The sequence below is a fragment of the Mycetomoellerius zeteki genome, unplaced genomic scaffold (genome assembly GCF_001594055.1).
Source record: "Mycetomoellerius zeteki isolate Tzet28-1 unplaced genomic scaffold, Tzet1.0 scaffold735, whole genome shotgun sequence".
NCBI lineage: Eukaryota > Metazoa > Arthropoda > Insecta > Hymenoptera > Formicidae > Mycetomoellerius > Mycetomoellerius zeteki.
In genome coordinates, this window is record NW_017257759.1 from 9,999 (window position 1) to 154,177 (window position 144,179).

Genomic DNA, 144,179 nt, shown 5'->3' on the forward strand with positions numbered 1-144,179 from the left:
ATAAGCAAATTTATTTTTATGTCATTTGTTTTTTTATTATTGTTATTTAATAATTATAAAATATTTGATTTTCTTCAATAAATTATTAAAATTAGGTTTTAATTAATTATTAGGTATTAGTTAATGATTTCTTTTATTAATTTTATATTTTTAATTGTTTTCATTCATAAATTCAATACTTTCAAAAGAAATACGATAAAAAATACCTATAGGTACGATTTAGGCGATCGGTTATCTAAATCGTACCTTTTGCAGCATGTTTCAAAAAGATTTATAACAAATTAATTTGTTATTGGTGGAAAGTTAAACATGTAATAATAAGCGTCCAAAATCTCAAGCTCTACAATTTCTAATGTTCATTTGCATAAAACAGTGCCAAATGGAAAATATAATAAAAAATAGGTTAAGTGGTACGCATTCGGCAACTTTCTCCTATTTTTACTGCAGGATGAAAATATTTATTATATTAAGTAATTATATTATTTAATTATTAACTATTGTTTTTCTTTGTATTAAGTAATTATTATTATTTTCATTTTAAAATTTAACTAAATTATGTTCTATTTAATAATTACATGAAAATTTAATATTAATACGCAAAGAAGTAATAGATCAATATGTAAAATGTGCGAAAACGTAATGGTCGTATTTTCACGAAAGTAATCGCGCGTGCCAGAGAAAAATAACCTTTTCCGTTTACCCTCCACGATCTGAGTTTGCAGTTTTTCAACATCCCCATTTCCGTTTTCCAGGCTTAGTTACGTTCCCACCGACCATGCAAACTATTACAGTTAGTTGGTCTGACAAAGAACCTGATGGATTGTGCGTAATTAGAATTACTGCAATTGTTCAGAAAAGAGAAAATTAGATGGAAGGGCGTGATTAGCCCTTCTATCTAACTCGCAGTACTTTGAAAAATCATCTGCTTAAAGTTGACTACGTAGTTCAGAATTTCGAATATTCTCACTTTAGTTCTGTTGGTTTTATCTCTTCTTTACACATTTTTTCCACTCTTTTTCATTTTTTGTCACGTTTCATTTTGAATTTCAACGTTTAGTGTACTAAACAGAACATGAAAAGCATAGAAGAAATGGAAGCGATTGAAAAGTAAAAGAAATCTAATATTTAATTTAAATAATACTTCAGTGTTCATGAGACAATTATTTGTACGATAAACACAACGTATAAAAATGAACTTGAAAAACGTGCAACTCAGAACACATTGATTATTACAACACACATTGGTCTTTTCGTAATGTAAATTTTTCACCCTATCTGCTATGTAAATTTCCTTGAGTTTGTTATCGCGAGACGTCCGACTTTGCGTCCATTTCCTCGTCGGTTTTCCCCACTTTCCGTCACTTCGACTTCTCTTTTCTTTTCATTCTACAGAGTTTGAGCTTTTAATGTACCAGGCGATCCGAATAGATGGCATACGAAGCCACTTCGTCGTAAATACAGCTAGCGACACAGTTTCCATGAGAACGACCGGTAGTGCTTCTCACTTTAACAATCGGGGCAGCACTTTGTCTCAAGTGCCGCAGAAAAACTACATACGGGCACACGATTCGAAACAATTCGACTTTGACCTCCGTCGAATTGCAAGTTGCAAGCTCGTCGAAAAGAATAAAATGGTGCCATTGAAGATGCGTTAAAGAATAGTCGCGATTAATGAATAGAATTAAAGCTGGAATAGCATCAAAGGACTAATTAAAGAGATCCACCTTACCAAGTATTTTGTTTTTCACACTGTCTTGGAAAGAGTAAACCATTGAAGAATTTTGGTACACAAACTCGATGTAGTGAGAATTAACGGGTGTTATTGGAACAGGATATTACGTCGTAGTGTAATAACTCTCATTTAAGTAATGTTTGTTAATCTTCTACTTAACGGTTTACCCATGAAACTTTGCAAATGCCTAGATTTAGCGAAAATTTCTTCGATTAATTTACCTACAAATAATGTAATACGTTACCTAAAATTATTACGAATATTATTATTAATTTAATAATAATATATTAATGGATTAATATTTGTGTCAAACTATGTGCGTACATATTTACATTCAAATAACAATAGTTTTAGTTTATTGTATACATAATAAATATAGATATTACGAGTATACGCAATATGCGTTCCACAGTTTGATTACTGTTGAATAAATGTTAATTAATATAGAAATTTTTAATGAGTGATTTATGTTTTGGCTTTTTTTATCTCAATTAGTTAAGAATTTGTTACACATTCATTCCAAAAATTGTATCTTATTGCTACGAATATAATTTATGTCGGATCGAGAATCCATACACTTGTGATAATATTATCTCAGGCTTCGTACTTCGAAATCGTTATTAATGACTCCGTAGGCTTTGTTAGACGTTTTTTACGTACCACGAAGAGCGAAAATAGCGCAAGAGAGCAATATCCGCGGCATTTGTGTGCGCCATGCTACACATTTTATTGAGCTTATATGATAAAAAAAGGCCCAAATATATATATACATCATTGACAAACTGAAGGTTCATTTTATTTTCGATTCTCTCGAGAAGCTCTAAAAGCCTTTTTATTCCCGACGATTGTATATTGATCGTCGTTAAGAGGGGTATTAGAAAAACGCATGCAAAGTGAATGAAAGACACGGAACAGCTTACACGAGTTCATTCAGAATTCGTCAAAAAGAACAAACCTTCTTGTATCGACCAGAAAGTAAAGCGACGCTTTTATGTCGAAGCGTATTTCTCTTTGTAAGTGGACGGGAAGTGCCTTCTGCAGCGGACTCTCTTCGTGCGAATCGTTTCTTCTTGTCGCTGAGAAATACTGTGCATCGTAATACTCAGAAAGCCGCGTTCCATCGTGAGAATGTTATTTCAAATCGAAAATGTCAACGCCATATCGGTCGCGCCGATTCTTACGCTCCTTGTACTAGATAGAGTAGGAAGATTTCTGCAGAGTTCTTCTTAGTGTCACGGCTGTGCATTTTTTCGCGCAAAGAGATACACTTTTATCTACCGGAAGCATACCTATATGTAAATAAGTCCACGTGTCTCCTATTTTTTATTCTTTATTCCCATTTTTCCCCTATATTTTTGAGACATAAAATTGGACATTTTTAGTAATGATGTCCATGTTTGTATATGCTTTGGATTTAATATAATATATATACATATATTTCTTTAACAAAATATATATAATATAAAAATTTTATACAAGAGAGAGAATTCTTATATATTTTTAATAAAAATAAGAATATTAATTTTTCACAATATAAAAAAATATTAATTTTTCAAAATATAAAAAGATTAATTTCTTAAATTTTTATTATATCTTACATTTCTATATCTTTCCTCTTTAGATATATGAGAAATTGTTGAATACGTTTTCGTAATATAATTTTCTTATATTATATTCAAATAGTACAATTTTTTTATATCAATAGTTAACAATTATACTACTTGAACTTGAACACGTTCAAGTAGTATAATTTTGTCTGAAATTAATTCATTTAAATGAATTTACAATAGTTCAACATCTTATAACGTTCTGACCGTTATGGCGCTTCTTAATTTAAAGCATTGTAGTTAACATTAGCGGTCTTTCAATCTTATTATAATTTTTTTTTAAATATTTACCAAACTTATTGGTGGTGTGTGTATGAAAAGATCCAACCTCTATTATAAAGCACGCTCGATTTAAAAAATTGGATGCGATTACTCGAGATATTTCCTGTTTACCATCTTATACAGATGTTCGTATATTATATATGAAGCATCATAGTATAAAGAAATTACCATTTTTATCTTCCTAACGTTCTGAAGTGTTACACAAGCTATAACAAATTCTCTTTGATATTTTCTTCTTTTAAAGAGGCGAAAAGATTTTGACAGAGCTGTAAGCATCTTTTTCCGTCTCCATAAAACATATTTACCTTTTCCGATATGATGCTTTCAGCGAAATGTGTCTAATGTCACTCGCAGACGCATTACTTGGGTAATATGTTATTGAGATGAATCAGCGCGTGATTTTCAAATAAACCAAATAAAAAAATATTACATACTCCAGCTTTAGTTTAGAACTGTGTTTTAACCTACAAATAATCGACGTGCAGTTTGCTTGAACTGGAAATTGTAAAAGTCACACAAAAAATATTATTACACACCAAGATCGCTTTGACCAAATATTCTTCGCTCATTTATTTTCAAATAAAACGAAATTAAATGGAAATTCTTACATCGTTGGATTCTGCGAAATAGGTATAATTTCTTTTTTTACTGAAGTATAAATAGGTCGATCATAATTTATCATAATTATGTACCTATCATAATTTATGTACGAATAACTGTAATATATATTAATTACTCTACTTGGCAACTTGGTAGGTTATAAAATATTTGTCGTATATATATTTTTATATACCTTTTCTATAAATTCGCACAATTTATTATAAATAACAATTACATGTTAATAAAATAATAGTTATTTAATGCGTAATTATAATGTAATTATACATTTAATGGTTTCTACTTCAGTTTATAATGTGTAATTATTTCTGTATATTTCATAATATTATGATACTTATTAAGAGAGTAGATTAGCACTGAAAACTCAGTGCTAATAGAATAAAAATGATTTAATAGAGTTTTTCAAACATTTTTATTTTTACTACTATATTTTTGGAAAGCCCCTATATATAATGGATATTTAACTTTCCTAAGTATTACAGTAACTTTTACAACAATTCCGTTATGTACAGGTATTTCCTATCTTCTCTGTGGAAGTCTTTTCTTTAATCAATCTTCATTCACTTTGAACTTTGCATATTTTTGCAATTTTTTCTTTCTCTTCAAAATTTCATTATATTTGTTATATTCGTAATAAAAAAATGCATAAAGGAAAAAGAAATACATAAAAGGAATTGATCTCATAAATACGAGCGTGAGTTCGTCTTTTAAGTTACCAAAAAATAGAAAGCATAATTTAGAAGATTTAACGATGCATTTTCATGTGACAGTGTTCCGCATTGTTGCGCATTGCGTTTTTTTGACATGTTTCGCGTTTCTGGAAGCGATGAAACATGGTGCAATGCTCGTACCTCTGTTTAATCCATCCGGACGGCATGCTTTCTCTCGCGCGCAGGAAAATTGAGCCACGCGCGAGGGGAAATCATCGACGCGAACGTCGAGAGAAATTACTTCCGTGCCGCCAACGCGTGAAATGACGAAGGAAACGAGTTCGTTGATCGACGCTTCGCGTCGCGGTTGCCAATAAAAATAGAATACTGCTTTTTGCTGCGTTCAAGCGCGATTAATAATGATCACACACGCACTCAACGTGTAGATCTGATTAAATCCGTTGGGAAAAATATCGTTAACCGGTGGATAATATCGGTGGATAATAAGCGATAACAATTTGCGCGACGGATCGAGTTTATCAACTTTAAATGCGGTCTGCTGCTGACGAGAGAATGGTCGTGCCGACAATTGCGCAGCAATTAATTAATCTTCAGACAGATATGTGAATAATGGGTCATATCGAATGTATAATTCGCGATTAGAATCTGGTAAAATATATCGATAACTGGTTTTGCTTTGTAGATTAATTCAGTAAAGAGATGAATAATAGTTGATTTTACATATGTTGGTATACATGATAGACCGCGTTTTGACAACATTCTGTTCTCGTAACATTACACATATTCGAACGGTAGATACATATCAATAATTATAAAAAGTCAACTTATTTAAAGCAATAATTATATTGCAAATAAGAGAAAACAAAATTATTTACAATCTAATAGCCGAATTTTTATTTTGTAACTTATCAATGGTACTATCAGAATTTCATTGAACCCTTAGTTTTAATATGTTAAAATTATTTTAATTATTTATTATACTAAGAAATAACATGAAATTCTTAAAACTGTAATAATTTACGGATTTACTTTTCCCTATGAGCAAAAAAATGCGTAATTGAATAAACGTATGATTTTTAAGAGAGTTTTCTAGTAGATATTATAAAATTCTATATTTATCTACAATTACGTTTTTGAACTTAATATTTTGTAAACATGATGATTCTTTGTGAGAAAAATGTGTGATTAATTTTTTACTATACACATTCAATTAATATTTAAAACTTGCATGTCAGTTTCCTGCAATAATATTATAATAAGGGAAATTAAATTAACGGCCTGATATCCGAGCGCACTCATATATCCCTCGATGCGTTATTATGCCCGGCTGGAAAATATCTATTAACCTCGGCTAGATAATGATCAATAACAATTTATATGCGCGTTGTCCCGACGTATCAGCTTAAAACTCACGCTGTCGATAAAGTGCATTTATATATAAACGTCTATTTTCAATTAGTTCGTAAATTTGCGCGCGCTCACGTCTCTCTTGCGCGCGATCGGCTTACTATTTTTTCGTTAGTGTCGCAGTCATTTAACGGTATATCGCGTTACGGATATGCGTTGCCACATAAATGCACTTGTCCATTGAAAATACGGAAGTACAGATTGATGGGAATACATAAGTATCGTCGGGAATGTTGTCAATGCTAGCTCGGTCGCACATTACGTTTTCATCAAGAATATATTCATTAATTCTTGACAACGTATGGGCGATAATCAGTAATCATATGCACGTATATCCTCTCCGGCGGCAATTTGAATTCGATAATGCGCCATCTTGCATTTTAAACACCTCACATACAGACGCGCGTAAAATGCTTCGGCAAAATCCATTAATATAATCTTTTTGCTTGATTATTGCACAGGCAAAACGGAACGTCGGTTGATTGCCATGAATATTAATTATTCTCTAGTGATATTAGATATTCAAGCAGAACATTGCAGTACAATACATACTTATTATTAATTAGGCAAGAATTATGATCCCAGACAATAAAAAATGTCAAATCGGGTCATAAAACGTTTCTTGCGTCTAAAAGATGACTTAAAGGCGTCTTGTGTCATAATTTTAGACTTTGTGTTGTCTGGAATGTATGAAGTATCTGAAAATACGCTTAATTATAATTGAACAAAATTGTAGTATACACTCATATTTTTATCCTGAACGCATAAAAAAGAACTATACTTTTAGCGAAGTCAAAAAATTATATTACAATAGTTTTATAACGTAAATTTTCTTTTGGCTACACAGAAAGAAAAGTTTGGGCTTGTTTAACGTTACATTGCATGAATTTTATATTAGTGGAACGGGTACTCACAAAGTCGAGATGGTTCCTTACCTTTTAAATTTATTAGGTAGAACAATAAAGAAACGTCGGTAACAAGTCATATTTTAGATGTACAATTACTTGAGCTATATATATATATATAATAGACAATTATATATTTTTTTCTTCGTGATTACGCAAAAAAATTGCCATGAATCTCAGCTCAATTTTACGTTAAATAAAACTATTAAAACTGTTTTCTTTGTATCTCGGATTTCTCGAATGGTTGAAATTGCTTAATTATTTACATATGAAAAGAGTGTTAACTGCATAATTGTGCAGTTTGATCTCTTCAGGTTTGGTCATTTTTTAATCGCAATTCAAAATTTGATTTGTTACTTTGTTCACGTCTTAGTTTTTGTTAAAGTCACTCGTGGCTGTCGTTTAATGTAAAAAGCACAAAAAGTTAAAAGTCTGAGTGGTCGCACTCATATAATAACAAAAAGAAGTAGAGAGGAGAAGACAGGAAATGACTACAATGCTCTAGATGGTTGAGTTCTGAAAAGTTGGCATCATTTCCAGATTTTAGTTGTTCCACAGAAACGAACGGTTCCACAATACGAGTTTTGTACAAGTTACCTCGTAAGCAGTTCAGACTGCACGTCTTCCGGTTTTCGTAACGATGAAACCATCGGAACGGACGTCGAATCTAGCTACAAATCTCAACTAGCAATTGGCTCTTTTATAATTTTTATTTATCGGTACAGTTATTGTTGGCAGTTCAGTTTAAGTTTATTTATACGGAAGTATTATAATTTTGTTAAATGGAATTATTTATGATTGTATACATATATATCAGGATGAATTTTACATTAATATCGAGATTTTTTTTTGACATGTATGTATTTCATATATATTTTTTCGATGATTTACATAAAGAATTTACATAAAGAAAAAGTACGATGGAAATTATATTTTTTGAGGTTTTATAAAATATTATAATTAAAAGTTTATTATTTGGTAATCTGACAGTAATTGGGGGGCAATTTATATAACTGGAAGAGATTTAAAATTTACATATAAATACTGTTAGACACTAATTAAGAGAATTCATCTAATCTTTTGTGTTGATCCCTCTTTATTTACTTAATTTATTTATCATTTTGTATCACGCAATAATGATAATAATACTAAAAGCAAAATATATAATGCTAATAAATAGAAACTATTCTATTTATTAATTTATTATATTTATTAACGAGTTTAAATATGCAGTTATATATTTGATATTTAGATTGTATAATTAACCTTTGCAAACGAGTATCTGCGATACATGTTCGTCAGATGTTGCAGTCCCCTTTGTGAATTTGATGTGAAATTAATCTTAAACGTTATGATGTTATATTTCATGTGGTATCGTAAACGCACATTAACGTACAATTAGATTCAAGAGAAGTTGTAGCGAGCGAGTGGTAGCTGCAAAACGTAACCGTTCGCGTGTGTCGTGCAAGTTAGAATTTAATTAGTACAACAATCAAAATCGAAATGGACGTTATTGTAATAATGATTACAACGGAACAGTAAAACGATATATTCCTGCGCAATAGAAATACCGTTTACAATTAATAATGATAAAGACGTTTCATGTTACGCGTTTTTCTCTTAAAACATTTCATAATTTTTATCGGGTAACGCTACAGCTTGGTAATGTAAGCATATGCTCTTTTACATTAATATTAATGTTTATCTGTTTATTTACATTATTTGCATTATTAATGTTTTTAAAAGATGTATAAGAAGAAAAATATAAAAAAGTTTTTAATTTTTTTTAGTGAAAATAAATTAGTTTTTAGTATATTTCATTATCTTATATTTTAGCGAGACTTTTACCCTACAGTTCTTATAATTGTACACGATTGTTGCGAAACTAGTACAGTCATTATTCTCAAACTTCCTTGCTGGACTCCTATGTTTACATTGTATCCATAGTATCCGTTCGGATCAACGATACTTTAATCCTCTGGTAAGCTTCGTTTCAAGGAACCTTAAACCTTGGATTAGCCCGACGAATTAAGTCGAAATATCTTTACGTGCACGTTCGATTTGGGTTAATCTTTCATCGCGAAATATTTCACAGTTGCAGTTAAAATAAGAATTTATCGGATCAAAACTTCTGTACTCTTTTTACAATAAGGGATGTTGCATCGCGTATTTAACCCTAGATTACACTGAACCAAAACTGTACGTAATACAATAAAATATTCATTGAATTATGAAAAAAATAATGAAAATTGATCCAATGAATTCTCATAATGATTTAGATTATAAAACTATTATTAGAATTTATTGCAAGAATGAATATATATTTATATAAATGAATCCAGTTATTGTTATCAATGAATTAACTACATTAAGTCGAACATTAATTAACGATCATTCATTGGACCAAAAATGAACAAAATTTTTTTCAGTGTACGAAAGTGTCGTAAAAATTACGATCTTAAAATACAAAATTCTTAAAACTCGACAATATTGCTGCACGCGAGTGCTCTTCCCTGCATAATATTAATATTAACATTTTGATGTTGCACATAATGTTAACGTTTGGTTGTGCTCCTTAATTGTTACAATTATTTTTTAAACTGTAGTTCTTTTAAAGTGTAATTGTTCCAAAGATTTGTCAAAATAAAAATATTATTTATTTAAGTTACACAGGATTTTTTTGAGTAGTAAATTTTACAAAAGTTTCGTAATAACGTAATTCACAATGAAGTATCGTAATCTAGAATTGATGTATTGAATAAAACAAAATGAGTCCATTATCTCCATTATATTATATTTAACTTTTATTTTAATTAAAAAATGTTTAAACAATTTTGTAATTATACGTTACTATTTATAATTTACATTTATAGTAACGTATTATAATTAAAAAATATACTAATTAATTAGATATACACTGTGAAATAATAATTACAAGATTGGAAAGGCAATAGGAAATATAAAAAAGTAAAATCATATGGTAAAACGACACGCCTAAAGTGAGAATGGACGTGCCATTCATGTCAAGCTGTATATTTACAAGCTGTTTTCCAGCTTTTGTCCTCTTGCCTTTTCGATTCGATACACAATATACGATCCACCCGATAAATGGACCTTTTAAATAATGTGTTCCCCGCGGAAGTCGCGCTCGTAAGGTAGCGACTGAATAAACATTCGAATTCACAGTCCTACTTCCGCTTTCATGTTCATCCGTTACCAGAACAACAATTTACTTCCGCAGCCGTGAGTTATTTTACAGCTTGTCGCCATAAAAGTGTGAGCACGATGTCCGTGTAAGTGGCAGACAGGATAAGAGTGAAATTGAACGCTTGGGGAAAGAACATTCGATAAAAAGAATCGTTTTAAGTACAGCTGCTGTTTTTTTTATATCAAAATGCATAAAAAAAGAAATATCTTTATCGAAATTTGCGATAAATTGCACAAAATAATAATTTTTTTTTCATTATCATGCATATATAAATCATATCTCTTTTCATGAAATCTTTTTTTAGATGATATTTAAATAATTTTAATAATTCAAGGTAGAAGAAATTAATAACAACTAATTATAACTATAAGTTTTTTAATTGATGAGTAATTTATTATTATTAAGATTTTATATATTATTTATTGAAATTGAAACAAATTTTATGGTATACAGATATTGTTAGCAGACGTTTTCATGTTTTATAATCGAGATACAGATTATTAATTGCAAAATATTACACACAAAGAACAATTTTGCTGAAGAAATCTAAAATTTTAACTAAATACAAATCTAAAAACAATTTCATTTGGACAATTAAAATAATTATGTAGGATACTCTATAGGATAAACTAAAGTTGTTAGAGTTTTTAACAATATTGTCATCAAAATTGTAGCTACATAATTACAAAATTTGATGATCTAAAATTATTTTCAGATTTATATCTAGCTAAATTTTTAGATCTTTTAGTAAAACTGTATTTTTCAAAGATTTTACTCAGAATACGCGCATAGCAGGATACTAATATGATACAACACAATATATTTCTTTTTTTAAATATTAAGTCTATAATTTTATAATACATAAGTTTCTTTTCTTACCAATGATCTCGCTCTTTGTAAAATATGTATTAATTTGCAATATTTTTAATAATGTTAATTTGTTTGCATGCGTATTTATCGTATCGTTCGTACCTAAAATACAATAATAATACGCAAATGTCATTAAGCTTGATTAATCCGCAATATCACATGTTTAATTCCCGTACGAACTCTCATAATAATTATAAAAGATAAATCAGGATACGGTGTTGTTCGAGACTGTCGTTAACCTAGTTTCGGTAATAAGAGTATGTTTCGCGTAGAATTTTTATAAACCTCTTTTTTAGTCGTCTACCAGCATGTACATGCGCAGCAATGAATAGACGTTGATTGAGTGTAGAATAACGAGTGGCTGAGAAAATAGAGTATCCGAAAATAGTATGATATTCCCGGTTCTTGAAATAAAGAAGAATGACATGATAAAAGTGGAACAAAATCTTTCTTTTTATTACATATAAATATCGCTATTTATATTGATAGTAATAATTCTAGATTTGCACTTTTATAAACGAATAGAATAATATAAATAATTCATATACGCGAAATGTGTAAAATATATGACTGTGTATTTTCAAAATCAGGTACATAAATACAAAACATTTTTTTAGATCTTTGTATTTGACATGAAAAAATATATTTTTTATAACGATTTAACAGTTTAACGTGAAAAAAATGTGTTTTTTATGACGATTTAAAGGTTAAGTAATCAAAAAGAGTGATGTAAATACTATAACAAATAAATACTATAAGAGAACTGTTGCAGAATTATTTCAAAATTTTCGCGTATTATTAACCGATATTTCTCAAAGTCTATGTTCTTTTTGCAATGGCGACATGCACAGATGGCGACAAAGTGATCATTTCAATAGATACAGGAACGGAAGAGAACATCGGTATTCAGCATACATAAGAATGAGAGGAATAGAAGGGATAAAGAGAGATAGGGAAATAGAAAAAGAGATCACGTGGAGAAGTTACTCGATTAAATCTAATCGAATTGCGATACGCGAAATTTCACACATTCTTTACCTGTGGAATTGTGTATGCGCATTCTTCACCTATAGAGATCAAGGGGCATATCGAATCGTTTGGTCATTCCAATCACGTAGTCGAGTTACAGCGGTCCCCCGAAGATCCCAAGTAGCTGCTAGTGCAGTTCAGCGCTTTACAGTTTGCATGCTCGCAGTCGTTGATTTACGAACGTGCGCGGAGAGAGGGCCACGGAATGTAATAGCGGACCTAGGTTTGTTATTGCCGCTGCAACAATCGTTTGTATGCATTACTCTTTGTGCTCGGCTTTATGCATATAATCTAGAACCTGGGACGAAGACGGTCGTTATCAAGACAATGTAGTAACCATGTCGAGAAGCACTCTGCTTCTCAGCGTTGCTATGTCACGACATTATTGCGAATCTTGCGAAAAAGCAACGAATTAGTTCAGAATTACACAATGTCACAGAGTATACAGTATTACTGGTTGACATAATTTAAATATATTTTATGGTAGGTACGATTACAACAATGATTTAATAACCATGTTTTATTTTTTCACAGCTTATGCGTTATATTATAATAATAAATAGTTTAAGAAATATGTAGTATAATATTCATTTTTGCGTGTAAGATAATTGTCTTAATATTTTAGATAGTAATAATAATTTTATTTTCTGGTACTTTAAATTTAATTTCTATATAAAGTTTATATTAAATGTTTTCGAATAATTATAATTAATACATTATCATTTATTGCTTGAACAATTTAATCTTAAGAATAAGGAATTAATCTTATTTTGATAAAATAAGGAATACAGTTCATGATAAGAAAGAATACAAGATAAAATATACATATACGTAGTGTGGTAATAAAATTCTGCGAGTAACTCAAAACGGTAATGCAATGCTGATTCAAAAATTACCGTACATGTTTTGAATCAGAATCGGTGAATGTGTGAATATAACAATAAGACTTAAGACTTTATTCAAAAATGATTTTTCACAAAATTTCCGCAAGCTGTACGAACGTGGTCAGATACGGTGGTATTGCTTCTAGGGGAGATTACTTTAAAGGACAATGGTGATTATTTGTATATTAATTAAATGGTGTTTACTTTCTTACAACATTCATCGAACTTTATTACCACATTACGTACGCTCAAAAGATACCGTTGAAATATCATGTCTTATGCAAAATCTTCAAGAGTATTTAATATTTGCGAAAGACAGTATTCGTAATATAATTGCGAGCATATTCGAATAATCAACATGATTTCGATCTTCTTTGGTTCTACAAATTTACTCAATAAAATTGGGAAGCGTATCTCCTACGCTTTACCGCCGCGTTATCACGAGCGCCTCGTCGCAGGAGAAACGACCAATATCGAGTCAGACAGATGTTCCTTCGTCGCCGCGTGAATTATCGACTTCGTTCCTCCGTGCGCAATTCCTTCTGCCGGAGTTAGGAAATATTGAAAAATTTGCATATTCTGCATCCCGTACGTGACTGCTCACGACATAACTAACAAGCTTCTTATCTGTTTTATTTTTCATATTTCTCATCGGGACGATGCAACGACGGCCTGCACTCATCCATGGCTGTTTGGTGATGGTGACAACACTCTAACTATGGTGATGGTGATATATTAACACATTGGTGATGGTGACACATACATTGACATATTTACTTAATTTATTTCGCGCTTGAAAATTTTGTATTTGTGCATTGAAAATATTACATCTATATATTGAAAATGCTATATTAACGTCGTTTGGCACTATATTATCTGTTATTATCTTATTATTTATTCACACATGTTCTAACGCTTGAATTAATAAATTTATAATGAAATGGATATTGCCACATTTCATCACGCATTATCTCACATACTGACTATTAACATATGTGTGTGCATGCTTTCGTGCGTGCGTGTGTGTGTGTGTTATATATATACGTATATATTACTACAATTGCTTCCCCGAAAACTTCTACGACCGTATCACCCTTTATTGGATGCCACTCGCGAAATTATCGCGCGAATCTGCATTTACACGCTGGTACCGTCTGCGGTTCTGTCCGCAAACTCCATCGTCACGAACGATCTCCGCGTTAAATTCCGCAAATGTCGACTGCTTCCCGCCATGTTGAACCGCGTATCGTGTGTAAACGAAACGACGTCGCTTTCGCGGGCGAATTTGTGCCATTGATACATCCGTTCCCACTCCATCGAACCAATCCCGACTGATCGACTCGTTAATTACTCTCAATCCCTTTAAATTGATCACTGTTGTGGTGGCGATGCCATTACGGCTCATCGATCGATCTTCAATACGCGACCGCTTACGCTTTCCGCGCACTTCTTTTGTTCTTCTATAATTTACGTGTGGCTTGAACCTTTTTATCTATTTCTCATATTGCACCTTTCTACGGCATCTTTCTTTAATATTTCGCTTTTTATCCGTTTATATTGATTATTGTCGATTATAACATTAATATAATTTCACTTTATTTATTCGATTTTTATATTATTATCGATTGATTCGTTAATCTTATTTTATGTCACTTGCGTCGTGCGGTTTTTCTATTTTAATTGATAGCCCTATTGTCAGGCACCCTGAAGACTTATCAACGTGCGGCTTGCGATGAGGAAACGATGACGTTAAAATGTCCGCCTGGTACAACCATCCTTGTCGAACACGCTCAATATGGAAGAACGGGAATGCACGGCATCAGCAAATGCAACTCGTCCGTTCCTCTGATGATCGCAGGGGACAAACCAACGAATCACACATGCATCTGGCCGCAATCAGTGCAGGTATGTGCCAATGAAATTTTCCTATTTTGAACAGATAAATGCCGATCGAGTGGTGCGGCAGCATATGTGGTTTTCAAGTTTATTACAAATTGTTGCTGCATGGATATATTCATCGATTTAATTAACTTAGAAACTGATTGACGTAAAAATCAAATACAACATTTTATAAATTAAAGTTTATTAAAAAGGTAAAATTTTTTGGAAATGTTATTTTTCATTATTACTACAAAACAATTTACTTTTCTTTCTCATTAAAAATCTTTTTTTTGTTTCTTAAAAATAACTGAAATCTTTTGATGCTGATTGATTATAGCACAGTATGGCATGCTAATAAGATATTATAGCTTTTCCTTTAAAATAATAATTAGAAATTTTATATATTAGTAGTATATTGAATTTTATCATATAAAAGTTGATATTGAATTATGCCAAGGTTGAAGTGCGACGAGCGCTTTTAATGCGATATTCTTTTTATCATAAGTTAAAAGGCTGATCACATAGGTATTTCTAGTGTAATAGCGTAGCGCACGAACTTCACAAATTTGCTAAACTTAGTGAGACATGATTCCATTTTCCTGTGAAAGTTTAATATTTGGACGTACTTTAAATTCCGATTATCTTCCGATTCTGCCTCTTCAGCTTCCGAAAGGAAGTTGGCGAGTCCAAACTCCATTCAATCTGAACCGCCTAAATTCGCGAGTTCTGAAGAATTCGAACGTCGATCAAATGTAAGATGTGTCATCTCCGTTTCATAACATCTATGACATCACATTTCGTAATATCACGATTGCTCGATCTAACCTGATACATACGAAAGAACGATTTTCTGAAGTATTTAAATATTTAGTTAAATACAGATCTGAAAATAATTTTGTTGGAATTAACAAAATAATTATGTAGGACTTTCAAACTGGTTGTTAGTGTCAAAACTTTTTGCAGCATTGCTCATCATGCTTGAGTTTCCTACAATCTACATTATTTTGGTGGACAACAAAATTATTTTCAAATCTTATTTTATATTTTTTAATCTGTACCTATTTAAATTTTTAGATACTTCCAAATTGTTCTTTTGTATAGCTGATTGTGAGAGAGGTTTTACCGTCTTTCACGCCTGCTCCACTTCTGACAACACTTTTCATTTCTCTATCTCTTTACTTCGAAACTTTATTCAATGTTTTACATTTATTAGCTGTTTGTGAATTCCTCAATTCTAATCTGGAACAGGATGATATATTCATTCCACTTTCATCTTCTTTTAGTTCTATCCCGTGTGAGTACCAAACTGGAAAGAATCGTAAAGTAAACCCCACCTCTTTTAGAGTTAACCTTCGTTCGCTTCAAGCATCGTAAACCTCAAATGCATGAACTCGTGCCTGAATCAGAGTGCTGTCGTTCTTGTCTATTAGATGATTTTATATGCACGAGGTCGAGATTGTCACAATACTCACAATTCTTCTTATCACGATAATTTTTGTCAGTTTTTTCATTTACACGAAATAAAAAGATAGTAAAGAATTTATCTATATTAACATATAAAATTGTATGGATTGAACGATTTTGCTAAAGTATCTAAAAATTTAGCTAGATACAAATCTGGAAATAATTTTGTTAGACTATTAAAATAATTTTAAGCATAATATGTGTCATGCTATTATAGAAAAAAAATTTTGATATTTTAGCAATCAATTTGAGTGCCCATCATAATTATTTTGATGGTATCTAATAAAATTATTAATGGTACTAACAAATTTATTTTTAGATCTGTCCTATAGCTAAAATTTTATTTATTCCAGCAATAATGTTCCTCTTCCAAATGAATATTTAAATATAAAAAACTATAACATTCCGTATTTTCGTCTTTGACTTTATTTTTCATTTCTTGTGATTTTTCGAAATTGTCGAGTGAGTTCGATTTAAGCAAGCTAAAGGAAGAAGCTTCGTCAAAGGCAACGCAAACAGATGTACTCAGATGTAACTGTAAATATCATCAAAGGCGCTTTCGCAAAGTTTTCGCGAGAATGGTAATCGAGCAAGTCAAGAAGTTGAGAGAAAAGCATCAGTGTGTACGATTTATTCTCTCAACAGGAATGCAACAGCGGGAAGAAACTCCGCGAGAAAATTCCGCGGAGAATGCACCCGCACGAAAACTTGTTTTCTTTGAACTTAATTCACTGGCAATTATGGATCTCGCGCGGGAGCGGGTAAAGGGATACATCCCACGTTGGTCTAAAATCTTAGTTTGCGAAATAATGGTAACTGACCTGAAAACGGCATCTCTATGTTTCACGAAGCATGCAACTGACAAATTCGTTTGAGGTCGCGCGGGCTAAAGAGAAGAGGGAGAAAATGGCACGGTGATATAACGAGATTGTGACGAAATGATGACGAGTATAAAGGTTTTCTTAGAATATACGTTTTTAGTCTCCTTTTTCCGATATTAAATTATTTATTTATGAAAGTTACGATTTAAATGTAAAAAAGCGGAAATCGAATACAAGATCAGTAACAATTTTTTACGTTATAAATCTTTTACGGTACAATCTTGTTTGTCTTAATTGAAACTTGTTCTTTATAATGAAACTTGGTATTACAGACATATACGCGAAAAAAAAAAACTGACTTTGCTGAAGTATCTAAAAATTTAACTAGATACATATCTGAAAATAATTTTGTTATGCCCTTAAAAAGAACTAAGTAGAACTCTCAAGCATGATTAATGTTGCAAAAAGTTTTAACATTCTAGCAGCCAACTTGAATCTTATATAATTACTTTGATAGTCAAACGAAATTATTTTTAGATCTGTATCTAGCTAAATTTTAGGTATTTCGGCAAAATTGTTCTTTTTGTGTATAATAAAACAAGTTTTAGATTTACGTTAACGTCACTGAGCAATGCGATCTTCGGAAAAATCAAGCGTCTCTTGGTAATTCAGAATGGTCTCCGGTTCTATTCTCTCGAAAAAAAGCGGTGTTATTCGCACGATATTGCAATATAATAACTTACCTTTGGTATACAATAAAAATCTTCGCCAGTATCCATCCAGTTTGTGGTTTTCGCGAGAGTCCGCGTATCGATTTCATATTTCATATTCCACCGACCGAGGAAGGAACCATTGTACGTATGATCCCACCAGAATGCGAAAATGGAGTAACTCTTTTATTTTGTCGATGATCTTATCCTCTTCTGCAGATCTTGCTTTTCACAAGATTTACGCTTTCTCTTGCACATTGCGCGATATTTTTTAGCCACTGAATATACGATTCGCTCGACGACGCTTACTTTCCTTAAGATATAAATTTTATAAAATCCTAAAATTTGCCGTCTTTCTTATGCGTACAAATGTACGTGTGATATATTATTACCGGAATTGTGCTAAGAAATAGAGCCTTTGTTAATCCTTTTACAAAAGATCGAACCGTAAAGCAGTGATAGGTATAGTTTTACGACGTACACGATAATCCGCCTTACGCCAATGACTATCCGTAATGTTTTCTACGGGATTTATAACGCTTTTGGATCTTTTCTACAGGCAGAGTGTAACGTATACTACAGAGGAAACCAATGATGGTCGATAGTTCAACGGGCCAAACACCGTGGAAGAATTTTCTTCCTGAACGATTTGTTTGGTCTCTTAACAAAAGGTCGTCGACTCATAAAACAAATCCATAGTAAAGTGTGCTTATAATCTATTTACTATGTTCTTATATTGGATCAACTTACAATTATAGTTAACTCTGAATAATTTATGAAGTTTTAAAGTACTTTCAATCATCATTTACTGCTTTTGATTCTAGAAAGTTTATGTAAAATTTAAATATATTCATAGATTGAACATAAAATTCAATAAATAGAAATTCAAACGATTGCAAATCGTGAAAACTATATGTACGCATATATTTAAAATAAATAATACATTTATACAAAATCTATTGATGTATTATTTTGTTAATAGAACGCTCACCTTTAAATGTCCCCTGTAAATAAAAGAAAATAAATAGCATAGCGACAAGTTCTTCTATAATAGAAGAAGTATAATTGAAGCATATTCTTAAAATGTGACTTTTTCTTTGTATCGACTTTTCTATTTCATCTAAAATGTTGGATGTCAAAAAATGAGAATATTCCATAATACTCTTCTAGTTCTTATTATAGTATAATCTATATTCCGGTATATTTGTACTTACCATAAAGGAATTGACAGTATGATTCGTTTGAGATCGCGAGAAGGAGATCACTCGAGCTATTGGCTTCCAATACACGAGAAATTTCTGGTCACCCTGATGACGCTTCTGTTTTCACGACAGAAGCATTTCCGGTATGACTTCACGTGAACGAATCAGCGCGGAGCGGCGGTACTTTTCTCGGGTGCAGGTTGCATGGGAATTTTCGACTGGAAAGCCGTATTCCTGAATGAAGGCGTATTCCCTGTAGAACCATAAGGAGAGTTCGACTTGAAAGTGGCTCCGTGCCTCGCCAAGCGATTCGAATCTCGCGAAAGGGCTTTTCCGCGCGAGTGCTTACCCTCTGCAACTTCTCAGCGACATACGTCGCTGCTTCCATAAAGAGGTAGGAATTTAAAGTCGCGGTTTGCCGGAATAAAAGCGACGGGTGCGCTCGTGTGCATCCGTAGACGCGTTCCTCGTGAAGAACGTATGTAAATCATGAAAGGAAGATTGAGACTGAAGTGGATGTACAAATATCGATAACGAGGATTCACGGAAATATTTACGCATAAACGAGCGGATATTATTAAAACGAGTAAACTCCAACGAATTTATAATTGAATAAAGGGAGATAGATCGAGATTGGTTGAGGGACTGAGGGAACTAGAACCAATCGTTTTACAGCTAGCTTTGTTGCGAGGTCGGGCGTCTGTGTATCTAAAGATTGAGATCCGATATGCTGATCCTTCAGTTTATAGCTCGATTTTATCGTACGAGGATTTACGTTGGTTTCGTGGCACTTTGTATATTAGTTCACTATACTATGAGCCGAAGCTCTTATTCTTGTCGCGCATCACATATAAGTAATATCCAAGATGCGCGAATAACGAGCGAGAGTATCTTCTGAAACATATTGAGGGCTTTGTATATTGCTAATCGTGTTGCTTTACGGTAAATTGAAGTGGCTCAACTAATATCAAAGCGATGGTCCTACTTGCGCTGAGATTGGTTTGTTAGTTTACGATATCGGGTCCTGATACAACAGTTAGAGAAACGTAGTGGTTTAAGGGAATTACGCGTCCTGACTTTGGCCCCTGGGGCGAAGTCGCTCGATGGAACGGTAAACGTTTACTTATAGTGACGGACGACATGGAAACGGTCAGAATGTATCGACGCACGCGGAAAATCGATTTCTCCCACGGGAACCTTCGCCGCATATACGTGAAATGCAAGAGAATGGCCCAAGACGGAAACTCCGAGAGCCGATAATTAGATGGATATCGTATATACGCGAGAACACATACGCGATCGAGTCGCATACGAGAATCCCAACGTGAATATGTCGGTAGCAGCTTGAAACCTGGGAACGTAATTTCCACATTTCCCACGCTAGGTCTTCTGTCTTCCTTCACCTTCCCACGAGATATTACAACTATTACAATGAACGTTTTTTTTCCACATTTCCATGAGTGAGTTCATCAATTTTTAATTATCACATGTGACACGAGATGCAGGGTGAATTTAAAGGGAATAAAAAATATATTGAAATGCAGCAGAAGCATCTTTTATTAATATAAATTTGAAATTAAAAACGTTAAAAGAAATAATTAATCGATTTGGCTAAGATTCCTTAAAATTAAAATCTCCCAAAGTTAATTTGCGGTTTATATTCTTATTTTCACCTTTTATATGACATAGACTGTTATTGACATTATGCGTCGCCCCGACTAAAATTACTACTCAGTTCATTAAGATGCTTCTCATATAACGCGATTAAATTGCATTTAACGTAATCAAGGCAATGTAACTCGAGCCTTTGCATGTAATTAGCCGATTGAAAATGGAATCCTTGGAATTCTCAGCGATGTGCGGATATCACCAGGCGTTATCGGATAACCAATGACTCCTCAGGAACGCGAAACTCGAAAGGATGATTTCCCGTGATGATGTTACTCGCTTTCGACAGCTAATGCTTTTATACCTTATTACTCAAGTGGAAATTTTCTTAATTAAAAAACCCTATACCTTTTTTCATTTTACGCGCTCGCTCACCATTTTATCTCTTCCGTTCTATCTTCCGCAGAATCCAATCGTTGCAGTTCCGGATAACGTTGAAAACGCATTTCCGTGAAAGTTGGAATATGATTTTTACTTTACCTTTTGTCAAAAGATTGTAACCGCTTGTTACAACTCTTATGTAACCTTTATTTTGATATTTTTTTATTCATTTATGAATGTTTGCGATTTATCCTTTTTAATATGATGTTATATGTGAATGAGTTAAAAATTTAATCTTAAAAATTTAAACCATTATATTAATGACATTAGAGCGATATATGAATAACACACCTAAGTAGAAAAATACCTTATTCGGTCTGAGCTAGAGAGATTAGTGTTTAATAATATTTCAATATGAAAAAAATTTATATCACCAATTCGGTAAATTGCATGCCGATTCAATTTTTGATTTTGAAATGCAATCTTAAACTGAAACTGGGACAGTAATACCTAATTAAATCGATAGGCAATTTAAGGATATTGATACTAATCAGCATCATTATCCTTAAACTATTGTAAAGGATTTATTGCCAAAAATGTCATCTCAGCTAAAGTTTAAACCTGGATTTCTTATTCTGTGATGGACATCTTTATTATACTAATTCGATCACACACTATGGCATATGGCAATATTTAAAAATTAAAACGTTTTTATTTATATCTTCATGAACAGCTCATCGCTCATCTTGTCGATTTATTCTTGCAAATGTTGGCACATGGCATACGATTTTGTTATGCAGGTCGACCTCAACGATATTAGTTTTACTTTGTCCGACAGCTTTTCATGAAAAAAGCAAAAATAATCTCATTTTAAACTCAAACTCATCGGTGAAAAGGTTTGGCTGCAAAATTATGTCTTTATTTCATGTAAAAGCTAACTGGTTTAGTTTGAAGTTGTCACAGTTTGTCTACCGTCTTTGATGCTTTTTTTATCCAGATGAATACCTTTTATATCAATTGGAATAATCGCGGCAAAGGATTTCATTGTAATTTTAGTCTTCAAAGCAGCATCAAACTAGATTGTTCTATTGCATTTGCAGTTTGTTCACGTTATATTAATCTCTGCAGGATTTCCTCTTTTTTTTTTCAATGATCTGTGCATAGTTGCTTAATGATTTTGAGATATATTTGCATTACTTACTCTCTTTAAAAAATTCTAAATGATTTTAACAACTTTTGCTTTTTCTAAATATTTTAATTTTGATTTTAACAAATAACTCAACACAAAGTTTGATATGAAATGATACATATATTTGTTATGATATATTAGTGTCGTCTTCATAATTTATCTTTAAAAGATAATTTTCTTTATTTTATAACAAATTTTTTACCTGACAGTTAAATTAAATATACGTAGGATATTACTTTTGTAATGTATTATGTTAGAAAGTAAAATGTAACATTTCTTAACAGCGCGAATTGATGCTCGAAGGAAATCAGAAAAGATATAAAGTGATACCTTTTGTAATTCTTATCGATTCTAATCGCAAAGTGAACGGATCTTCTCATTGACGCGTTAGCACTCACTGTTGCAGATGGTGGTTGGAGTCTGTCAAAAAAAGCGACAGTGTAAGTTCAACACTGATCCGAAGACTTTCCAAGGTGATCCCTGTCCTGGATTACGGAAGTACATCGAGGTCGCCTACAAATGCCGTCCCTGTAAGTACGCTCATCCATATACATACAGATATTCACACGTACGTCCGCACGGATGCATGCGCGAACGTGCGCGAGCAAATGTGAGATCGAGCACCTTCGAGAAAGAGAAAAGGAATCGTTTTTCTCTGAGACATCCGATTCCTTTTTATGCGAACATCGAGCGTCAGGTCGATTCGCCGCTCGCATAAGAACCGGTGATATCGATGAAATTCCTTGCGCGACACGCACGACGGATCGGCGGGAGGCTCGCGGAGAAATTCCCAGGTGCGACGTGATCCAGCAAATTCCGACCGATTCCGGTGGCTGCGGGAATATTTACTGCGGGTAAAAACGTAATTTTGCGATTATTCTGAGACGAATTTAAATTAAAATCGAAGTTTGACTATAAATAATATAACTTGCTATCATTATTTTATTTCGTTAACGAGTGTCTTAATTTTAGAACGAGTGGAAAGACTTAAATAAAGCTAATGATTATTTATCAATTAATAGAAGCCTTTATTTAAATAATATTTAATTATTTGGCTTTAAACTACAATAATGAACATTCATATGTTATCAGTATAAATTATAATTAAACAAAAAATTAATTATAGTTAAACAAAAAATGAAATCCCCTTGCTGTGCGGAATTATTCGCTGCAATACGGGGCAATGCCCAATAGCTTTTATTTTTGGTTTAAAAATGAAAATTAATTTATCTTAATAATATATAAATGTTAATTATTGTAGTTTAAAGCCAAATCTCCTTTGAATAAAGCTTCTATAATTAAGAAATAATCATCGGCTTTATCGTTGAAGACTAATTTCTCACTTAATGTATCACAGTAATATGCACGAGGAACTTACATTGAAAAAAGATGCGGAACTTTTGTAATTGCGCGTATTATTAAAAATTCACTAATATGATGGCAAATACAGAGCCGAAATATACGTTTGTTTGATGTTTAAACAAATTATTGCAACTTAAGATTTATGTCATTAAATTAAACAATAATTTTCGTTGAATTTCCGCATTGATTTCTGCGCTGATTCCCATTGACCCATTACTATTTATTATTTGTTTGGTTTTATTTAATTTTTTCCTTATTATAGATATTCGTAATTCTCTCATTCTCTCCTACATCAAAATTATCGAAAACATATTAATGGTATTTACTTTAAATAGCATGTGCGATTTAGGATCACATGTTACAACGTGGCATTAAGCATATATCAATGGATTGCGAGAAATGCGAGGTTATCACTACTCCAATATAATACTGTAATATTGTTCGCATTTATTCCGTGTTTGCAATTCCCTCATTCTCCCCTATACTCTTATTGCTCTACATAGTTAAATAGATAATTAAGAACAAGGTATAAAAAATAAAGGAATATTTAATTATAAATAAATTAGCAATAATTTATTTGTTTCTTTTTGAAGAGTAAATTTTAATACTTTTGCTTTAGACATTAAAGTTTATAAATTTTCCCTTTGTATCGCATCGAATTTTATTGCATTTACTATGCTAAGCTTAGTGTGAGTAACAAAACCATGCGTTTGAACAGTGATATTAGAGATCTATACATACGCATCCACGTAAAGCAATGGGGACAACCTGTTGCAGTAACAAGCTTCAAGTAATTTTTGCTACGAAGTATAGCAAATACTCCATCGTGGCACGTTTTACATTCTATAAGTCCGCACTGGTTCCTGCAGCTCGTGCTCAAACCGCAGTCATCTCATTGTTTACTGCGCACACGGTAAATCCAAGTGCTTTTTTGGGGCATTGCTGGCAGCGTTAAATCACTCTCCAGAACAAAGGTGTGTCAGTTTCGCGCGTTGAAAAAGGTTACCGGCAGAACAGTCAAGGGTTAACATAAGCGCAAGAAACCTAGTTTCGTGACCAGTTTGTTTTAGTTCGATACGATATGGGAATGTTAAATAACAAAGTCGTGGAATGTTTTTATTTCTTTTATTTTTTTCACGGTTTTAAATATAAAACATTTGAGTATAATATATAGAAAATATTAATCCTTATCTACAACTATGAAAATTACACCTATATTCTAAATTGTCCTGTTTGAAATATAGAATGCAAATCTCCGCCTTACGGTGATTGATACAGAAAGGTTTAAAGTTTTTTTTTCTTACAATTTAGAACTTCATAATATCAACCATACTACCCGTCTAAAATTTTTGCTTTGGATTTATATGACCCGTTACTGCGTAGTCGAGGGTTAAACATATTGTAGGTATTATTGAAATTTATTTTTTGAACTGAATGGAAAGCAATATATAATTTTTACATACTAGTTCGATTATTTACAGTCTGTAGATTTGGGTTTTAAATCGTAAATTTATCACGTTGCATGTTACACTTTTAAAAATATTACGCATGCTTTTTATGCCATTTGCACCAGAACACATCTGATAACACTGAAGTATTAAATGCATTATTTTCTATATTTTATTTCTGTGTAACCATATATGAATATTTTTAACAAGACATGATATAAAAGTTATTTAAAAAAATGTGATATTTTGCACACCTTTTAAAACGAATATTTTTTTTATTTACAAGTATTGCTAAAAATCGTAAAATAAAATTGATATTTTAAAACGTGTGATAGTTGAATTTTTAAAGCAATTTGTGTGCAGCATTTTTCATGATTATCAACAAGCTTTTTAATTTACGATTAAGAAAAGAAAAATAGATTAATATATATTTAAACGCGCGCAATAAAAATAATATTCAATAAATAAAATAAAAAATACTACACTTGATCCAATTCTCATTTGATTGTAGAGTAATTTACAAGACAATTTTTGCTTAACAAGCTTCGCAATCATTCTGCGAGATCGTTTTCAAAAGAACAGTGAGCGCAGGTAGAACACTTGAACAGATACGAAGAAAAGTTCGGGAAACAAGAGTACATATTATGGCGAGCTGAGAAGTTTTCCTCGCGTATTTGCACCGTGTAATATAGAAGACAATGGCTTTGAATACCATCTCGGAAGTTCTTGCCTTAAGATCTTCTAGAATAATCTTTAATGTCTATAAAAAGATTGTGATCCAATGCAAGAAGCACTTCAAAATTAATTTCTTTATTAGTGATCTACGCAAAAGGAAAAAATCAAAATTATAAGGGCAAACAATTTATTTTAGACTAATTGAGTGTAATATATACTTTAGTTAATTTAAAAGTCTTAAAAAAACACGTAAATATACTTTAAATATTTAATATTATGTAAAATTATATTAATAACAAATATATTGTTATATGTTATACATTACTTATTAATACATATTATATATTTATTATTATGCAACATGACACATGACACATACATTTTGAATAGCGCCGCAGTAATAAAATTATTTGTAAAAGCGGACAAGTAGTATAGATCAACAATATATTTGACAGATAATTTGTGGATACACATGTATAACCATGTAGTAAACAGATGAGTTTTTGAAAAATTCATTTAAAAAATAGAGACTTCAAATAAACTTTGTTTAGTGAACAAGCATTTTATTATTCAGTAGATGTATTTAATGGTCGTGTAAAAATTCTCATATTAAGTCATTATGAATCTTACAGCGTAATAATGTAAAGTATACTAATAAACAGTATAAAGTATAGTAAACAGTATAAAGTATAGATAATAATATAAAGTATAATAATATATAAAGGTGTAAAGTATAATAATATAAATATTTGATTAATTTTATTACGTAAAAAATATGAAAAAGGATGAATTTATAATGCTTTAATATATAAAACCTTAAAGACAGATTGTATAATGCAAGTTATTTCATGCATCGTTTTTCGCACTGATAATTCTGCTGAGAGTACGGCTTAACGCATAATTTTCTGGATGCGAAATGACGAGTGTAGGAAACTATAAGCGAGAATCCCATGTGTCAGTAAAACGTTCATTTTATAAAACTTTACTTTAATTTCCTTCTTTTTTTAGAATATAGTGTCGCATATAACGACGAAATAAAAACTACAAGCAGTCATTTAGAAAGCATGCAGTTGCACTTTGCAGTTCACTAACAGACACGTAGGAAATATGACGATAATGGCGACGCTTTAGACAAAAGTTTATTCTTGCCGTAGTTTTTATTATCTGAAACAACATATTCGTGTTCACTGCAAACGCGGCGCACGCAACTTTGTTACCACAACGTTATAATACTTTTATTTTGTGTAAATTCGTTGTGTTACACATTGAATGCAAATTGCACAATCTCATATTTCTATAATTTTATTTTAATTATAATGACATTTTCAGGCAAACTGTTTTCTCATTATTCTCTAACAATACGATGCATCTATAAATTAATTAATGTTATGTCAAATTAAATTCTTGAAATTTTGCTTACCATATGGTATATCATATGTAGTGTAGATGTAGATACGTGTATACATTTGATGATTTTACCCTATATTTTTATTGAAATGAGAAGAAGAGAAGAATCCGTTATTCCTGAATGAAGTTCTATTCGCGAATCCATCAAAATGTATATTCGCGTTTCGTGTATTTACATTCGTCACTTCGTCCAAAAATGAAACGCGAATACTGCGGGATGACGCTTGTACGTGGCTAACGCGGTTGTCCTCTGTAATACATCAACGGGGCGATTACATATTACAGGTGTCGCGTTACGTGCCAAAGCCAGCCGACACCTCACGCGTCGCCCGCAAATCTATCCGGCGACAACACGTGCCACTTATTGCACTGATGTATGTACACGCACAATAAGCCGCTTATATAAACGTGTTTAATCTGTCTAATCAATTTTTGCTTCGTTTATCCAACAATGATGATCAATGTAGTGAGGAGTAAACGAGGTTGCTTCATGTTTTGCACCGCGATGGGATTTACAATGCGTATAATGAGCACTCGGATCGCAATCGGATAATATTCGTGCACCTGAACGCGATTAATGAATATAAGCATATCTTTGAGAACCGGATTTCTCGATCCGTGGATACAATCTTACTTTGAAAATTTAAAACTTTGAAAATGATTTTTTATTGCTTGAAATATATTATTGCATTCATTACAAAATAATGGAACTGTTTATCGTATGTTTGACTTAATAACTTTGATCGAAAAAATTTCACTTTTTTATGTTAAATTGATCTGATAAAGTATTTTTGTGGTATATTTTGTATTGTTTTCAAGTCTGTTTGCTAAATTTATAAGAACAGAATTTTTGAGTAACACGCATTAAAAAATTACTCTATTTATCTCTTTTGCTTCTTAATTTAATTAAGAAAATAATTCCATACAACGAGTTATTGTTAGCAAAATATATAAATTTTTAGAAAGAGTTATATTGGTTATAAAAAATTGGAATCCGTAGGATAAATTCTAATCTCATTTCTAGAATCAAAAGATACATAAAAATTATCAATAATCAAAATAATAAAAATCAAAATTATTCATTTAACAAAATCATTATCGGCCAGTGTAATTCGCAGCGTGTAATTGTGCTAGTCCATTTGTTTTTATTACTTTTCATATGTTTTTTTTAATCTACTTTTTAATTCCAATCTTTTTACAAAGATAATTATTACACACAACGTGCGATTCACCCATCTCAGGATTTAATAGACCATCTTTATCAGCTCCTTAGCTTTGTCGGTCACCCTCGACACGTATTCTTTCTCCGCGTCCACACCGCACTGAAGTAGAGTGTTCGAAAAAGGGCCGGACGTACCTTGAAAAGAATTCCATTCGGCGTACACGGGCCGCTCCGGGTACCGACGTGCCATGTCGGAAAGAGAAGGGCACGTATTCGCTCGCGTTTACCTTCTTTCTCACCCTCGCTCCATGCACACGTACATACGTGGAAACTAGAGATTCCATCGATGTCAGGAAAAATAGGTCGATCGAAGCCCCGGCCTTTTGCTGAAAAAGCGAGGAGCCGGCTCCATTGTCGCTTCGAGTAGTCCGCCGTCGAGGGAATTACCTCTCTCCCCTTTCAACCCTCTTTCCACCACTCTTCTTCGCCATGGCGGTACTTCCTCTTTTTTGCCAATTAAAACCCCAGACTGGACATTTCTCTCTCTCTCTCTCTCTCTCTCTCTCTCTCTCTCTCTCTCTCCTTTTCTCTTGCATGAGCTCTATGGAGTATTCCACGGCAATAAGGAAGTTCTGCGATCTCTCTCGCGTATACCATGAATTCGTTCTTCCGGGCGAAATTTCACGGGCCATTGATGCCCCGTTCTTTGATATGTCTATTGGATAGCGCCGGCCACTTTTACGTAGATACGAATCTCGAGAGAGTTCCGGCAGGTATGGCGTGGCGATTTTTAGTTTGCATGTAACGTAGTCGTAACAGCGCGATACGGATGGTATCTTCCGTAAGAAAATCTTAGGAACGTGTGAACCGACATAATCTTATGCGCCGTGGATAATATGGAAGATTGCATGTATTAAAAAGAGTAGACCATCCCCGCGTTTTAAAGTTAACCTTTATGGTATTATGGTATCACGATGGCATTATCTTTTATTTTATAGCTAGGAATAGTTAATTCAAGTTAGTTTAATTTTCGGATGCTATAGATGTAGCCTGAAGAATTAGATACGTACAATACTTTACGCTAATTTCAGGGGATTTAAGTCATGACTGAAATATACAGATGAGAACAATACAAACTTTTATCATTACTGTTATAGAACAGAGAATTTTTTGTTTTAATAAAATAATAATAACATATCTGTTCATTAAAAAGTTTATATTAAATGTACTTATACTAGCTGTATATGGAACAGTGTAAATGGAAAATATATAAATTTAGAAAAATATGATTTATCAAAATTGGAATTAAAAATACTACAGTACAATGTTGAAAATATAATCGATATTGAATAAAAAATATTAAAATATGATATTGGAAATAGGCCAATTGAATTTTATATTGATAAAATTCTATGAAGAAGAAGATGTACGTTAAAGGAAATAAACGAGAGAGTAATATTATTTCATTATATTATTAAAATTAAACTTACAGAGTTTTAAAGCTACAATTTACAGTTTTAATTTTTCTGTCTGTTTAATATAGAGATTGGTAGTTCTGGCCATAGCAAAACTGTATTAGTACAATGTACTGTCCTTGTTAGTTAAAGGTCGGGGCAGATTGTGTACGCGCTTAGAGAGAAAACGAAAAATATGTATGAATCCAGAAAAACGCGATATTTTTGTCAGAGGAGCGAAAATATGAGGTAGAAAAAAATAAAACTAGATGTAGGTCAGCCAATGTTTATGGTAGTACGAAGTAAAGACAAAACTGGCTGATACAGTGGATTGGTAGGATTAGCTGATATCATTTATGTTGATTTTGGCACGCTGATGAAGCTATCGCGTCAAACAATGTGTGCACGGCCTCACACTGCACGTAATTTCGCCTTAAATCGCGGTGGTAGCCATTGGACTCGGTCTGCTGGTGAAACAAGTTCGAAAGCCAGTGATGGCAACCACCGTAAATTGCCAACTCAATAAAGTGGGGCATAACACTTTATCTCAAGCATAAGTGCACCCGCCGACTTCCGTGCGTGGCTAAGAAACATGATCGCGGTATGAAAAGATGTTGCCCGGTGTGTGGAATCGCTGGGTTATGGTCAAACTTGTTCTTCCGCAACAAAACCGCGATACATCAACGAGTTACCACGGTGTTTCGCTGCACTCGAACACGGGTGGATGCACCGGACAACATCCGGAATTTTTATTGCCTATTCTGCTGCGACAGAATCGCGTTTAATAACACGTTTAATTGTGAGTTTACGAGGGATAAGAGAGATAAGAAAATAAAGCTTTCGAATTTTTCAAGAGAAAGGGAGTTTTGAAAAAAAGAGCCAGCATTATGATTTTTATTAGCCAAAAATATAAAATCTGTGGAAATTGATCCGTCAAATATGAATGTTTCGTCGATAATAATTGCACTTAATCCGCATTTTGTGAACAATTTTCATAAGATTAAGGGGATGCTGGAGTGACCAAATTATCGATATTTATACAGTCGTATAAAATTTCCGAATTGATTGAACAGAATAAAAAATTCTTTTACATCAGGATTAAAGTAGATGCAAAATTAAAAGATGATGCAGTGGACTTTATACTAAAATTTAATTTTATGTCTACTTTAATCCTGCAAAAGGATTTTTTTATACAATGTCGATAATTTGATCATTCCATCATCTCCTTAACTGGCAAATAACTTATTCATAATTTTTTGTTAGTGTTGATTGATGTACATCATTCCCTTACTTCAAAAGTGACACAATTCAAAAAATTAAATTTCACAGAAAAGGGAAAAAACTCTTTTTGAATTTGACAAACAATTATATTGACTAATCAAATAATATTGGCATTTTTGTCATTTTCGTTATACAACTCTTAAAAAATTACTCTTTTTGAATTGTGACATTTTGACAATTTTTCATGAAATTAATACTTTTGATCATTTATAGAGTAATGTTTATTTAATTATCATTTATGGTAACAACTCAAAAACCATTTTTTTTTAGTTGTGTCATTTTTGGGGACATGTGAAATTAACACCCCAATTTTCTCGAAAGTTTATCTTGAAGGATTATCGAGTTATCTCGAAAAAGGATTATAGAATTCTATAAGCTTCTTTTTGAAGAATATAGGAATAAGTACAATGGCTTTTTAAAGAATTCCAGCGATTAACATTATTAATAGCATTTTTGAAATAAAAGGAAGCGACATTTACATTAGCGACGATAACATTTTTGTCCCGCAAAAATATTTAAAATACGAGAATATTCAAGAATTGATAAGAATCACGATTTATCTTTATATATTTATGATTATATATCGGCACAAGATCAAGCGTCAGCAATCCGTAAGATCGCAAACTGCGTCCATCGCAAGAAACTTCCCAACGCGACGATCTCTGCACTCCGCAGGGAGAGAAACGCAAAAACGTACTATCGGCAGCTGCAAGCCATTCCGGTTCATTGAAATTCGCGAATGCAACGTTACGGTCGTAACGAGACGAGTAGACAACGTCTGTCCTTTCAGCCCAAGGGAACGCCCGTTCGTAAGAAAGCGATCGTGTTTCTTACGGAGATCCATTCACGGAACTCACGATTCGGCGCAATTTCCGACAAAATAGAAAGTTTTTCCCTACCTTTTTTTTAACTCTTGTTGCGAAACAATGAGATACAAGCATTATGGTTGCTCGCTAATAAGGTATATATTCATAAACCGGCGTCGCGTCGCGAACATAATTGCGTTTTGCACAGCGGCGACAACGGCGACGATATAGCGCGATGGTCGCTTTATTAAAAGCTGGTTTTGTGGTTTCAGATGAGTTCAGGAGTAAGGTGGCTTGCGAGAACGAAGTCGTCAATCTCGTTTGCCATCCTGGCCAGAGGGTGGCGATTTTCAGTGCTGCCTTCGGTAGAACGCAATACGAGTCCCTGCAGTGTCCGCAGCCGCTGGGCGTGCAAGAAGAAAGTAAGTACCGTCATTAATTAACAACATCTTGCTTCTCTCCATTAATTATAATTTACAATTTATTATAACTCGTTTTTTTTAATTCTTTCTTTTTTATCGAAATTATGTGACATTTGTGATTTAACATCGTATTACTTGTTATTAAAGCAATCGAACATAAAACTGTGAACTTTAACGTGTATTCTTCATGGTTCGATATCATCTTGGTTTTATGTTCCGTCGTTATGTACGTCATTGCTTCGTAAGAAAAGTTAGTGACCACATTTTCCGAGATTACAGCTAATGTTAGATATTTATTTATCCTGATATAAATTCTGCGTGTTATTAAAATAATGATATCCGTTATACAACATACAAATACTAAAGTGAAATTCTGCGCGACGAAACACGTGGAAAGAACAATTTTCCTGCACACTGAGAAAAATTTCTGGTTGAAAATGAATGAATCAGAAGATTTTGATCAATCAGAATTCTGGTTATCTCTCAACTAGAATTATAAATCAACTAAAAAATTCTAACTTTCTCCAGTGTGAAATCAGACTCTTTCTTCAGTGTAAAATATCTAAAGATTTATATATTTTGTTAGACCATATAAATAATTATGTAGAAAATTCAAGTATGATAAGCAATGCTACAATCAAAGTACTGTCGTTCTTGTCTTTCGAATAACTTTACGCTCATATCAAAATTGTCATAATTCTTCTTATCGCATCGTCAATCATTTTTTTTCAATTTTTCTATTTACACTAAACAGAAAAACCTAGTAAAGATTATTTATATTAACATATAAAACTGAAAATTGTACGGAAAGAACAATTTTGCTAAAATATCTAAAACTTCAACTATTATAGATACACAGATCTGAGAATTTGTTGGACCATCAAAATAATTTTGTAGGAATCTAGGAAACATAATGTATGTTACGAAAAGTTTTGACATTCTAGCAACCAGTCTGAGCGTCCTATATATTTATTTTGATAGTTCAACGAAATTTGTTTTCAGATCTGTATCTATAAGTTAAATTTTTAGATACTTCAGCAAAACCGTTCCTTTTGTGTAGAATTTTTCGAACGCTTAGTTTCTAGTGATATAACGAGGATCGATCAATAATCTCTGTCGTTCATTTCTTCTATTTGTCGATGAGTTTTTCTGCAGAAAAGCCTTCGAGTCGATGTTTGTCCTAGTTTATTGTCATACTTGGCGACGAGATTGCGACTCTTTCTTCCGTGGCTGCCGAAGTTTCGGATGAGGTTCGGGTGATGTGAAGAGAAAATTAAAGTGAGTTTTCCCGCAGGGTATTCTTTAAAAAAAGAAGTCGAGTGTTTTCCAAATGGAGCGGGATAATTCAATGACCGACAGATGCATTTGGGCGCTAAATGTGACGTTTGATATCGGGAAAGCTTGTTATTCGCGTTCGCGCGTCGAGAGAGGCGCATGCCGCTTACTTTTAATTCAGGAGAAATGAAGGAGCTACCTGCCTCTCATCCCCAAGATGTGGTTTTATTTAACTTTTCAAAGTAAATTCTTTTAACTCGCGAATGAATGCTCCAGTCGACCGCTCGCGTTCCCATGACGACTTTTTGTCCTGTCCAATCAATCGATTCCTACGAAAACACACGAAGAGAACACCGAATGAGAGAACATGAACGAGAACGGTTCACAGCGAAGACTACACTACTGATACTTTAACGATACCATTTAATTCTGAAACATTGAAACCTTGTTTCACGTATACATTTAAGGATGTTTTTATTCATTTAACTGATCTTTGATGTTCTTTTATTTTTAATTTTATGTCTCTTTTGATAATAATTCCATTACTTTAATTATTGAGATAATAACACTAGTTTAAAAAAATGTTTTTTTTTTAATTGCTCTTTAAACCAGAAAATAAGATGTTTCTTATATCTTTTTGGATACTGAAAATGATGCCGTAATCGTTAAAAAAGGCATTTTTGGACATTAAACTTCAATTATCTTGGAAACCTGACATGCTAGAATTTTTTAGCTTGCGGCACTGTTTTCAATATTAAAAATCTATACGAAACATCTAGTTCGGTTTGAAGTAATTTTTTGCTGTAAACTAGTATCTGCATATATACAACGATAGAATTATTCTTATGACCTCATTAGTTATAACTGACTAATTTTAGAGACAAAACTAGATAAAGAAAAATCAGTTACTCTTAACTTTATAAGAAGAGACTTTATTTATTTGCTCTTTTTACTCTTCTTAAGGGAAAATATCATTTCCGTTTCTTTTGTAGGCAAAGGAAATTCTGGTTTTACAGTTGTATGAATAGCTCGGCTCTGTCCACGATGATCCAATAAATCTCTCTATCCCGCACAATTCCTTGGTCCACTTGTCCGGTCATCATCCGCCAACTCGTAGAGCTACCCTTTAACGCGAAGGGTTGAAAGGTTGCTTGCCGCTTGAGTGCAACAATAAGGAACAAAATCTATGAAATGGTGCCGCGTTATAATAGTGCTTTTTCGTGCTCCTTTGCCATGAATGGTTTGTGGTCGCCTTGATATCCCTTCACGAGATACGTTTCGTCGTCACGTCTTAGGTCGACGTGAGCGATACGTACATTTTCTTGCACAAAAGAGTATCGGAAACTCCGAAGACTTCCTGCTCTTCCTTGGATTCCGTCTTTTCTGTCATTCTGCGTGAAGTCGAATCGATAAATTCTTATTCTTTCTTCGACGCGCGGATGTGCATTGTCGACCAGCTTTTCTAAATCTTATTCAATAACGGAAATAACACCTCGCAGTGTTTTCCTTAAATCATAAACGATGTAAGCAAAATCTCACAGATATTTTGTAAAATATATTTTATAAATGTATAATATTATATAAATGTTTGAACGCAAGTTCGAAGCAGCAGATCCTTCCTCTTCTTGTCTCAGATTAAAGAGTTAATTACACGTGGAAAAGTTGTATAATGTTTGCGTTATATAATCTTTATGTGACTTTTACTCTAACCAAGCAAAGGTGGATTTATACATGTAAAAGTTCTATATTTAACTTTTGTGTATATAAATGAATCAGTCAGTCCTTTCGTTTTATCTTTATGGAGTCATATTATTGCGAAATATACAAACTTCGTTGTTTCTTTCATAATTTCGCATAAAATGCTTTGTAAAGAAAAAGAAATATCAAGAATATGAAATTTTTTTTATCTCCTTATGTAGTACATCTTCTGTTATTATTATTATTATTATACTGTTATTGTTACAGCTTGCATGATGGACTTTACAACGGAAACTGTAATGCAATTATGCCATGGTAAACGACGATGCACAGTAGTAGCTAATAGCACAACATTTGGCAGACCAGATCCTTGCAGTCCAGACAGCAAAACGTATCTTAAAGTCGTGTACACCTGCGGTGAGTAAAAGAAATTCTTTTCAATTTTACTATCATGAAATGACAAATTATGTCTTGTATTTAATAGCTAATAATCCATTTTTAAAACTGAACTTTGTTTAAACGTAATTAGCCCTCCATTGGTTACTTGAAATTTTGCTTCTTCCATCAGCAATGTGGGTCTTTAAACTTCAGTGCAGATTTTTATATTATTCCAAACACTAAAAATCTGAAAATAAATTATTGTATACCTGTGCTGAAAGCTTTAACAAGTTTTTATTATGATAGTAGCCGGATTATATTTTATTTACTTTTTACAGATTTAAATTTATTTACCAGAATTTACAATCAAAATATTGACTTCGTTCAAAATCTCACTTGTCCGGTGGATAATAATAAATTTATCTCTTATGAACAGTATAAATGTCATAAATATGTTACAGATTTTTGTAAGAAATATAATAGCTGGAATTATAATTTTAAATATTGGTATTCAGTTTAATTTAATGATCAAATATTAAGAGATACATTGCACATTCTGACATTCCCGGCTTGCAAATAGGACAAGTTGATGATTGAGTTACAGCAATATTATGAAAAAAAGAGCGGTAAGGGTTATAGTATCTAGTCGTGCAGAGAGAAAAGTAATTACTTATTTAAACGATAAAATTGTACGAGCATTTACCCGAGAAAGTGTAGCTGGCGGCGATTCACCGTTGCAATCCTTGAAAAGAATAGTGAGAAAAACTGATATTACGGACCGTAATAACGTGTTCGGTAGAGGATCTATCCGAAGCTTGCTGCACAATGGCGTATAATGAGCGCAGAACGTTCTTCTCTGAGGAGAAGTTATTTTATTTTGCGAGGTTCGAAGTGACTCGGCAGCAACGAGTCAGCGACAGCTTTAAACAAAATGACGTCGTCGCAAGGTCTTTCCTTCTGCCCAGGACGGGATTCGTACTGAATTTCGTTCTCGACATTTTTAATGGGCACTCTCCTCGGGAACGGTGCGTCACGAAGAATAGCGAAAGAAACTGTTGTGAAAACTGTCGACGACAACTAACGAGCGACATCACCGTAGCGTATTTCGAGCAGGACGTTATTCCTCTGAGAACGAAAACTAGAATTTCCTGTCACCGCCGTGATACAAGACGTCATCCTGGACTTTCATTCTGTGTGTTTACTTATTCGTTTGCATTCGACGAAATGTAATAATAATTTTATGCGAGTGTCGATTACGCTGGTCTGTCACATTGTTGAAAAAACTAATCAAGAATTCGTTGCAATTTAAAAAATAAAAAAAAAACGTTGTGTGGAATGAGTTGTGTAGAATGCAAATGCGTCTGGCCGCAATATTTGCATCGTCGTTGAATTTTTGAGCGTGAGTACACACGCTCGTGTACAAACTCTTTTCGTGAAAATCTTCGAATCTCTTTTCAGCGGTGCCGCAATGCCGCAATAACATTCCTCGTGAAAAGTTGCACGCGAATTGGGAGATGTTAACAGGGGAAGTTTTATACTACTTGCCTATGCCACTCTTGCCAGAGCGACGAAAAAGCAACGCACGGTCGGCCTCATCGCGGTGTTACTCCATGCTCCAATTTTTTTACTCTTGCGAGTGAAATTACACATATCCCATACATGTACATTTTGTTAGCAAATAGCGCTGCACGCTCTTATAACCGAGTATTACTTTGTTGCGGAATACCTCGTTTACATTAATCGTAACCATCTTTTACCTCCTTAACAAAGAAAGGAAAGTGTGGAAAAGAAGGTACCGTGTTGTAAAAATACGATGTAATTTTTCTTGAAACGTGTATAATTTATTCCTACTCTGAAAACTGGCTTGTGAATTCTTCGCTATAAAACTTACTTTAAGAATAAGAAAAAAAAAAAAGAAATTGAACGAAAAGAAGAAAAGAAGGAGGAGGATTGAGGAATGTTCAGATATCAAGATAGCATTATGCATAATGAATAACATTATTTTCTAATTTAATATTCTTCTTTAAAGTATCTATACTTAAAATATTCCTTTTTGATCTCACTTTGACATTACTTCACGTGATAATCATTATAAATTTCTAATACAGCAATTGTGAAATGCATCTCCTTCATATTTTATTAATATGATAAGGATTAAATTTTTTCGGTTAAAAAGATTCGAGCTGAAATTCAGTCGCGATTAAAATGGTAAGTGCCTCTTGGCAGTGGAAGGATAAGGGAGTCTTGCTGGTCCTTTCGTGGCTCGTCGCACGTCAAATTACCAGCCGTAAACGGTCGTGCGGGGATTATAATTCGCGCGACGTAGCCGAGAATGCATTTGCATGTGCTCGTGAGTGCTCGATGCGAGCTCATTAGTCAATGTCACTTCGGTTCCTGTAACCGACCAGCAACGTTTGTGAAAGAAAGAAAAAAAGAATCGTCGCTCGGTATTCTAATTTGGCGGTGAGTCATGCATAGTTCTTCGTGGCACGCGGCTGTCCTGGTAGCCGCGAGCAAAATATGCGCATTCGTTGGTACGTGAAAAAATTCGTGAAATAATAAACGTCCGTCGATCCGAGTCGGTCGCATCTCTTCTGATTGAACGTTTTGAAATACCGTAAAATCACACTGTACAACAACTTTTACTGTATTTTATAACAATATTGTTATAAAAATACATGACTGCACAAACGTAATCTGTGGACAGAATGTTAATAAATATAAATATTTTATGTTTGATTTATTAAGCTTTTTTTCCCTTAAGAGAGCGATGCATACTTTTTTTTAAATTGGAATTGTTTTTGCTTATAATATGAAAAATTATACGCAATTTTTAGTTAAATTTCTTGTGAATTCTTATTAAATATTATAAAAGTTTCTACTCGTTAAATCACGTTTAAAGTAATTCGAGATATTCTAAGGAGAATCTAAGGTAATATCAAACCTTCCTTCTTATCCATGCATATATGCGCACACGCTGCCAAGAGAACATGCTCGAGGAATAATAAACTGGCATGATAAGAAAGTAAGGCTTGTTGTGAATCGAATTTTTTCTCGTTGTATATTGCTAGTTTAAAATAGCAACCTAGCATAAAATTCATGTCGAAATTATTTTATTCATTACAGTGCTTTTCATACAGTTGATACTAAACGAATAGATAAAAGCAAAATTATGATATATTCGTCATATTTTATAAATCTTATTTATTATGTTGGAATTTTATATGCATTTTGAACTTTAATCAAATGTAAATTTAAATTGTACAGAGTATTGCGTATCAAAAATATTAATATTTGAATGTAAAAACGAAACAAAATTATATTATAATATTTTTTACAATATAATTTTATAATATTTTTAATTTACATATATATATAGCACATTTGTAACTTTTTATTTATATTTTTTTAAAGATTAATTAAACAGTAAACTATGTAAATATAAACATTTAATATAGATTTTGCTATTGAGAGTTGATAAAACGGATGATCAACCGTTATAGATATCTTTTCGATAAAATTAATACATAGCAAACGACAACATCGGAAACATTCTTTCCGCTAAACTTGCATTTAATCGGGGATGACGATATTCCGAATGAAATCAATCGTACTTCCCAACTATTCATACTATTTCTGTAAAGCGTGCTTCCCATACTATTCATACTATTTCTGTAAAGCGTGCTTGCTGTCTTCTTTGTTAAGTTCTCCCGGGGTATTTACTTCGAACAATTACCGAGCGATTTCAAAGTGTAATTGGATCCGCATGAATTATCAGTGTACATCAAAGTCCCACCTCCTTTGATCCAACATGAGTGTAGATCGTCAATCACGCTCGTGGAGCTGGAAGTAAAGTTCTGGAAATCCGTGTTTCATGAGATATTATCGAGTCCTAATCAATTATTAACATCGGAAATGTCCTAATTAGTTTGAATATGTTTAGAATATAATTGTTGTTATTATTATACAACAAAATTGCCAGACAAAAATATTCATTATAGATATTCATTACATAATTCTGACTTGTTAAGTTAGATGTTTGGAATTACGTGCAAGTTTTAATAATACGAACTTAAATTATCTCCGCGTCTACGAAATATTTTATTTTTCAGAGAAAAATTCTTTTTATGTATTTCAACTTTCCATTCTATTCTGTACTTTTTTGTTCTTTTTTTATATTAAAACGGATATTAAAAATAATAAAAAGGCGCTCCCAGAGAATTACTCGGACATTATGAGAATATAAAGTTACGAATAAAATGCTCTTCTCGTGATATATGCATAAAATTTTTAATCGTCACAAATTAGTCTCCAGCCGTGTTAAACATACATTTTTCTACGAGGTAATATCCGCGAGTAAAAAATCTCTCTTTCAAGTAGAACTTATTTACAGTAGAAGCTATTAAAGAACTGCCGGTAGGGATGAGAGGAGGGTAAACTTCAAGAAGGAAAATATTCAACGTATATTTTTTTTTGATGTATGCAAACTTTTATGAATTATAAGAGATAGAGCACGGTCCCTCTATGAGGATGTATAAAGCAATGATTCGGATTGCAACGATTTTTTATTGCATTTATCAATTCTATTTAAGCGGTGCTTCGTGAATCACAAATTTATTTCATCACTGCCTTTTACATTTAGTTCAACGTTGCAACTGTTTTAGCTTGTGTAATTAGTTTCCCATGGCTAAAATTTTCAGGATTTCTCTTGAAAGGAGATACTGAAAACAAACTTTACTTTTTTAACTTATGTAGAAATCAATTAAAAAATTCCCTTAAATTATTTCTTGTTTTCAAAATTACATAACAAATACTGCATTGTTTACTTTGCAAACTAACAAAATTAATTTTTTATTTGTGTCCGATTCTTTTCTCTATTGCAATTTGGCGGTGGCTGACGTTTAATAACTCCAGCAAAGTTTAGATACGAATCGTTAAATATTACATAGCTAAACTTTCTCTGATAATATTGCTTGATTAATCATAAATCATGATAATGGTTTATTAGCTGATGTTACATACGACAAGAATGAGCAACTTGAGAATTCTCCTCTATTATATTATGTCTGTTATATTAATTATCTCTCTAACGATAGAAGCAAAATTCGTTGAATTTCACCATCCATTTCTCTGAAACAGTACAAACTGAATCACCCGTTGATTTCACACATGGGATCTCGTTGACAGAGTGAACGTACATACGTATCCTATGTCCAAACCCAAATCAGTCGACGCTTAACGACGTATGAATGCACTGCTTAATTTCACGATACGAATACGTCGGTTGATATCAGTCAATCGAAAAAATTGATTAAACTCATGGTTTATTTTCGTCTCGTCGCGCATACGATCGCGGTTAATTATTACTTGTTTTTTACAAAAGAATTGCCAATTTTCGCTGATAGCACTCCTGATTTTGCCGTTTTACACATACATCGTCCGTCAATATAAAATCATTTATGGAGAGAAATATATCTTTTAACTACATTTACAAGATTATTCAATTCAGTTTAATGTTCAATAATTTCCTAGGAGACGTTAATTGAGCAATTTTGTTGAAAGTCATCTTCAAAACTTTGATTGAATTTACTTTACATTTTGCAAAACTTCCAAACTTTTTTTTAAATTTTTTAATTGCCAAAACTTTTCTTATTACGATCTCATCCCTTTTTACTTTTCGTAGACATATTTTCCTGATCTAAGATTTTTCGAAATATTTCAATGAAATAATTAGAATCGTCACTTCGCCGCTTTTACATAATAGCTGTTTGATTTACAATAATAGGAGTCATTGATACGCTCCATACTGTTTAACGAATCGCCGATGCATCACGGCAATTCGTCTCAATTGAATTTTGACACGTAGCTGAAGAGCCATGTCAATCAACGATAGAAAATCAAGCGTTCGCGTAGCCACGAAGCTAATTAGGGATCGAAGTGCCAACTCGATGGCGCGTATGACTATATAGCTACTTTACATCACAGCGTTCATCGCGAGGTAATGACCCCTCGAATTTCAGTCATTAATCCGAGCTGTGCTGCTAATGAAAAATATCCTTCATGCGACGAATAATCAATTTAATCTGTGCGGAACGGAGTCATTTATTCGATATTGACTGATAATTTACATTTAAACGATGTTTCACGTACAGCCTTGTTACAGTTTACTAATTCTTTGTTAATTCTCTCTCTCTCTCTCTCTCTCTCTGTCTGTCTTCTCTCTCTCTCAAGTTTCAGTATTTTCATTATCAACGAAAATGCATTTGGTATTTATCGCATTATGTAACTGCAATATATTTTCATTAGAAATGTGGCGAGCTAATATATCATAATCTACGGTTACAGAGACGTATTTTAATTAATAAATAGCGAATGTATGAAATGTATAATATATTATGTATATTAACGATGGATGATATTTTTAAAATACGTGCAGTATTTCTAAACCGCTGTCACAAAATATTTGCAAGAGCAGAAAGATCTACGTTATTGATGACATTTTTTGTCCAAAGAAAAAGCAAATGTTGACAAGTTGACAAGTGCCACTATAGGTATAGTATGTCATACGTGCACCAGAAAATCGAAGAGACCGAGGAAAAAATACACTGATTTTTTAACGTTTATTTTTCAATGTCAATAACGACATTTTATGATATGAGATATAGGAGATGCCCCCCTCTCGATGATAACCAATTACTTTTGATGGAAATAGCGCATGAGATTTTAAAATTCCATTTAAAAGAGCAAGTAAATGCGAGTTTTGAATTTAAATGAAACTTTTTTTGCTATTTTTTTGCTATATAGATATAGGTATTTGAACAAATAAAATTATCAATTGTAATTAATAAATCAAATTCTCTTGACATATTTCAGTAATACCTACTGTTCTTATAATGTATTGCACATGTGTCATTAATATCAATTTTGCGTGGATTTTGACGTTTGTAATTATTAAATTAGATTCGCCAAAAATTTGGAAATATAATTAATTAGTTATTGCTGATATTAATTAACGCTGATATTATAAATTCAAATAATTTATATACAAAAAATAAAAGTATCTGTTTTATAAGTAAAAACTTTGCCTCTTTTAAAACTTAAAGCGCGCGAAGTGAGAATATCAAGTCGCGAGCAAAACTATCTTTTAGATATGCTAACAGACGTGATGTTGTCAAGGTCTTTTACGAGGAATTTCTCTCGATTTCCATTTTAAAGAGTGAATTACAACATGGTGGTGCCTCATGGAAGATTAATGAACTAATCCTTCAGAGCCGACTCCCTCCCATTCCGATTTTCAACCTTGGATGTTTTCGGAAAAAAAAAAAACTAATCGTTACACGCACACACAGCCATTGGTACGGTTAATTGAAGAATTGCGAAACAAAACGCATCGCGTACGGGTGCGAGTGAATTTATTAAACGCCACACTTCCGCCGGCGGCTTTCTTCATTTTCTTGTTTCGCTACAATTTCAATTCTCAACTTTGAGTGACAGTTGCCGATTCTCTTTAGTTTCCACGACAATTGTATTCATAATAACAATTCTCGATTTGTCTGCAGAATAGTGTGTAGCCAGAAGCGCTTTTAACCATTGCACGCATTATGCGTGAGAATTGTGTGCTGTTTCTAGATTCAGACGACTATAATTCGTCTTTCTACGTCGATGTGTGCTAATTTGCACATGGTACACCGTCGATACTTGAATTATTCGATTTACGTTTAACAATTCAGGCCGACGCCGATTAATTGCAATCGTTTTCGACATTTAGTGACGATGTCGTGCGATACATCCATATTAATAAATGCTTTATTGTATGCATTTGGTTATTCACGGTAAGCATGTGTAAATGGTGATATTGTAAAGATATTAGAGTCTGAGATATTTATATTCCGTTATTTATAAACGTATAAAATAAATTGTCAAGTTTGGGGTGATAAAATCTCGATTGCATCGAAAATTGAAATCAATCTCTTATTTGCTTTAATGATAACTTATAAATTACAGTAATTAATAACAATTAATGAACTGTACATTATAATTAACGTAAACAGATAAACATATATTTATATATTCCTTAAATAATTGAAATTAATCAGATTTGAGAGCAATAATAATTAGAGACCTTCAAGTGTAACTGATCACTCTCAACTTCGTGATAGGATAATCATGAAATAGACAAACATGATGAAACATTACTGCAACTAGAACATTTTTTTAATAAAATTATACAAACTGATAAAAATTGTTTTGCCGTGTCTCGTCGAACGAGATATTTTGATATTTTGCGAACTTTAACGGAAAATAGCTTGTAAATATTTTACAGTTTGCATTCAATTTACTTACGTTCCTTACATACTTCGCAATACAGAGTGAAATATTGCCCTTATGTTTGTTTTGAGTAATTTTGACTCTTACTTGAGGATCTCCAATAATATAATAAATCAGCATATTATTATATTTATAGTGAATAATCTGAATAAAAAGGATTAACTTTTTAAGTTCATATATTTATGAAAATTAGAAATAATATATAGATTAATGGATGAGATAAACGAATACGAATAAATATAATAGATATATTGATTTCGAAGTTTAAACATAATATTTTTGTCCCACGTTTTTATTTAAATTATTCTATATTTTTCTGTACAATGATAAGATTTTAATTTTTCCTTTCCGATATTAATTTCAATTTTTTGTTTTTTTATTGCAAACGAAATTACGCAAATTTATTCCGCTATTGAAGGAACAGAACAAGCCGACCGTTGAATATTTTAGTTTTGGGAAACGCATGGTGGGGTCGTGCAAGCAACCTCGTTGATTGTGATTGCATATTTTAGATCGTAAACTCGTTAAAACTCACTAACCCCGCTACCGGACAGAACGTTTGCCGATGTCTTTCAGAATTGAAGACATCGAGAATTGTTCAAGACCCAAGCGCTTTATTCCTATCGTTCCTCTTATTCAGCGTCCCCAGATTTGTTTGAGATCGTATACTATTCTATTGCAATTTCTCTCGTGTCTGGAATTTGTCGTCTTTGCAATCTTCAACAAGTGTCTGCGCGATCAGTTTTCTCCGTATAGTGTCTACGTGATTTTTGAAATATTCTATTATATTTATAATAGAAGTTCGATACAATGTAGATTTTGCTATGATTTCAATGAAATTCAATATTGCTTCAGAAAGAAGCTGAAGAGAAAAATTTTAAAAATATCTTTAGAAAGTAAAAAGCTTTAGCATTTTTTGTGTACAATGTGCTGTTTGGATTTCTAATAAATACTTCTTAAAAACATAATGAAATAATAACACAGGCCTGCATGGTTTTGTCGATTAGGATTTAGCAATGTTTTCTTACGTAATTTTTTGCGCTGAATCCGAATCTGGCTGCAGAATTGCTCTATCACGTCAAAATTTCCAGATATCCTAACTTAAAACTGTCAAAAAAGCCGTTTGAATCATATTTTGAATTAAATTAAAAACTAGGAAAATTTTTGTTGTCAAATCATCAACGGTATCATTTACTACTATACGGCCCCTTCAAAATCCATTTTGAACCATCTCAAAACGATTTTTTCTTTCGGAGATATATTTATTCAAAGTTCAATGAATTGTACTTCATAGAAGCCTAATCTGTATACCGTTGTATTAGAACAAACTGTATGTCTGGACAGATTAGTTGACTCTTTTACCTTTTGTCATAAAATATTTTTAAATCTGCGAGAATTGTTATACTTTCACTGTTCTGTCTTACTAGTATTTTATGTTGCTGTCTCTAGTGGTACAACGACACTTTTATATATATATATATATATAAAAGTGTATATATATATATTAGTCTGCCCAGATATACAGTTTGTTCTAATACAACGATATATAGATTAGGTTCCTATGAGATACAATTCATTGAACTTTGAATAGTATATCTCCGAAAGAAAAAGTTGCTTTGAGATGGTTCAAAATGGATTTTGAAGGGACCGTATAGTAGTAAATGATACCGTTGATGGATTTGACAATAAAAATTTTCCTAATTTTTAATTTAATTCAAAATATGGTTGAAAACTTTTTTTGGCTTTTTTGGCAGTTTTAAGTTAGGATCTCTCGGAAATCTTGACGTGGTAGAGCAATTCTGCAGCCGGATTCGGATTCAGCGCAAAAAATTACGTAAGAAAACATTATTAAATTCCAATCAACTTTTAACACCTCCAATTTTGCAGGCCTATGTAATCTTCGCTTATATATTGACGTTTGACCTAAATTTCTAAAAAAATGAATTGATATGAAGTTTAACCTTGAACATATTATTCAATCTTTTTTTCTTTTGATTTTACTAAATATCACCAGATGCAATATTACAATTGCAACGATATTTATAAATCATCGCGAGATCGTCGAGTTCTCAACAAGGTCGAGTCTTGGTGAGATGTCTATCTAACTTCAGGTGTCAGATATTAAGCGTAATGTTAAGCTGCACGTTTAGGAACCAACTGCCGGTTGCAGTCTTATCCAGGTGAACGTTCGTATACAACACGAATAATTGAATCCTCAAACTATGCGGTATACTAGTCTCTTGCACCAATCATTTCTGTAAAATAGTTTGATCGATACCATTTATCTGTTTGACATATATTCATTTTATAGCTTGAAAATTATTTGTATTTTGAAAATACATTTTGTTGCATTAACGACGGACAATAACGATGCACATGTTACATTTTTGCAATGGTTACTATGCATTGCTCACGCCAATTGTTTCAGTTACACCCGTTTCTATTAATATAGCCCTTATATAGCCTGTCTCAATTTTGCGATTTTTCTAATTTTTTTTTTTGCTAAATTCAAAATTGAAAACTGATAGTCCGATTCAAAATAGGAAACATTTCTGTACATTAAAAAAATATGTTTTCAAATTTTAACATCGGCGCAGTGGAAATTTGGAGAAAAAGTGATGTTTAGATCATATTGAGTACATGTGTATTTTCCTCTTTTTTGTAAAAAAATTATTAGAAAAATATAGAAAATAAAGTGATCCGATATTTTTACAAGATAATAAATTATATTAATATATTGACATGTTTAGTGACATGTAAAAATACACAAAGAACTATTTTCCAAATAATTGACTTATTTATTTATCTATGTACTCATTTCCATGATGTTTAGCAAATGAATTAGAATCCATAATCTACAATAATAAAAGTAGCAAAAAACATTACAACGATATGTGCACACTCAGTGTACCTAACAGATTAGTCATACTCTATCTTACAAAAAGTTTTTTTTTGTTAATAAACAAAACGTTGACAAAAATATAAACTAAATACAGTGTTGTAAAGTACAAATACAGAGCACAATAAAATGAAAACTGGAAATTGAAAACCATCTTGTGGTTGTTATAAAAGGCAATTACTTATCTGTGAAATATTACATCACAACCACGATGTTTCTATATTTTGCCTTACTGACAGTAACAGAATGAACAAACTAAGCAATAAACTAATGCAATCGAGTCAGACAGACAGCCTGCTGCAGACTTACTGTACTATCTGTTGAATTCACCGTGCAGTTCCGCAAACAGTGAATAGGTCATATTGGGTACTAGAGTTACTTTACAGAGTTACCTTATAGATTTACTTTAGATTAACTTTAATCTCGATTTAATTTGCTTTTCAGTTTTTCCAAACATTTTCTAAAAATTAGAAAAAAATGAAGAGTAAATTGAACCGAAATTAAAATTAATCTACATTGGTAAAAATTTACCAATGTAGATTAGAACACTTATCTTTATTTAAATTATAGTGATTAAAAAAGGATTAATATATACATAATTTATCTCGATATTTATATATATTTCCTTTCTCGTATCAATATTTTTTTTCATTTCTTTTTGTCACGTTTTATTCATTAATCCATATAAAATCGTTGCTTTTTTTAAACCGGCTGTAGTGTAAATTGTTCATATTTAAAACAGTTTATATTTCACTGGATGCTGTAAAAGAGTTTATTACTTATAGAGATACGTTCTTTTATTCATCGAGCAATTATAAATGAACATACACACAGTGATTAAATATGCAGATTTCCTTCTGGGACTTGTTATTTCAGAAAAAAGAGAAATAAGGTGTACTTGCACTAAAGAGAAACAGAAGAAAGGCATCTCGTTTATTCTAGTCTGTGAAAAAGCGATACTTAATTATCGAGAGTACGCTATTTATTAGAGAATAAATATTTTTTTCTTTCATTGAAGTCCGAGGTGAGAAAGGAGATATACTACGCTAATTTGTTGCTTACGCAGGAAACAACTCGTTTAGTAAATTAAGAGCGTTTTCTTCAAACTGAAACATTTTTATATATGAATAATAACTTTCATCATATATTTTTATATTACACATTATAATATAATTTAATATTTTGTCAGGCTAGCATATAACATTAATTCTCATTTGAAAAGATTAATTAGAATCTACTAGAATTTAGTTTTGAGGATTAAATGAGGTATTTCTTTGTAAAACTCTGCAATTGCGATAATACATATATTGCTACCTCTTTTTCAGTACAGATAAACTCTATTTTCAAAGAGGAGTCCCATATATTTTTCAACTAGTTACTATCCTTTCCTAAAGTTTTAATTCTACGAAGTCCACCACTAGATCAGTGAGCAACGATAAAATAAGAACTAGTAAAAGCTCGCTTTTTGAGACGTTTTGTCTCTTTTATCATTAAAATTTTTTGTGAAATTGGTTTACTTTCCAACTTGTTCTTTTTACACATTGAGAAATATACACATGGATCTCAACTCTGATGGAACAAGTCCCAATGCGCGTTTTCTCGACACTCTTTGCATGCGATTCTTAAGATGGTACTCGCTGAGAAATGACTTTCTCGCGTCAAACGTTCAGTGGGAACAGGGAACGTGTATATGCGAATAGATGCAACAAGGTGCAGTCTCGTAGCAACAAATTCACTAGTAACTCGAGGGGAAAGTTTTGTATTCGTACATTTCCTCTAAACCTCTCGCAGGTCCTCGCTTTATCCGTACCACGATAAATTCGCTTCTGTTGACGCGGGAATTGAATTCCCTATAGCATAGCCGAGGGCTGCGAACACAGAGCCATCGAACTTTTTCGCTCGCATGCAACCTTCGAGCTAACCATCGAGATCTTATGATCGAATAAGATGAGAACTGTCGTGATTGTCGCGTTTATCGAGCGATAGATTCGAATTCGTGAAGTACGTTTGTCGATTATCCATTTGAATTTTCTACAACCAGACCGCCCGTTACAATTATAATTGCGTTGCCAAGCTTGGGATGCTACCGCATTTGTGCCGATGCATCGCATTACCAATGCTACTTTGACCCGAGATAACGAGATACTCTAGCCGAGATAGATTGTCTCGTTTTAATATCGGATTTCAGGATTATGTACGAATTGTGGCGACGAACATGCACAATAGATTTGAATTTGATTCAAACCGTTGCTCCCTCTCTCTTTCTCTCGTGCTCCTAGAAATTTTCTATATATACACGCGCACGCGCGCGCGCGCGTGTGTGTGTGTTTATGTATGTTAGATATAGTATATATATATATGTATATATATATACACTATTTTTTAATCTTCTGGAAGCTCCTAAAGCGATAAAACTCAATGCAAATTCTTTCTCACGAATTGTAGGATATTCCGTGAAAACGTGAAAAGTAAATCGTTGAAATGTCATTGAAACGTATAATTGAATAAGAGATAATGTATTATTGAGAGAGAGAGAGAGAGAGAGAGAGAGAGAGAGAGAGAGAGAGAGAAAGAGAGAGAGAGAGAATAGAAGATAATGTATAAGTATTGAATAGGAGATAACATATATAAGTATTTAATAAGAGATATAAGAATTAAAATTTTAATTAAATTATTATTAATTAATTATCACATAAATATTAAAAGAAGAATTAAATTATCACATAAGTATATATTAATGCGCTGAATTATTAATATTCAAATATTTAACGTATGCAAATTTGACAATATAGTTTTGTAATTCAAGCGAACGTGATGATGCAATGTGATGATGCAATGAACTATTTTTCAGATTGTGCATATGAGCTTAATGAAAATTACAGCGTCGAATACAGTGTCGGACAAGTCGATGTGTATGTAGCGGCGTACCGATAGCTGAACCATGCGGGCACGCAACCTAGGCAGCACTTTGATCAAGGGATGTGGATGTCTCGTACCGCGCCGCTGCATTGCTCAATCGTGCGCGTACAATGCACGCAGACACATCCTACGCGCGAATATTGAGACATATGCACGCTCGATTTACGCACTCCTCTCCGTGCACTCAATCACAGGCGACCGCCGATTGGGAAGTGCACCCGGGCGAAATTAATGAAGCCCCTTCGCAAATGAATTCATGGGCGGTTCCCCCGTTCGCTCGACTATGGCTATGGTTACGGCTTCTAACATATATGCAGAGAGAGAGAAAGAGAGAGAAACAGAGAGAGAGAGAGAGAGAGAGAGAGAGAAAGGGAAAGAAAAAATGAAAACGAAAAATTATATTTCTATGCTTTCAGTACGAATAAATACAGATTTAGGATGAAGAACGACTATTTTTATTATAAAAAGCGTATATTTTTTAAGTTTTTATTATAAAAAACGTATAAAATAATAATTAACTCTGGCTACTTCTGAATTAATTAATATTAAGTAACATTTTCTCATTTTTCATCTTATTTATGTGCACCTAGTGCACTCTTTTAAATTTTTGTAGATTTCTTAATGCAAGAGAGGAACCTTTTTTTTTGTTGTAAAAGCAATTAATTTTTAAAAACTAACAGCATTTAAAATGAATTACAAAGAAGGATATTTAACAGGCGTACATTTTTATATGTACATTTTATATGTGCATTTTGCAGTGTTTTCTTTCTAATTTATTTTATTAACTAAGGCTCGCAAGTCAATTACACTGAAATTAATGAAAATATCCAGACAATAGTGTCTGAAAATTCATTTCACATTTTTATCCCGTACAATTTATCATTCAAAGAGATATATTCAGAAATTTCAGAATGTAATCGATACGTAATGGATACCTATGTATTATGTGCTGTTATTTACGAGAGCGATGACTATGTAGAGGTCATGCATACTTTTAGTACAGGGTGAAAATTCCGCGGCTTATTAAAAATTCAAGTTTTCCCTCCCTTTGAGCACTAAATGAACGCATTTAGTCCAACGATGGCGGCTGACATGTGTGTATCGCTTGCCACCCTCACCAGCTACGTGAAGTGGGATGGAAAGGCTCACTGGTTCGTGTAGGACTTTACAGTGCGGAGCCGTTAAGTGGTTGAAATGAAGCGAAAAATTATTCGTTCGCGTTTTCTGCCAGTTGCAACATCTTTAATGCATTTCTGCATACAGATATTATTGCACTGCATGTTCTCGATGAAAATTCGTATATTTCCTAATTTACGCGTCGCTAAATTACACACACACACACACACACACACACACACACACACACACACACACACACACACACACACACACACACACACAATAAAAACTTATGAATTTCAAATAATTTGCGAGTATGGAATTGATGAAAACTTGATTTTGTTCACGTAATCCATTAGAAAGTATTCAAATAATTGTTTTATATTCTTCATATTTCTAACATTTCTAAAAAAAAAATGAAATTAAATGGAATAAAAAAAATCTTGAAATGCATACACTATAATACAACTATCATTTTTCTACTAATTCAAATGTATTTAGAATATGATATTGTTTTACGTGTGTAGATATCATGGAGCATTTCGAGTTTGTAGACAATATTTTCAATTGAGCCACTACCTATGCATATACGCGCATGTACAGATATACATTGATATCTGATTTAATTCAGCGATTTGAAATATGAGACTTTATATGTATCTTTATATCTATCTGAGGACATTTGAGACATACGTTCGTGTATCGTTGTTTTCATTTTATACATTTTATACATGTTTTAAATACTGTTATATCTCTGCTTTTTGAAAACAATTATATATATATATATAATTTACAGTTTCTCATAATCTTATAGTTTGTGTGTTTGAAAATATTTATATTTTAAATATATTAAAATTATTAATTGCTTATAAACGATTTTATGAATGATTTTTATGAAATTATAAAATTTGTAAGATTATATATTATAAAATTATAAAACTTCTGTAAAGTTAAATAGAAATTTCATGAAGCATCTAATGTCGCAAATAAAAAATTGTGTCATATAACGAAAGATTTATATACTTTATGTGATGGAATTCGCGTAGATAACACGAATAATCGATGATAGCAGTACGTTTGAACAAGTAATCCTGGTTCACTTTGTGTCTTCGTGACGACAATTACAAAGTTATTGCACATAACGCATCCCGTGCAATAACTGCCTTCGACCAAGCAATTGCATTCTACTTTCTCGTATATTCTCTCTATTGAATTTCGAGCGGATCGTGCAGGACGTAGCAATGTATATGTGGCGGCAGTAATTGTACGACAAAGTGGACCCGGGGAATGAATATGCAAACAACAATATGCAAACATCAACGAACCAGATGTGAGGAGAAATAGAAGGAATGTTTTTAGAAAGAAAAGACAGAGAAGAAAAGGAAGAGAATGCAGCCAATGTTTGGGAACATGTTGAGAGCAGCAGCAGAGTAATAATAATCCTTATCTGTCTTTAAGTGTAATTTTTATGGACATGAAATCTACTCTTATAAAAGCACATCATTGCGTATAGTAGATACAGTAAAAAAATGCAAAATTGCGTACTTTTTGCAACTGTTCGCTTACACCTTTGTTATTATTCCGAAATATTATAGAAACTTATATATATAATTATTGACCAATAAGAAATAAATTAAAATATATTAAAAACTCTAATTTAACAATGTATTTAACAATGTACCAAGAAGTAAACCGCAAATCTCGTAGTTTCTTTGAAGAAAATACCCGTAGAAGCTTCAGAAGCTCTAATTGATATTTCTTAAATTTTTTGAAAGATTACTTAACGTCAAATTTTAATATCGTCATAATTTTATTTAGCTCAATTTTTTATTTTCAACATATTATCAACACAATAGAGAGAGTTAATGCGCGAGTAGTATGACCCCGTACCTGCTCGGACACAGGCTAGCCTTGGCCTGTGTACAGTCAGCCGCGAACATATTTGCATACTCGTTCAAACTACATATGTATATAATATACATTCTGCGACCGGATTCAACCTGCAACCTGGTTTTTACTCAATATTGTCGCTCGCACGTGGCCTTTGTGTAAAAATTGCAATTCAAGCTTTTGATTATTTTACACTCTTTTCCACTGCCCCTCAGGGTATCTCTAAATCAATGCGCGCACCAGAATGTTTGTATTACTATACTTCGAAAACTAACAAATAAATACCAGAGCCGTTTCGAGCCATTTTTAATCTTTATAAATCCGTCTCTTATCTATTTTTATAAATCCGAGAAATAATTACGGGTCTGATCTTCAGTATATAGAGGAGTTTTTTTTAATTTATCCATCATATTGATCAATCGTATTATACACAAATACAGCTTTTATGGAACAAAGCTGCATTTATGTATAATGCGATTAATCAATTGATAAATTAAAAACCGGTCTTATTTTTCATATATAAAATAAAACAAATGGACGTGCTTTATGAAAACATTGATCGTATAGTTAATATCCTGTTTGTGGAAATAGAAAAAGTATCTATAGAATTTTTATGAAGGAGAACGAATTCTATTTCAGATACATGTATGCATGAAATAAGAAAAGCTACGTATGATCGAAAATGGATTTTAAAGATTATTTTATTTATTTTTTGTTTATGTGAAGTGATTTTTGTGGAAAAAATTTTTTTGTTGAATACAGCGACCGTTGTATAATTTTCTAAAGAGCTTTAAGTGAAAAAAGAATAAGAAAGCGCTGAGCATCAAACATTTAATAGATGTTTTTCGTGACGGTAAAATAACTAGAGGTAAATGAGAAGCATTCCAGCGTATTTTTAAGATCTAGCATGATACCGGGCTTATATGCTGAAGCGAAACAAAAACACTTTTATACCGTCGCAAAGGGTTTATTCTGCACTGAAAAGAAAAAAGAAGGGGAAACGACATATAATACTGAAAAAGAATAAAATATAAATAAAATGACAAATTATATTCCAATGTGAAATGCTTATATATGAAAAGAGTTCTTGTAGGTACGTGATCAAAACTTTTTAGTGTGATCAAAACATATTTCGCATCTAATCGATACACCTATTTTCTATAATTACACTATTGTACTTATGCGAAATAAATGAAGATAGATGATTGACTTGATTAATATAAGATAAGAACGGTCATTAGATTCTTAAGAATTCTGTAAGAATTTAATACCTCTTAAAGCAGATATGTGAAGAATTTGATAATGAATTATGATATGTATTCTTCCAAAGAGAAGGAGAGAGAAGGAGCGCATTCTATTTGAATTCACTAGAAACTTTTATGATGATCCTGCGGAAAAGCTTTTGAGAAAAGGTGGACGTCGTGCTTTTAATCTCCGTCCATAATTTACATTAACTTTTCTTTATCCTTTCTCTGTTCATACTCAATCGATGCTTTATTCTTATCGCTTCACGCAAAGCGTGTAATTAATAACCGCGACTGGTACGCGTTCGTCCTTTGACTATCCGGGCCAGCGATCCATCGTTGATCATTAATCATCTTCACGCTTACACGGCTGGCAGCCGTATCCGTGCTCTGTATAAACCGTGTAAATATCATTTGCGAGGGTGGATGACAACGAGGGTGAAAGATCTCTCGATGAAACGACGGTCACCATTGTCAACTGGTTAGCACTTTTTCGCGTGACAAAACGATTTTACATTTCCTGCAGTTAACGCTCCTGTTTCGGCAGCACGACTGGTCTGACAGGACAGAACGGGGGGGACGACAAGAGCGAGGGGTTGTTTGGGGTTAAAAAAACGACAAGCGTGAAATTTTCGATAGCGACGGATAAACGACCACCGGCGGGGGCTCGCGTGTTCCCCGCGTAGCGTCAGGATTTACATACTACATTTTCGATTACGGCGTTTAACTTTTTCGTTTGTCAGTCTTGGGAGAGATTTATTGCACGCGCCCGCTCGCGATCGCTTCCGAAGGCGCGATTCCATTTTATCGGATATGTCATTCAGACTCTTCTCTCACATCACGAAGTCGTGGATTTCTATTCACGTTTTTGGATGCAATTAAAAAACACGACAGTCGGGCATTGTGCCAGTCTGATGGATTTTTAGCTGACAGTCTAGGCCGACTGTGTGTTTAAATTTGCCACGAAAAATAAATTTGCAACGAGAAATGAAATTTAGTAAATCCATTATGAAAGTACGCTGCAACGTCATTGATATCTTCTTGACAAGTATATATTTTTTTATCGACGTACACTGTTAGATATCAAATGAGCAATTTCAATCCCTTGAGTTAAAAACATTTTGTTATTTTTAACTTTTATGTGTTAAAATGTAAATTAATTTATTTCTGGTTAGTTTCAAAATAAACAAAATCATATTAACGCACTTAGTAAATAATAAACTAAATTTAAGTCAAATTTAAACTATTCAAATTTAATACATTTTCGTGAGTTAAATTATAAATTATAACTAAAACATAGTTAAATTAATGACATATTGAATAAAACAGTGGCTGTAGCAATGATTGAAAATAACTCAAATTGGATATAATTTGACGTTATGAATTTAATAGTGTATACATATATAATATAATACATATTATTTAAATCTGTTTAATATTACTAGGAATATTATGAAATTCGTTTTCGTCTCCATAAATAACACTTTTGCAAAGAAACACTCACAATCAGTAATATTTCCGTCACGCTATATGTGTAAATTAGAAGATACGTGTTCCCGAAAATATTTCAAATATTTAAGGTGATCGTTTTGTGTAGGCGTCAGATGCTGACAGCGAAACGGATGATAAAGGCACGAAGTGCGCGAAACGAGTGTGCCTATGCAATATCCGACTGGAAACTATTATATAACATTGATGCAAGCGAAGCATCCTTTCCGTACATACGCTCCCCCCTAATTTCAGAGGCGTAGTGAGTTTAAACTCAGTCTGCTGTCCATTCGAGATCATCTACGTGTTTGACATTATCAAGCTTGTCTCATACTTCGATTTTGCTGAATATGTTTGGTATCCGTAACAAATATATACGCGAACAACGGAGAGTACCTCGAGGGGCTTGTTACAATAATGAATATGTTGCATTTACCGCTTATAAAAAAAACCCACAGAATATATTTTCAATGCGATCATTATACGAATATCCGCACAATTTCCTATTCTAGAAAATGTGAACATTTTAAAGTAAAAAGAAAAAAATGCGGTATTTTTATTTTGTTATTCATATAGTTATGCCGTAACATTTTTATGCATACCTCGTTTTAACATTTGTAATGATAGCAGATTTTTTAACTTTGGCGTTTTATTTTTCTGTTAAGGAAAATGTTATCAAATTGTCTTAATTAGCGAGTTATTTAAGTTTTAGTGAAAAGAAAGCTTCCAATTATACTGTAGTGGATTTTAATTTGAGAAAATTTTAAAGCCGTAATTGGTGAAATATTTACTCTCAAGATTTTATAAAATATTTCAAGTACTTTGATGTGTGGTTTGGAATTCAAGTTTTACGAAAAAAGCTGGCCGGGATCTGGCTTAACAAGTCATATATCATAACATATCACTTTCAGTTTGCGATAAAATTTTTTTCGATATCAACGCCATTGTGCTTCATTCTAATATATCTATATTGAACGCATTGACTTTCATACGTGAAAATAGATTCAATAAAAACTAGAAATTCCAACAAAAATATTCGATATTTTTTTTCAAAAAAGATCTTCTTGCTGTGTTTCTATGTTTTTGAAAATTTGTTTTTTCGTTTAATTTTACTTTCTTGTTCAGCATTATTTAACGCAATCAAACGTCTTTGATGTAATATGAATGTACTCGATTTGTTGAGCGCTTAGTTTGTCCCGTAATTAAATTTACTGTAGTTTCGATAAAGTTTTCAACACTTTATTTGAAAAGAGGAATAGTTGGTGATCTCTCTTGTACAGTATTCAGCCATCGAAAATGAAAAGTCGTTCAGGTGGAAGACATTTCCATATAAATCCGCATCTTACTGCCACTTGTACCACTTTTGGCTTCTGTGTCGACGAGTAGCTCGTAACGGGGCTTAAACTGATCTCAAAATTCCTTTCATCGTTCTGTCGACTTACATAAGCTCCTGCGTCAAGCAAGATTGAGAGAACTCCTCTTGTAATACAGAGGTCTTATTAGCGCGTCGCGATGCAGAGACTCGTAAAATTTAGGACGTCTCTAGTCTTACCAAGGTCTGCACGATATATCTCACTGATGGGACTTCGGGGAACAATTATTGCTATCCTGGTCCCTTCCGCTGTTATTCTAGTCTTCTCCACGATGAATTCATTGAAGACTTTATCGCTGCGTCATCCGCTGTGACTTCTGATTTGACAAGAACGTAGAGATCTTTGGTAAAGCGAAGTGATACTCGAAGCAATGCATGTGTCAATACACTGATTACCGATTTGTGTAACCGATAACTTTTTGCAAATCTTGTTTTTTAAATAACATATGGGCAGTTAGATTTTTATTTTTATTCAATAGTTTTTTGCAAAATTAAGATTAAGGATTAATACAAAACGTTACTATTTTTGGTTTCGCGATTGATGTTTCGAAATAATGTTAAGAAAAAAATATACATATATACATATGTTTATTAATTTAAAGTTGCACAGTTTTTCATTAAGAATATTACGTTACCTGATGGAGATTGTAATACAAGCAGTAGAATTGAGATACGGCGTGGATATATTACGCTTTCACAAGCGTAATATTAAATACTCGCGGTTAATTTATATTTGTTCCATGTACACGTTAACATTTTACTATGTGAGTGGTACAATCTATGTACACAAGTATGACAATTCCAGGATAATAAATTAATGCTCCCTCAAGAGAGCAGCGAAGTGGTAAAAGCCTCACGCGTCGCAAATTGCTGGTTCTCATTATTATTGCTGCTGACCATGGCTAACATCCTCTATTCTGTATCCCAGTGAATGTGGCAGCGCAGCGTTATTATGACGACCTGCGTTAAGCTAATGATAACTATGCTATATGCACTAACGAGCTTTAGTGTTTCCGAACCTGACCTAACTTACTCAGCTATCAAGACGACTGATATCTGTTTATCACACTAATAAGTTTAATTTTCATAGACATGACGTAAACTTGTAAAACAACGCCAATAATTGTCGACACAAAATTAGATGATTACCGCATAAGTAATTATTGCATTAATTTGCGTACTCCTGCAATGATGCATTTTCTTGTATTTCGCCTTTGTTATATTATTCTCGCTTGTTGTGGTGTTCTAATATATCCACGTAGATTAAAGCTTCGGTGTACCGACTCAAAGTAAATTTAACCCGCATTTACGGCAAGCTGTACCGCGAAATTGGCGTTAAATTACTGTAATTAATTGCCACGAATAAGCTACACCTTAGCCGTATCCGTCATTACTGTTCCTATATCTAGAAAACTTATTTTTTTATAAATTAATGATATAAGTAATAGTAATGAAGTACATAAAGTTGGAATCAAGTTAGAATCGCGTGATATGATTAATTAATATTTTTCTTGAACTCTTCTTTGCATGAGAAAATTGATTTATCTTAAAAAGTTTTGGACTCTTGTTATAACAAACCAATAAAAGTCGTGAAACGCAGTTTACATAAATGTACATTATCGTCCTTCAATTCGCTAAAATTTTTATATTGATTAAACATTTGTAAATAAGTATTGGTTGAGTTTAACAGAGAAAACAACTGTCCAACTGTTGTAAAATTCTTTATCATGATTGGTTTATACATTTAGATCCAGTGAGAAACTAAGGACAAGACCCATCATGTTAAAGAATTGTACAAGGGTTTCAAAGCTGTTTTTTCTGCTGAATACAGTCAATATATATGGATTAGGAACGTTATTTCACAATAGTAACGAGTTACTTTCTATAATATAAAAAATCTGGAGACACGGTAGTGTCTCGGCGTTAAGCCAAGCGCAGTGACACTGCCGTGCCTCCTTTATGCGAACCGGCGAGTTGCGGGGACTTAAGATTATCGGATCTCAATAACGGCTGAACTGATCAAGTTCTATATATGCTCAATCGATAGCTACCGTTCGGACGTATAATTAAGTGCTTTTATTTTAACAGTAACGATAACGCATTATTTCATAAAAATAACGCGTTACTATTACCGTTACTTTTTGTAAAACGTAACTCATTACTGTTACTTAGAAAATAACGATTTGTTGTTTTTTCGTTACTTTTTTGTCATATTAAAGTATGATATTAGATTTAAAAATTACATTATTTATAATAATAATCAATATTAATAGTGAAAATCAATATTAAAATGTAAAATTCTAAGCTAGCCCGTATATAGCAAGCTTTTTTATTTATATTAAACTTTTATATCTAATAAATTTTCGATAATTCTTTATATTAATGTTTTTATTTTTAATATATCTTATCTTTAGAAACTTACATAATTTACAAATGCAGATTTTATTAAAAATTTTTATTAAATGTTATTTTTAAACATTAACGTCATAATTTAGAATAGTGCATTCTTATATTCACTGCCAATATGAAAACTTACAGTTTACGTTTTATATATATACATATATATATATATACTACAGATTTTCAATATTGACAGTGACTATCAGAATACAGTCTAAAATATAAAGTACAAAACATTTTTTGATATTTAAATTTCTACTATAAAATATTTCTAACCAATTATAAAAATAAAACGATCTATTGAATTATCATAAAGATAATAAGTGATTGAAGTGACAATAAAAGTAACAACTGAATTCGTTACCGTTACCTTAAAAATACAACGACGTTACCGTTACCATTACGGACAGAAAAAAAGTAACGAAAATGATAATAGCGTTACGAGTTGCGCAATTTACTTCTTAACTCTATATATGAGCTGTATGTATGAGCTGATATGTATAACAGAATAAATTTCGCAGTCATAAAAATTGATGCCCATGTTACTAAACAATTTACTCATTTGTATCGTGGTAATTTAAAAATTGCTTTCTATTTGAATGCCATTGTTAATACTGAATATAACGTTTTAATACTTTTTGCGTTAGGGAAAATGATATTTTTCCGTAATACTTCGCGCTTAATGTTGCACCAGCGGCAATAGCGGTGGAAGCTCACAACCGCATCTTCTCCGTCTCCCACATTTTCTCCGTTCCATTATACGTGGACGCGGGTCATAATGTATTCGCTCGCTTTAAAGCATCATGAGCGTTCCGCGCGCACGAACGCGCCGGTCACCAGGCGCCAACGCCAAGAACGGGTATAACCCGTTGCGGCATGTACTGCCGCAGAATTGGTGTTAAATTACAATTATTAATTGCAGTAAACAAGCTACATCGCAGCCCACCACTTCGCTCGCTTATGTAGTCGCGTCATTTGCCTTTAATTCAGTGAACGGACCGGTGCTATGCGAGGTTCCAGATTATTATACGGAAATTTTCCGGCGAAATGACGGAAATTATTTTAAAACGGGGCTAGCAAGAGTTCACGAGACGTTCACCGTGTTTTCCTCGCGCAGAGTGTCTCAGTAAATATTCTGCAGGTTAATTTACTAACTGACGTTCTTAAAACAGTTTATTGATCAGCTTGAAGAAATTTTCTTGGGACATCTTAAAACTTTTAAGTCCTGGGCTTTCTTAAAAGCTTTAGGCTTTTTTAAGAAAGAAAGTAAAGATATACGAGACTGAATAGAAATTAAAAATACTGATGTTTTTAACTCCTTTTTCAAAAAAATTGAAACATATTAGTTGAGTATGGTTAAACGTAATTTACATCTCTCTCTCTCTCTCTCTTTCTCTCTCTCTCTTTCTCTGCCGCTAAGATATAATACCACGTATTTATAGAAGTTGAATTTTACAAGTCTATTATAAAAGCTTTTAAAGTTAAGAGTATAATAAATATTGCCTATTTTTTACATTTTATATTTTAAAATTATAAACACATTCGTGGGAATTCAATATACAGTGTGATCATTAGTGTCTAAACTAAATGGTTACTATTTGCAACGAGTAGATCGAACAAATGAAACGCCATATTGTAGAGGAAATTTCATTTAAACCGTTTACAAGCTAATTTATAAGTGTACAAGCCAGTTTATAAGTGTCAACATGTACATATGAACTATTGAAGGAAAAGGATTCAAAAATTAAAAAATTTATCCTAACAAAATTGCGTTTCATTTATTTTGTTGGGCTTACATGCGAAATAATAACTATTTAGACACAATCCTAATTTAGGTCACTTTGTACATTTAGGTTTTGATTGGAAAAGAATGTAATAAAAAATTATATCTCGTGGCTTTTAGGCATATAGACTTATATACGATTGCATAATTTTGCATGATCCACGATTGCCACTCGTAAAATTGTCAATTGATTGATGTCATTTCTCAAAATATCATATATATCTCCACATTTTATCTCGAAACGTATTTCGCGATCGCCTCGCGCAACGTAACTATTTTATGTCGCGAATTCACGAGCATACTCCTAGTGCGGGGCACGAGGTTTATTGCAAGCGCGGCGACGCATGTACAATGAAAAATGGGCAATACCGTGTAAGCACGATAACGATTGCATATCACTTACAACGATCGGTAGCATTTCATTCCGACTCGATACACAACGTGCGTAAATGCAACGTTATTACTGATAGGTATTAACCACTGCGCTCGCACACATCTTGAAGCGGATTTATTTGCCATCACACATAACGTTTACGTATACATTTTGATCCGATCAACGCTTATCCATGCTCTTATATACGTACATTTAGAACGGGCGCTCTGGAAGCCATCGCATAAATTCGTATGAACTTAGTCTGAATGCAATGCGCGTAGAATGCGCGGAATAGGATGCCACGAGAATTCTTGAGGGATAAGATGCATCGAATGATTTCGCATTTTCCGCATTTATGCACTCGTAAATGAGCCGTTGAATATATAATAAAATCCAGTCTGCTCGTTGCAGCATCTTTCCGTAATTTCATATAAAAACATGAGATACTTATATACTTGATATCATTAAATAATTACAAGTTGTAATTATAGTTGGATAGGTCTAGATTTTACTTTTTTTATATAATTTTTTGCTCATGAAACATGCATGACTCTCCGTCTCAAATTTCAGTCAATCACAGGCTTTTAACGGAAACCAATATCGACGCGGAAATGATTTTATCGCGATTCTCATCGTCGACGGATTCTTTCCTTATATCGGCAATCTTGTACAAAACGGCGTACCTCTATGTATATTTGATGTGTCGCTGATGGAGTCCATTACACAGCGAGCAGACTTCGAAATCTCTTTTTCCGTTCCAGTTCCGAGGTCGGTGTTACGGGAGCAATTTGAGGGCGGTATCGAGCCGGACGAGGCAGTGATGCAGGAGTTCGAGGAAGGATTCGACAGGGCGGACTTCAGGGCTGAATTCAGCCCCAGTCCAAATCTCGAAGGACCGCAGCCGCCACCACGCGACAACGTCTCTAGAAATTTTCCGACCGTTAGCTCATCTCCACCTCGCGCACGGACCAACAACGACGGTGAGTTCTATCTAACGCTTTGCTTCTTCGTCTTGTTTAAGATAAGTGCATGTGATATTATATCAAATTCTACTGCATGTATTATATGTATGTATATATATATATATTTCTAACGTTTTACATTTCATACGAGAGCAAGATAATAATAAGTCAGTGATAATAAATCACACATTTTAATGCTTAAATAGGTTTTAGATATTTTCTATACGATTTTATTCTTGTACATGGAGGAAAATTCTTTTTGGAGAAATGTAATCACATATTTTTACATTAATATAGAGAATATATAGTTGGGACCAGTACAAGAAGTACTCTCACAAATTCATATAAACGTTCTATTTTATTTAATGAAAAGTAAGAAGTAAATTAAAAACAGATTTATTGAAAAAGAATATTTATTTTTATAACAATTTTAATATTTTGTGTTGGTTCTCCTTTTTCTTTTATTTCTTTCTTTCTGGAAGAAAATGCAATAAATTCAGGGTGTTTTTATCTATGGTCAAGGCTGTATATGTATATGTATGTGTACATATGTCCTGTTATATTATTTTATTCCTGAAAATGTAGCAGAATTATTTTTGCGCATGCAAAATTTTTTAACAAGCAAATTGCACTTGAAAGCACTTGAAAATAATATCTATTTTCCATCTATTCCGCAAATAAATATATTCTCTTTATTCCAAGATATTTTAATTTGTAAATGGCATATGAAATTTTTGTATATACACGGAAAAAAAATATTTCTGGTTTACAGCTAATTCTGATTAGCTGAAATTGCATTAGCTACTATAGCTATGAATTTGCTAATACATACAAAGGATTTGCTGCTGTAGCTAATATAAGGACGTGATAGCAAAATATGCATGTCTGTTACAGATCGATTTATTTAGCAATATGAAGTTAGTTGTCACGGTTATCGGATATATCCGTGTAAAAGAAAATTATCTCTACCACAATTAAATATGATTTGCTGAAACTGTACTTGCTACCAAATTGTCTGTTACACAGAAAACATTTGCTGCAATGATCAATACATCGACATAATAGCAAAATGCTTTTCTGTTACAATGATAATATTTAGGTCTCACAGCTAATGAAAATTAGACCTCGCAGATACGATGTTAGGTGTCCATATAATGCTACTGAATTTAGCTGCCATACACTAATCTTTTTTTCCGTGTATGTACGCAAATATTATTATATAATATTTCCGCATGATTGTACTTTTGCATGCTTGTTTTTGCTCGTGATCGATCTGCCTTTGACACACCAACCGACGTGCGTATATATTAAACATTATCAGGCGGAAGTTGCATTCAGGTAATACGCGTGAGTGCTAACGACGATTAGCTAGCTTCCGTGTCGGGATTATGAAAATTTATTTCGGCAAGTTCTCCGCTCCAGAGCTTTATCCGAGCAGTTGATTAATTCTGCTCATTTATAAATAACCGTGTAATTGTATAATTACAAGCGGGTGACGAGGTAAATTATTATTTCCATGACTAATTAATCCCAACGCGAGCGTCGGGACATCAACGTGAGGATCCATTTATACTTTACATTTCACTATGTCTACAACTGCGTTATTACGACGTATAACGCATTTTTACATAATAAAATTATCTTCACATGAATGTGCGTGAAAAATGAAATAATGGAAAGGTGAAGCCAAAAGCAAATGCTTATAACACCCAAAACAATGAACAATAATATAATATTTAATATGTAATATAATAAATTATACTTAAATGACATTTTAACAATTGAACATTCAAATGGAAATTGTAGCTTGAATTTTTTTGTTTTTCTGAGCTGTGCATTAATTTTTTTTTATCGCGGCGCTGACGAGCAGCACGATGAAGAGGCATATTAAAGTCCATTTTTACGTTTTCATTCTTTTCACAGGAGCCAAGAGACATTTCGACGCATTGAAACGTTTTTCTGCTCCTTTTTTTCTTCTACGCTCCTCGTATTGCGTGCTGCATAAAACGCGGAAGCAAAGCGTTCGTCTTAGAGTCACTCTCGCTACCGGAAGTATCCGGATGTACGTAACTTTATATCCTGTATAGTAATGCCCGCAATGAAATTACTTACCAGCCCGTTGAAAAGCACGCCCGGGCAAAGCAACAGTATTCAGCCGCTTTATATTCACTTCGCCTGCAAGCGTTTTCTCTTCTGCTTTTATTTTTCACGCGAATTTGCCAGAAGTGTTATACAGGACTGGCGTTATTAGCATCGCATGCAGCGAATGCACTTTTACGATCACTTATTAACATCTCTCATTAATACTTTCAGCTCCGCATAACTTTTTTATTCGATATTTAAGCCGTGGCGTGTCGCGCCAGTGATGCAGCTCGATGCTCGGCCCGCCACGCATCAGTGACGCGGCTCAGTATTTAGGCCAATGCACTCGAATGAATCATCTCGATATTTATAGTCGAACGCATCTCGAGACGCATTTAAACATTTTCAGTTTGCCACGGCAGAGTTTTTTTCGCTTTTGTCATTACACCTAACTCTGCGAAATACCAGAGTTTTGCAATTATTCATTAGATATTGGATTTCACTGCTAAGACCAACTAATAGAATAAACGGACCGTTTCATCGGTCGAAAGGATGAAACCAACTCATTAAAGCTCGGCGAAATTAGGTAAGTCGATCGGTTCAGAAGTTCGGCTTCAAAGATCGCTTGACCGGGCACAGTCCTGTAATTGGATATGCATTCACTTGAACACTCCTTGCTGACACCTTTGCTTCGTGGTCCGTTGAATCATTCGCTATTGCCTTCGGCTATTCACTTCAGTAGCTTTAGCAAAGTGAAAAGCAATACAGAAAGATATACATTAGAATAGTATAAAGGAAAGGTGCAAAAATAAATAGGGTATAAGAGAATTCATAAAACATCCGTTATTCTATTGAATGGAACATTCAGAATCTGACATTTAATTTTATTGGGTTCCATTTTCACTGACATAAATTATACGTAATGTTGCGCATTCAAATTTTTATGCATTCGTATTACCTTGCCGAGAGAAAATCAAAATATCTACTTCGATATTTCTACAGCCTTTATACGTAATATTCTTATCTACGTATTTATACTTATAGCTAAAACAGGAATTCAGAAGCACATGTCCGAAGATAAAAAATACCGATAAAGCTAAATTAGTTCGAAAGCAGATTAAATGTACCTCATATATCGGCAATTTATTGTATTCAATTCACGTGTAATATATCTATATTACACGTGACGGTAATAAAATATCTTAGGGTACATGATATATGTACATATATAATGTATTGTTATCACATTTTGGTAAATATGTGTGTTCGGGCAAATGAGAAATTCAATCTCGGGACACAATATCGCACTTCGAATATTTATATCCTCGAACTACAATTTAATGCTAGAATATTAATTAAAGGCGCTGAAGATGGAAACACTGTGAATGAAAAAATATAGTACGATAAAAATATTAAAAATAAAAGAACTTTTATAGATTAGATAGTTTTAAACATATGACAAAGAAAGGTAAGGCGACACTCACTATATTAATAAAAAAAAATTATATATCAACTCTTTAAAAAAGAGTTACTGCATTAGAGTCCACGCGACCTTTTTCAGTTAATATCCTAGTAGCGCTGTCAATAACTTTATAAATACCTTCCTTTCTCTAACGTGTTGTTGTTAACCCTTGAGAGCTCTTTTAATTTTAGAAAATGCTGTACCACACGCGTATCCACATGTCAATTAACTACGTACATCTAGGTAATTATTCAGAAAAGAGAAAAATAAATAAATATAGATTAAATAAATTTATAGCAATAAGCATTTGTTAAATATTAATTAATCTTTCGTCTGCAATCTTTTTGACATAAGCGAATTTCATTCTCAAATTCTTTCCTCATTTTTGCTCAAATTCCAATTTTTATTTAATAAAGGTTTTAACATGAGTTAAAAAACTATTTGGTAATGTAATAGAAGTGTTGAAAAGTAATCCTGAATTTTCTCAAATCTTTTCAAATCCTAGAACAGTAAAAAAATGGGTTGGATAAGAAAGATGTAAATGAAACGAATAAAAATATGATTGTAAATAGATTTATAATATTCTAATGTTGGATTATGAAAATATAGTCTTAGTAATGAGAAAATTTAATAGGAGAAAGAGAAATCATTGGCAAATTATTCATTATTAACAAATTATTCTTATAATTGTATTAATGACATAACATGTTGCTAAATTGCACAGTTCACTCGATAATAGGTAGGTATACACTAACTGACTGCAAATTCTAAACAATTTTCCTGAGCGAGAAAGAGGAGACTCACCGTGCTTCCCCCTCGAGTTTTCGAAGGGTTATTCCGGGTTCCAGTTACGTGGCGCGGTTGGTGGCTTTAATGAGTTCGTCGACGAGGTGTGCATAATGCGATGCGCTAAGGGACCCTCATCTCTCATTGTCTTCGCGCGGAGACGCCAACGCGTAATGACTGCGCCGCGTGCGTCGCTTTGATGCCCGCCATAGATTATCGAAATTGCGTTATCGTCGAGCGAAATGAACTTATGTATCTGAACGACATAATTGACTTAACGAGGAAAATGTAATGATTTGTGTCATTAGTGCAGAATGTTAATTATTACGTTTTGGTCTGTTAGATACCACATTCCAGTTATTTCTGTATTTATAAAATATGATAAACGTTATCATAATCGTATATTGTGATAAAATCTTTAATCTTCCATGAATTATTCTGAATTTCACCATTTTTGCCCGTTTCTATCAATGTAGATTAATTTTAATCTCGATTTAATTTACTCTTCATTCTTTTTCTAATTCTTAGAACCAGAAAAAGATGAGAAGAGTTAGTTAAATCGAAATTAAAATTAAACTACATTGACAGGGCATTAATTAGACCACCTGAATTGCTAAGGAACGGTTGTGTTTTTCAAAGAGTTTCTAGGCTTTAAAAGATCTGAAAAAATGCTGTACTCTTTTAACATTTAGGAATATGGTTATGCAATTATATGAGCCGAAACGTTTTTACATTTCTTTGTGCATGTCGAATTTTTGCAAAATCGACAAAATATTCAAAGTAAAAGAATCTGGGTCTTTTCAATTTTCCTTGTGGTCTGCGGAGGATTAAGGCCCGGTTGTTTGATCACACATTAGATAAACTATGTGATCATTTATCTAATGAATAAAAGAGAACGAAAGAGAACCAGTAAACTGAAGTTTATCGAAAAATGGAACTACCCTGTCTAAATATCTTACTTTTAAATATCTAAAGATTTTAAATTAAATCCTTAAATATTTTTAAAAGACATATAGTTAATTAAAAGAAATATAATTTGATTTAGAATTGTTGAAATGCAGCAAAAAATATTCAAAACTGCGTTTTTATTCGTGATAACGAAGCGTAAATAAACTATCAGTTTGTAAGATTAATTTCTCATTAACGTTGATGGCAGAGAAAACAAGAATATAAAAATTCGAATAAAGGAAAATTGATAAAGTTAATTTAGTTTCTAGAGGAAGATAGGCTTAGGGTTATCTCGTGGATTATCTCAAGAAGAAGACAAATTTGCTTGAAATATGATATAAAGGGCGAAGAGTCCTTACCAACCCCGTCGTCCTCGATCAAGGTCCACACGTTCTTCGGTCTTCATCTCCTTCGTTCTCGAGGGAACCCTGGTCACGTGTAAACGCAATCAGACAGCGAGAAGACGATGTTATAATATATAAAAACTTAACGTCCAGTTCGTTCGTTTAGCATTTCTACTGATCTGTATAAATTGGAGAGACAGCAAAGATAGACAATTAAGGTAAAGAATGAAAAATGAGATCGGAACAGGGAGATGAATACACTGGATTAAAGTTTACTATGAAATTTATTATACGTTACGCGAAAGATTCGTGCAACCTGTTCATTAAATAAATATACAGAGATATGTTAAAAATTGCAAATAATAATACAATTAGAACAATAAAGATGAAATGGTTCGTGAAAATGATTAATTGATGTCACGCAAATTCTTTATAGATTTTGTAGGTCGAATAACATATAATGTGCAAACGTACGCAAACGTAATTTACAATACACAAATCATTTTCAGTTATCTCTTTTATTAATCCTTATATTATTACGTCAATTTTAACTCAGAAATTTCCAATAATGGTTTTACTTGTTACTAAATATTCCGAAACTAGGTTACTTAATTTTCCAGCAGAATAATTGAAGCATATATCAATATTTTTTCCTGCATGGTTAATATATTTTATTTTTATTCGAGAAGTAGAAATGGTCAGCTAGAGCTGCACACAATAGAAGTATGAAATTTGCAACCTTCACTTATTCGAGGTACGAACGTTTACCGAATTTCAGCGTTGCAAGATCACATTGGAACCGGCCGATTACGCACGAGGTTCCGTGCTACAAGACCTCTGAATGGAGTACGTGTCGCCATCAGTGCAATATAATTCAGACTTCTAATTAAAAGCGCTCGCACCTGCTCTTTGCTCTCGGCTCTAGTCCGAAATCGTATAATTTCTCAGCTATTCACGCGAATACGCAGCGTTCGTTATATTCGGATTCTGAATTGCAACTCCGTTCGAGTACAAAAGAAATTTCGCTTTTATAATGGTGACTTTGTGTACGTTCCTGAAAACTATCACTGGTGCAGAAAGCGACGTCGACATCGCTTGCCACCGAAAGGCAATAAGCCCACGCATTCCCGAACCTTATTCAATCCCGTAAGGTCGACAGTCTCGCTCGTCTCTCTTCTCGATTTTTCTTATATACTTTGTCTACTCCTAAAAAGTTTCGTCTTATACTTTCGAAATCAATGAATAACTAAACTTGATGTCTTCTCATATAAAAACTTTGATATGTTCTATGTGTACCTATAACGTAACAAATTGTAACCCAATATATCATTACATCTTTAACTTAATTTCGAAATACTATAACTCGACTTAAGTCCTTCAAAGGTCACGGTGCTCATTCACGTATTAATTTTTATCAATATTGTCATTTTTAATATAAAAAATTTTTTTTTATTATTTTTCTTTATAATTCTATTAAATTGGTGTGCATAATGTAACGAGTTATTATTATCATTGTGACACTATCTTATTAGTCTTTGACTATTACTGACTTATTATTTTAATTGTTTATATAAGGATTACTTTACTTTTACGTTTGTAAATTGTCGATCTTGAATAGAAATTATGTTTACTGTATTGGTTATCGAACAATTTCCATTTCTGTGACTTCTTCTCATAAAAGGAATTTTCTGCCTTTTGATCAAAAGCACAATGGACATCTCTGTATTTCACTTATGATTATCTAAAGATGGCTTAAAAAGTGAGCCGTTATATTATATTTTTATTATTAAGATAAATTGTTGTATTTAAATTATTATTGCGTTTCAATCGCTCGATCCATTTACCTTTTTTTTTTTACACATTTATTGTTATTTATTTTTGAATATCAATATAATGAATTTTTTATTATCATCATTTTTATATAATACTTTATTGTGTGTAACAACGTTTATAAAATTTAAACTTTAAAAGGTAAATATTTAGATAACGTTAAAATCGAACATTCCGTACATTCCGTCTACATTTATCGATATGATGTATAAAAACGTGTCGCGCATCTCTTGCATTTTGTGATGATCTGTATTGGCGTTTAAAACTTCCGTCAGGATCAGTTTTTCCTTTGATCAAGATTTCGTCGGGGTCTTTCTACTCGCCATCTACGCAAAAAGGGTTGAAATGGTGATCGTCCATGGGGAAAAGGTTGCGCATCGCGCAGGCGGTGCGGAATATCGGACGCGCCGGATGTGCACCGACCGAGATTAAAGGTGAAAGGGGATGTCGAACTATCGAGGGAAAAAATCTCAGATAAAGTTAATGCCACCTGATAGGCTACGATATGTGAACGATGAAAAACCTGTGAACCTGACTTTGCGTCTGGTAAAGTAATCTCTCTCTCTCTCTCTCTCTCTCTCTCTCCTCTCCCCCCTCTCTTTTTCTCATTAGGTCGATTTCAGCATGGATCGCCGCGGACACGTTTTACTTCGACGGCTTTGCAAACTTTATCGAAGATAGCGTGAATTCTATCGTACCGTTAATTAAAGATAATGACCTCTCCGTTCAAGACATGACTGTACCCTTTTACCCGTTTGTATCTTTGTCAAGTTAGAACAAAATTAAACTTTGCGAATAAATCTTTATATCAATCATTATTGCACTCATATCATATAAGGATAAAGAGAGAAACGATTACTTCGCTTGCAGGAGTGATGAAAATACGGATGCGCTGAATGATGAAATAATCAATATCCTGTTTATACACTTACAAAAATAGAAACATCAATTGAGACTGAATATCGCAAGCACTCGTCTATATTACAAAAAACAAGCGTTTTAAAAATATTACAAATATCGCGGATCAGACAGATGTACAGAATGTAGTGAAAAGAATTTGAAGATGCATCGCGTGCGCATGGAACTATTGGTGAGAAGATTATATAAATCGTGGTCTGACGTCGAAAAGAAAAATCAATTCGAACTTTCTTGCGTCTTATTTTCTTCAGAAAATGCTGACTAAATTTGACACGTTCGATTCCAACTTACCGGCTCGGGTGGAACAAAATATTTGTAAAGTTCTTAAGCGCAGACGAATAGCACGTCTCATAATCTCTCACGGTCGATTAGATCAATGGATTTAATAATTGAGCTTCCCCGTCTAGGCAGAGATAGTGATTAGTAATATCGCGGGAAGAACTGTTCGATATTAAAAATGGAGTTAAATTGACCCGCCGGTAATCGGTATAAGCGGATCGGATTCTTTGATGCACTTTCGCAACTAGAATCGGAAAATGCAAATTGCATCTCAAATCCTATTAGATGGTGGAAAAGTCAATGCTTACGGAACTGTGTAAGCATTTTAATAGCCGCAAAGAAGATTTATACTTGAGTTTTTTTAATTTTTATTTAAAATTTTAATATATTGTACCGATTAAATAGTAATTTATTGTGATGAAAGTAGTTAAGGAAATATTTAAATATCATAAATCACTTTGTTTCATTGACGTGATAGAAACAAAACGGATAAACTTGATATTTTTAATACAAACATTCTGGATTACGTGTGTAGTAGTTTGATAAAACACGTTTAAAACTCTCGTTGAAAATGTTATTTAATTTAACAGCAAATTAGAATAATAAATAAATTTAAATAACTTTCTCGAATTTTTTGGAAAATTTAATTTCGCACAGAAACTGTTTTCGCATGTTTATATTAAATATATACACGTGAATGCACATTTAAATTTGTGAATTAATACAGAGTTTTTGTCGCATCTAATTCTATGTTTAATTACGCAATAATTCAACAATCAGTCTAATGTTAATTGCTCGAGAATGCTCACTTACATCGATTTTTTGCTAATGATCATTTAAATTTAACTGTTATACGTAACACCGCGTAGCGTGATAAACGGATATTGTGTAAATGTGATGTTACATTTTAAGCGACAATGAAGAAACCGTCAGAATTGTGCTACCGACACAGACAAATGAGAATCGGCGCATATTTCGTCGTTAGTAAAGATAAGAAACGGCACGTTTCGCGCGTTAGGGTAGCAGCTATTCCCGTACATTAACCAGCAAACAATGATAGAACTTAACGTTGAAATTGGATGGCTTTAATCGAGTGGAATGTCTGAGGACAATCTTAAGTTATCGTGTTTCGCCGTTGCCTTGACATAACTAATTAAACTGAATCGTGTTAGCTCATCGTAGGATAGTGCACCCTTGTTTCTCGAGCATAATCTACAACTCTTTACTCAGTTCTTCATATTTTAACTGTAACACGGAAAATGTGAGAATGGGACACAATTAATGAGTCATGTCTTAAATTATAAATTATAAATGTAAAGTTACATTGTAATTTTTAGTATCATCAAGGGAAATATATCAAGTAGATTTTCAGTGGAAATAGAAAGAGGAAGCAGAAGAAAGAGGAGGAAGAGGGAAAAAATAGAAAGAGATAGACATAGGAAACAAATAAAATGATAATTCTTGCTAAAATCAATGAGACTGAAGAAAGTAGGTTACTATGGCTCATTAAATAGCGTTTGTAAGCTCGCATTGGCAAGCTGTACAGCAAGAGTATAATACGACGCCAGGTAGAACAAAATCGCTTAAGTAAAAGTTACACAGCTTGATGAGAGCTTTCAGAGCACGTAAAACTTTACTTTCCCTTCTATTTACATTTTTAACTTGCTGGCCGACCCAGCGGACTCTATGCCGTAGCCTTTTAACTCCGGCTCTCTAAGATAAAGATCCTCTCTTATCGTCAAAACGGAATAAAATTTGGTTTTATTCCTCAGTTCTTTTCTCTTTGTTCGCTGCGAAATTTTTCCTCCTAATTTTTGCCATTGTAAAATTTATTCTACAGAAGACTCAGCTAGAATTATTTTTACAATAATGTAAAAGAGAAGACATTCAATCTCATAATGTAACTTTCAAATTTTAATTGCAATTGTTCATATTGTATTTCGATAAGTTGTATAGTTTTAATGATAGACACAGCCAATAATAGGATATTTAAAAAATTAATAATTATATAAAGAACGATTATAATTTCTTTCAAAGAAATATTGAAATTTGATGTTTTACGCGCGCGCGCGCAATGAGAAAATATTTCTATCTCATTTTTTCGAAATTTTTTAAAAGTACACTTTTTTCAAGATGGAGAAATTGTTTCTCTATTTCAGATGCTTTTATTCGTAAACATTATATACCCGATAATAACTAATTTTCTAGCCGTTAAACGAGTTTAACGGAACAATCGTCAACAACGAAGTCAATGTCAATCAGTTATAATAAAGTCGTACATAGTATTTAATAAGTTTGGTGACTGTTCTCTCTCGCCTCCAAACTAGGTGGAAAGCTGTCGATGCAAAAGCAATTATCGAACAGCTGTCACGACATCAATACCTACCGCGTGAACTATTTTGAAGTGAAACTTTTAAGTTCGTAAAGGGAAATTGTTGATCCTCGTATCGAATTCTTATCACAAACTTAACAAACTAACTTAAGCGATGAAATTGATTAGAATCTTAACTACTATTATGTTAACTACAATAATTTCTTCTTTGTAACTGTGACCGTTGTTGTACTTAATGTAATATTGTATCATGCCTACAGTAAAAAGTTACTCGTTAATTGTTGTTAATTGTTGCCTTTCCAGCAATTAAAAGGATAAAAGAAAATTAATAAATAATTCAATTAAAAATCACAGTTATAAAATGACAATAACTTTAGTTATTTTGTTAATTGAAAAATCGGCCAACAGGAAATGACTCTTGTGACTGTTTTAAGACACAAATGGCGGATTTCCAGTTGAAAATCTTTCATTGTAGTAATGTAAGATATTGAGTACAGATATACGAATATCTCGTTTCTCGGGTAAACAAGAGTGATAAGAACATTTACAGACTTAGTCAATTTGAAGAGCGAAATATCTTGCAGTTGATCTCTCACGAACACGAAGTGTCCTTTGCTAGTCTCTACGCAAACTTTGAGGCACGATTAATAGCTGCTGTTAGTGATTGATGTTGACATTAGTATACCAGGGCTGGGAGCGATATGACTATTTCGTTAAGGGTTGCTCCGCCAATGATCGATTCACAGTCAATATACTAACACCAGGACGAGCCGTCGAATGTCGATTAGATGGCAGTTCCCTCGAATTTTAGTTAACTTGCAGTGTAACAGAGATCGAGCTCTCGCTTTACGAGCTTAACGCCATGCGATGCTTTATTGCCCCTAAGCGTCGTTGTCCAGTGCGTTTTAGTAGTGGATTTACACCCAGGTTTTCTATCAACGCAGATTTATGAGGCGCTCGTTTGATTACTTCGTAATGAAGTGATAAATCTTTTCTCGAAGTTGCAATTAATCAAGGAAGCTACGTGTGTGTATTGTATGAATGAATCTCATTAAACGGAATCTTGCAAATTTAAATCTTGTAAAACAAATATTAATTTGCGAGTAATGATCTTTTATTTATTGTTAGATTGATGAAATAATTTTTTTTTTTTTAATTAAATTAAACAATTATTTAATGATAGTTGAATATTTAATATTAATTTCTTAATTTTTTTTTAAATATATACATACATTGTTGAGACGTTAGAACATTAAGTATGTAATATTGTATATTCTTATGCATTATGAAACGTACGTTAATTTATTCAAACATTTTGCATAACAGTGTAAAGAGAAAATAAAAATTTCATTATTATTCTTTTAATTTTCTTTTTTAATTATTCTTTGAAAAATTATTGGAAAATATGTATGTATATTATATTTTTTTATTTTTTCTTTAATACTCCTCGACAAAATTGGGAACAAAGTTTTCTACTCTATTCGTCACAAATTGGATCGTAAAGATGGTTGTCATCTTTCCAATTTTCAACTGGAGATCCCGATCTTTTTGCATGAATTTCTGACCCTCCTTCGGAAAAATCTTCGACTGATGCTCTGAATTTTGATGACTTTTTTACGAAGAAATGGTAGTGTAGAAATGACGGCAATAAGAATTTTTATGAATCTTATTGACGGTACACAATCAAATGACATGAAAGAATAGCAGTCAACTGGAGTTTCCTTCAGTTTTGAAAAAAAATAGACAACAGGCTTAAACTTGATCGCTTCTTAGAGAAAAGAACAGACTGTATATTGTGCCAAATGTTTCCACCGTTTCCTCTTCCTTTTGAAAATCGATTTATCTGAAAGTGGCTTTACGTGGTCGTAAAGCTTGACCTCGAGATTGTACGTAATAAATTAACACGTATACATACATCACAGCTGTCGTAAAGTGTTCATTTCTCGCGTGTGAACAGGTGGCGGCGCTAGTCGTGTGATTCTTTCGATCACAGTGCACGTAGCTCGCGCGACTCGCGGACGTGCAATGGAATGTAGTTCGTGTATGGCTCGCATTAGCGACAGTATATAACGTTTTCACAGCGAGACTGACGAGAAATTATTTCGCCGTGGAATAAAAATATTTGCGCAATAAAAGCAACGGCATTCGTTCCTATTTTATCTGTGATAACTTTTCGGCTTTGTCACGTCTCGTTCGCCGATGCGCGGAAACACGCTCAGCCACGTTGCAGAATTTTATATAAAACGCTTTCCACCTTTTCTGAAATGACAGACACATATGTTTATCGTTTTGCGCTACAAATGTGTAGAATATATAATTTTTCGTACGAAACGAAATTACGTTTTGCGAATTTGAGGGATTATTTACAGCATGAATATTACTTTTGTATCTTTTAGTATACACGTGATTTGGGCTTGCAAATTTATTCTAATACACTTTCACAATTTGAGACACGCTGTTACAATAATTTTCAATCCTATTACAATTAACAAATTAATTCCCGATAATACGTGTTTTTCCATGTATACAGATTACGTTTAACATCACAACGTCATTCTGTGATGTCGATTAATATTACTGTACCGCCGAAAATATCAATTTTTAATCGCCATATTGTGCGCAACGAAGATTATTTTTGGCGATAAACCGTAAGTAGTTTATACATCTATTTAATTAAAAATGGTAGCTCTATTTTTAATGTAATATGATGTTATGTTAAAAGCTGCCGAAAAAACGCCAAACTGCGAGTGAACATGTAGCTTTGCTTGCACTGCATACTTTATGAAGAATAAAATATGAAATGCGCGGTACTGCGATTAAACTTTTATGGGCAATCGATTGCCATCTCGAGCGAAAGGCACGGATTTCGCGCGAATATTACCCATAATTTTCAACAAAATGTTTAAAATTAGTCAGCTACCAAATTCTCTTTTATTCGTACAATATTTTTTATCTCGTTTTACATTTATTGTCGCTATTTTGATGGTCGATATCCTTTATGAAATACATTTAATTTCCTCATCACGGTTTGTAGAAAAATTATTACTTTAATATCAATTACACGAAGTTATAATCGATCATCATTTTTATTAGGTCGTTTAATGTGTAAAAGCAGTCACGCTATTACTTTTTTAAAATTCGAAATTGTATAGTGGGGAAAGAGGAAGCATGAATTATGAATCAAAGAGCTGAATCACAGTCCGTTAGTTTAAATATATTCATAATACTGAATATACTATACTCGTAGTTAATTTCCTTTGGCGAAATAATTAACCGACTTAGACTGAAATTATATATCCGTGTTACTTACTATGAGATACAAATATAATTACATAACTCTGTGTTTGAAGACTCACGTCAGACACAGCTATTATCTAGTCGACTAAGTAAATTCGTCTGAAGACATAAGAACATAATTTTCAATGTAATAATTACGCTATACTACGTACATATCTTCTGCAAAACACTTCTGATAAGATAAAAGAAAAAAATCACAAGGTCAAATTACGTTCCTATTTCTGTACTTGTAATTTGGCATAATTTAAAAGACGCCTCATAGAAATTATTTGCAGTCTATTACGTTTCATCTTTGCATTTCTTATCTTTGCTTATCATATTAAGAACACTAATAAAAGTATCATCAACACTATTCTAGTCGAATTTCATTAAGCAATTAAAAGACATGGCTATTAAAAACATGCCTGTAAAAACGGTTTCTAAACAAACCTTTATATTCTTCAAAGTAGGTAATACGCGTTATGATTATATTATGCCATCATATGCACTGAAAAAGAGTCTGATTTCATTAATTGAAATTCTGGTTAAAAATGGATAAATCAGAGTTTTTGGCTGAATTTATTATAATTCTGGCTACAACCAGAATTCTGATTGATACGATTAAAATTTTCTGATTCGTTCTCTTATTTTTATTTGCGAGAAATCTCTCTCTATACGGAAAAAACTATTTTGTTGAATGAAGTATTTCTAAAAATTTAGTTAGACATGAAATAATTTAATAAGATTCGAAAATAATTTGATTTATCAAAAAATTATGTATAAAGTTTAAGCTACTAGAACGTCAAAACTTTTTACAACATTATTCATTATACTTGAACTTTCTACGTAATTATTTTAAAGATTCAATAAAATTAGTCCATCTACCTAAATTTTTAGATACTTCAATAAAATCGTTCTTTCCGCATGTAATTATCATAAAAGTACTATGATTCTTTAAATCAAATTCGTTATGTATATTTTATAACTAAATGCGATTTGAGACCCTAAATACTGAAAACTCGCGAGACGGGATAGCAATGGCATTTCCGCGACGTCGTCGGCTAATTGTAAGCATTCCCAAGTCGCTAATTAGAAAACTAGAAACTGCGAACGTTATCTCGCACGGGAGAGATAGTAAGCTTGGCGGAACAACGCGGCCGGAAGAACTAGGAACCATATTGTTTGAATTATAATGTAAATAACTCGAAGCTAAGACATTACTGAGCCCTACGGAAACTTTCCAATGAACATACTGATTCTAAGCTATTTCGTATACAGTGTATTAACAACATGAATGCACTGAGAAAATATTCCATTATATTATGTAATGGAATGTGAAACAAAATTTTATTAAATCTATATATTTCATTTCTTAAAATTGGAATTTTGAAAGAGAATTAATCATACAATCTCAAAATATAATTGATTATGAGAAATGCACAAATTTGATAAGTGTGTCTGAACATCGCGATGTGCTGATTCTTTCTTTGGTTTTATCATGTCAGCGAAACTGCTTTGTGAGACTCGTCGTGTCCGCGTAATTCGTTACCTTTAAATCCGCTTGGATCAGTTACTTCTATAACGAAGTATAAGTGTCGGATGCTTGCTGTGTACAGAACAGAACGAAATGATATGGTAAGAAACTGCGAACGCGATTATCTCACTTGGAAGAAACAGTAATCTTACCTATATAATTAATTATACCTACAATTTATTTTCCTTTAGAATTCGAATTTTACAAAGTAAAAAATAGATTCAATAAAATTGTCTTTTACATTCCATTAAACTATGAAATATTTTCAGTACATGGAATCAAAATCTTTTTTTAAATAACTTGAATATGTTCTATAATTACTTATAGGCAGTATCAACGTTTAGCAACTTTACAGACAGTGTTTTTAAAGAATTCTGTCTTTGCTTTGTTATAAAGTTTTAGAATTTGAGTCGCTGCAATTTCATATATAATAAAAATTAAAACTTACAACGAATTGAAATAAGTGGTGGATTCTTGCATATCTACATTTTATACATATAATATTCCGTTAGTATCCAATGACAAAGCATGGACTATATATATTCATCCCTATTTTATATATTTTATTCCGGTCTTCCATTTCCATTGACGTTCGGAGATGCTATGTGGTTATTTTCTGAAAAATAACTCAGGCGAAAAGTAAGTCAGAATCCGGAAGACCGTGAAGCATTATAAGAGTACAATGTGCCATTTAAGTTTCGCGATCCGTGGAGAGACACAGGATGGAACGACTTATCCTAGGAAATTCTTCATTTTAGACTTCGAATTTTGTTCGAGTAGGCACAAAAAATCATAAATTTGAACGATAATTGAATGACGAATGATTCAGTAATCTTGATCTTTAAATTGTAATTTTTGTGAAAATAATGGTATTCAGAGTGATGAGAGCTGCACCGAACAGCTCCCATGATTCATTCGGTAGGGGACTATTAGAGGTGTTATGATATAATCAATCATTCACGCTGTGGAAGTTTGCCGGAAAAACATATTTGCATTATGCACACATATGCAGATACACATACATCGGGTCACGCAACATTTACTAAAACTTAATGAAACATTACAAAAAAGTTATTACATTCTTCATTACTACTCTAAATTGCAAATTGATATTTGCATCAAGTTATTTATTCCGTAAACTTTAATTAATGACATGTTAATCTTATTTAAAATACATAATAACATAATGTTGGCAAATTAAAATAGATCTATTCAAAGTGGTATAGTAATTTAGATGTTATTAGATTTGTAGAAAATTGAAATTTGAATTTTACTTTGAAGTTGTAAACGATAAATTTTCATACACATCAGATCCATTCTGATTACAATCGCAGAATATTATACAATGTTTGTTTAATATGTTATTTATAGTATTTTTGACGTAAATAGACAGCTGTACGTTGCTTCAATCTTGCATTAAACGCTGCGAAAAAACATCGCATTTAATGGAAAATATCGATCATACCTTTGTTGTAAATAACACAGTGACTAATTATTATTTCATCGCTGATATTTTTTGTCTTGTTATATTATAATTATGTAATTAACATATTTCATATTATAGTACGAAAAATTGTGTGTTTTATACTACAATAATCTATTTTGTACAAAATTTCCAAACACGCTCTGAAATTTCCCTAATACGAAAACACGTTTGAAATACTAATAATACACACTATTCTATTTCTTATGAAACATTTTCCTATCGTCGCTGTAAAATTGCTACATAATTTATGCAACATTCTAATGCTTTCTTTCTTCGTTCGAATTCCGATCTTGAAATCAATATATAATTTTGGTGAATCTTGCTTTTATTGGAGACCCATGAAAACGCTCTTACAAAGGACTTGTCACAACTATCCGGAACATCAATTCGATTCCTCTTGAAATATGTTGTTAAAAACAAAATCTAAGAGACATGCATTTTTTTATATCGGTCTAATTTCAGACGTAAGGAGTGAAACAACCTCTTAAAATAAATATAGGGGATAGGGGTATTTTCAAAATTTTAGATTTTCGAAAAATATTTAAAAAATACGTGTCTTTTAGATTTTTGTGTTTAACAACATATTTCAGGGAGAATTGAATCGCTTCCGAAGAGTTGTAAACGTCCCTTGTTAATTTCTTTGTGAACAGTGAAAATAACAGTAGTTTCTTTTATATCAGTACTTAGCATCGAAAATTAGATTCACCAAAATTATAACAGTCTCAATATCCAAGCTTGGACTCTTGCAATTGGTGCAAACTGCCATTCCCTCACGTTTGTTTCTCGCGTGCACAGTGGACGCGCGGTTGAACATGTTAAAGTCGCTCAGTATCGGAGCGAAAGATTTACCCTTACCGCCTTTACCACCCACGGTTATCCAGGCGAGTTCAATGGCGAGCGACAACGGGGTTGGTAATGCCGTATCCACGAATGCCAGCGCATCCGGAAATTGTACTACCGTCATCTACGCGTTTCCGGAAGAGGATCACTTAGTGGTGGGATATCTAAATGAATGGATCAATGCCTATTCCTTCATAACGAGTAAGTACATCATCGGTCGCTCGTTACTTTCAGCTGATAAAACATCGGTAAACAGCTGTTTCTATCGATTCCGACGACTCTTACCAGGGTTGGATACGATAGGGTAGTTTACCCCATGAGGGCAAATGTTAGCGAAAGATATTTTTCCTTGTAGCTGCCTGAGTATCTTGTAACACATGCACGTAAAGAAATTTTGATTCTTGATGAATTAAGATTGAATAGCTCAATTTTGGATGTTGAAACATACTTTATTTTTTATTATTGCATCTCAATTATTACGTTGATCTTGTTTATGGCATCCAAAATCGAACTAATCGAAATTTGTATTTTGGTCTCTCGACATTCGAAAACTCGACATTGAATCCGGAATGATATATGCAACTGCTGATTGATCGCAACTAGCAAATGTGAGCATTGTGTGTTTGACGTTGTATTGTTTCTAGTAGTAATAATTAGAACCGCATGTTGATTGGTTTTTTCTTTTGTTTCATAGTTTCTGAATGTTATTCGACTGTCATGTTGGATACGTATACATAGACAATTATTTACATAAACAATATAGATTTACAACTGCAGGACAAAAGCAGATTGTTAAACGAACAAAAATGAATTAAAAAAGAAATAATGTGTTTTTCTCTTTTATATATTATTGATAATGCTTGAATCTGCTGCTGTCGATATTTTACAGAGAAGAGAGAAGAAAAGAAAGGAAGTTAAGTTTATTTAACATGATTTCTGCAGACAACCAAGAAAAGTTCTACCTCTACATTATTGTATCGGTCAGTGCCGGTATTCTGCTCTTTCTGGGATTGGTTATTGGCCGTCTATTAATCAGCCGACATCGCGCCAAGAGGGATGCAAAATTCCATGCGAATAATGAGGCCCTCCCGAATGGATTCACTGACGATATTTCCGAGATTGATGCCGACATCGATCTCACCACGCCGGTCGCAGTACCAATGCAAGACACAAGGTAAATCTCTCTTTTCAATTTTCGACAAGAAAAATATTAACTCCCTTCTGTTATGTGAATTAATAAAATTGTTTTAATATAAGTTTTTTCACTCTTATTTAGACCTAAAATAACTAATTATTTTAGATATCATTCATTTGTTACAATAACGACATAATTTAAAAACAAAATTTCTCAGAAAATGAGTTTGAAAATGTTTTAAAAATATTTTAAAATTTTATAATATTAATTTTGAAATACAATTTTGGTGTAATTGATTGTAGAAAAATAAAAGTATATCTTTTTAAAATATGTTTTTCTTTTTTTCTTTATGTTACTTTATGTTTCTGTTTTTTTTATAAGTAACTGAAAAATAATAATTGGAGATTGCAATCAAAAGTGTCTATTCGAAATTTAAATATGTTAAATATAATTAGAAATTTGTGAACAATTTTAATCTTAAATATTTTTTGTTCATTTATTTTACTTTTGAAAATAGGAGAGACAGTCCTGAAAATTTTACTATAATTTTATCTTTTTGCGGAACTATTAATTATGTATTCTAATTATATTCTTTATATTGTAGGTTGCCCGAAACGCAGTTAGCCGAGAGACTTCACGGCGAACGTTATTATGCCGATACGAGGATACCTTTATCGCCGACAAGCATTCACGCCACGTCGGTATCTCACGCAACCAACACGGGGATGCGCGTTGACCTTGGGAACCACATGGTTGGCACAGATAATCTTCACACGATCCTCCGCACGGAAAATCCCCGAAACCTCAACAGCAAAAGCTATTACTATGGCTGACAAGAGGAAGGGGTTGTCCCGCGCGAGGGACGACCCCCATCCTTGAGTCCGGTACCGGAAGTTAGCACGCGAAAATATTGCTTTTAATTGACAAAACGGTACGGCAGAGACGGACACGCTGTGCCAAACCGCTGTAAATTACGTTGAAGATGTTGAACTAATTATTATTTGTTGCGCCGAATTGTGGTACATATTGTGACAATGCGATCTCAAATTTATCAGTCGTTGGATGCCAATAATAAGCGTCTGTCGATGTTTGTTAAAATAGACTTGTATATCTATAAACGTGTCGTCCATTCCGAGAATTTGAAAAAATTCTCGATTAGAAGTATAATCCTAATCATCAACAAAATGGTATGGAAAAGGAGCAAGCATAATATATGTATAATTAGCATTGCCTTGTTGCGATATTGCAATGAGAACAATGTGGATCGATTTGTAAATGTGTATAAGAAGGCTCGAGTGGTTTCTTTGAATAGGACTGGAATACCTTTAAGGACCACCGCAAGCATTTACGTTGAACTGTTCGTTTAAGCGACAGTTACAGGAAAGAAATAAAATGCATCATGCAATCAGACACGTGACAGTATTCATTGAATATTGTCACTCTTCCGAATACAAATCGGAAAGTAGACATATAATGAGGATATTTATTTCTTGGATTATTAAACTGTAAAATCGATGGATTCAGTTTTATTGTTTAGGTAGACATATCTTATGGAAACTGTGTTATCGACCTCGTCGACTCACGATTAACTCATTGTATACCTTATACTGACTGTATACTCAACTGTATACCTACGGAAGAAACTCACCAAGTGAGTTTCATGGAGCATATCGATAACCTGTCGGTAACCATTTCGCTGGTAACAAACTTCTGGAACACTTATTCACAACTGGTTTATAGCGATCTGTGCTATATCAGTGGAAGAAATCAATAGATCCAACATTCGTTTTGAGAACGTCGACAATATATGAAAAGCAACTTAAAACATTGAACTGTTTATGAGTAATATTTTGTATAATTTCCTTGGTATTGAAATTTAAGCAGGCTAATTTCCGTGAAATCTGTAAGGCAACTGTGTTAGAAAAAGTCACTCAACGTGTTTTTAATCGCCGCTGCTTGTGCGCCAGTTGAAAATTATTGACCACCACTGAAGAAGCCAAACGCGATTACGCCCACACTCAAGAAAAATCTCTCAACGAACTTACAGCGGTTTTGTATATCGAAGCTATCATAGTTGCTGCCATAGCCGAGATTTTTATAGAAATTGATATGTATGTACATCACACTGTAAATAGGGACATGTAATGTACAGATAAGTAAGCGAGAAAGAACGAAGGGGACGCGCGTAACGAGACTTAAATCGGAAACGGTCGGAGATTGTAGCTGGAGGGTTGTCCTTCGTGCCATAGAATCGATTTTGCAATTGTGCGGGAAAGCGGGAGAGCGCGCGTCTGTCGAGCCAGCGAAAACTCTCCCTCGCGGGCGATCGCAAGGATTAGTACGTAATAAACAGAGCTCGGATTTTTCTTCCTCCTAAGGCGCATAAAACGAATGCGCCTTACCTCGCCGGCGATGCGCAATCTTGTTTATCACATGTGCTTTCTCAGCTGACTATTGATCGCAAAGATTGTATGTACAGGAGCAATGACAGGGTCGCACCGCTGTTCAGAGCAATCAGAACGTCACGAGAAAGTTGATGTATCTGAAAATAATCTGACGAAATGGATTGAAATGTCTAATTCCGAATTTAATTATATTTGGAATTCCGTGATTAAATGGGATTTAAATATATGGATGTATTTTCTTTTTTTAAAACGCTTTAATGATTTTTCTTTAGAGGAAGCTTAATTTTATTTTCCTAAAAAAATGTAGAATTTTATTTTTTACATTTTTTACATAATTTTATAATTTTTATAATTATATTCCGACAAATATTATTATATGTCTTAGAAGTAGAATTAGGAGAACGCCTGCACGGAATACGGATTCGGATTACAATTGAGATAATATTGTTTGCAATGAAATGATTTACAGGTTTATTTGCATAAGATTATTTGCACAGGTCTGCATGGTTTTGTTGATTGGGATTTAACAATGTTTTCTTACATAATTTTTTGCGCTGAATCCGAATCCGGCTGCAGAATTGCTCTATCACATCAAGATGGTTCAAAATGGATTTTGAAAGGGTCATATAGTAGTAAATGATATCGTTGATGGATTTGACAACAAAAATTTTCCTAATTTTTTTAATTTAATTTAAAATATGGTTGAAAACGATTTTTTAGCAGTTTTAGGTTAGGATGTCTCGAAATCTTGACGTGATAGAGCAATTCTGCAGCCGGATTCGGATTCAGCGCAAAAAATTACGTAAGAAAACATCATTAAATTCCAATCAACTTTCAACATCTCTAATTTTGCTGTGTTATTAATATCCTTCTAGATATCTATGAATATCAATGTTATAAAATTTGTCAATTTATTTATGATATTATTCCAGTTCTATTAAAATTGCATTTCAAGACTGAAAATTAAATTTAGCGGGCAGTTGCAGGATTGGATGTAAATTTACATCTAATTATTTAAAAATACTAAATATCCAGTATATATATATATATATGACTGTTTAAGGCTTTCAGTTCCTAGTTGTTGTGTACTTACATTAAGAGCTCTTAAAAATTATTTTATTTAATACTTTTTATAATTATACAATATTTTTCTTATGTATATAATTTTATAATGTTTCTTCAAAGTATTTTCTGATTTTGAACACGGTAATGTACTTATCTACTTACGAGAATAGAAAATGAGTCAAGATTCCATTTCACGTAATGAAAAATTACGATAGATTGCGTATCACGGGGACCACACCATTATTATTTGTATTACGCGAGCCGCATTAATGTAATTTCGCTCAACTGCCCGTAGTGTATGACAAATCCGAGCTCCGTTCTCGTTGTTTGTTTGTACGTCGTTCGGTAAGTCGTAATCCCCTAAACTCACACACGGTATCGTTATGACGAATCGATCTCGCGAGCATCCGGCGACGCGGAGTCGCATTTTCGACACATCAGCGAGGTCGTTAACGCAATAACGCTCGCACTGGTCGTTATCTTTAAGGACTAGACTATTAATTAGGTAATACGTCGAAGTCGTCGGAATATCGTCAATGGCATAATTTGATACGATCTCACGCGGGATCGCGATTATCAGGGACATATATCATTCTCGCGGATTGATTTTTCGTCGATGTCCGCCGAGACGAAAAGTATACTCGTGCGAGAAGATACACGCTTATTCACATATAGAAACACATACACACATACACATGTTAAACATATTTTTTAATATAAACATTAATATTTCTTTCATATACCTGTGTGTATGTTTTCGCATGAGGATTATGTTTGATACAGTCGGTGTTTTATTTTCATATCTTTGAAAGAAAAATTAAAATCTTCTGCGAGGACAAAGTTTCGTTGGATCAATTAACGTACGTGTCTCTTTACCTCTAATATATTTCTCATCAACAATTTCATGAGATATCTCTTTATTCAGCCATCCATCTTTTTTTTTAATCTTCTCATTCTCTTGTACAAATGAATATGGCAAACGGATCGATTACTCTGGCGAGCGAATATCGGTCACTGAAAAGAATTATTTTCTTCTACTAATCTATTAATTCTACATTTCACAATGATTTGTTTATTTGTTCTGTTATAATCAAGCTTCGATTATTAAACTATGATAATGATCTGAATTGCACGGAGATTAATCAATTTATTTGAATAAGTTTAATAATTAATATATGTTTTTAATTTATTGCCTCTATACTTGTTTCTAGTACATTTCGCGTAGAGAAATATTGAATTTAAAGACTCGAAACCAGCAATATCACGAGAAACATTGATAGAAGGGCAACTCGATTTCCGCGAACCGACGATTCGAATCGTAACTGTATAACCGAACGTGTAATCGAGTACCGATAGTAAATACAATTCCCAAGAGATATCATCACACAGCTACACATAGCGAGATTCAAAAAACGGAAAACGAGTTCCTTCGCGGTCGAGATACAATTACGTAGCTTTGCGGGGGTGTACGTTTTTTTTTTTAATTGGTCAGCGTTAATTAAGGTTTACATAACGCAAAGCTGTGGAGAGGTCACCATCCTCTCATCAGCGAGAATGGTTCTTTTTTCGTTATTATTCTTCCACTTCCCGCAACGAGGTGGCTGCTTCGTGAATCCCTCCCCCGGTTTTCTTTTGTGCGGTAACCTCCGCGAAATTTCAGACGAGGGCGCCTTGTATTTATGCAAATAGTGTCGTGTAACATTTATGCGTCTCGAGGCGCTGGAAACTCGGAAACACTCGCCATTCTCGCTTTTATTTTAGTGTCTTCCTTATTCCTACACCGTGTTATTTTCATCTTTTTATTCTCGTTGAGAGAAACATACTAATAATTGATCCTTAATTTGTCCGAAGTTCTTCGTACGTTTTGCCAGAGATGGTACCAGAATACACACACGCTCCATTAATAATATATCGCGTGTTATGCATAAAGATACCGCCGATATATTTCAGCGGCACAGCGATCGATGTCGCTTTAAAGTTCGTCCCGCTCTAGGGACGCGTTATAGTTGTATACCGCCGCATGTTGTATTTAATATTTCGTTGAACGTGCTGCGAAATCAGGAAAATAATTTCGCTCGGGGAATCATTCCGCGTTTTTTTTTAGCATTGACAGATCCAGAAATTTTCAAGGAGGGCCTTAATTGGTCACAAGCGAAATTTTTTAAGGTCAAATATATATATAGAGAGAGAGAGAGAGGACAGAATATTAAATTATTATTTAAATTATTACATTGAAAAAATATTATTTAAATGTATAATTCATAAAACGTTTTATTTAAAATGAATACGAAAGAAGAATAATACAATGGAATTTATAATTTTTTTTATCTAAGAATTATTTAGATTGAAAAATATTTTTAAAATATCAAATTATATTGTGATTAAGAATTTTAGAAATATTAAAAATATATTAAACATATATTACATAAATATTAAAAATATATTACATAAAGACTTTTAAAGAAGAAGGCTCCAAGAGGATGGGCATGACCCTCCCCGTGGATCTGCCAGTGCTGTTTAATGGCAAAATGACGGCGGTTTGATAACGTTCCCGCTTATCCATCAGTATTTACTTGACAAGATGCAAATCGCACAAGCATCGCCATCGCTAAAATGCAAATTAGACCTGTGTAAATATGTTGTAAGAAGTGCCGCTTATACAGTTTTTCACGCTTGCCTCACGTCTCTCTATTTTTCGAGCTGTACGATCGCGCGTGCCGATTTTCTTTCGCCTGCTGAATTCGTCGACGATCTATCTTTTTACGCGTCCAGAACGCCGCGCTACCGCGAACTCCCTCATTATCATATCGCGGTCGTAGCGACAGCTCGCGTTTTATTTATTCTCGCGCTCCATCGCGTTCGTCTAGCGGGATGAATGATTTATACCAAAGACGCTTCATTAAGGGCGATCGATCGATCAGTGGTTAAAAAGCCGACGGGTAAAGCGGCGGATATACACGGTCCTCTTGCGAATTGACTGGCATCTGTAGAAAGCAGGCAAGCAATATTTCGTTAGAGACAAGATTTATTCATGTATAAATGTGTGTTATATAAAATGTGCATAATACTGTGATGGTACATTACTGACAAAATGTTAAAGTAGTGCGGATGGAACAAGTGTTTATCGCAAATGTTCGTAACAAACATTTGTTTCATGTTACCGCTACTCTTTATTATTTTGCGCGTTATCTTTGTTAATGTCATTATACATTTATGCATACAAAAAATTTTGCATGTACCGACAACGCAGTGTTTGCCAATTAGACGAAATTGTATTTTAATTTTTAAAATGGAATGAAATTTCGAAGGACTTAGGTTTCTTGTTTGATTTTTCATTGTGGTATCGCTTTTAATTAAGAGACGAAACCATGAGAGCACCTGGAAATCCGCGAACTCCGCTGAATGGTCTTGCAAAATTTTATTCTGCATTTTATCGCGCCCCTTTACCTCGTTCGGTATTAATTAGTCTATTCTCGTTGAAGCAACTTGTTCGGAGTGCCTGATATTACGAGAAGCGTCCGTAAATACTGTACGTACTCGAAATCCTATCGAAATCCTGTCGTTATGCTAATAACGCCTCGCGTATTATACACAACCCTTCGCGACAGATTTACGTGTAGAATTGTCGGCTTAATAGCGCACATGAGTTTAAATTAATTTGTGCGAATCTTGATTTAAATTTTTTTGAATAAATCACATAATCCATGACAGTGTAACGCAAAAAGTGCGGGCAAGACGTACAATTTCTCTTCGAATCGATATTTATCACGAGCAAAGAAATCGCTATGTAGAGTAAGTTGTTTCAAAGATCTTCCGATTCGCTATTCGAAATGTTTTGCATTTCAAATTGCTACTTGATACACATTTATATACAATTGTATTTCACGCGCTCTTGTTTTAGGCGACAAAGTGGCTCGTGTACGTACCGTAACGTTGCTTCGCGTTAAATAACGTAAAATGTTTTGTATGCATACGGATAGGAGCGACATGGTGACAGTATGCGTGTAATTAAAACAGGAAGGGATAGAGAGAAAGAGACAGAGAGAATGAATTGAAGTTGTCATATTAAGACGTTTTTATTGTAAGTATAATTTTTAAGCACACCTGTAAATATCACTGTACTATAAATAATCGTGTACCCGTCGATTCGATTTTTTTCCGACTGCGAATCGCACGTTTTTACATTAATCGAGGAACACACGCATTGATTTGAGCGGCGACTTATTAAATTGTTACTATAAAAAATGATAGATACGACGCGTATGCGCACATGTAAGTGTGAGTTAATATTTTGTTATAAAATGCAAGCGAGCGGAGCCTCCCGTTCGCATATATAGATTGTCGCCGCAGAGGAAGTTTGGGCCACGCATCATCTGTTAACGTCTGGAGCGACTCCGGTTCTTGAAGGTACGATTAATGTTTTCAATTTGTGTAACTGTCCCTTGGATATAATTTACAATTATAATAAATAATTTATGGAAAACGCAGCCCGCAATACATTTATTAACTCTGTTTGGTTATTCTATCTCCAGGAGGAATTATCACATTTTTTAGTGAGTTTTACATTTTCGAGGTAATGAAAGTTGAATGAAAAAGTGTAGCACGCAAGGGAGAACGATAAATGGGGTTAAGAAATAAGTTTTATCGGCTTGACCTTTATTATACATATATTTGCCTCGTATTTTGCGGGTTATCTTACCTAATGGAATCTTATTATACTAAGTTACAGGAGAGGAGTTTCTTCAGTTCTATTTCAAAGAATTACAATTTTTTGGATGAAAATTGTATTGTTATTTGCTTCAAGCTTTACAATCTTTTTGTGAAAGAATCGAATAATTTGACTACTTATGTTCTTTAAATGTTAAATAATATTTTTTCACAATGCACATAATTTTTAGTAAACTAATTACGTTTAAATTATTAATTTAGAAATTTTCTTTTTTTTACAATTTGTCTGGGTTTTCTAAAACGTTATAAAAAAAGTTAATATAGTTTGAGATATTTAATATTTCATATCAATATGTGTCAGAATAAAGTATACCATAAAAATATCTCGTAAACTATTCTTTGACATACGTATTTTAATACTTTTGTAGAATAATTAGAGGAATCATATTATGTAAAAAGATTATGTAATTCCATTTAAAAAGTGGAGGTGACTTTTATATCTTTTTGGCGTTTCCACCTAGAAAATAAACGTGACCAAAAAACGTCTCTCTTGAAACCGTTCCACTTTCGTCTAAAACATTTTTTCGTATCTTCTATATTTTTTTAAATTATTAACTTGTCACAGTTTATATGGACCACTCTGTACTTTTACAATTTGTCTAGGTTTTCTTTAAATAAGCGCGTTCCAAATTCTTGACTGATATATAGTTTAGGTGTAAAGTGATATAATATACATGATAACAACACATGGTGCAGCTTAATATAGTTACGAGTAACATTATACAGCCTCAGGTACATACAATTAAATTAGCATCTAAATAACCACGTGCGCGTACATATTATTGATTAAGGATTTAGTACATTTAATTACGGGCGATACGTCGTAGCGATCCGTGCTCTTTAATTGCCTCCGCGAAACATGGATTAGCAACCATAATCGTAATAACGTGCGAGGCGGGATGATAACGGGTGAACGTACGTGGAGTTAGATTGCCCTTGCGGGAATACTGCCGCCCGATAATAAACTGGTAGCTTGAGCTTTGAGGTTGTTTCGATATTACACATTAATTGCTTACAAATTGTCAGATAATTATGCGCAAAAGTTGCCCTGCGTTTCGTTAAAACATCTGCCACTGAAACTTCTGCTGGTTTGCGAAGCACGTCTTTTTTCTTGCTCGTTTCACGCTGCGTTAGATCCGGAGTAGATTTAATTTGCGCTGGAAAATTTGATTGATCGAGATCGGTATTTGTACGCTCCGTTTAATTCTTTGTTCCTTTAAAATTTCCCGACGAACCAACGTGAATTTTGTTACGCATACCTGTGCAATGTGTAAAGAATGTTTTGTTTGAATTGTTCTATTTGATTTTTCTTCGCCTAACGAATCGCGATCTGAAAACGTTTGCCTTTATCGTTGTTTCTTGTTACTTTAGATAGCTCGATTGTATTCGGTCGATTATTGCTTTCGCCAGTTTATTGGATTATCGAACTATAATAATATTTCTATTAATTAGCGTAATGGATAGTGTGAAAAGCATTTATTTCTCTAGTTTCTGGTAATTAATATCGCAATTATATAATTAGTAGTGATATTTTTTGCGGATTGATCGCGTCAAATATTTGTTCCGTATGTGACTGGTAATAAAATTTTAACAATGGAACATTTGTATGAATTAATTAGCGACATGATAAGTTGGCCTGCCCACGTCAATTTCCATGCAGCTGAAAAGTTAATTAAAGATTAACGGCACATTTCTCTTTGATCAGAACATATAAAAAGACCGTTTATGCTTAATGTGAGCCATTCAAAATTTGAAAATAATAATTGGAAAATAGATCACTTTTTAAATAAAATCTTAATTTATATTACACTAAATATTAATTAAAATGTATAGAGATACGTTCTCTATTTTCCTCAATTTTCTGATTGAAATTTGTTGACGTTGCGGTTAGAACTTAATCGTTTTCCATTTATTTTGCAGCAAATACGTATCGATAAAAATTTAGGACACAAAAAACCGCAAGTTCCAGAGAAGAAAAATTCTTAACTGCAGTGCCATTTTTTTTTTCAAAACGTGACGTGGAACGTAATGTGATTGATGCCGTCACGCATGACAATGCTCTCTCGCGCACGAAGCCGTAAAAAACGTGGAATATAACGCAATTATGCTCTAGGTAGTCTAGGTTGCTGATATAAAAAATGCACGTGTAGTCGCTATATTACGTTTACAGGTTCGTAAATGCATATCTGCACACGACATAACAATTGAAGGCTCAAAGCGCATACAGCTTGACAAGTTGCACGTGATTCTGCATTATTTTACGGAGAAAATACGATGGGCGCGTATTGAGCAAATAATTTGAATTAAAAAATTTTTTTAAATCCGATTAATATTTATATATATTGCGTATCAAATATAATACTAAAAAATATATTTATTTTATTTTTTACGATTAATTTATTTATTAAGTCTGAGATACACAGAAATCGATTTAAGCTCTGTGTTGATGCATATTTTATTGATAATCAAACGTAGCGTGAATGCAAGTATGAAGCTTTTATAAAAATAAACACGATAAAACAGAATACGATCTGATGTACTAGTAGTTTTTTCTGGCGTCACATAGTCTGATGCGGACAAAACGATCATTATGTTATCTCAACATCGAACGATTTCCTCGGCACCCACTTGTCGCACATTCAATATCAATTTATTATCACACCGATGAGGAAAAATTGTAAATTTTTTGTTTTCTTTAAATTTTTAATTTAATTATATCACTGAGGTTTCTACATCTGTGCAAATACACGAAGTTTCGAGATAATTATAAAAATATTTCTCTATATTTCTCAAAAGTATTTTTCTATATTCTATATTAAAATAAAGATGAATTAAAAGGGAAAATGCATATATATGTTTCTAAAAATATTTTAAAATTATCTCTGGTAAAGTTTCAATATACGCAGAAAAATAATAAAGTTTATGGAGTATAGGAATGAGAGATTAATGGTGATATCGATAAAGTAATAGATATACATAACAATTATAAATTAAATGACTCGGGATAGAGAACTTTTCAACATGATAAATCTGTTCTCGTGGGCGAATGATAGATCACGCTATATTCGATGAATTAATTTTAGAGACGTTATCAACGCGTCCATTTTGAATTAATTAAAAAGCTAGACTACAATCGTGATCCCATCGTGAAATCGAAGATGTAATTTCGATGAAAAGCGATACGAAATCGGCGAGCGTTCCATGATGAATGATTCAGGAGCGCCGGAGTGCGGCACACAGCGGTTGCAGACTCTCAATGTGCGACGATTTTTCTCCCTTCGTTTCCCGTTGATTGCTTTTCCGTTTATATAGGTAGAGTATGCCCCATTCCAGCTCTTCGTGTCAGTTGTAAGAAACGGCAAAACGTCGTTGCAGCTCCTTTCCTCACGACAGGACTCGCCTGCCGTCGTTCGACCGCTATCTACGTGACGACGACAGCTTTCCTACGGTTGCAATAGAAATATCACCAGAGTGGCATTCAGCGACGATGCAATAACGCGAGCCACGTAAGTATATATTTGCCGACGCGGGCACAATAAATAATTTAAAATCGTCGAATCAGTGACCTACATTTCACATGGGTTCTACGGCGCGATTAAATCGCGCGTTTACGACCCGCATGACGTATAAAATGATATCGCGCTTGTCCTAACAATTGCACGTGTCGATAATATGCGTTCATTCTCGCATAAATGATAAAGCTGAAAAGAACAATAAAACATTCTATCGTGTAACATAATCGATAGGAGAAGAAAAATAGAATAAATCATAGAAATCGAAATTCGATTACATTTTCGATCTAAAGCGTCGCTTATATGTCTCGAATAATTCGATAGGGGCGAATGGAGGAATTGCGATAAAACGGTAAATGCGAACAGTACTATTGCAGTTTATTAGAGTTATAATGATCTCACACATTTCTTACATCTGGTGACAGTTTGATATGCACTTAGTATTGCATTATAACGTATCACAAAGCACACGTCGTTTATGTAAAGTAAATATCATTACATGTTTTCAATGATTTTGATATACACGAAATAAATGATTCTTTTTTTGCTGAAGTATTTAGCTGGATTCAGATTTGAAAATAATTTTGTTTGGACCATCAAAATAATTAGGACGCTTAAACTGGTTGCTAGAATGTTAAATTGTTTGCAGTAGTTATCAACGTTTAATCGTTCTGCATAATTATTTTGATGGCCCAATAAAATTATTTTCAGATCTGTATTTAGATAAATTTTTTAATACTTCAGCAAATCTATTTTTCCGTGTAGGAGAGAATGGGGGAATTGCGGATACCTAAGAAAAATGTTAAATAAAGTCGACGATTATTTATCAATTATGGAAGTTTTATTCAGAGGATATTCGCTTTAAATTATAATAATTAACCTTTATATATTATTAATATAAACAATAGTTTTAAACAAAAATTCAATTGTTTCGCGGCGGATATTTCCGAATGGTAAGAGAGGGTTTTGTTTTAATTTAAAATTATACTTTATATTGTGTGTGTTTTTATATTTATATGATATTCTATATTTATATGATAATAGTATAATAAATGATATAAATGTTAATGATATAATAAATGATATAAGTGTTAATTATTGTAATTTAAAACTAAATAACTCTGGAGTATCTACTGAATGAAGACTTCTATTAATCGCAGTTTTCTCATTCTCTCCTAATTATTTGCACGTTTGTGCTTGGAAATAATTACAGGAGTTATTTTGCAATGAGAAGAGCCAACTTGAGCTACGAGAATGTTTAAAATATTATTCGTATCGGACATTCAGGCAAGTGCAGAGTTAGCGTAATATTTTATGAAACACGACCTCTCGATTCGTGCTCCATTCCGCTGCATATCGTCTAAATTCCATTTAATTCCACTTAAATTTCTGTTATATTATATTTAATAACTTTTTATTAAATATTCGTGTCACAAATAGCTTAAAAAATTTTACTTAGATTTTATTAGCTATATTATGCAAAAATTATCTGCTGGGATATATGCAAAGATAAAATAATCTCATATGATAAAATGTGTAACTTATTATGTGTCAAGTTTTGTACTTAATTTACTATGACGTCAGTTTATTCTGGGAGTAGTGCTTTTTTACTACGATTTAAACCGCCATTCCAGTTTTAAACGAAATTTCCGGTGGTCAAAGTTGCGAGGTGATAAAACTTCCAATGGTTCTCGAATGAAATTTCATTCGTTGCGTTAGGTTGGTTAAACATTCAAAGATTTTATTTTATCTGCGGATTGCAGGATCAAACAGGACGAAGTTCTTGAGTTAAACCAAAAGCTATGGTGCGCACTTGGCACGTCCCACTTGCAAAGTTTACATGGACTGAAAAGCAGACGTTTTCATAACTCAGCAAAAAGACAATGTCAGCAATGAATAACAGTATAAGACAAATTTGAAGAATATACGAAGCGTTTTAATTAAAATCAAATTTAGTATATGAGAAAGTATATGAGAAACGTATAGTATGTAAAAATTGATGCATTACAATACGCTTCGATTCAATTTTACGCTTCGAGTAATCTAAGACGTAAGATGCGCTACGACAAATCGTCAAAATCGCACTGTTCCGCTTGCTATATTTGCAGAAGGGTGGATAAGGCGACAAAGCAGAAAAGATATTGAGAGGAAGGCTGAAGATACATTTGCATGGAATTACATTTAACTTGAGGTACGTCAAAAGTGAACCACCACCAGTAGTACTCTCGGAAGTTCGCAATAGAAGAGAGACGTATAAGAAAGGACGCCTATATTTGTACACATACACAATCACGCACACGTACACAGTCGACAGACATCGGATTACATACGCCATCGGTAGTGATGGGTAGTGATACGCCCATTGCAATCGATAAAGGATTTAAGAATATGAAACCATTAGTATGAAATACGGATGAATACCATAAAACGAATGTGGATAGCTTAGCGCTCATGTGTTAAGCATTATGTCATATATACACACGGAAAAGGTTTTACTGAAATATTTAAAAATTTATCTACACTTCAAAAATGTATTAAATTTTAATAAATATTTATTTGAATAGTATTAACTAAATATTTATTAATTGTAAACATATTTATCTGATACAAAAATCATTAATTTAATTTAACTGTTATTTTTTCATTGAGTAAATATTTATTAATAAATAAATAATATTTAGTTAGCATTATTGAAAAAAATATGTATCAAGATTTTTAATATTTAGTAATTTTTTATCACAATTAATGTAGATATAAATCTGAAAATAATTTAGTTTGGACCGTCAAACTAATTATGTAGGACATCCAAGCTAGTTGTTAAAATGTCAAAACTTTTTGCTACATTACTTATTAAGCTTGAATTTTCTATATAATTATTTTGATTGTCCAACAAAATTAATTTCAGATTTACTACAATTTGAAGCACATAACTTCAAGAAAAAAAAGTAATATAAGCCACCAGATTTAGAGTACAAGCCTAGTTTGATATTAATTAGTAGAATGTAGGTATACGACTTTTGTTTAAACGTTTTATTAGAAGAAATCTTTTGAATTCGTTATTAGCACATTTTCATTTATAATTTTGATATTAATTAGTAGAATTTAAGTATGCAGCATTTGTTTAAACGTTTTTTGTTAGAAAAAACATTTTAAATCCGTCATTAGGACATAATTATTTATAATTTTTACCATCAACATTGAAAATGACCTAGTCGATAGTCGAAACGTTTGTTTTTAATATATATTATAAGAATGATTAAATAGTAGCAATTAATAACTTGCTGTTGCTCTTACTACTTTTCTATTATACAAATTTGATTTTATTCAATTGAGCGACGTTTTTTAAATATTATTTTCAGATTTGTATCTAAGTTAAATTTTTAGATATTTCAACAAAATCTTTCTTTCCATTTACTTCTTCTAGAAAGGGAATTTACATTTAGAAAATGTTAAATTTATGTTATCACACATTTTCTTCCTGCAATACATATTTTAATGTAATCTCACCAGAGAGAACGCACATGCGCCGCACGTAAATTTACGCGCGTGCTCTATAATTAATGCAATTATCCTTCTGTGGTTTTGTGCAACAGTCTCGTCTAAAATACACCGATGACATTAAATTTGTTGACCGATAGTCGAACGTTCATTGTTTGTCAGGAAGATTACAACTATCGGCTCTTGCACCCGTTACTACGCGCAGGTCGATATACCACCCAAGGTCTACAAGATGATGCTCCTGTCGGCCCGTCATCTATACATTCCCTTCATTCTCGATCACTCTCGCATCAACATTCACGTGTCCGGAACTCATGCGTAAAAGATGGTAAACAGCGTGCGTGGGCGCGTTTCATGCTTGGCGCGTCAATGTGCCGAGACGTGTAAATACGCGGTCGCATCTGTCACGATGCGAAAAGGTGGATGTAATCAGATTTTCTCTCAGTCTCTTCGCTTTTTCCTCCATTTCCCGCTGCATCATGCCTACGGGATTACAATGTAAGAGCGTCACGTCCCGCGGTGTCCTACGGTGTGCTATGAATATGCAATCGTATGGAACGCATAAGAGTAATCCTCACGCCGTATGCGATTCTCCTGACACGTAACGTATAATATTAGCGATTCGTAATATTACGTGAGAAAGAGTATCACCGAGCGATTTAAAAGTCGCATGGAATGACGAGGCTGCAATTTGCTATCTCGTGGTGCGCGATATCGATGAATTCCTCACGTTGGATGTGCCAACAGAATTCAGAACTCTGCCACAAAGTTTTTTTTCCCGTATTCTATATAAACTATAGTCTGCAAGCTATCGGAAAACTACGGGATAGGCTTCCTGTTTCTGTCATGAGCTTTTGAAAGTTTTGTCCGTGTTTTTTTGAAAGCGCGTTTCGACAATTAACGATCGTGGAAAGCGCAAATACAACGATAGCGCCTTTTACAGTTATATAGGGTACCTATATCTATCAATCTTTTTTCTCGGAAACGGATAGTGTCCGAAGTTTGGAAAAAATTTTCATTACTAAATCCTATATATCGGAACAATCTAACGGTGACATTTCGGTTTTCGGAAACTATCGGAAGTAGGATAAATTTGGGTCAAGTTTGGAATTTTAAATAGGAACATAAATCGAATAGGATATCGTTGGATAGGTCTTTTAAAACCAAACTTTTATTTAAACTTTTTTTTATATCGCTTATGGCTTACAAAAATGATTTATAAACTAAAGGATTTAGAAAAATAAAAAAAATAAATGGTTCAGAAAAATTGTTTAGAAAAATTAAGAAATGTCATAAATTACGAGTCATCCATTTATCCAGACATCAAAAGTTATCGCGGGTTTAAATAATTTTTAAAAACAAACTTTATGGAATGAATCGAATGATATCTGTGTTTTTATAATAGGAATAAAGTGAGAAGTGAAGAAAACTGTAACAAATCTTCAAATTTTTAATTGAATATAGATGTCATATTTTTGGGTAGGTTTATATATTGAAAAGAATATTTATAAATTGAAAAGTTTTTAATATTTTTTATGAAGTTTTTAATATTTTTTAAGATTTGATTTAAAAAATGCTAATTTAAATCCTAACAACTTTTAAGAGATGTTTTGACAAATAGATAATTCATAATTTGCGACATTATTTTTCTCATAAATAATCAAAAAAAGAATTTAAGCAAAAGTTGTTTGTCTCTAAAAGATCCTTTCGACGATATTCTACTTGATTTATGTTTCTATTAAAAATTTTAGACTTAACCCACATTTATCTTATTTCCGATAGTTGATGAAAAATCAGAATACCACCGTTAAATATTCAGATAGGCTTTAATAATGAAATTTTTTTCCCTAATTTTCTATTTGCATCCATTTTGGAGAGAAAAGGATAATATGAATGATCTGATACACTCTGTATATGTGCGCATGTGTTTGTATGTAACGGTTGGAATTGTGAACAAAACGAATCGTCGTTACGGGCAGTTTAAAATGTGTCCCATTTTTATAAAATGTGACCGTAGATAAAAAGAGAAATGTAGACAAAGCATAGTGAGAAAGCGGAAAGATAATCGCGCTGAATGTTACGCGGTGTTATTTCATTAAATACGGTGATTCTGTTGCCATGTCAGTTATATATGATGTTTCATCCAGACCATTATAATAGTTTCAAAACATCAACGAGCAGTGAATTTGAATTTTAGACATTAGGCGATCCTTAATTGTGTAGAATAAATGGAAGCACGATATTCTTCACTTAGGAAATGCTCACAAAAGGTGTTATAGGCATTATAGTTCCAGCAGACAGCGATATAAATCATATCTTTCTGTGTTGTGAAAAACAAAACGCTTTTTGTGAAGGTGCTTAATGTAAATCTTACTGCATTATTGCGGTACGTTTTGTTACGTTACGGAAAATAAAACGTAAAACTTTTTATATTCTGTGAAGATAAAGCAAAAGTTTTATATCTTTTCATCTGTCTTCATGAGTTATATCGTTATTTTATCGTCTGATGGCTCAAATATATATTTTCAATTTTAGTACAATATAAAATATTTTTAACCGCAATGACGATTATATGTATACTTAACTTGCACACCCTTTAAAAATAAATTATTGACCGCAAATCTTCTATCTATGCTAAATAAAATATTTTATTTATAGCTGTAGATAAAAACTTTCTATATTTTGCGATACTATTAATCTAGTTAAGTAGTCTAGTGTTAAGTAGTCTTAATATTTGTATTTGTAATTCTTCTTGCTCTCGTTTCAACATATCACTCCCTTACTTCAAAAGTAACACAACTTTAAAAAAAATGTGATTTTTGAGTTTCCACCACGAATGAGGTAAATATTAATATATCAATCATTAAAAGTGAACTAACTTAACTTCATTAAAAAATCATTAAACGTCCCAATTCAAAAAGGGTGATTTAAAGAATTCATCAAAATCGTCGCAACTTAAATAGAAAATATTTGTAAATAAAATATTAGTAAGAAAACAAATTATATGACTTAAATAGACCCGAACAGACCAGCAGGATTATTTGATTAGTCAATAATTTTCTATCACAAATTGAAAAATAGTTTTTTCACAGACACACACACACACACACACACACACACACACACACACACACACACACACACACACACACACACACACACACACACACACACACATTCTCTGGGAAACTTAATTTTTTTATTATAATAAGATTGAAAGACCGCTAATGTTAACTAATGCTTTAAATTAAGAAGCGTCATAACGGTCAGAACGTTAAGATGTTGAACTATTGTAAATTCATTTAAATGAATTAATTTCAGAAATTATAATTGCGTGCCGATATGGTTGTCGGACTTTCAACGCAATCAAATCTGAAAATATTAATAATCCCCCCAAATTTCCCAACTTAATTTTTTTAATTGTATCACTTTTGAGAAAGCGATATGATTTATTTATGCTGTTTGAAATCCTCAAAAATTGCTCCTAAAATGAGATAAATAATAAATACCTACAAATATTCGAATGTTGAAGAAAAGAAAAGTGAAAGTTTCGAGTGCAAAAAATGCAAGCAGCACGAATAAACTTTTCTTTTGGTTTTCTATTTTCGTTTGTCCTATGCAACCGACTATCATTTAATATTACGAAATATCACCGACAGTCATGCGACAGCATTTAGAGCGGATATGCATTTTCCGCTTTCAGTCGCGGTGCTCCTGGCTTCGTCAGCACGAATACGGACTTCCGTCAACGTCGTATAAAGGAGCGGTCGAGTATCCTCCGGCTACTGGGATAGCGAAGAGTTGTTCGATATGCGTCTTTGTCTCGCGCTCTCACTCCGTGACAAATTGTCTGGTCCGAGGACTTTTCCGTGCCAGTTACGTTCGTAATGTGCATCGCGCTACAGTTTCTGTGTCCGCGAGCGGATCCGAAACGAAATCCGCTAACTTTCAAGTACGTGTGCCGGTACCTTCTGTGAATGCGTCGTTAAATTTTTCCAAGTACAAATACGCTTATACTTGTTCCGAGGGAAAAACTTTTGGAATAAATACAGAAAAGAACCTGTTCCTCTTAGTTTACGGGATTATAAAGCCTATTGTATCAAACCAGTCAGAGAATCTAATATGCATTCGCACGCTTTTTATGATCTAAAATATATTAAGAGCGATAGAAAGAAACGCAAGTACAACATTTATGTGTCTAAATGATAACTTAATAATATTTCACATTTTATAGCTGGTATATTAAATATTAAGATAAATCTCTACAAAACAGATTAAGTTTTTCTAGTTCGTTATTAGACAATGAAAATATTTGAGCTTCATCGAAAATACTTTCGCACTTTCCATAATATTTTTCCGATAACGTGAATGATAATCGTGGCGTGCCGATCAGAAAAATCTCATGTTTCAATTTACTTCATAGCGCAACAGACCAATGCATAGAGTTCTTAGTGTAATTTCCCGTTTTATGGAGGTATCCGATAAAAATCTCATCGTGTGATTCCGCGCGGTTCCTCGCGGTAAGCTCGCTCCGAGACTATCGATTTCTCATTTGCCGTCCTTGCACAGGTATTCTATGAAACTGTTTTTATTAGCTACAAAAAATGCACTGTCATAATCAAATTTTACAACTGGAACTCCCTTCCTAGTGAATACCGATCTTAAGCGACATAACTCCGTCCTTTCAAGCACGAAATTGATTTAAAAAATGGAGATTTCAGAATGACATTGCTTTATTTTATAATAAATTACAATACTAAACAACATTATTATTCCGTAATCTATTTTGCATCATGCAGTTAACGAAAGAATTTTACAATTACAACAATTTTAATTCAACAACAAATTTAATTCAACTACATTACATATAATATCATTATGTGTGTGTGTGTGTGTGTGTGTGTGATATCAGTCACCTAACAAGTAAAGTATATTGATTATGTTTTTGAAATTGTGACTATCATTATAATAAATAAATAGAATTAATTTTTTGTGAAAAGAAAATATGCGCATCTTTCCACAAAGAACTCCGCACAAATTTTATGGAAAATAGGTTTCGGTCAAATTGCTTTAAATTTTAATGTTTTGTAGCTCGTGTCAAGCTGATTAAAAATCTTCATGGGCACAAATGTTTTAGTTTTTGCTCTAGGACCTTCGGAAAGTCTATATTTCATATGAAAAAGTACATACAAAAAATCGAAATAAATCTTTTCTATTACATTTGTACATATATCAATGGTACGTTTATGATTTTAGTTTTGCGTCCATTTTCAGAATTATCCGGAAGGAACGACGTGACGAACATCTCATTCTTTTGAGATGCTTGATTTACATGAGTCCCTTCGCTTTTCACGAACACAATGCTTGATTTTCGTGAGAATCCTTGCCTTTTCGTAAATCTTAATATGCTTCTTAGAATTTAAAAATAAGATAAAGCTGTTTTCCAGGATGTTTTATATCGTAATAATATTTTTCGAAATATTGAAAAATATGATACTTTTTTTTTATATTATATTCGACAGTTTTTTCCATGACGTATATGTAGACAGTATAATATCCATGATGTATTATACGATATTCACAACTAATGTTAATAAAAAAAGTTATTTGAAATTATTCAAATAAAAGACATACATCACAATGCAGGATCTTGGTAGTGAAATTATATTTTATTCGGAACGAATATAAGTAATAAACGTTTCGGCTTCGATCAGGCCTTCTTCAGTATACATAATAATAAATAAAGTAAAAACCTAAACGAAAAATTTATTTGGACTATTTTTTCGTATAAGGTGTAATGATCTTCCGAAGGTCCTGGAACAAAAACTAAGGCATTTGGAGGTTTGTGCCCGTGAGGACTTTTAATCAGTTTGACATGAGCTACAAAATATTAAAATTTAAAACAATTTGATCGAAACCCATTTCCTATAAGATTTGTTCGGGGTTCTTTTAAGTTGCATCATAAAAAACGTACGATATACATATAAATACATATCACGCTTAGATCAGTTATTTTCCATAAAAAAATTTAGCAGTATAGAGTTAGCATACTTACACCAAATCCTTCAACTTCGATCGATTCACATCTATATGATTATCGATAGTTTTGCCGCTGTCCTGCAGCCAAAAGTCCTGGAGAACTTCTTTCCGTTCTCTGTTACAGACGATCACGAAAAAAACATCCGATTGAACGGCATTCTAGGCGGGACTTGCAGTAAGAACAACAGCATTGTTTACAGTACAGCTGCTACAACAATACAGAAGTCGCTGTCAGCAACTTGGCTATTGTAAAAGGAAACTTGTAAACAAAATTTATGTCTTTTAGTTTAGAGTTTATTTTAGAGTTTCAAACAGAATGACAAAATCTCCAGTTTAATTTGTTTGGAGAAACAATTTTATAAAATAGAGATGTAATGAGGAGATTATGTATAATTTGTGATCATTTACGTTATAACTGCATTTATAAAAAAATTATACATATATAATGTTTGGAAATCGTCGTGCATATTCTCGCACCGCCTTTAAAGCATTACCGTTGCAGAAACCGTATACAAAAACCATATCAGCATATTCACTATTAGAATACGTACGCGGCATATTGCAAAAGACAAAATTCATCTACTGTTAAAGGCTTTCAAAGAGCGACTGACAAATTCATAACAGAAAGTGGAAAATGTAATCAAATATGTCGGTGCTAGATATGGCAAGAAATGTAAACATTTTTTTTCGATTTCTCTGAAACGGAGCAAAAACGAGCATATGTCTATAGGACTTTTTTTCTTAGTTTTTTACTCCTCTACACGCTCCCGAAGTTTTGCCATTTAATTTGGAAACACCCTGTATATATATGTAGTTATTTTATAAGTGATAGCGATAGAATGCAGGGCACATGTTCGCTGCCTTCGGGCAATAAGTAAAATTTATCGAAGTAGATAATATGGAATGCGATAAACGGCTCGATTTCCCGCAAATCGATTCACTTATCGTACGACTAGCGTACCTGAACCAAGCGGCACTGCATGCTTCAACGGCCGGTTTCTTCGGCGGTCGTTATTACGCTGCATGATTTATGAATCAGACACGACGAATCCAGTTTATGCAAATATTATTGCAGTTGAATTGGTTTGGCAGCAAGCCCGATTGCGCGTATTGCTGAATCTTCCAATGTCCGTTGGGGGTGTCTTCAAACGTCACCAGCGTCGCCGCATCGTTTTTCCCTTGGGAAGATCCATCCGAATTCTGACCTGTGTGGCTACTAGGTATTTCAGAAAATAATTAGGCCGAATACATTTGGCATGCATCCACCGAAACAGTTTCGCTAATTGTGAAAAATTAAATATGGATTTAAGGCATGTTTGCAATTGAGTAAATGGCCACTGATGATTTACGGAGCTTTTACTTCCCAAACATCGGCAAATACTGCTAATAACATATGCACAATCGTTAATTTCTTTTTTTTAAATTAATTTTTGAAATTTTATGGAAGTATAAATAATTAATTAATTTTATTAATTTTTATGAAAAACAATAAACAAATAGAAGGACTCTTTATACAAAAATAAAAATAATAAATAAAGGGCGAAGTAAGAGTCAATACATAAAAATTATAGTCCGAAAATTGGTAAAACATGAAAGATTGAGTCAGTCTGAATATAAAATATAAGATAACATTTAATTAAATAAATTGAGAAACACATAACATTTAATTAAATAAATTGAGAAACACATTACAAGTTTCGGCTACGCGATTGAGCCCTCTTCAGATACAATTTTACAAGAATTTGATATACAAAAAGTTCACGCAAAAAACGCATATTAAGAAAAAATATAGAGAATATTCCGTCATTCCTTTGAGATAGAAGGATGACGCAAAAAATTAATTTACTTAAACATATAGTTACCGTTGCCAGGCATATGGCCGTGAATTAACCGAAATGTTTCGAAAGAATAATTCGACAAGCTCATCTGAAAAAGTTTCAGAGTATAATCATTTGCAGTGATACAATCGCCGTAACTTGATCAAAAGCGTATGGCGACATAGAAAAAGAATAATAAAAAGCCCGGAACGTGGAAAATCACTTTGCCGGGAGAGATTATCGGCCGACAATGCCGAGATAAAACGTTGAAGGTTCGCGAGATGTGGAGCAACCGCGCCGTTTTGTAAAAATTTGTGACATCGTTCTCGATTCGTGACGAATATTAAGTTACAGAATTCCATCCAATATTTCCAACGATATTTCGCTCTAGGAAAAAAATTTTTAAATTATGCTTCCTCGAAAGAGAGAGGGAGCCGTAATATTTGCAATATCTCTAAATGACATATACATTTCGCAACTCCAATTATGATTCTGAACATGGGATACTTTTGACATTTCCTGTTACCAAATATCAGCTAACAAGCGATTTTACCAATACATATTAGCTTATATGCTGACATACTAATGATATTTAATCATGTACTGAAATTATCTACAAAAAATCACAGTTATAACGTAATATTAATTTAATTAATTTCTAAATCATTTGATATACATTATAAAATAATTTCGCAGAATTTAGAGAGATACGTAGCCATTTTTGTATGCAAAGCAATTACTAATTATGACCTCCTACCGCAATACGTCGAATCTAATTTACTTTATGTACACGTAATGATATCGTAGCTTTTCAGGTCAGTAAAGCACTAACTCAAAATATGGACTAAATAATCCACGTTTCATGTAATATTTTACAGTTAAGTGCTATTTCAGAATTTAATTTCTAATCTGTCATTGAATACTATAATAACTACACTGTAAAGAATTACATGTAAAATTGCAATAATTATATAGTAAGTAACTTTCGGATCCACTATTAAAGGTATATTTACTTACATACATAAAGTAATAATTTACGACTAAAATATAAAATCATTCTTCTTCATAATAACAAAACAATTCGAAAAAGTAAATTTATAATTGAAATTGAGTTTATAGAAATTAATATTTACGTATTAATTTGTTAATAAATTATGTACAATTGTTTTTCTTACGTTATATTATTAATATGTACGAATATAAAAATGCGAATAATATGTGTAATACATTATGTTACATAATATTACAAGAATTTGTAAATTTATATATAAACTATCTAATAATATCATTATTATTTTAATTTTCTGCTTAACATACGATATAGTTACATAATTAGGGTTTTTAAAAATAGTAATTTTTGTAAAAATGCACAATTTTATATATTTTCACTATAAGTTATATAATTTTTGTATATATTATTTATGTAATTTTACACTCTTTTTACAGTATGATGTAATGGGATAATAACGTACTGACTGTTTTTTGAGGTAGGAAACACATGCGGTAATAGTCCATAATTATGTCATTAGGCAGTACAAGATACCAAATGAGAGGATATCAATATTATGATTGAAGTAAGATTTTAAGTCCGTTTCACGTTCAAACGCATCACTTTTTTTTTTTAATTTCCTAACGATCGATAATTCATGCACAATCGATTGACTGTTCTGGATAGTCCTTTGAAAAAGTAGGGCGACATCGAAGTTACGCGACAGTATGAAATCTAAAATCGATATTTGATGCCCCCGCGCGCTCGCGCGAATGACAATCTTCGTGTCGATCTCGCATATAAGCACCACTTCGGACAGGCAAACAAAGAGTCTCGATACCAACGAAGCGCAGAGTTAGCATGATTTCCGCGACCACAGGTTCCTTCCGTCGCGAATAATTTCACCTTTGTTCCAATGCATACCGAATATTACCATTGTTAAACGTGAAAACAAATGCCGTGTACAAATAATTTCTCAAATATCTTGATAGCTCAGAAGATAAAGAGGTGAAATAAAAATGTATAAACTAAGATACAATTCTTTTATCTTCCTCCTGGAAAATGTAAAAATATATATCGAATAAGCTCTATAGTGTTTATATAATTTGTATTTATATCACTGAAAATTTTATAATTTAAAAAATATAAATATTATGAAAAAGGTTTATGAGATTAAATTTCTAATTTTTAGCTCGAAGGTAATGAATGTCTTATATTACTGCAGAAAATACCGACATGTACCATATTTTTATACTAATAGACAAAAGATAAATCATATCATGTGCGCGTCCTTGATACTAAACAAACTCTCGCGTTTTCACACGAACGCATCGGAACGGAATCGGCATGTTATACCTGGTGATATGTAGGTCAACGGCTGTATAATTTGCGGTGCAGGTTGCATGATTAAGTGAATAGTAGATGTACACTAGCCCGAGGAGAGAGGGAGGAAGGGAGAGAGAGAGAGAGAGAGAGAGAGAGAGCCCGTAGTCGGTCCGACAAAAAGGGACAGCTGGGCGATATATACATTACCTTGACTGCTTTAAAAACATGACCGACTTGTAGCATTACGTGATCGATTTATTTATACTGGGGACCAGCGTTCCATCAGCCATCCGCGAAGATTAATCCCGCGCAATCTACGGATCTATACGGATTTATCGACGACGACGGCGACAATGGAGAGGAGATCGCCGACGTGCATAACGCGTGCGGCTCTATCGCGGATTACGGGACGCGTTCATGCATATACGTAGGGTCGCGTCGGTGGTTGCGGGATGCACGACACAGGGCGCAGACACTGCAGTGCAAACTGACGGCGTGCAAACTTACGATATGAAGGGGTTGAAGGGGAGGGAGAGGGGAGAGGGGTGACAGCGGCTAGTAGTTATGCACAGTGAATGTCGGCGATCCAGGTCAAAGTTGTTCTCATCATGCTTGTAAACTATAAAGCTGATCGGGTAATGCGACTCCGACTCCTTTCGTCACCTTTTTATGCCACGAATGACCTGCTTAAAAATCCGATTGGTAAACAGTAGCTTCCACGCACGCTTGAATTTTTTTATTGTCCTTTGGAGCAGAAAGATATGAATCATTGAGTGAGACAGTGATGTAAGGCGTTTTTCTTTTCTCATTAAAGAAAATAAGTTTGCGAAAGTGCCGTTGCCATAAACGTTATTTAAAATTAACTGAAGAGAGTTCAAGTGACTCTCTTGAATTAAACATCGTTTGACTTTAATAGGCTATGTAAGATAGTCATAACGCACAATTCAACTTTTTTCTTATAATATATCTTTCCGTAATATCTTTTTAATAGTTTCATAAAGTGCAAACTTTCAAGTTTTATTTCGCCTTGTGAATTAGTTACACCAATGAAATTATACATATTAAAATAACGTCTAACGTAATGCATGCCAATCCCAGGAAATATTCTTGTGATATAAACAAGACAATCGAAGGGAAAGGAAATAATATGTGCTCTTATATCATGTAATGAAGCTATTCTGTGGTTTTCTATTTTATGTATAGAATTATTTTCACAATACGAGAACCTTAATGTATATAAACCTACCAATCTGATCCAAATTACGGCGCGCATATATCGAGGTTGGGGCTTCCGGTACTTCCGAACTATCGATTACTGAAAAGTATACGTACCGAGTAGCCGAGCCGCAATACGCCGCGAAGTTCGGGATATAATGAACTTGGCGAACTTTCGATATTCCGCAGCTTCGAAAGGTCGCAGCTACTTATAGCTGTCGAACAGCTGCCTTCGAGAATCCATCGAATTCTCGAATATTTGAAGAAAAGACCTCTCCCCCCTCTCCCTTCTCTCTCTCTCTCTCTCCTCCCCTCTCTTTTTCACCATCTCATTGTGCCACAAAAAGCCAATAAATCCAGATAATTCTTAACGAGACCTGCGTGTCGCCATAGAATATCATCGTGATTACGAAAAGGACCGACCTTCTACGTGAAAGAAAATGTTCTCCTTTGTTTTCCTTACTTGTGAGCCTGTCCTTCCACTCGTGACAGAAAGATTGGAGGGGTCGTCGTGGTCTTCGTGGAAGGTGAAACTAGGTCGCTCTTTTTTCCATGTTCTTTTCAAACCCCGGCGATGAATCGTTTCTTCAAGCTACCTGCTCTCTATTTTCTGAAGCTTTGAAGTTCCAATGTATCGAAGATCCTGTAAAGATCCCATCCTCTCATCTTGCAAGCGTAAGATCCGTCTTCTGGATTATAACTTTCCTCTCTCGATATCATTTTTCTCGAATATTAAGAGACTCTTGCACGAATCCAGCTTATTAGCCGTGCCAAGCGCCTTAAATTTGAGCCAAAAAGAATAATAATGACGCAAATATTCTTAATACTTTAAATACGAGAAAACATCTCAATCATTATCGTCAGACAGAAAATTATTTTCGCATATTTATGTAAAACTATAAGAGATATGAGAATTCTACTAGGATTTGTGTCAACTTCGACTAGGATTTTTCCATCGAATTCTCGGATGTTTGGAGAAAAGACTTCTATGTTTTGTACCGCAAAAAATTCGTTTCATTACTGAGTATAATCTGAACAGAAGCGTATATGTATATACATATATATATATATATACGGCAATCTCGTGCATGTTTAACAAACACTAATTTACATAAAGATCGCTACGCCGGGGCGAAGTTAAGGGTGTTCATTCAAGTTCCCACCGCGCCCAGAAACTCAATGGGCCGATGGTACGTGCACCGGGTGCCACACCCTTGCAAATCGTTCCTCAAGAATGACGCACGCCTCCTCGATTAGGTAGGATCAGGAACGGAAAAGGGTCGCGTGATAGGTGTCGATCGGCGGATGGATGGAAGAAATGGATGGCACACAATCAATGGCTGGGAGGAATAAAAACAGCCCGATTATAGAAGATCGACCGGGTACCGTCACTAACATCCGGGATTTAAACTGGCGACGTGTATGCAATTTCAAGTGCGGTCGCTATTAACGGGACGTGAATGGAGGGCGGAATGTTCGCGGTCTGGGCGATCGAAGAATTCCATTTTTAAGCAAGCGCCAAATTTGCGTGTTACGATATAATTAAGATATAATATTTCAGTTTATAGCGATTTTCATTATTAATCAGGGTGGAACATTAAGAAACCTGTAGGTAAAATTTCTAATTTTGTGATTGACCCTAAAAGAGCACTAAGTTTAAAAAACTTGACTGGGATATTAATTAACATCGATCACAAAAAAAAAACCGAGAAAACCGTCATTTCCGGATAGTAATCGGTAAATGTTGTTCAAGAAATAACAGTCAGTAGAAAACTCAAATACTCGTTTTACGCTTTATAGAACCTCTGGGATTCGTCCTGAGACTGTAGAACAGTATAAGATTTACAATAGCGCTTCCGCAAAACCAACAGTCTTTCTCCGGAAAATTCGTGTGATACGTGCAGATTTACTGCTCGTAACATATACATGATACTATGAAGACTGGTAAGAAACACGGAAATATAAAGGAGATCGCATATGTGACTGTCGTGAATAGAGATTAGGATTTTAGTAGCCCGTAAACAGGGCGGTTTTATACATTAAAATAAAATAAAATATTGCGACGCAAATCTTTGCGATATATGTAACAGCGCATACCTAACTAAACACAAAATAAAATTAGAATGCATTGACTAACAATGTTTTTAATATTTGACATTTGAATAAAATTAAAAAATATTTTTTTTAATTATTTATTTTTATTCAGTTAAGGAGAAACTTTTGCTTTCTCAAACAAATCACTTAGAACCTCCTTCTGAAATAAATCATTTAGATCTTTGCAGCGCAGGTTTATAACTGAGCACTGAAGTGTTAAACGTGTGTTTTCTATTTTATATAACGTATCGCTTAAAAGCTTGATAAATATTTTTGAACAGCATTACTCATCTGGATCTTTTGACAGTTGAGTGGTTTATCCTTTAACCTTTTCTTTACCAAAGATATCAGAGATACCAGGGATTTTTATATCATTTTAAAATGGCGTTTTCTTGCCGTACTTGTGAGTCTCGATTTAATCATTTTTATTGTCTCGTACATTCAAGTCCAAGAAAACCTGAGAGAAACAAAATAAAAAATTATTATATTTACTTGGAACTGAAATTTATAATCAAATATACAATTATTTTAGAATAATGAATTACTCCTTAGAAAAGAGAAATTCAATTTCGTCTTCATTAATTTTCACATAAATTCGCATCTGTATGCAATGAAAGAATGATTTTAAATCAAGATAAAATTAAATTCGAGCGAAAGGTCAGTTTAGGTACAGCACCCTGGGGCCGCATGCTACCAAAGAATCCCCAAGACGTTTTACTGCTTTCTTCGAGAAACTTCCATAGTAGTTACAAACCTGCTGTGCGCGTTAGAAAATTTTCTAGTGGCTATGACGTAAAGAAGATGAAAGACGTGTGGTATGTCGGGCATATATCGGGTAAGAAACAGTTGCTCTTCGGAAACGGGATAGCTTTTATAAAACCTCATATATATCACTTTTATTATTCTAGATGTAACATGTTTTGCTGCTTTTACAAAATCAGGACTTGTACATCGTACGTGTATAACATTCTCGTTGCGGCAAGTAGCAATTCGTCGATGAATTTTTTTTTTCGAAGTTTCTGTGTTGAAACGCGATTGACTATGCGGCAGGTTATATGCGGCAACGACGAATTATCATGTAACTGTATTCATTTTCATCACGAAACAAAATCAAGGAGAGCGCTTCTTTAATGATAATAGATATATTCGATGATAGAAATTTTTTGTAATTTGAAACACGTCCAGCAGTTCAGCAATTAGTTTAAGATTTGATATAAAAGGACTGGAACCCTAACAAAATCTAAAGTTTAATACAAACTCCTTTTTTAAATAATATACTTTTACTAAAAAAAAATTACAAAACTTTTCTTGATATCGTTTCCTGTATTTATAAATATTCATATAAGTAATATAGACTATTTTAAAAATATAAATTACACAGCTTTTTTATATTGTCTTTGAATTTTAAATAAAATGTTGATGGTATATCATGATCTGATATATCGTTTAGAAAATAATTTTTCTCGGGGCAACTGAGAAGTATATATACATATCATAAAATTAAGTTATGGTAAAAATGAAAATAAAAACTTGATGGATTGATAAGTTCTGTCAATGAAAACGTACGTTTCTGATGTAATCGAAGAGCAGGTGTCCTGATGATACGAGAAGATTTTTCGATGGCGCGAAATGTGTTGCTGACACCTGTCCAATCGCTATCTGTGGGCGAGATTTTCAGGAAAGTTTCAGTGAGAGGAAATGATATCTCGAATACGGATGATCGATGCGAGGCGGGTCACCAGAAGCATACATTGCTGGTTATTGAGCCATCTAACCGCGTTGTGCGCTATCGCCCAGGTAAACACATCGACACGAGCCGACAGGAAACAATATCGCGCTCTGGAAACATTAATACTGAATATTACATTTCGTTCGATTGCAAACCAGCGTAAAAAATTTTATGAGCGTTTTACATATTATTTGAACAATTTAATCGAGTATATGCGATCACGTCAATTTGCAAATTTTCAAATGGGATTAATTTTGCATTTATGTCGGCGATATCTTTTGCATCAGATTTTTTTGCTGTTTTCGTTTTTTATTATTTCTTCAAGACAGAGTTCGTTTTAAACATACGCGAAGATAAAAAAAGAAAATAATCCAATTATATTTTCATTAATTAATAATTTGTTGCTACAAAAAAAAAGCTGTAATATTATTGATTCTAGGATAATGTCATTACCATCCGTGACCAAATTTAATTACTTGAGCCATTATCATAGCGACACGGTTTGCTGACAATTTCAAAAATTGGCGCTTGTGATTATATTGTTTAATAATGATTTTGTTAAACGAATAATTTTGGTTGATTCTTATGTATTTTTATGTTGATTCTGAAAATAAAGTTAGAAATTATCTTAATAGCTCTAATTTTTTGTAATCAACGTATCTTTTTTTAGGAACTTACATATTTTGCACTTATTGTATAAGATCTTTTATTTAATTAAAATTTATTTTTTATTTGAAGGCTTTTATAACAAGTACAAAATCATATTAAATATTTAGGTTTTTTTAATAAATGATTTATAGCGTTATCATAGTAGATCTAAGCAGAAAAGATAAGTAAAGGAATTTTTAAACTTATATTATATTATAAAATTCTGCCTAAATTTAACAAACAGATTTGAAATTAGCGCAAAAGATACTGTAAAGAATACACTAGCAAATCAATTTAACGTAAAAAAGATGAAATTTTGTCGATTGATGAATTATCAGAAAACATTAATATTTATAAGATTTTTGAATGCATGTTATTCACAAAAACTCTCTTTATGAATTTAGCAAACAAATTTGAAATCAGTGCAAAAAATGCATAAAACACACTCTGTCAGATCAATTTAACATAAAAAGTTAAATTTTGTCGACTAGTGTTATTGTAGGAAATTCCAAGTAGAGAGAGGCAGCGGTTGAATATTGAAAATTCGCAACAAGCTCGAGTGATCCGCAAGGCTTAATGACAAAGCAGGAGAGCCTTATCTGAGATTGTTCATTCGTTGGAATTGCCTCCGACTTCTATAATCTAGGTTAGCCTACAATTAAGGTCAGACCGACAAGGAGAGATCCGCGACGAGAAAGGACGGTAGAACAAATTGCATTCGCGAAGGGCGTCATGCATTCAACCCTGATGGGGCGATTTGCACCCCGAGTCGATCTCGAAACTCGGACGCGGAACTTGCCAGACATCTGCCATTAATATGCATGTGTTTCATTAAGGATAAGTAATTGCTTCTTAATTCATTTCCAGCACGGAGTTCAGATGGTAAACCAGAGGAGGGACGAATCTTTCTCAGATGAATTATATCTCAGTAAATTATGTAAATTTTAACGCACTCTCCTTTTTCTTGAGATTTTTTTTTTTAATTAGAGGAACGAAAGCTCTTGCTTTGATGTCCTTTTATATATTCATTATGCACGCATTAATGATTCTGAAACGTTATTACACATTCATTTCGTCGTTGGTCACATGATAACCGCCAAATGGGACCGATCGGATTGCTATCGCGCACATACGTGAACACACGCCTTACAAATGTCTCGGTAGAAATGTCGATTTTCAAATACGATTTATAGCCGACATTATAGCCTACGCATATGTATAATAATAAAGTATCTCACAATCGATTAAACTCAACAGTACTATGATTAGTAGAAACGAACCCTCTGCGATTTAGACCAGCTAAATGCCAACATCGGGCGGCTATTTAACGTCCTTAATTAAGTCACGAGTGATACCATGCCGCATCGTCCTTATCCGCGAGCTCCCATTCAACGAATTCGAGCCCTTTGATTAGCCTAAAGCTCGTCTAGTTTACATTGCGCACACTTATTCGTATGTATGCGACACGCGTGTGTATAAACGTGTGTTTTACATGTGTGAATATGAGTCCGTGTGTCTGCGAGGATGTGTTAATCAATTTGTGTTAGTTCAAAACGCTACTAATTACAAGTATAATTTATTAGCTCTGTAAGTTTTTCTCCTACCACGTGACATTCCGTCGCGGACTACGGAGGTCCATCGATCGTGCCAGACGAAAACGATCCATAATTGATCGTCGATGATTGCCTCGATCACGCGATATAATAGCATTGGCATTGGCTCTCGTCCTCCTAATTTCGTGCGGTGTCAAGACGTAAGCATCGCGTGTCGTGTACGAGGAAAGAAGTATTCTCTGTGATACACTCCGCCAGCGACCTTGACGACCATCCGGGTCGCTCGCGAAGTCAACGTACAAAATCCTTAACGAAGTTTCGGCTCGTTTATTTAGACATATTTAGGACAACGGTCATTAATTCTTATTAGATGCATTTCGCCTTCCTTGCTTCTCTCTTTTCTCGCTCGTCTCTTTATTATTATTAGTAATTTTTTTTTTGGTTCATTAAGCTCGTGACCTTATTAATGCGGTCTTCATCGTGGCTTGGTCAGAGCTCTCTCGCGGCATCAATATGCAGGCTGTCTCCGAAAAGTGCCGATCGAACATGCATTAACAATAAACGTGCTCTTGCAATCTGCGTAGGTCGGCTTGATTAAATGCAAGGCACACAGGCTTGTCCCAGTATCTGCATAAATTTGCAGAAACTGCTGGGCATTTTTCCGAGACAACCGGTATAATATAGGAAAATCGCCATGTGATGCTCGAATTAAGATTCCGCTTAACGTGTACGTTTTATTCTTATCGACGAATCGCGGCTCGATTTGATTAAGGGTCTTTGATTAGCCGTGCCGGTGTACTTTTTGATTAAACTTTTGCAAGTCTGGCAGTGCCCATATAATTAATTAAACGCATCATCTCGAGGGAGGCACGCGCCAAGATCGCCAGCGCTCGATCCTCCCAAATGTTCGTTCTATCAGTTTCCGATCGGACATCAATTAAGTTGACGCGTGCCCCCATTGTCACTTTACCGAGTGACTCGAATCTATCTATATATTTTAAGCTAGAACGCGCGAATTGAGAGAAAAACAGCAAGTAACGACAATCGTCCATTGCTACATATTTTATATCTGTTCACATCGCGTCATTGTCCATAAGTGAATTGTCATGAATTGTCTCACTGTAATAGTTCTACATTTCCGAATCAACGATCGAATTTTATAATCTTGAAAGAATAAAAAAATTTCGTTTAATACAAACATGAGTACAGAATACGGAACATAACGTAATAACATTGTTAAAGCTATTGTGTAATTAGAAGTTAAATGAACTGATACTTTAATACGGTGTTTCCATGCAATAACACTGTTATTAGTGTTGATAATAGTAATATAATTTTAAAATAGTGTAGATACAAGTAATATAATTTTATTGCAACAAAATGTAGGTCGCTATCCATTTAGTTCCACTCCACTTGTACTAATCACATCATGATTAGTATAATGTATCCGTAACAAAAATAAATATAATTATACGGTATAGAAATTCAATCAAAATCCGCAAGAATACCAGCTGGGGATTACCAACCACGTGCGTGTGTTCGCAACGTACAGTTTTTATTTTTATTTTTATTTTTATTGCTTGCTTCGTATCATGACTTGTTTATACTGTTTCACGGTTGTATTGCGTTTTAAAAAGGTACGGGTACAACGGTAGCAGTGAGTGAGATGCATTTGCATTAATGTATTGCCGTGTCGACGAGTGCAACAGATGGCACCGATTAAAAAACCAACTATCGATTACTATTCTTTTTTTCCTCTGTCACGTGGACGTTCGTACATCGTGACAATTATTTCCGCGTATAGCTTTCTGCAACGTGGTCCTTAAGGACCACCTTGGCGTGCCATTACCGTCTTCACGCTACCAAACGTCATGACACAATGCCATGTGGAAGTGGAACGGGTTTGTAACGAAACGAATGCGACTTTACGATGTGTGTTCGCGTCCATGTAACGTTCCACCGCTGTCGTTAATTGATTTTTCTCTCTCTCTCTCTCTCTCTCTCTCTCTCTCTCTCACAAGATACGTGATTTGTGAAAACGAACCATTTGGAGCGCTTGCTGCGCTGTCAGTGTCTGCAATCAAATACCTTCGGAAGGGTCGCGACTGCGAAATAACATTATCGAAGCGCGATGTACCAAAGTGAAGCGGTATAGATCAAAGCGCTGTCGCTTCGCGATTAATAAATAATTAAGTGTAATTAATAAATAATTGAGTGTAATTAATAAATAATCGAGTGTAATTAATAACTAAGCTGCTGAGCGGAGTGATATAAGTCATAGAGAACTAAAATAAGTAAAAATGAAAGATTCGTTTTTGCACGCAACTATTTTAATAAATTGTTTTTTTTTAAATTGCATGGAAAAATAATGCAATTAACAAAATATTTGAATATTATGTTTCAGCAAATATAAATACATAACAAAGTGTTTGATTGTTATACTTTGGCGAACATATACAAATTATATATATATACATATAATTATATATACTCCTAAATTATATACATATTAATGTTAAATTATTTTTTAAATAATAAAAATTTTTAAAAATTGCTTTTTAAATCATGAAAATTTTGTGCGGATTGTATTTATTCCGCTTAATGGCTTGACCGATCAGCAGCAAAAGGCGGAAGAAGAAAACGAGTTGTCCCTTGCAATCCTTGAAAGTCTCAAGCGATAGAAGCTCCTTTTTGTGTTCATGGCTTCTTTCTGTACTTCCAAATCCGTATACAATAAAGAGTAGAAGATTCATATCAATTGCGTGGAATATTTTTCAGCCGTTAGACTGGAGTTTCTGCTATAGAAGATTTCCAATTACATTCTCACATGGACTTAATGATAAAATCTCTTCTGATTGTACGGTTTCTTTAGAATTACTAATTTATTGTTTAGCGTGAGTTGAGCGAATAATTATTTTCGAACGTGAATTTCGAAGGTCTAATAACTTTCGATCGAAAATTTCGTTACTTTACGTCAATCACTGCGGTATTTATGTACTATATATCGTTAGTAGTGCGACAACGTAATGCAGCGTTCGATCTTCCGGTTCCGCATAATTTCACCGTGCACGCTGCATGCCTGCCGACAACTTATGTCATAAATTTTGCATTCCGCCGATAATTAAGCACAGACACTGCATGACTCAGCCAGAAATCTAAAATTCGTGAGTCTGCCAACTGATATTATAGCGTGACGAGCACTACAAAGGAATTGACAATATTTTTAGTTCCATATTAATTTTTTTTAATTACTAAACTATATAAAAATAAAATTGAATAATATTGCGTTGTAATGCCAATTGATTTTACAACGTGACACGCGTTGCGTATAGAAATTCATATCGCGATTAACAGCACTGGAAAGCCATCCAACCGAAATACGGAGCTTACACAAATTATTTTTTGATTTGAGAGATCATATCGTACACGTAGCTATGTGTATCCGTGCAAATTCCAAGCGAACTCGCAAGCGCAAATCGCGTTGCATGCCGCCGCAAATTTCAGACTCTAAAAACCGCTGCTTCGTAAGCAGAAAGAAACACGCGAACGCCCATGAAACTTTATGTATAAATATTAACGGGAATGGAGAAAGGATGAAAACCACAGTGTGGCACGAGCGCTTGATTATCGTTCCGAAATATATCCAAGACGCTTTCGTTTAACCTAACGCAAAGTATTAATTTGTTATTTGTGCTTAAATCGATCTCAAATTGTCTTTAGTTTATACTTAGGTTTTTAAAACGGAGTCTTCAAGGTTAATAAAAAAGTGAAATTATTCAGTGTATAAGATGTGCATTCCATCGTGGCTATTGTCGATTTTAAACGTTCATAAATTACTGAATAATTTAGTATTATTAGCATTCAATTGAAAAGATTTAAAAAATAATACGGGATAAATTACGTCGTTGTAAATAAAATTGCAAAATAAATCGGTTTCCCTGGAGTCATGAGAATATAAAGCAATATTAACCGCGCGTAGACGTTCCGAAATAATTAAATTTGGTACAGGCAATTGTACCCACTCCCTACGGGTGGTTGGTAATTTATTAGGAAATCGTTGCAATCTCTTGATTTTGCATATTAATATCGCGTAAACCGACAAACAGATAATTACTGTCGAAAACCAGAAACGAATCCGATGATAATAAATGCGACCTGCAGATCTTGGTTTTCGTTTCAAGTCGGACGTTAGTATGGATATTTTACTGAGATGAATGCGTTTCTCGCGAGCGCGTACAATGTAATACTTAACTCGGCGCGAAATGCATCTGCTGCCTCTCGTACATTAATCACCGTCGACCCGCTGCGGCACGGCGCGCTGCTTCCATTACGCGACTCCACGTACAAATGAACTGCCTCCGAGTGTGTAGAGACGTTAGCTATCCGAGAAATTGATATCGTTTATCGAAAGCCAATTCGGCTGTAGGAAACGGAAAACATACATATAAAGCCCAATATTCCCGCGGAAGTCGCACGGACGTTTAATTTTTTGAAACCGGAGAAAGGAGGGCTGCCATTAATACGAGAATGCAATTTGCATCGAAATCTGACAATGGCCGAAGCAAATTCATCGCCGTTAATATTCACGCGGTTAATATCTACGCGTCCGTGTCCTTCGTGAATTGTCGTTCTCGCCGCACTTGTTTCATTAACGGTGCCTCGCGCATGAATTTACATGTAAATTAAGAACACGAAACCCCGGAAAGTTTCCGATCTCTCGTGAAAAATGTAGTTGTCGTGCAGTTTCTTTGCGTGAGGATCAATGTGAGACACTTCTCCTGTTCGAGATCAAAATCTACGCGCGGTATAGAAACATCGGACCGAGTGCCGCTGCTTTATCGATCTTTCCTGTAAGTTCTCAATGTTCAATCGGCTGACTTGACTTTCGAAAGGAGAAAATAAAACGCGCGCTAGAAAATATCTGCTAACTATAGGTCGAATTACAGGAAATTTAATGGATTTAATAATTTGCTCGATAATGAAATGAGATAGTCGATGTCTTTGATAGCTTTGATTTTACTAATTTTTTTTATTTTTGCTTGTCTTTTCTATTTGATGCCGAGGATGACTATTTCGCCTTCGCGAATTCGATTCTTCATTCCTCTTTCTCGCTTTCTCTCTTTCTGCTTTCTCATTTCAGCGTTTTCTCAAGAATAATGACTTTCTAGTGGCAGTAAAATAAATTGGCTATCGCGAAGCCTACAGTCGCGCCTGTCGATTTCACAGATTGATTTTAGATAAGTTCATTTATTTTCCAGCTAACGAAAATTTTTCACGAGACTTGCTTCTCATGTATGAGAAAAAAAAAATTTGCGTGCATGATAGAATTGCAGAAGATAAGGAAAAAGGAATGAAATATTTTTTTAGATAAAGAAAGCATATAGTTTATTACTTTAAGAAAAAAATTAATTACTTAACAAATTAAATCGGCATAATTTATTATAATATAATTTTAGAGGTTTTTTTCTTATTACATAGAGCTATTTAATTAATATTATATATGATACAAAGTAATAGAAATCAATAGAATTAAATAAAATGTAGAAATTTGATTTAAATATATATATTTAAAGAATATAAAAGTAACATAAAATAAATAAAGAAAAGATGATATTGTTTGTGTAACATTATTTATTATTATATTAGTAATTATTCTTTTATCTTATTAAAACTGAAGCACTTAGTTTTAGCATGCTCGATATTTTAGTAGCTTAATCGCGATTACGGTACTGAAATTTGGAAGGGCTTGCACGTGATCCTCGTCTAATTTTGCAAACGTAGACTTTTCCGACCACGTGCGGAACCAATTGGGACGCATTGACTTCTCCATACGTGGCAGGAAACTTTCAATAAACGTGTGAGTACGGTTGGTTGTACAATCAGTACGTTGCATTTACTTTCATTCGGCATTTTCGAAAATTTCGTATGTAACAGGAGCATAGTTTTGTTTGCGGCAACGCATGGATTCTTATTTACCAAAAACATTTGCGAGACATTATACGCTTTAGCGTTTCATAAATTTCGTTGATGTTTGCACTTTGCCTCGGGCAGACTGGCAAATATTGATTGTTGAATTGAAATTCTGCATTTAACGTCCAGAGAATTCAAAGCGTGCAGTATCGTCAAACGGAACTAATTAGTGTCCACGTAGGCCAATAGTAATTGTTTATGATATAAAGTTTAAAAGTCATAAAATATTTTCCAAGGGAATTTGAAAAGGGAACGCGGTTTCTTCTTTCCTTTTGAATTAATTGGTCAATTGATTATCGTATCTTGTCTCATAGCACTGTTTGAGTTCCAATTGTTAACAAAATATATCTTACTCTTGTCATCCTCATTATATAAAAAGAAGAATAATTTCCAAGAAAGGAACTCGTACTCTTCTCTACTGCTTAAGAAGGTATCTTCTATGACGTTGCGAAAAAATATGTCCAGAACATTATTAATAGTTACAAAACGTCACTTAACACGTGATGCCGTAATAGTATATAACATCATAAATTTTGGTGCCAAATTATTCTCATCCTGTACACGATAATTTATATGTACCTTTCTTTAAATCACACGTTACAATCATGCACGATATGTTTTCGTCGTGCATGCTTTTTATAATCGCACAATTGCACCGCTCAATTACTATCAGGCTCGTGTAGTAGCCGGTAATTACTAGCTGCGAACCGCCCTTGTACCAATTAACCACGCGGTAACCATGTGCTAACAGCGCAAGATCGAAGGATCATTTTCTTGTTCCTGCACCTGTGTCCATATGTTCGTGTGTGCCTGCGTGTTTACGTATGCGTGTAAACGCGAATGCTCGTATGTACACGTGTGAGGGTGTCGAGTGGGGACGGTCGGATTGAAGTGCAGCCGAAAAACATGCGGAATTCAACGAGGGAGAATTATAGCCGGGGGATTGGAAGGACGGTCGAGGGTAGGAAGAGTGAATGGGGCCTAGAAATCGGACTGCGACGTGGCCAGGGCACTCTCGGCCGTCTCCTCGCGTCGTCATAAGGGCCTCGTCACTTCGCCACACTCGCAATGCGTCGGGTGTCCACGACGGTCCACGCGGTTGCTGATTGAGTGGTCGCTGCAACAGAAAGAATGAATGAAATTATTAACGCAAGAAAAAGAAAGATATCATCAGAAGAAAGACAGAGTAGATTTAATCGATGTCATCAAGATCAAGAAAAGCTCTTACATCGTCTTTGCAAATAGAAAAATATGAAAGATTGAAGACAAGAGTTCTTATTCAGTATATCAACTAAAAGTAACATAATAAGTATTATATTATAATTTTGCACTCAACAATGTAACTCCATGTAATTCCGTGTGTTACGTTACATTTATATTATTAAGTACGGAATTATATTATAACATTGATGTTATATTTTTAGTTGATGTCGACTTGATATTTAGATTATAATGTAGTGATTAATATCACAAAATAATATGATATTTCTTTTATAATATTAATTGAAGTTGGTGTTAGTAATTAGCTATGCACAAGTGAAGAAAAGAGAAAAGTGGAGAGAGAAAGTTTCTCGAGAGGCAAGCGTCGAGCACAACATAAGAAAGATATAATGCAAGTTATATAGATATCTTAGAACCTTTCTGTTTGATTCTCTTAATAAAATAGAAGATATCAGAGGAAATTTTCCATTAAATTATGGAAAAAGGGTATTGCTGTTTCTTCCAACAAGAAGACTGCAAGTTTAATAAGCTCTATTAAAACAGTTTAATGTCCATGGATTGCAAGTTGATGAAATCGCAAAATCCATTTAAATTATATTGAATTTATGGTATGCACCAAGTGCATATAATTTATTTTACTGTTAACCCTTTCGGATAGAAAACTTCTATTGCATTATAGATTCGGTTTTTTCTTATTAAGGCACTTCGTTAAATCAGTCAAGATGAGATTCTTAGAAATGCAATTTGTTGGAATGTGTAACTTCAGTGTCTACTATTTTCTTTTTACCGTAATAAATTTATGTAGCGAAATATCTCTCACGATAACGATAAAAGCAAAGAGAATAGTAAAAATTCTGTGCTTCTTTCTTTTATTTTAATAACATTTTTTTCTTTGCTACGTTTGAGTGTTTTCTTTATGAATAACTAGTATATTAATTTAAAGCACAAAGGTATGAAGTTAAAGAAAGACCTTTAATTTGAAGTTTCGCTGTCGACATTTTTCTATCTTTTCGCTCTCTTTGATAAATAATATAGTTTCAAAAATCGATGAAAGAAACGCGCGCGTAATGAAACGATTGAAAACAATAAAGTACACACAGCATGAAATCCTTGATTGCATAACGACGAACTCGCTGTTATAACGAGTGAATAATCGAGTCGTTCCGCCCCATCGTTTCTTCATACATATACGAATAGCGATAGAATGATTCGCAATATGAAAGATTCTTTCATTTGTTAAAGTGAAAATACATTTCAGTGATTTTAGAAATATACGTTATCCCAATGAAATAATTAGAAGTTTTACGTCGAAATTTGTAAGCCGGCTGCCGTTCATCCCTTACGTGACTCTGCGTGGGCTATAACCCACGTATACGATTATGATTAAATGTGCAACTCATATGAATGTGTATGAATGCGATATGACGTCAATGAAGCGGTATATGCCAACAATGTTCGCACGATGGTTTATAACGTTATGTAACAATTATACATTTTTTTTATGTTGGAAGCATTTGATTGCCATTACACGCCTTTTCCAATTTCTTTCAATCTTGCAGTGACTTGTAATAATTAAAAAGAACTTTCATTACTTTTATTTTTTATTTTACTTTAGAATTGTGAGATAAAACGAAATGGTTTAATATGTACACATATTAAATCATATTATGAAGCACCAAATTATCTGTATGCTTCTGGATAGGATTACTTTTTAGCATTATGGCAAAATATTCTCGTTGAGAATTCCACTCCTTCTTTGCTTAAATATGCTATCATAAAACGCAATAATTCTTTTATGATGACCATGTATATCACTGACACACACCTAGCCAAATGATTAAAATGCTACAACGAAGGACCGAGAAATGAAAGCGTTACGATGTATGGCGATGCCTTAATCTTTTACGACTTCATTGAATTTTTGCCTTTCCCACAATGCAGCTTGCAACCTACATGAGAATTGTTACATTTTGATTCGCTTTGACGTTTTCTCTTTTGGTACATACATCCTATTGCTGCCGCTAGTTTCTACAGAAACCACTTCAACCCGAATTAATTGTTAAATTAAAGACTTCGCTCGTGCTTTAACAATCAGGCTGAAGCTTAAGAATATTGCATATTCATACGGGCTCTCCTCATACAATAGAATGACACCGTCATCATAAAAAATATAATTGGACATCTTAGAATTAAGTAGATGGCTTATAATAAGCATTTATCAAGTAGTTTAAAGCCTTAACGTTGCTTTAAAAAATTAATTAAACATCAATGATTTTATATAATAAATAAGTTCAAGTGTAGAAGAAATTAATCAAGTAAAATATTATTAAATTTTTTTAATATTAAAGATTAAAAAATTTTGTTGAAAAAGATAATTTATTGCTAGGAAAAAGTCGGTTTGAAATTTTTTAAAATACGTTGTTATAATCGGATCAGCTTCAATATCTCGTAGCGTAAAAATAACGTTAATAAAAAGCAATAAAGCACGGGAAAAGTGTAAAATAATTTTTGTGAAAGATTAAAACTATCCACGGCAATGTAGACCTGACGTAAAGGGTTTATAAGAGAAATAACGAAGATTAGTACGTCGAGTTAACGGAAGAGCAGACCGAGATGACAGGGATGGGAGGGGGCGGGATAGCAAATCGCCGTGGGTGATGAGGAAAAAAAAAATTCTGAACGCGATATCACCATGACCTACATCGTTCCGCTGAAAAAGAGCGGTGAATACTGAGTATACTATTGTCAGGCGCAGTAGTAAACTGATGGTATCGGACGACGTCGCTCACGCAGTGGTTACTACTCAATAATGGTCCGACAACGCTTAGATCAGATCGCGTGCTAATCGTGATCCGACAAGTGTGTAAGCAAGAATTTTTTAATTATTTAGTTCTTTTGTCACTTTTTCATGTTCAAACTGTTTACGTCACTTGTCGAATCCCATAGCGACATCGTTTGCTTGGCGTGGAGCTTTCCATTAGCTTTACTTCGCGGTGTATTACAATAATAGCAATTCAAGTGCAGTGTGCATAAATGAAGAAAAAATGGAACGAGAAAAACCACATTGGAGATTTTCGGAAAAACCGAAAAACTGAGTAACTGAATAAGTTGTAACGATTTACTTGACATTTATGTAATGAATTCCAGAGACTTTTGAATTAAATATTAAAAGAGGAAAAATAAGGAAACCGAATAAAAATGATATCCAACTGCAATAGTCTAAATCGTTCTATGACGTGACTGTCATACCAGTAAAAAATCGATAGCAGGTGAAGTACTTGTTACGTTTACGAGCGTGCAACAACAGGACTTCGATAAGATCGTCATAAAGTTCATCGCAGGCTTTAGTGCCTTATTAATTCAAACTTTCATTGTAACCAATAAAGTTACAAGTCCCTATGCGACCAGAAGTGATTTCTACCATCATGCTCGAACATGGCGAGTTTAAAGTTTGAAGTTGTACAAATTGAGCGATACAATTCGATAACTGTTTATGAATTAATATCCTGTTCCATTTAATTTTTCGACATTTGGCAAAGTGTATAATGTCCAAATGAAAATTACATCGAGAGATAAAGTGATTCCAATAAAATAAATCGATAAAAATTATTTGAGTATGTGTATTATTACTATTTTATATAAAATATATACTGTATATATATTTCTCTTTTAATTATATCCACAAAATTTTTGCTAAGATTTATTTAATTTTCATCTTTTCTCTTACAAATCTTGAAATTTGCTAATATAAAATATATTTGTAACAAAAAATCTCGTATTCTCAAATTCGTTCTTCCTCATAGGAATATTTTTTACTTGAAATTAATACTTAATTTCAAAAATTTTATAATAATGGCATATATAGTTACAGAGCTACTCGTAACGTATTTAAAAATTTTTTCATTTTTACTGGGCTGATTACTTGATGTAAAATGAACATAGAAACTGCAGTTGAAATAAGCGACGTTCACTTTTCACTTTGGTGTTAAAAATTTCTTCGATAGGTAATGCAGTTTGGCCCGCAGGGCTGCATTTTAGATGCAGTTAACTGAATTCTCTTTCTCTTTCTGTCTTTCGTGCCCGTCCATCAGCATATACAGCACTCAACCGTGGCCAACGAGTATGACCTTTTCAGAATGTCAACGAATGTTACAAGTACTTGCGTGACAGCAGAAGAGGTGGCGGATACGCGTCCTTATCCACGCTCGCACAACTCCCACGAGACGCAAAGTTATGATTACGAGAGCTCGCAATATGCTCAAGGGACGTAAATTTTAGGACCGCTTCGGCTGACATGCTCGATTGAAGTTCGAAATTGGAGTCACAGACTGCACGGCGTTTAATAAGGATTTCGCCGTCAGCGATCAACAGGGGACTTGGCGGGTACCTGGAGTTGACAAGGTCGTGGACGACGTCTCTTCGGGATACGTCCGACGACACTGTACGTGCTTGCTTTTAGGCGAGCTAATTCTTAACCGTCGTTACGGGAGAATGGGAGTTGAGATAATTGTACCGTGTTGGCTGGCACAATATTACTCAGTAGTGAGTCATATTATAAAGAGCACATTGTCCAATCATTTACCTTGATCTTTACAGCTATAAAAGAGTACTGCAATGTAACTGAATTTAATAAGCCCTTTATAAACTTCTCTCTATTTCTTAAAATAAACATTTAAATATACCAACTAAATCATTGCTATATTTATTTAATCAAGATTAAGATTTTTGTATTTTTAAATAATCTATTTTTGAAAAATTTTAATCTAAAGAGAAGATGTATGATGAATATATATTAAATAGAAATCTAAATAGGTACATTCTTATATTACTTCGTTGTTATCGTCACTAATCCCCGACCTGCAAGCTCGTAGGAACCGCCGTTTTAAGCTATAAATATGGATTCCATTAGATTAAACGACCGCTCTTTCAGAAGCTTTGCCAAAAATCCGATAGATTAAGATAAGCTGGATATATAGTTTTGATCGCCATAACTGCAGTATAGTTTATAATTTTGCCCAATACAGTTTAATCGATGAGTTAAATTGTAGTATTCATAGCAGCGTTAAATTGTAATCAATGTAATAACAGATGTTGCAGTTACGGTTTGACATACGCATATATGATTTATACCATTATTTATTGTAATTTAATAATGCTTACGTATTATTTATTATAATTTAACAAACAATCGCAATTATATCGAATAGGAATGTACCGGTGACCTTCGTAAATGTAATCATGGCAATCGAGGCACGTATGTGATAATCAAGAGAGTTCGGTGTAAAGCTTTCAGCCCCGACGTAAATTCGTTAGTGTCACGCTAACCAGAGTACGCACGAACGCATGCATATACAGTGTTCAGAAACACACGAAATTCGTGAGAACAGGCACATTAAGCCATGTTGTTCTCATTGTATTATATTTATCGATAACGGAAAAGTGCCACGTGTAAAAGAAATTTTTACGATAGCATACAAAGATTACTATTTCATTGTTATTATTGATTATATTTGTGTAAAATACTTTTATTTCTTTACAAATGCTCTGCTATCTTTTTATAGGAGTTTTTTCCTAATTTCCATTCTTATTTTGAATTTTATTGCAGGTGTTTTTTTTATATTAAAGTGAATATTCCTGCATCCTTTTAAATCTTGATTTGGGTTTATATCCGTTTATATTATGTAGAATTACTTTTTTACTAACACAGTAAAATACATGACCTTGCCATAAATTTAGATTAAGTTTGATCACATAATCGGCAAGAGGGCTCGAGATTTATTACGCATAATCAGAGCTAAAAATAATCCTAACGGCGTCGTAGCTGGCGTCAACTCCTTAGTCAAGGAATTATGAGACGGAAACTCGGGATCTCACGTTGCAATATAGCCAGCTGTTTTATTCCGCGTGCGTGGGACGTTGCTGACGGCGATCTTTAAGATGTGCTCCCAATTTTTTATACGAACCATTCGTAAATATTCAACGGAGCGCAAGTACATACCGCTGCCTACGCAAAGCTTTACCGCCTACCATCGCTGTAATGCGTTCTTTTTTACTACATGTAAAATTACGCTAATGCAATATCATAAAAGGCGCTCCCGGGCGATCTTCTTTTCCGTTAAAAAAGTAAAACTACGAAGAGAGTCAGCGCCAGAAATTCAATGCACCTAATTTTTAAACTCACAAAAGAAATATTATTTCCAAGCGCTTATACCTACAGTTGTTTTTTATAGTCATATATTATTTTTATAGATATTTATTTTTATTAATATATATATTTTTAGTTTTATATATCTTTATTGTTACATATTTTTTGAAAATGTATCTAAAAATATTAAATCAAGGCATTCATTGAAATGATAAGGACGTGATTCAAATAATAAAAACACGACGAATCTCACGCATATAAAGAGAGACAATGGGTGCATTTCTACCTTTCAATTGTCAACTCAACCATGATATCGTATATAGTAAAGCGACATTCGTTTCAGTGAATGCCAAAGTAGCTTTTGACACACTGGGTGTAGAAGAGCGATAACAAATGTACGAAGAACCGAATTCTTTGAGCACATTCGCCGAAATCACGTACAAAAGTCGTCGTATCTATTCGCCATCGTTCGAAGGCGTGGCTTTAAATTTTCAAAGGAAGTAATCTCGAGTAAACTCGAACAGAATTTTTATGTTTGTTCGCAGACAGGAATAGACGGTAAGTCTTTTGACCTAAAAATAATCATTTGTGCAAACTTTTATAGCGTATAACTGAACAAAAAGATATTACAGACACTATACAGAATCTGTTACAGAATCTGTTATACATAAAAGAATGTTATGTAGTTTTAAAAAAATTGATATATATGTTTTTATAAAAAATTTAGTTTACGAACACAAAATAATAATGCTAATATTACTTAAAAAGAAAATTTAAAAAAGAAATATTGTTATGTGACGAATATATGGATTATTGTTAAGTAATTGTAATATTTTTATGCAAATCAAACATTAAATTTTAGAAATTAATTTTATATAAATTATGCACTTGTTCTCTATTATTAGAGAATAATAAATACTGGAAAGAGACTGAGTTATTCGTGAAGAACTCTTGTGACCAACGGGGACGGAAAGTTTAAGCTTCATTAGTTTCCGTATAGATTCGTCGCTGCCGCAGCATAAATAGGATCAACTCTAAATTTGTTCAGGAAAGGTCCACGAGCTTAATGTAATGTGCTGGAAAGATTGCGCGCGGTCAAAGATCGCCAGCTGCGTTATATATGTTGGAAAATGGCTGAACATAGTGGAAGCACATGGCGGTCGGTGATTATAATCTGAAAAAAAGTTGGAAATGAAAGTTCCTTTTTTCCCTTTCTCTTTCGATATATTAATATCCTTTGAAAAAAAACTGGAGCAATCCTGATACCGCCCGGATATTTCTTTAACAGATTGTTCGCGGAGATTTCATAAAATTGATATCAAGCCCTCCGAAATGTCTTCCAACAATGGATTTAATTTAGATTTTTATGTTGCTTGCAATATTATATACAGTCATATCTTATTCTGCTTCTTCTTTACTTTCAAAAGCACTTTGTCATACAAGATTATCTATTTTATTCTAAGCACGTATGTCAGTCTCTGTGAATTCGCTTCTCTTTTTCGAAATTTACTTTTATATTCACTGCTTTTATTGAAGTTCATGATATACCGGTTATTAGATCGTTACTGTATAATAGTTTGCCAGATATGACAATTCTGTAGAAAGTAGAATGATTTCAAGGAAAGTTATCGATCGCTAATTGTTTTTCGCGAACACGAGGTCAAAAAATTAGTCGTGAATTAATCGACTGCCACGGGCATCAGCTGCCAGGTTATCAGTTTAACACGCGATTAAAAAATTGCGAGCGACGTTGCTCTAGTTGATGAAGTATTTTGCATAAAGTGTCGTCCCAACGGCGTTCTAGAATAAATTTTATAAAGCAATATGAAATTATGCAAATATACAACTTCGCTGGTGCAAAGATTTGAATGTCTATTTCTTCGAGCGATTTTCAGAAAGACAATAATATTACAAGCAGCAGCTAACAGAATGCAAATAAAAATTAGTGAAACTAGAAATACCAATGAAAAGAACTCTTAACAATATTTTATTAGGCAGAAATAATTTTATTATTTATTTTATGTATAATTATGTATAATTAAATGAAAAGAATTTTTAATAATTATATTTAATATGTTAATATATTTTAGCGTCCTTTTTAAACAATAATAAAGTGAACGTTCATATTTATGCAAAATTCCGGTCGTGTAATTATCATTTTCAATTTTTAAATATGATTTCTGTTGATGCATGCGAAAAATGTGCGATATCTTCCACAGTCTCATATTTTCGCGAACGCGAACACGTTAGCAGTAAAAAAAATGGTACTACGTTAACATTTTAATGTCGAGTGTAAACTTTAAGATTTGCACGTTAATTAACTTTAGTGCATCGTCACGAGTTTTCGCAGCGGCCCCTGAGCTCTCTAATCACATTTCCAATTATTCGCGGTGAAAAAATTGCGCCGTTCCATTCCTCAGGTACTCATAACCGAATCGTTACGCTTTGTTCTGGACGGATGTTGGTCGTTACAAAATTCAGGTTAAACGCTGATATAGAACAACACCGTCGAAGCATTCACGTACAGAATCTCGCGAATCCCTGACCTATATCCCTTAAAACATCGTATCGCCATTACGTGTGCCTCTCGCTCGCGTCCTCCGTGCACACGAATATAACACATGTATAAATATACATATATATGAGATCACATATGTAATATCGTTGCAGGGCGTGCTCTTCGAGATAGAGAGTGACCGTGGAAATCATAGCATGTACTCTTATTCGTAAAGGGACCCTGTTTTCTTTACGGATAAGTCACTTCCGGAAGCCTGTTTCTTTCAACAGCGTGGCGTTGGAACCCAACAAAATTTTGGTCCGGGAAATTCGTCCGTTTCATCAGCATGTGAAAAAGATCGCGAAGAAACGTATAAACTTATTTTACGAGTGTTGTTATAAAGGTGCGCCATTAAAAGATTCTATCAGGAAAATATACGTTCAGGATAGGGAGAAAATTCCGTCCGTGCTCTGTAAATACAATTACCGACTTCCCTACGTTTACAGATAATATTCTCTTACAAAACTATTTCGCGAATGTTATGACGGATTTAATCTTGGTATATAATGCAAATTATTACAGAATTGGGGTACGCTTTTATCATCATCAAATAATATAGAATAATGAATGGTATAAAAATATTTCTTTAAGATGTCACGACACTTTTCTCTGAATGCCAGATTATTAATACGAGGCTATAAATCGTTTAATTTAATTATATGCACATTTTTGAACATGTTACAATTAATGTATAATAAATACATCAATGAATTATTTTCTTCGTGATTAATATACCTATTTATTTTTTATTTGATATATTTTTACAGTTTCATTAACTTTTTCAACATTTTTTTCAAGACTTCTTCAAAAGTTCTCATGTAAAATTTATGAATTAACTCGTTCCTGGAAACGGATTTTCTGGAAACGGATTTTCTGGAAAGCTTTCGACAAAATTTTCTACGAGAATTCCGCGTCACAATTCTACTAAGTATGTACCCTATGTGGACCGTGTTCAAGAATGACAGCAAGAACATACATCGGTGGCGTCTATATCGTGATTACGTAATGGAATAGAAGTTTCCCAAGTAAGTTCTAAGTCGCTTAGTTTCAGACTCAGTTTAGTTTACTACGAATGTGTAGAAGTGGTTACAAGACGAGTCTGTACAAGGAGCGCTGAGGGTGAAACTTTGGATCCGATTATAAGGTTTCAAGCCCGATTTTCATATCGGTAGTCTTTCGTGAATTTGCAGGGCAGTGCTGCGCAAGTTAATTACTTATTACACATCCTCAGACATGAACGTTAACATGCAACAGCATGTATAGGCGTACATTAATTTAATATAAGTGCTATACAAACGTCATTACTCTCCGTTTACATATATCTATATAGTCATCAAAGGGCGATTTACAGTGTAATTTTATATTTATGAAATAATTGCACAATTGTAAAATCAATCGTTCTATTATTGATCAATCTCTTTTATGAGGTAAAATAATCCGAAACGTTCGCGGAACGATATATTAATAATAAAGCTGCTAAAATCAGCAGCTGTTTTTTCAATTATTAAAATATCTTAATAGCTCATGCTAATTGTCTCGGAAAAGTTTAATCTGTTACAATAAAAGTTTAATTAGCTGAAGCTCTGTAATCTTTCGTGTTACATAAATAATAAAATATCTGTTGAAGCTCGTTTTATGAAATAACTTGATGTGAATAAAGTACAAAATTACAAACAAAACTGTAAAAATCTCCCGCTATGTGAAATATCGGACACAAAAAAAAGAGAGCTATAAAAAACGTATCCTTTGCAATTCTTTGTCAAACAATGTAAGCTACGATTATAAAGCAAGATTCGTTTTGATAAAGATTTAATTAATTCCAATTTAATCAGATTTTTTATTATAAAATTTAGATTTATTTTCATATAAAAAGAAGATATGATCGCAATCTCCATTTTATAAATCACCAAGGCAATCTACATTAGTCCCACTAATAAGGAAAAAAAGTAAAGGCAATCATTACTTCGTAAGAGTGGCTCATGACCGATTTCGGAAATATAACGAGAAGTTGGCGATCAAATGAGGCTGATTCCGAGTTGGAGTGCGTCCAGGAACTTTCAGCTAATAACAACCGATGGAGAGAGGCGTTTGGTTGCTGATCCAAGCTTATTCGTCGAGATCAATCTTCATCTCAGAATACACTCGACTTCCGTTAAATTCTCGCCTTTTGTCGGACGTCACTGCTACGCGACGTGAAATCGTTGTTATCTCACGTTCGACGAGACAGATAATTGTTGGCTGTTCGTGGCTATTCTCACGGATCTATAGGACCGTGAGAATCTTACAGGTCTGACTGGCTGCGGTACATAAGTTGAAAATAGCCTATTAACGAAGACATTTCTTTTTAAAATTTCGTAGAGTTAATTAAAATTGGACGATTTACGTACCATTAACGTGTTATATGTGCACGTGTACAACTATCCTCGGTGAACTTTATCGATTTTTCCATAACTTTATTTACCATATCGAACACTCGTTTAGCTTTCATCGTCATAGTGATACATCACTATACGGAAATTAATTCGCATGCTCGCACGCAGCGATACACCGTCAACTCTATTTGCGGTAAATTTTAAAGGGTACTAGCTCCGATTCGATAGAAATAATTAAACGCGTCGGGAAAACTGATGATAGGGAGAATTAATTATAATTTAAAGCTGAGCGTTTTCGACGAGCGCGTTCGTTTATGTGATGGGAATTTAATATTACTTATAAAAGCATCATATAAAAATTAATTATTGCACCGCGCAATATCGCGCGCGTACAAGCGGGTTCGATAATTAAATTATGGATAAACAGAATGTTATATTAATTCGAAATAATACAGGCTCTCGCCTTAATTCGACGAATTATACAGAATACTTAATCATCAGGCGGCAGCCAATGGAAGCACTGGCGAATATTTGCGATAGATTCCTCACAGATGCAGACGAGGCTACTTTTTGATCGCAATATGTGCAATTCACGTATTGAACAACTTATGGTTGCTCTACGATGGGACTATGCACAGCGCGGGCTATATTGACGTTCGCTTCGTTACAACTTATCGCATAGCTTACAAACGTAAGCTGAAGTTCTTGCATTAACCAACAACCAGCGAAAAATCGAAGATGCGTAGTTCATTCTATGTCAATGGAAAGAAACAGTTGGAAAGTATTTCCGGAAAGCGACCTCCGCGTGAGTGAATCACTTTTGATCGAAGTTTACGCGGGTATAAATACACATTTGCAGTCTATATCGAACGAGCCGCTGACTTTCGCTTGCGCAAACGTTTTCCGGATCGGTGCTGCGAACAACATGTTAAAAGTAATCTAATCATTTTCCGCAAAGGATTCCAAATGAAAAGACAAATAGAAAATAAAAAATGCACGAATCTTACAATTCTGTTTTTCATCTTTTGAATGAAATTGGAAAGTTAGATATAAAAGATGATGATAAATAAATGATTTTTAATCGATTATTGAGCATATTGATCATATCGTTGTTGAGGATCGTAATGCGGATCATGATGCCATGAGATTAATTTGCGATGTCCCGCGATGGACGTTAATAAATGAGCCTTTACATCGGGGCCAAATACCTGTCCTACCAAATCAGTGTCCTGTCAGTGTCGCGTATTCAAAAGACTGGTGGCATTCAAAAGATATAAACTCGAGTTTCAGTTAGTAGCTTTTAAGCTCCAATTTGCTGTGTATGTCAGCCCAAATTCTGCTGGAATACTTGCATATAATTTCACCGTTACGAAGATGAGAGATGGTGCACGTTAATATATCCAGGAATTCAATATAAACGTATGCGTGCAATTTGGCTGAGTGGCATGTGAGCTTCGAGGAGCGACGCAATTCGTGAAAGAACACCAATAGGCTAATAGGTTATAAAACACGGTACAAAGGAGTAATAAAATAAAATAAAATAATTGGTTTACATGTTGCTGTGCAACTTTATAAATGAATACGTATTTGTTTATCGGGCAAAATAATGTATGTACAAGTAATTTAATATACAAATATAAGAAACAAATTAATGTCGATGCTATTTGTGTAGTATTCTCTTTTTACATAATACTTTCAATAAAATCCACGCGACAAATTGCGATTATGTAATATCGATATAGTGTCACTTGCAAATTTGCAACAATTATTCCCAATTATCTATGTTTGTCGAGTGAAATGTGTTCGAATGAAAAGCGGCATGATGTTCCACGCCGGCGAGTACGGCATACTGTCGGAAGCGTGATCAAAAATTGATAGCGCGAGATGCAGTGCCGGTGAAATCATTGATGATCCGTTGGAAACTAGTTTCCCGTTTAGCCTGAGGCAGTTGCTGAATTTCCTCAAGTTCTGAAACTATTCTTCGTTCTCTTTAAACGTACATCTACTTCAGATTAGAGAAATTTCGATAAATAAAATTAGCATATTAAACGCTACAAAGTTCTATCTCCTTTTATATTTTAAAAAAACGTAAATTAATTAATTTTTCATATATGGAGTAAGAGAAAAACGCGAATAAAACAAATCTTGAAATTATCTCACTGAGATTTACGCTTGAAAAATAGAAAAATTTTGACGACTTTTATAAATGGAATGTATGGAAGTTGAATCTTTAGAAAAATGAACAGAAAACTATTTAAAAAAGACTATTTATTTGAAATAGTCTGTCTTTGGTAAAATTTTCTTGCTTTTTCATCATTTAAAAAAAATTTTCTTGTCCATATAGACTTGCACTTCCATCACTGTCATGTACTTTTACACATCGAGATATCTGATCTAAAATGCATATATGATTTTTTTAGTATTTTCACTAGAAAAAAATCAAATACATTTTCCGAAAATTGATAGTGACTATCAAGAGATTCTCTACCACACGTTTCTAGTTTCTGCTCTTTTCCTCATAATTCAATATTATAAGCTGTTGCCGCGTCCGAAGTATATATTGATAGCTACGACAAAACCGAACAAAACCGAAATAGCGTATTCTAAAGTGCTTTCAGTTTTTTATTAAATGGAAACCGCACTCTTCTTTAAATCCCGCAGCGTCAAATCGACGTAAAGCAATCGTTCCGCTTGGCACACATAACTCGTACTATTACAGTCGTAAAAACAAATCAAGAAATTTAATTTCACCGTGGCTTAAGCGGCAATTCTCTTGGAAAACGTAGTGAGTTAGACCGCAGCATTGGTTTGCACCTTGGAGTCGGCATCGGAGATATAATTGCGGAATTTTAGTTTAATTAACCGAGATATGAGATACTAAATATAACACTAAATGCGATACTACTTTCTTTTCATTAGTTGGCAACTGGAATCTCATTTTCTTCACCTCGCAAAAAAGGAATCTTTGAATTAAAGTGCTGGCACGTCACATTGTCCGTTTTTTTGTTACATCCCCAAGGGAGCTTTTCCGAGAAGCACAACAAGTCGCTTGTGTCCAACAGTCTGGACGCGCAAATTTTCCAGCAGCAACTTGTGGCTGTCAAGTAAGTACATTTCTAACACTCCACGAACAAGAGAAAAAAAAATAGCCGCTACAATGGTGTGACTCGTTATAAGAAATTGTTTCCCGCTGTGAAAAGTGTGGAAATGTCGTGGTGAAGTGTCTCCGTACAAAACAGATTTTGAGAAATTTTGCAAAACGCTAAATAAATATTTATTAGTTTTATGTAAACTTTATTTCAAAGATAGCTCAGCCTGTTACGTAACAGATCTTTTATTTTCACGGACGCGACAAACGTATGCAGAAAATAAATTCTTTTTTTATATTTATTTTACGGTCTATCGTTTGTCTTTGCAATCCATTCATGCAGAATTTTCAATAAAATAAAATAAACAATTGATTGATTATCCATTGCGGAATAAATATATAACGAAAATAAACGTGATAAGATGGCAAAATAGTGAGTATCGGCCAATGCCGAGAACGAATAGAGCGGAGTGCATTTTCGACGCCCACGCTGTCCTTCGAATAGAAGAATAGCGACGAAAGAAATGCCGCAAGAAAAAACTTACGATCTCTCTTTTTATTATACCACCACCAATGTCCTTGCCGAACTGCATTCCTCTCGACCGACCACCTTGCATCGGTCACGGATTTTTCTCACCCCGTTTGCAAGCCCTCGCAGTGTTTAACGGCTTTTTTCTGTTGTCCTTCTCGTAGCGAAACGCAGCGGATCAATATAATTTTCTTAAGTGACCTATTACGACGTGTATTATACATATGTACAATACACCTATATTCACCTAAAGCAATTGTGAACATTAAATATTAAAACATTACTCGTTGGAAATATTGGCAATTTGCAGAAGGATAAAATAAATAAATATAAACTGCGTAAATATAATAAACAGATAAACCAAACATTCCACATATTAACAACGTAGAGAATGGAAACAAGGAGTACGACTGCATTCTACAAGTTCATTTGTAGTTGTAATGTACAATTTCAAACGAAGAATGCCTTGCGTAAGTTCTTCCGTTGATCCATATCCGTATTTCCAGACACAATTTCGAAGATTCAACAATTCGCTTGTGAAGCCGAGCTAGAGTTTCTCTGAAACGATTTCGCTAGAATTCCGACTCTCTACTTTGGTTCGTATGCTTCATTCAAGTATTATATACTTGCATCAACTTCTTACTTGAGAAAATCTAATTTATCACACTTACGTGCCGTAAAAATTTAAGACGTAAGCTGTAAGAAGCCATATTTCCATAATTGCTCATCGAATTATTGTACTTTTATTATTAAAAGATAATTTTAAAATGAAGTTCATAATTCTTGCTACAAAGTGATAAGTTCTGAAAAGCAAACAAAATAAATAAATATAAAAAATAAATGAGGAAGTCTTTGTCCTTAAAAAATTTTGTTAACAATCTGTCTTATTTATTTTCTTTCGACGTCGATTGAATTTAATTTAAATCTGGGATTATTCTCTTGAATTAAAAAACGGACATTATATCGTAACTATTTTTAGTATATTAATTATTATATTCTCGGTATTTCTATCTTTTTATTTTTATATATAGTTTTTATATATAATACATCAATAAAAAAATTAAAATTCAACATGCGTTTTAGTCACACATATTTCATGTACAATTCGTCATATATGAATTTATTATAATACATGACAAAATCATCATTTTATTCAAAACGTACGATAGAAATTAAAACATGAATCCTGCACGGAAAAATTAATTTTAGTGAGATACCAAAAAATTTAGCTAAATATAATTCTAAAAATTTTGTTGATCATTAAAATAATTACGTAGGAAACTCAAACAAGACGAACAGTGCTGCAAAAACGTAGTGCTTCGTAGTGTTTGAAATTTTTGCAATGATTTTTTTCTGATTAAAATGTAAATGTAAATTATTATTTATGTCAATATTAATATATGTTTAGTTCGAATTAACGTCATTAACCAGAATAATTGATTACATATATGAATATTATATGTCACTTAAATTAAATTTACAATGATAATACATTTTCCGTTTCTCATTTATATGTTGGATATGATAAAAATCACAACGTTTACTTCATATTTTAATATTAAAATATAACAGTATATAAGAACGTTTACAATAACTTCAAATGAAAATAAAATCTTTCTTAACGTAACGTTGCTGAGATATCAAAAAATTTTAAATATTTAAGTAGATTTGACAGTTCTGAAAATAATCTTGTTGGATCATTAAAATAATTATAAAGGAAATTCAAGCATGATGAGCATACTGCAAAAATTCTGATATTCTAACAATCAGCCTAACGTTTGTTATAATTATTTTGATAATATAATAAAATTATTGTCAGACTTATATTTAGCTAAATTTTTAGATACTTCAGCAAAATTTTTTTTTGTGTGACGAGCGCATAAAAGAAATAAATTACCAAATCAAAATAGTTTGTGACATCGGCGAAGTGAAGAAAGTTCCAGACGAACTTATCCAGGTGAATGCATGAATCTCATATTTGAAATACTTTTCGCCATATCGTGACTACCCTTCACTGGGAACTGGCAGCAAGACGACAAGGGACACGATCGATGAGCGGTGTTTCGCCATCTGTTTCCGCGCGGACCGCTTGGGAACTCGATTCAGCGCTCTACACCTCGTGCATAACTTATCCAAAGGGACGTGCTAAACGTATTAGGATCGTTTTTACACTCGGCCAATGGGCAAAGATTTACTGACTCGCCGGCGAGCTCGATACCTATTTAACGTGCCATGAATAAATACTGAACGCGTCAATCATCGCACGTCCCATTACAGAAATGCGGACCGATCAATTTAGGAATCGTTTCGCTGCGATTCGATAGAGTTGTCACCGACTGACATAAATTGAACATTATCACAGCTACACGAGCGCGAGCGTTGCGTAATAATGCTACAATTTATAGGAACGCGAGGGACCTGAAGCCACAGGGTTTCGACGGTACTCGAGCTTGAAAACTCAATGGTCCTCTAAAATTTCGTTTTCGGATTTTCGAACACGTTTCAAATGTTATTCGTATATACAACTCACGTTGTATCTGTATATCTATAAAATATAGAACAGAAGTTATCAATGTAAAAGGAATGTAATGGAATTGAAGCAGTTCGATTGAAATCAAAACTCTTTAGTATGGTAGTTCTTCATAGAAATATCGATCGATGATGATTAACGTCAACATCGTCAGTGAATAACTGCAGTTTAAATGGAGATAACAGTATTCACAGAATATCATCAATAATTGTTACATGTGTTACGCATGGTTTCGTTGCCTAGTTAAATTACTATATATTGATTTCAGTTGCATTGACAGAAAATCGCACTGTCGATTGCATTGTTGTCCTGTGCACCCTGTTGTGAACATAGTTCACGCTTTTTTAATTGATTTTGATCTCGGGCAAACTTTGTATGGCTATATCACAAATAATCAAAGCACAGATAATTAAATCAAATTCTTTGCGTGAAAAGTTCAGTTTGTTCAATGAAGGTATACGTGAAATGCACTCCAAAGAGGCGCGCCATGACCTGCATTCCAGCCTTCATATTGTTTCTAACATAGCGACTTTTCCTCATCGCGCGTCAGACGGCAGCAAACTTTCGGTGCGACATCGCGGAACGGTAAACAACAACAACAACGTTGGCACCGTTTCAAATAATATGAAGGAAATTGATGCGGGAGTTTCAATAGATAATTTTTCAGAGCTGCTAAGTTATGAATTCCTAAAATTTCTTAAGAGGTATTCAAGGAATATCTAAGATCTCAACTTTGCTCCTTAACTTTAGATCTTTGATTACAGCGGTGTGCGATACGAAATTCCCACAGAATTTTTGATGATTTCTTCCTGAAGAAGCAACTTCTGTTCAAATAATAATTCTGTTCATATAAATGTTGCAATAAAATGCAATTTGTCTTTAGGTTAAATTACCAAACTTTGTGAAAGGGGATTATCACGACGGTCATAAAAATATTTTTAACTTCGCTCATCAGTTCAAGACATTAATCTTACTTCAACTTTCATCTCCTCCTTTAACTCTTTTAATCATAATTAAAAACGTAAAATATCATAAAAGTCTTCGATATTTCTCGTGATTCCGTTCGCGCTGGTGCCGTGGAGATTTGACTTTACTTTTATAAAAGGACTGGAGTGGGGTTCCACTCGGAACGTACGTCAAAAGCAATTAAACTACAATCGTGCCTAATGGCGAACTAGATAACCACTTCTGCACCGATTCGTACCGAGCAGTGGCGTCTGCCACTACGTAGTTGATGTGTGAGATATCGTAAGATCGTGTGGCGTACGCGCGTACGAGCACGTAAAAGATGTACTTGTATGTGTAACGCGCGACCTCGACGCGTTGAACTGATTCAGTTTGATCGAAACCATAATTCCGCGAGATGGGAATAAATGGACGTGTCGAGCACGAATATAAGATTGAATAAATAGTCAATAACGTAGGAATCCCGAATGGATCCATTGTGAGGACGGCGGGTAGTGCATGAGATACTGTTGCAATATTCCTTGGAAGCATACAATTCCTTAGGAAGTTCTACCTGACGAAAAGGCTCTTGCGCGTAACTCGTTTAATTAACAAAATATTAATATAGACAACACACAATGTGGATGAAAGTAGAAATACAGAATACTCCATTATGTTGATCTTAACAGAACAAACATGTGAAAATTCAATTCTATTTTACGTTACGTTCTGGTAATGAAAAATTTATATATACATTAAGATATTTATATGTTTTCTTCTTAATGTGTGTAAAAGTCTTTTTTATATACGATGATATCTCAAGTGTTTGCTCCATCTAAGAATCCTGTTTTTTCTTCTGCCACTTCATTATGTTGATCTCAATAGAACAAACGGATGAAACTCGAGGTATGAATTTTATATTACATTTCAATGATGTAAAAGCGATTTGTTTTTATAGATATTAAAGCCGGTAGTTCATAATCGATTTTTATATTTGAGACTGTCTTAAGGACAGTTTTAAGATGTCATAAACCGATCAGAGAGCTGCATTAGCGTTTTAAGACATTATTTAGGACAATTTTAAAATAAGAACGGACTATGAATACCACTCTAAGATATTTATGTTTTCTCTTTATATAATTAAAGAATCTTTTTTATATACGATGACGTATCAAATTTCTGTTTCATTTAAGAATTCTGTTTTTTCTTCAAATTCTCGAGAGAAGTTGATCACTTTAATCCCTTTAATCATATTTATTTTGTAATTAGAACGTACCGAATGAGAATACTATTCTTCGATATCTATTTTAAAGTGTGATAATTCTTAAAGAACACTATTCTAAAAGAACATTAAGTTTAGAATTTTAACGGCATCAAAAATACCTCAGAATTAATATTCCTTTCAGTTTCCGTTATCCTTCTCCGTCAGGTAAATCCGTTGCACGTTAAGCTCCATACAGTTAATCTTCCTTCGATGTATCGCCGTTACCGCACACGCCTCCACGTTTTGGAGGCAGAGGCAGTTATACGTCGTGTGCACGAAGCAATTAAGCACTGGTATTGCAACTGTATTTTGCGTGTGCGTCGGTAAAGTCAGGCGCCCTTAAGCTCTGTCTGATCGTACACGGGCTGTAAAATTATATATACCCATGTGCGATTTTACAGATGAATTACGTTGCTCATACATGCGTTTATAACCGATTGCACAAGAAATTATGTAGCGCACGAATTATTATGACAATGTAAAGCAGCGGAACGTTTATAAGAAAAAACGATAAATAAAACTTGCACACAAGTATTGAAACAAAAAGGTGCAATAATTGTGATATATCGGAATGCGGTTTGCAAAGAACGCTTTATGTTTCTGATGAATGCACAAGATAAAAATTCTCTTTCTTTTCACGATTTAAATTATTATGACGGAGAATTATTATAACTAGATTAAATCATCCGCATGTTCAATTGTATAAAAGAAAGATTATTTTCCACGAGTGTTCCTGCGTACAATAAAAATATATTTTTCGATGTTATCGTCTATTATGAGTCATCCTTTAGACACGTCAGCGCTCGAAATTGTCATGCGTACGCGCGAAGATCGTAAACAATTGTTACCAGCTCTTCGAATTAAATAAATATTTAATTATGAAACTAACGGCACGTTATGCCTCTCATGAAATGCACAACAAATTGCAATTGCAGATAACTGCAATGCGTGAGACAGTGAACGATCTACCTATACTCTATTTATTTATCAGTCTCTCGATCACTGCCAATTTTTTTACGACAGGTCGCTCCGTCGCTTTGAGAAGTAAATCAGCCGTAACTTCATGCGTCTCCGAAACATACCGAGCGACATTGCTCAAACGTCAAATTAACCGCCACGCGTCGGTAGAAGCCATGCAATTTGCCCATAATTGGAAATTCCAACGTTTATTCTTTCTATATCCTGAGTACGCCCTTATAGGATAACCAGAATAAGAATGAAGTTACGACTTTTCAAATTAATTGACGCAAATGTTGATCCAATTGTAAATATTACGGAATGAGGGAAATGTAAAACAATGTGCATTAATCCATTATTTTGCTAAATGTATTATTTACATTTTACATGTAAAATGTATGCAAAACATTGTCACATCGTATTAAGATTATTAAGAATTTAGCGCAAAATATAATTTGAAATAAATACGTAAAAGTAATCGATTTCTATTTTTTTCTGGAACTCTCTTAAAAATTGTTATTCAATACATTTCTGACATCAATTATAACTTTCATCGTCACATCAGAAACATTCCAGTTGAATAAATCATTCGTGCTTACAAAAAATTGAATACTGAAAGGCAGTAATTAATTGTTTATTTTGAATATTAAAAGCACTGTTGTTCAGTGTTTTAAATACACAAAATAAGTAATTTTTAGTATTACATTGAATTTCTGTAAGAAAAATATATTCAAAAATAAGAAATAACAATTTTAAACGGTTTCACGTAAAAATACCTTTAGAATTTTTCAAGCAGTTGGATGAATGGAAGTTACTTATAAATTAACCCGTCAGCACAAGTATAAAAGTATATCCTTTTGTAAGTTTTTGGCCAAGATCCAGCTATGGGAGGAGGCCAGCCATAAATGTCATTGAGTAAAGAAAGATACAAATGACATTAACTTTTGCGCGACATTCTTCTCGACTGACTGTCCTCAGTATGTTCAAAGAGGCTACCTCTGATGTGCCAGTTTAAAATCTCATTCATTTTCGCGCTAATAGCCACGGAGACTTTAGCCGTGCCGTAAAACGAGTTTCCGGGACATTCTCTTATTCACGTGTTGACACGAAGCTACGGCTCTTTCGGAGCGCTGTTTCAATTAAAAGTTCGAAAGGATTTTTTTTTCATCTCTTTCCATCCGCTTATGTACGATGTCATCTCGCCGTGGTCGCAAGTTAATGACTACGTTTAAGTACACCTACTACTCTTCCATTCTTTCTAGAAGCTCGATTCTCTGTGATTCTCAGAAAACAGCAGAAACAGACCGTCAAATATACCGATTATTTTGCAAGATGTACTTTGCGCGACATAAATTTGAGAGAGCTAACTCTTCTTCTTTTTCTTCTTTCTCTTTTTTCGCGGAAGCAACTCCTTTTCACGGGAAATGGAAGTGTTCCTTATCGCGATTACGAGTCCATTTATCTCGCATAATATATATACGGTGAAGCGAGAGCGAAAAGTTTGCTGTAATCGTTAACATGATAATAGCACTGCACGAACTATATCTGAGTGAATTTTTCGCATTTGAGAAGAATTTCTCGTATTTCATAGCACGACCGACTTATCCGTCTGTCCCGTGGAAATTCTGAGGAAGAAGGATACGATAACGGAATTTGCCGTACTTCATCTTTACTCTCCTTTGATACGAAACGTGATCTTCAGCAACAGTAACACGACAGCGGTATCATGTATCGCGTCTTTTCTCTAGCGTGCACGACAAATTTCGAGGGTATCATTGAACGAAGATCAAACAGCATGACATGCAAAATCGTCTATTTAATAGATCATTCTATATCGGTCCTATAAATATCCCGTGGGATGCAGGAATACCATACGACTTGACTGTTTTTCACAACATTTTATTTCATACTTTTTTCTCTTTTCTATCTTTATAATCTTTATATAAATTCCATGATGATCTTATCTTTACTTGTATTAATTAACGAGGACCGACGGTGACAATTGCACTGAAAGTCGTTGTCAAAATACAAAAGCATGAACTGCAGAGAAATGATACACGCCAGTTTTATTCAGATAGAATGCATTTACCGAGATAATCCTGAAATCCAGTGTCCGGG

At 33.5% G+C, this 144,179-nt stretch overlaps 2 protein-coding genes across 2 annotated transcripts in view; one reads left to right on the top strand and one right to left on the bottom strand.

Moving 5' to 3' along the window:
- Nucleotides 1–14,900: 14,900 nt before the first annotated feature.
- Nucleotides 14,901–84,387, top strand: LOC108729458 (uncharacterized; the record flags this gene model as incomplete). The annotated part of the gene is made up of 8 exons (XM_018458588.1): nucleotides 14,901–15,118; nucleotides 22,861–22,999; nucleotides 32,337–32,486; nucleotides 35,727–35,876; nucleotides 62,414–62,632; nucleotides 80,687–80,932; nucleotides 81,674–81,905; nucleotides 82,471–84,387. Coding segments are annotated over 8 exons (1,583 nt in total), but the record flags the coding sequence as incomplete, so codon positions are not given.
- A 36,887-nt stretch (nucleotides 84,388–121,274) lies between these two features.
- LOC108729463 (tipE homolog 1) overlaps nucleotides 121,275–144,179 on the bottom strand; it is a 27,010-nt gene continuing 4,105 nt past the window's right edge. Inside the window, exon 3 of the mRNA XM_018458594.1 lies at nucleotides 121,275–121,570. Coding sequence (XP_018314096.1) covers nucleotides 121,489–121,570 — 82 coding nt within the window. The 3' untranslated portion in view covers nucleotides 121,275–121,488. The remainder of the gene's footprint in view (nucleotides 121,571–144,179) is intronic.